The sequence below is a fragment of the Hyperoodon ampullatus genome (assembly GCF_949752795.1).
Source record: "Hyperoodon ampullatus genome assembly, chromosome: 1".
NCBI lineage: Eukaryota > Metazoa > Chordata > Mammalia > Artiodactyla > Ziphiidae > Hyperoodon > Hyperoodon ampullatus.
Window position 1 is genome coordinate 79154677 of NC_136914.1, and position 144179 is coordinate 79298855.

Sequence of the window (144179 nt, forward strand, 5' to 3'; positions counted from 1 at the left end):
ATTAAAATTTCTAATAAATGTGCTTGTCATTACTGTCTTACTTCTGTAAATTATGCATAAAATGGCTTTTAAAATCTAATCTTCTTATAATATGTGTAATGAACTCTACCATACATGACTAAATAACTGTAAGTTTTAAATAACTCTGCAATTTAGGAAAATAATGCAATTTAGGAAAAAGGACCAATAACAACAAAGTTAATATCTGGGATTTAATTTAAATTATGTTCATAGTCGCTATCACTTTATGTTGTTTAAATATTTTATGGCTTATATGAATGCATTACTTTACAGTGATAAGAGTGGATTAAAATGATAATTTGAACAACCATACAAACCAGAGTAATTCAAATAAATTTATGTTAGATGCTAGAACTAAACTTCAAAGAACTTTAATGATTAATTCATAATTAACCAGAGTACTCAGCCATCTCTATTTCATTCATTGTATTTTTACTATTCTTCCATTTTTATGTCATAATACAATTTTTAAATCATCTTAACATTGAAAATAACTTCAGTAAAAGGAAAAAAATACAGTTGCATGGAAAAATAATATTTTAAGAAATTGTCTTTTCAATACTCACTGACTGACCTCATGACCTAATCAGCTCCCAAAGGTCCCACCTCCAAACATCATTACATTGGGGATTAGGTTTCAACATATGAATCTGAGGGGCTATCCCTTATGCATGTGAAGTTACAGCAAAAAGAAGACTATGATTCAAGAAGTAGGCTCTCATCAGACACCGAATCTGCTGGCCCCTTGATCTTGGACTTCCCAGCCTTCAGAATTGTAAGAAATAAGTTTCTGTTGTTTATAAGCCACCAAGTCTATAGTATTTTATTATAATAGGGCAAATAGACTAAGACAGAGTAAAATCATTTTTTTATATGGAAAAAAAATAAAAGGTATGGGAGAGGCAGAATAGGTCTCCCCAAAACTGCACATCCCAGAACCTGTGAATATGTGACTTTATATGGTAAAAAGTACTTTGCAGATATGATGAAGGTTATGCATATTGAGATATGGAGATTATCCTAGATTATCTAGGTGGATGAAGTGTAATCACAACACTGTGTTCAAAGGGAATTGTGGCTACAGAAGAGAGACACAAAAAATGCAACATTGTTGACCTTGAAAATGGAGGAAAAGGGCCATAAGGCTAGGCTCCTCAGTAGGCTCTAGAAAATGGAAAAGACAAGGAAGTAGTTTCTCCCCTACAGCCACCAGAAAGAGACGCAGGACCTTCAACACATTGGTTTTAACCAAGTGAGTGAATTGTTTTAAGCCATTTTGTTTGTGGCAATTTGTTATGCAACAATAAAATGTGAATGCAATATGTGAAGGTGATTTTCCCCAAACATATACCTCCATGTTCTGGAGTCGAGTAAAACTGAGACTTTATTGACATGAGAGGAGACGGTGAACATCCAGGGCAAAACAATTGGAAGAAAATGATTAGGACAATATTCTCCTTCCTTAACATAATAACACACCACAACTTTATGTCTGATTTAATGATTCCTTAAACAATACTTAGCTGTAAACTGCATTACATATGGACCATTAATTATCTTATACAATTCTGCATGCTTTTCAGATACTTTCCCAAATCCATCTGTCCTCTTTTAAATCCTTCTAAAGCATGGTCTTTCAGTGAAGTCTTTGTGAATCACATCAGGAAGCAAATTAATGGCATTTTATGTTTATGTCTATTTTTATAAATGTACTTTGTTTAAATAATGTAGGCATAATTCATCATTAATTAACCTTAGAACATGATATTTGCTATATTTCCTTTATATCTAGGCTATTATTCCAAATGTACAGCACTAGTTTCTTCAAGTATTTAAAGCGTGAAAAAAACCAAAACCAATGTTGAGTTTCTCTGTGGAAAAGTATATAGCCAACCCTTCAATCAGAATCAGTAATCACTTGAAGATAAATATCTGAAGAAAACTTGTTGATAACCAGATTCATGTGTAAGGGTGATTCATTATGGAAGAAGCTGAGAAAAATAATTGTATTTGTCAATACCTTCAATTCTATGTGATAAGAAGAAAATTATTTGTTTTTCTGTTAATTGAACAAATATATTTTAAGTGCCTACAGTATTTAAAGCACAAGTGATATGCTCAGGGATGCATAATGATCTAGAGGGACCTGGTTTTGACCTGGGAGAGCTGTACTAAAAGATATTTAATTAAGTTTTATACTTGTATTAACCTCTTATAGACAGTATACATTGTATCAGGAATCTAAGATCTGAAATTTGATTTTATGGATCCAAAGCACTGTCCTTGAACAATTATTTCACTATTAAACACCAGTTCCCTCATTAGAAAACAAACAACAACGTAATTTTAACTGTACTTACCTGGCAGGAAGGAGGTAAGTTTCAGAGGTCACAGTGTTCTTCAAATATGTAGCACAAACCTGATCTAATATTCTGCACAAGTGTCTCCCTATCTTTGTGTGTTGGAAAAGCTCAAACTTGCCAATTAGTGTCCCAGTTTCCTTTGAGTTACCACACATACCTTCTAAGAAGTTCTCAGTTTTTGAGAGATAGTGATGGTGGTGTAGACCATCTGGACTGAAGATGTGATTGAACCCAGTTAAGGCCTTTATATAAGCTTTTAAGATTCTAGCGGGCAGGTGCCAAGATCTAGTCATCTACATACCAGACAAGCCTGGTATGTAAGTTTCCTGGCTTCTTAACTCTGCTGCTGACCAGTCTGTAGTGATCTGCCTCATTCTTTGGTCTTTCCTTGCCCTCCATGTACAGAGACCAGTTTCAGATTTCAGCCTGGGAAGCTGCTTTGGTTGCAAACCAACAACTGGCAAGCCAGACTGAAAAATGAAATGGATCTTGGGAAAGAGGCATTTGTAGGGGAAACTTCCAGTTAACTGTCTGCTTTTAAGTGGGCAGGGCTGGCCTGTATGTTAGATGCTTGTGGACCACTGTGTGAGTACCGGGATGCCCAGAAAAAGCAGGCCGGTTTGATGCACTAGTTTGAGGAACTGTGCAGAGTGTGCTGTGGCAAAGAAGGGAGATGAATGCTAGGCAGCAGGCTGGCCTCTACTGTGGGTAGGTCTGGCTCTCCACCCATGCCCAACCAGAGGCTGAAGCTCAAGTTAGATAGTTACATGAAGAGCTGAGGTTAGAGAAGGACATGTGGTTGTCCACTGCTCTGTAGCTTCAGGCTTGCAGACATGGTTGGAGAGCAAGATAATGAATTGGAAACCTTAGCATGTTGTTTTGTAGAGCAACAAGTATTACAGACCTTCCTGAGTAGGTCCCCAGCAAGAGTCCTTTGGCCTGGAGTCATTCAAGCCAATAGAACAAGACCGAGTTCAGTTCAGAAGCAAAGGAAAGCTTTATTCTTCGATCAAATAATGGAGATGTGTGAGCTCCTGCTATAGATTCCACGGTCTCTTGGAGAGGTGGTAGGCAGGACTGCTTTACAGGGATTCTGTCAGTGGGGTTGGGGTGGAATTCTTGCGGGGCTGGTGCAGCTGTGTTGCTTAAGGCTCCAGATTGCATTGCTAGACGCAGCGTCTCTGCACATGGCCCACCACCATCTTACATTGTGGTGTTGTGCACAGTGCTTCTGCACACACAGCCTGCCAAGCTGCAGTGTTGGTGCAGCAGTTTAGTACCAGGAACTCTGGCCTGAGGCACGGGGCTCTGCATGCAGCCCTCTGTGAGCAAGTGAAACTAGGCTAACCACAAAGGAATAGTTAAAAACGGTTAGATTTCATTTCATTACCCAAATTCTATTTTTATTTTCTGGGAATTGTTAATGGGCTTTGGCAGTGATGAACCTTCATCTGTTTTTCTTCTCGTTCTTGAGGGGCGTGGAGGGACAGTGGTCTGTCTTCGGTAACTACTTCCTCCTGAGTTTCAGCATTGTCATAGCCTGGGTGGAGGAGCAGAACTTCTCTGCAGCAGCCTTTGGATATGCTTGATTGTCACCAGGCCTCAGCCCTGACTGTTTGTATCCCTGAGCAACCATCGGGGATCTAGCTCTTTGGAGACAAAGGATACCAGGCAATTGAAGATACATGGCCCAAATGTTAGCAAGAGAATAATGGTCACATGTGAATTTTTTTTCTAAAAATGAAGGCATCTAAGTCTTTGGCCTGTAGGCAAAAGTGTGCCCTGAGGCTCTGCTGTAGCCTGAATATCCCTGGTCATACTTTGGTGTTTTTTCACAAGAGAAGCTTCAGGCCAGAGAGAGATTCACACGAGTAGTCAAGGGGATCCATTGCCCCAGGTTGTTTCCAGAGGTTGGGGCTCAGGGGCCCTCTTCACTGTGTGTGACATCCCCACAGAGTGATCCCTGCAACCTGAGGACAGAATGAGTGGTTAGGATCACCAGGTGAGGTTCGTTCCACTTATGAGTGAGCTGACCTTGCGGGCTGCCGGTTTTCCAGGTTTTTAGGTGTACCCAGTCTCCTAGCTGAAAGGGGTGGAGGGCTGGTTAGTGGGTGTGGCAGCACCTGTTTACCATATTCCACGAGAGCTTTCATGGTTTCTCTACCTGGAGAGCACATTTGAGTTGTTCCATTTCGAGGGGGATAATGGCTTCTCTCTGTCTTGGGGAGTGGGTCTATCATAGATGAGTTCAGATGCATTTAAACTTAACCCCTGGGGCTAAACACATGTGGAGCAGGGCAGTTGGAGTTTCCAGACGTAGCTTGGCTAAGGCCTGTTTCGAGGTCTGATTGGATCTCTCTACTTTCCCCCATTGGGATCTCCAGGCTGAGTGCAAGGTCCATTTTATTTCCAGTGCACTAATTATCCCCTTTGTCCTTTGAGACACAAATGCTGGACCATTATCGCTTTGTAGGGATCCTGGGAGCCCAAACCTGGGGATTATTTCTTTTAGTACTATCTTAGCCACTTCAGCTGCCTACCTGAAATTGCCCAGTAATTTTGGCATGACAGTGAAATCAATCTGTCTGTATTCTCTAGGATATATTACCCTAGTCTAAACGGGACTTATCTGGGGACTTCTGGGTGGTCTGGTGTTGGAGTTGTTCATTGTGCAGATGGGGCATGTCTCAACTATCCTACTGATTATCCTTTTCATACCAGGAGTTACCATGACCTCAACTAACCAATTGTATAGGGCTTTCTTCCCATAGTGAGTTCCTTGATGAGCCTCCCTGACGTCTTGACAAGGTACAGTTTGGAGAAAGAAGTATTGCCCATGTTCGTTAACTAGCCACCCATGACCTCCTACATCTCCTAGACTGGGATTTGTCAAATTCTTCCTTTGTATAGATTGGGAAATATTTGGATGTATCTGGCCTTTGAGGTATGAGGAGTTGTTGCCAAGTTACTGGTTCTAAGGCCTCCCTTTTGGCAGTTGCATCTGCACTGTCTCCCTTTATTACTTCTGCATCCCCCTTTTGGTGACCCCTACAGTGAATCACTGCCACCTTTTTTTGGAAGGTATACTGCTTCTAAGAGCTTCAATTTGCTTAAGCCATGTTTTGCCTGTTTATTCTCCACGGTAAGTATACCTCTTTCCTTCCAAATAGCCTCATGTGCATGTAGGATGGCATACACATACCAGGAATCGGTGTAAACCTTTAAGATCTTATCTGTCCTGAGCTGTAAGGCTCAGGTGAGGGCTATCAGCTCCACCTTTTGTGCAGAAATCCCTGGGAGTAGGCTTCTGGCTTCTGTGACCAGGGTCTGGTAGGCTACTACATATCTGGGCAGACTTTTTCCTTCTCTCATAAAACTTCTCCCATCTGGGAACGATTCCTCTTCAGTGTTTAGGAGAGGCTCACTTCTAAGGTCAGCGTGACTAGATCTTGTCTACAGTCTCTATACAATCATGGTCCAGGGGCCCCATTTCTGTGGGTAGCAGGGTGGTAGCATTTAGCATTTGGCAGGTTTTTATGGTAGCCATGAGTTGCCTAAAAGCGTAGACTGAACTTGAATTGACCTTCCTGAGGATAGCCATTCTGTTTCCTTAGAACTTACTAAAGCCTGAACCTGGTGTAGGGTCCATATAGTGGCTGGCTGACGAGACATTAACTTTTCAGCCTCCTTTAGCAGGGTTGTAGTAGCCACTACTGCCCGTAGGCAAGGAGGCCATCCATCCCTTAGTGGTTTGATCTAATTATTTAGATAAATAAGCACCCTCCCAAATAAGGGGTCCCAGTTTTTGACCTAATATCCCAAGGGTGATTCCCCTTCTCTCAGGAATGTAAAGCTTAAAGGGTTTAGCTAAATATGGGAGGGCCAGAGCAGGGACCTGAAGTAATTGCTTTTTCAATTCTTCACACATTGTGAATTCCATTCAAAAGGATCATCATCCTTTCCTTTTACTTTGCATGTAGAGGCCTAGCTATTAGACCAGAGCTAGATATACAGATGCCGCAAAACCCAGCCATCCCCAGGAAATCCCTAAGCTGTCTTCTACTTTTCAGAGGGGCGAGGCTGTAAATGGCTTCTTTCTTTTCCTAGGGTAGGCTTCTCTGACCTTCTGTGAGAATGAATCCTAGGAAGGTCACCCCAGTCTGTGATATTTGAGACTTTTTCTTGGATACTTTACATCCTTTATTGGCTAGGTGGTTCAGGGTGATTACAGTATCTTGTCAGAGACCTCCTTAGTAGGGTTGGTGATCAGAATATCATCTACATACTGGAGGGGGGGGATGTGCCTAATTCAAAGTATCTAAACCTGTAATCTAATCTGTACATGTCCTCTTAACTGTTAATTGTGTTATTGATGATTTTATCTTGCTTGAAGATTGATTCATCCTTTTTAGTTTGAAGAAATAAAGTTTATTTGTTTTTTCTGCTTAAAAAAAAAAAGATTCCCTTCTTCAGTATGTGGATCTTTCAGGTCTTTAGCTAAAGTTTCTCCAAAGATAGTGGGGGAATTTTTGAACCCTTTGGGCAGGACTGTCCAACAGTATTGTTTTTGTTGTGTGTTTTGGTCCTGTCACTCAAAGGCAAAGATTTCTTGTGACTTTGAAGCTAGTGGGATACAGAAGAAGGCACCTTTTAAATATAATACTGAATTCCAGGCCCTGGTGGATGGTAGAGTGGCCAGCAGGACGTCAGGATTAGGGACTACTGGATGTACATCCTCAATGGCTTCATCAACTGCCCTGAGGTCCTGTACCATCAGGTATTCCTCATTTGGTTTCTTTATGGGGAGAATGGGAGGCATTGCAAGCTGACTGGCATGGTCTACTAAGGCCGTGGTCAATTAGGCCTCATGTAATAGAAGCAATGCCCAACAAGGCCTCCTGACAGGGAGGATACAGTTTTCTACCAGACCATGTATGTCAGGGTTTTAGATGGCCCATGATGGGACTGGTTCCTACAGATTGTCCCACCCATCCCTGGGCCCAGACATCAGGATTTACTCTGCGGAGATCAACTTGCTCTATTCAAGGAGGTTTGTCCTCAGCCTTTAACATTATCATATTGTGTCCTTTGTCTACGGGGATGCCGATCTCCAATTTATGTGATAACTTTTTCTATCAAGGGTATAGGACATTTGGGGACATAGAAAGTAATGAATGAGCATGTGTTTGTCTAATTTATATTCTAATGGCTCTGTGAATTCCTGTTCTTGGGCCTTCCCTGATACCCCCATAATTTTACAGCTCTTGTGACTTTGTCTGATCTGGTATTCAGAACCGAGTAAATGGCACCGGTGTCGACCAAGAATTCAACAGGCTTTCCCCCTTTGTCCAATGTCAGTCAGAGTTCCTTGGGGGTCAATTGAAGTGCCATCTTAGGAGCCCCCTGGCCCTGTCATTCTTCATCTATTTGGACTATCTGCCTTTGAGGGTGGTGGCCAGAATCTACCATTTCCTTCCCCTTTCAGGGGTGGTGAGGGCATTCTCCCTTCCAGTGACTGTCTTATTTATATATGGTGCACTGTTTGGGTCTTAGTGTCCTTGGCTTGCTATCCCTCTGTGAGGGCCGGGAGTCTCTCACCAAAGTTGACAATCTCCGTGGGTGGTGAGTCCAGATTCCCATGCTGACCTGTTGACATTGGAGGGCAACAGCCAGCAGGTGGGCTTGCCTCTGGGCTTTTTTATCCTCTGACTTTTCCTCCTCTTATATCTTGGTTATTAAACACCAAGGCAACCTCCACTAGGGGAGAGGTAGGGGTATCTTGTTCTATTTTCAGCTTCTGAAGTTTACACCTAATGTCGGGGGAACTTTGGGAAGTGAAATATGACCCCAGGATTGCATTACCTTCCAATGAATCAAGGTGTCAGTGGTAGTATAGATTAAGAGGCATTCCCTTAGGTACTCTAGGAATGCCAAAAAGTTTTCTGTTGGCTCCTGATTGGTTTCCTTTATCTTATTCCAACCGAGAGGTTTCTTTTCTGCTGCCTGAATTCCCTTTAGCATCATATTTTTATAATGGGTCAGTCTGTCTTCTACTCTCTTCTCCATTGCCTCCGTGGTGCCAGTTGGATTCATCATCTGGGACCTCTTGAGTCCCTGGTCTGAAAATAGCATGACCTGCATTGTTTCTGTTCTCTTTGCCTCCTTCCTCTTGGGCTTTTGAAAAGACTGTGACCTTTTCTTCCCCTGTTACGAGTACATTAAGGAGTCTCTGGATGTCAGCCTTCATGGGTCATGGTTCTGAAAGATTGCCCTAATCAGATTTAGGAATCCCTCTAGATCTTCCCTCAACCCTTTACTGTGACTTTTCTAGTTATGCAGATCAGAAGTAGTAAATAGGATGTGTACCTGGATGAGCCCTCCTTCTCCATCAGGGACCTGCCTCAAAGGGAGCACTTTTCTTGGGAGGCATGTACTTGCTGGACTGTGTTCTGGAGGAGGGACTGGTATGGAGGGGATCCCTCCAGCCTGTGGCCCAAATCAGGATACATGAAGGAAAGAGGTAGGGAGGAGAGGTAGGAGGAGACTTAGGGAGGAGATCAAGAAGACCCTCTAGGGGAGGTCCAAGGACTGGTAGAAGGCTCTTAATCTCCTTTGGTATCACCTCAGTGGAGGAGAGCCCACATCCCTTTTGAAGGCCTTTGTTCTGATATAAGGCCATAAAAAACTGGACATAGGGAGTTTCATCCCATTTCTTTTGTCTCTGGCATAGCAGGTCCAATTGTAAAATGGTGTAATTCAGAGACCCATTAATGGGCCAATTTTCCACATCTCTCAGCCAGTATCAGGGCCAAGTTATATTATATAGGGAAATTAAATGTTTCGGGGTCAGGGAGTGATACCTGAAAAACTTCCAGTTCTGTAGAATACACCGTAATGGGATATCCTTCAGTATGGTGGATGTTTGGTTCCCCATACCTTAGATGGTCTGTTTTGGATTTGTTTCCAACCACCAAGGGGGGTGGGTGTGGTTGGAGTGATTTGTTGGCACCCAGAGGCCACAAGGTTTGACCCAAATAAGGTTTCCGGTTTGGGAAATTTGGAACCAACACCAAGTTGTTAATGGATCCCTCAAAAGACCAAAATAGGAGGCATCCAAATGGTGTGGACTCTGATATAACTGGGAGTTCCGCTTGAATTTGTAACAGCCCATGCTCGAGATTGTCCATCCTCAGTCAGAATATCCCACAGGAGGTTAGAGGAGAGTTCCTTTGGGCCAAAGCATCTTAACCACGTTAGTTCCTGACCAACTTGGTCCCTCAGGGAGTGACACAGCTGTCTGAGGCAGTGGGGGTGGGGTGGAGTCTTCTCTTTCTTGCTTTTGGGTGAAAAGGAGGAGTTTTTGGACTTCCCACTGGGTAAGAACTAAAATCATGAGGGATTCCCATAGGGTACTCACCAGATCACTGAGGCAGCTGGTATTCTGTGCTGATACAGGGAGGAGACCCCGTGGAACCTTCGTTGATAAAGCATCGCCCGAGGTTCACCTCACAAGCAGAGGGGGGAGGAGGGGTCTCCAGTTGTGGGTGTTCCCTGTTCTTGCCAGTAGCTCTCAGGGCTTCCCAATAATGAGGTTTATGTCACTGGTCTCATATATACCTTGGGACCCTTTCACCCATGGGCATCCCCAGTGCCTTTTCCTGAGCTTGGATAGAGCATCCTCGTTCTCTTTTGTCAGGTGGTCCTTATTACCTGGGCCTTTTCTCCTCTCTTGGCTCATGGGGCTGGCCACTTTCCTTTACCAAACCAAAAATGACTGGAGAATGCTACTGTTGACACCTGGAGGTCAGTGAGGAGAGCAAAAAGCCCTGGTGCAGCCTCCACTGCCTTGTACAGTGGTCAAGAGGACAGCATTACTGGTGAGACAGTGGGCAAGACTGCCTTTGCTCCCTCTTGTCCACAGGTCCCCAACATCCCTGGGGGTCCAGTACCACAGGAAAGCCAGCCAGAGGCAGCGGGTAGGCACGCATGAGTTTCAGTCTCCCATCCCCAACAATGCCACAGTATGACCTCCTCAAGGGGGCACAGTCCAGATTACTCTGGGGGCTACCCTGTGTGCGCACCACACCCGGGAAATCAGGTTGCTGGGCAGGGTTGCTCTGAATTTGGCTGCCACCATCCTACCCCGTCAGAGTGAACTTAAAGACCAGAGTCAGTTATCCTCATGCAAACCTCCCAAAGCCTCTACTGTCCCGTTGGAGCCAAGGTAAGCCCAGAGCTTAGTGGATAGGTGCAGATGAACAGGCCATGGTACATCCCATCTGGTCACCAACATTTTATTACCAACTCTTCTGAGTTGGTCTCCAACCTTTGTTTCCTTCTGCCCTTCTTTTGTTTCCTTCTTCCTTGTTTGAGCCAGTAGAACCAGACTGAGTTTGGTTCAGAAGCAAAGGAAAGCTTTATTCTTTGATCAAAGAATGGAGAGGTGAGAGCTCGCAACCTAAAGTACACCCTCTTCCCAAAAGGCCCTAGGCAGGGCTGCTTTAGGGTTCTTGTTGGTGGAGGGTGGGTCTGGTGCAACTGTGCTGCTTATGGTGCTCCAGATCAAAGTGCTGGGTGCAGCATCTCTGCACGAGGTGCACTGTCCCCTTCTTGAATTGAAGTGTCCTATGCAGTGATTCTGTACAAGGCCTGCCAAGCTGAAGTGTCGGGGCAGCTATTTCATACTAGGAACTCTGATCTGAAGTGCCAGGGGCAAGGCTGCTGCACAGGACACCCCTATGAGCAAGTGAAACTAGACTAAGCATGAAGGAAAAGGAAAAAAAGAAAGGTTAGACTATTTTATTACCCAGATTCCATTTTTATTTCCTGGGAATTCTCAATAGGCTTTGTGAGTGACAGGACACAGCTGCTGTAGATTAAGGTCCCAGCACTTATGACAGAGCCTGACTGAAACACTAAGAGGTGGAATCCCTGTGAAAGTGAGCAGAGCTGATAGAAGAATGTTGTGGTGATTGACAGTGAAATGGAATGCATGAAACACAGGTGCCCTCGACCCCAAATACAAAGGAAAACAAAAGTACAGCAACAACCCTAGCCAGTGGTGCAGCCCCCAATTCAGGAAACATTCATGATGAGAGAATCTTTATTGATATAGCTGCCAAGTTCCAGCACTAGGCTAGGGACAGTTTCCAAGCATGGTTAGTGCTGCTGTGGGATGGAGGGGGCAGTGGCATTTCTCTGACAGCAGGAAACAGAGAAATGAGCATTGTCATCATACATCCTGCCTGCTGGCAGTGCCTGCGTGGTGCTTGGGGGTTCAAGATACTCACTCACTTTTAGATTGAATTATACTAGCCTGCAGGGAGGCTTAGCCCAGTGAGGCAGACCCTGGAAATCTATAGAGGAAATTCAACAAATTCTTAGGGAGTTGAAAATGAAACAGTCCATCTACACCACTGTCTTTGAAGGCCCTTATTGGGCCACATTCACTATAGGAATGAAAGCCAAGATATTCCAGTCAGCCCCCAGCACCTGGTATGGGATGCTGATATCCATGACCAGTCATGGGACAAGACATTTATGAGGATGACATTTATTATGATGTTAGGCAATCCATTGCTGATCTGGGAGAAATTACGCATCTGTTGAATGGGCACAGGCTGTGGGAAAGATCTGAGACAGAGAGGAAGCTCAAGAAGTCAAAAGGCTATACCAACAACTGTTAAAGTGTCCAGTAAAAGTAACCCAGGAGCAAATATGGTTTGACCTCATCACTGCCAGGACCCCAACAGCAGGTCACTCTGGCTGATCAAGTCTTGGACCAACGAAACAAAACTTGTTCTTTCATCAAGTCCCTGAGCAGCTGGTACCCAATGGAAGACACTGTTGACATCTTTCGATGTTGTAAAAAGGCTGGCTGTGGCATTTCAGGCCATTCCAGGAGGCTGTCCCACCTAGTGAGACAGTGGCACAAGTCTGCTTCCCATGGTCACAGGCACATGACAGAAGAAGCGGATGTCACAGTGGGGCCATTGACTTTCCTGGGAATGGCTAGTGATCATGATATGGATGGTCAAGCTCTTCTCATACCTCTCTGGATTTGGCCTTAGGCCTGGTCATGCTGGTATCCCTGACTCTGGCTGCCTTTTTCCTGAGTCTCACCAGGAGCCATCATGCTGCTTCCCACCCTGTGATGTACCTGTATCTGCTTCCCATTAAAACACAATGCTCTGTTGCCCCATGGAAAGACTTAAAACCTAAACAACTGTTCAGACCTGCCCCAGCTTGCCCCTACCATCCGTGATGGCCCACTTCTCAAGCAGAGGCCTCAGCAGTACAGTTCTGTTCAGGGCAGGTATAGGAGGCAAATTAAGATTTTTCTCTAGGTGAGGGCCATTGGAAGCCATTGGAATAAAATGGGCCCATTACCTTGATTATATAATGTTAACAAGACTTGCCTCTTCTGCAGAACAGTCTGTAAACTTTGCTGGAACATCTGTGAGGGAGAGGATGGGCAGTAAACCCACAGAAAATTCAAGGCCCAGGTACCACTATAAAGTTTTGGGGAGTCGTTTCGTGGGGAAGACATGTATTATTGCAGAAGGGTGGTTGATAAAGTGTCAGCCTATCCAACCCCTAAGAACATGAAAGACGTTTAAGCCATTGTAGGGATTTTGAGAATTTTGAGAACTTATTTCCAATCTGGCACAGTGTCTCCAACCCTTAAAGTGCCTATCTTGGTAAGAACTTCCCTTCATATGAGGGAATTGGGTTGAGAGTATGTTCTATCCACCCACCTCTGCCATGGTTCACACTGCCACTTTCACTAAGTGACAGCCTATTTCCAGAGGAAGAACACTCTGTCTGCCAGCCCACTGTCTCTAGAAATGCAGATACTACTAGGCCCTGTAGAGTACGTAGATCCTCCAAACGCCCTGCCCCTATTCCTCTGGTGGCCCCTATGACCTACAGAGAGAAAGTGAAGGAGATTCCCGCTGATCCCTGGTGTACAAATGGGCCCAGTTTGGGGCAACCCTTCCTCAAAAACTGTAGGCACTATTCAACCCAACACTGACACCGTCTGGATTGAAACAGGAATGAACTATAGCAGCCAGTGGGCTGAATGTTTGGCTGCCCCTTACTCATGACAGTTGGGCTGCTCTAAAGGGATTAACCCTATGGCTTACATAATGGGAAGACAAGGAGTGGATGATCATGAATAAGCCCTTGTGGGGCTGGGATACGTGGAAAGTCATTTGAGTTTGCCTGCAAGTGCCTGAGGCAGTCTTGGCTTCCCTGCCCTGGCTCGTAAGGCACAGACACCCCTTGGCGATTAGTAAGTTGATGCCCTAGACCGGGTACAAGCCCTAGCAACTGACCCCTCAGTAGATACGGCAGATTGGGTACATAGAAAGAAGGGCCCCCATAGGGCCTACGTGTGATGGCATATTGCCAAGGATGCCGGATTGCCTTTGAAATACAGTGACTTGGTTAAGGCAGTAACAGCACATGCTCTGTGTTCTGAAAAATGCCCAGGGTAACGGCCAAAGGCCACCCACTGGAGTTCCCAACTGGTGAGGGATTGTATAGTTGATTATATTGGCCCCTTTCTTCTGAGTGAGGGTACCAAATACTTGTATGCCTAGGTTTTTGTGGACACTGCATCTGTCCTAACCCAAGCTTTCCCCTGTTGCTACCCAAATCAGGCTGCCACCATCAGGAAGTCAGAGAAGCTGGATACCATGTACAGGTACCCTCATCAAGCAAATAGTGATTGGGGGTCACATATCAAAGGTCATGACGTGCAAGACTGGGCAACAGAACATGACATTGAATGGAGGTTCCATCTCACCTATGACCCACAAACAGTAGGGTTGATAGAAAAGAAGAATGGAATATTAAAGTAGCAGATTAAATTACTAACAGCTAAAACCAGATTGAATGGGTGAACTAAAGTACTATCTCAGCCTTTAATACATTTGAATGATCAAACAGTAGGTCTGTTGCCCCAAATGCCAGACTAGAGACCCCTGCGGAGACACCCAACATCATAAAGGTATGGAGGTCTCAGGAAACAGCCATTGCCCGGACTCTCAGCATGGCTCAACGTTCTATGCTGCTGAGAACACCAAGCCTCATGGGTCCTGGGAAAGGCATTATCTACTGGAATTTGCAATTTGATGTCCCACCAGGATGGGTGAACTACTTTGCACCCCTGGGTGAGGGGGAACTACTCAATCTCCCCTGGGATCCCTTTGTTCTCCTGCAAGCTGGACCTGTGGAAATGCACTGTATCTGGAATGGAACATGCACCATTGAAAGAGGGGAAAAAGTGGAACTTCTTTTTTTTTTTTTTTTGCCTCTGAGTCCTTGTGGGATTTTTCTTTTTTTAACTCAAACAGAAAGTCATGAAAATTATAATCATCCTCATCAGTTCACTCAGTCCCATGTAATTAATTTTTTTTTCATCTTAATCTTTTGTTAGCACTTTTATGAATTCATCAGTTTTCCATTAGGGTTCTGAAAATGCTTATTCATTCACTTCTGCAGTATAGTCAGTTACCAAAACCTGTACTTCTCAGAGTCTTTTCCATGAATTCCTTGAAGATGAAACCCTTTTATAGGAACATTTTTGCGAAAGCATCAGAGTACACCCAGAACTGTCTGTAAATGACAAAAGACTTAAAAATGACCACGGTTAAAGATTTGATGAAAGTTCATAATAATGCAATTGACAAGGAACTTTAGTTATTTCTGAGATACACCTTTTAAAGTAATAACTAGAATTATGACTTATAACACTATACGAGAACATATAAGATTTTTAGAAATTTCATATGTCTGAAACATTTATGTTAACATATTTCCATAAAGTAACCCAAAGAAAGTTTAGTATTAGTTATTTTTTTGTTTGTTTGTTTGTTTCTTTTTTATACTGCAGGTTCTTATTAGTCATCAGTTTTATACACATCAGTGTATACATGTCAATCCCAATTGCCCAATTCAGCATACCACCATCCCCACCCCACCACGATATTCCTCCCTTGGTGTCCATACATTTGTTCTCCACATCTGTGTCTCAACTTCTGCCCTGCACACCGGTTCATCTGTACCATTTTTCTAGGTTCCACATACGTGTGTTAATATATGATATTTGTTTTTCCTCTTTCTGACTTACTTCACTCTGTATGACAGTCTATAGATCCATCCACGTCTCAACAAATGACTCAATTTCGTTCCTTTTTATTGCTGAGTAATATTCCATTGTATATATGTGCTACATCTTCTTTATCCATTTGTCTGTCGATGGGCATTTAGGTTGCTTCCATGACCTGGCTATTGTAAATAGTGCTACAATGAACATTGGGGTGCATGTGTCTTTTTGAATTATGGTTTTCTCTGGGTATATGCCCAGTAGTGGGATTGCTGGATCATATCGTAATTCTATTTTTAGTTTTTTAAGGTGCCTCCATACTGTTCTCCATAGTGGCTGTATCACTTTATATTCCCACCAACAGTGCAGGAGGGTTCCCTTTTCTCCACACCCTCTCCAGCATTTGTTATTTGTAGATTTTCTGATAATGCCCATTCTAACTGGTGTGAGGTGATACCTCATTGTAGTTTTGATTTGCATTTCTCTAATAATTACTGATGTTGAGCAGCTTTTCATGTGCTTCTTGGCCATCTGTATGTCTTCTTTGGAGAAATGTCTATTTAGGTCTTCTGCCCATTTTTGGATTGGGTTGTTTGTTTCTTTAATATTGAGCTTCATGAGCTGTTTATATATTTTGGAGATTAATCCTTTGTCCGTTGATTCGTTTGCAAATATTTTCTCCCATTCCGAGGGTTGTCTTTTTATCTTGTTGATGGTTTCCTTTGCTGTGCAAAAGCTTTGAAGTTTCATAAGGTCCCATTTGTTTATTTTTGTTTTTATTTCCATTTCTCTAGGAGGTGGATCAAAAAAGATCTTGCTATGATTTATGTCAAAGAGTGTTTTTTCCTATGTTTTCCTCTAAGAATTTAATAGTGTCCGGTATTACATCTAGGTCTCGAATACATTTTGTGTTTATTTTTGTGTATGGTGTTAGGGAGTGTTCTAATTTCATTCTTTTACATCGAGCTCTCCAGTTTTCCCAGAACCACTAATTGAAGAGACTGTCTTTTCTTCATTGTATATCTTTGCCCTCTTTGCCATAGATTAGTTGACCACAGGTGCGTGGGTTTATCTATGGGCTTTCTATCTTGTTCCATTGATCTATGTTTCTGTTTTTGTGCCAGTACCATATTGCCTTGATTACTGTAGCTTTGTAGTATAGTCTGAAGTCAGGGAGCCTGATTCCTCCAGCTCCATTTTTTTCCCTCAAGACTGCTTTGGCTATTCGGGGTCTTTTGTGTCTCCATACAAATTTTAAGATCTTTTGTTTTAGTTCTGTAAAAAATGCTATTGGTAATTTGATAAGGATTGCATTGAATCTGTAGATTGCTTTGGGTAGTATAGTCATTTTCACAATATTGACTTTTTCAGTCCAAGAACATGGTATATCTCTCCATCTGTTGGTATCATCTTTAATTTCTTTCATCAGTGTCTTATAATTTTCTGCATAGAGGTCTTTTGTCTCCTTAGGTAGGTTTATTCCTAGGTATTTTATTCTTTTTGTTGCAATGGTAAATGGGAGTGTTTACATAATTTCTCTTACAGATTTTTCATCATTAGTGTATAGGAATGCAAGAGATTTCTGTACATTAATTTTGTATCCTGCAACTTTACCAAATTCATTGATTAGCTCTAGTATTTTTCTGGTGGAATTTTTAGGTTCTCTATGTATAGTATCACATCATCTGCAAACAATGACAGTTTTACTTCTTCTTTTCCAGTTTGTATTCCTTTTATTTCTTTTTCTTCTCTGATTGCCATGGCTAGGACTTCCAAAACTATGTTGAATAATAGTGGTGAGAGTGGACATCCTTGTCTCGTTCCTGATCTTAGAGGAAATGCTTTTAGTTTTTCACCATTGAGAATGATGTTTGCTGTGGGTTTGTCATATATGGTCTTTATTATATTGACGTAGGTTCCCTCTATGCCCACTTTCTGGAGAGTTTTTATCATCAATGGGTGTTGAATTTTGTCAAAAGCTTTTTCTGCATCTACTGAGATGATCGTATGGTTTTTATTCTTCAGTTTGTTAATACGGTGTATCACATTGATTGCTTTGCGTATATTGAAGAATCCTTGCATCCCTTGGATAAATTCCACTTGATCATGGTGTATGATCCTTTTAATGTGTTGTTGGATTCTGTTTGCTTGTATTTTCTTGAGGATTTTTGCATCTATATTCATCAGTGATACTGGTCTGTAATTTTTTTTTTTTTTTGTGGTATCTTTGTCTGGTTTTGGTATCATGGTGATGGTGGCCTCATAAAATGAGTTTAGGAGTGTTCCTTCCTCTGCAATTTTTTGGAAGAGTTTGAGAAGGATGGATGTTAGTTCTTCTCTAAATGTTTTATAGAATTCACCTGTGAAACCATCTGGTCCTGGACTTGTTTGTTGGAAGATTTTTAATCACAGTTTCAATTTCATTACTTGTGATTGGTCTGTTCCTATTTTCTGTTTCTTCCTGGTTCAGTCTTGGAAGGTTATACCTTTCTAAGAATTTGTCCATTTTTTTCCAGGTTGTCCATTTTATTGGCATAGAGTTGCTTGTAGTAGTCTCTTAGGATGCATTGTATTTCTGCGGTATCTGTTGTAACTTCTCCTTTTTCATTTCTAATTTTATTGATTTGAGTCTTCTCCCTCTTTTTCTTGATGAGTCTGGCTAATGGTTTATCAATTTTGTTTATCTTCTCAAAGAACCAGCTTTTAGTTTTATTGATCTTTGCTATTGTTTTCTTTGTTTCTATATCATTTATTTCTGCTCTGATCTTTATGATTTCTTTCCTTCTGCTAACTTTGGGGGTTGTTTTTCATTCTTTCTCTAATTCCTTTAGGTGTAAAGTCAGATTGTTTATTTGAGATTTTTCTTGTTTCTTGAGGTAGGTTTGTATTGCTATAAACTTCCCTCTTAGAACTGCTTTTGCTGCATCCCATAGGTTTTGGATCATCGTCTTTTCATTGTCATTTGTCTCTAGGTATTTTTTGATTTCCTCTTTGATTTCTTCAGTGATCTCTTGGTTATTTAGTAATGTATTATTTAGCCTCCATATGTTTGTGTTTTTTTACGTTTTTTCCCTGTAATTCATTTCTAATCTCATAGCGTTGTGGTCAGAAAAGATGCTTGATATAATTTCAATTTTCTTAAATTTACTGAGGCTTGATTTGTGACCCAAGATGTGATCTATCCTGGAGAATGTTCCATGTGCACTTGAGAAGAAAGTGTAATCTGCTGTTTTTGGATGGAATGTCCTATAAATATCAATTAAATCTATCTGGTCTATTGTGTCATTTAAAGCTTCTGTTTCCTTATTAATTTTCATTTTGGATGATCTGTCCATTGGTGTAAGTGAGGGGCTAGAGTCCCCCACTATTATTGTGCTACTGTCGATTTCCTCTTTTATAGATGTTAGTAGTTGCCTTATGTATTGAAGTGCTTCTATCCTGTGTGCATATATATTTATAATTGTTATATCTTCTTCTTGGATTGATCCCTTGATCATTATGTAGTGTCCTTCCTTGTCTCTTGTCACATTCTTTATTTTAAAGTCTATTTTATCTGATATGAGTATAACTACTCCAGCTTTCTTTTGATTTCCATTTGCATGGAATATCTTTTTCCATCCCCTCACTTTCAGTCTGAATGTGTCCCTAGGTCTGAAGTGTGTCTCTTGTAGACAGCATATATGTGGGTATTGGTTTTGTATCCATTCAGCAAGCCTGTGTCTTTTGGTTGGATCACTTAATCTATTCACGTTTAAGGTAATTATCAATATGTATGTTCCTATGACCATTTTCTTAATTGTTTTGGGCTTGTTTTTTGTAGGTCTTTTTCTTCTCTTGTGTTTCCCACTTAGAGATGTTCCTTTAGCATTTGTTTTAGAGCTGGTTTGGTGGTGCTGAATTCTCTTAGCTTTTGCTTGTCTGTAAAGCTTTTGATTTCTCCATCGAATCTGAATGAGATCCTTGCTGGGTAGAGTAATCTTGGTTGTAGGTTCTTCCCTTTCATCACTTTAAGTATATCATGCCACTCCCTTCTGGCTTGTAGAGTTTCTGCTGAGAAATCAGCTGTTAACCTTATGGGAGTTCCCTTGTGTATTATTTTTCATTTTTACCTTGCTGCTTTCAATAATTTTTCTTTGTCTTTAATTTTTGTCAATTTGATTACTATGTGTCTCAGCGTGTTTCTCCTTGGGTTTATCCTGTATGGGACTCGCTGCACTTCCCGGACTTGGGTGGCTATTTCCTTTCCCATGATAGGGAAGTTTTCGACTATAATCTCTTCAAATATTTTCTCGGGTCCTTTCTCTCTCTGTTCTCCTTCTGGGACCCCTGTAATGCGAATGTTGTTGCGTTTAATGTTGTCCCAGAGCTCTCTTATGCTGTCTTCATTTCTTTTCATTCTTGTTTCTTAATTCCATTCTGCAGCAGTGAATTCCACCATTCTGTCTTCCAGGTCACTTATCCGTTCTTCTGCTTCAGTTATTCTGCTATTGATTCCTTCTAGTGTAGTTTTCATTTCAGTTATTGTATTGTTCTTCTCTGTTTGTTTGTTCTTTAATTCTTCTAGGTCTTTGTTAAACATTTCTTGCATCTTCTCGATCTTTGCCTCCATTATTTTTCCGAGGTCCTGGATCATCTTCACTATCATTATTCTGAATTCTTTTTCTGGAAGGTTGCTTATCTCCACTTCATTTAGTTGTTTTCATGGGGTTTTATCTTGTTCCTTCATCTGGTATATAGCCCTCTGCCTTTTCATCTTGTCTATCTTTCTGTGAATGTGGTTTTTGTTCCACAGGTTGCAGGATTGTAGTTCTTCTTGCTTCTTCTGTCTGCCCTCTGGTGGATGAGGCTATCTAAGAGGGTTGATGGGAGGGACTGGTGGTGGGTAGAGCTGGAAAGGGGGACTTCTTATCTCACATATGCCACCCCCAGTCTACCTACTCACCCCTGACAGTGCTGCCTCCCCTGGCCAACATGCATGTTATGCACAATCAGGTCAAGATCCTAAAGCTATAGCCACAGCAACATCTAACGATCAGGCTACATGTGTAATTCTTACAGAAGAAGTTGACCTTCCCATGTGATCCCTACTAACTACCTGTTATTTTGACCTTAGACCTTAGATTTCCACTGCTGCTCCTGTGGTGTCTGGTTATAGGATAGACACATTCTCTTTAACACTGGTACATTGATTTGTCTGCTGTTTTAGTCCCCTCCATTGTCCTGGAAGACATTACAGCACATATAGAAGCCCTTACTAAATTCATCCAACAAGGCTTAAATGATAGCCAACAAAGCCCATCCTTACTGAGCACTAAAATATCTCTAATGAGAAAAGTTGTCCTCCAAAATAGGATTTCTGCTACACAAGAAGGCACCTGAGCCATTATCCAAACAGAATGTTATGTGTTCATAACTGATGAGTTGATGTATTATCTTTATTAAATCACTTGAGGACACAAGTGAACACCCTCTGTGATCTTGCCCTGAGCCTAGGAGACTTAATAAATCAATGGTTTGAATCATAGGGCTCCTGTTGGAAAAAACTGTTACTTATTTTGCGAATCATTATCTTAATCTGTGTTTCTCTTACATGTGCCTATATTGTTGCTATGGCATCTGCCTCCAGTGTGGCCTCCAGTGTGCCTCCAGTGTGGCCAGATAGCTGTCAAATGAGCCACTTCCATGCTAGTGAAACTCCTCATTGGCCTCTCAGGACACACTGTGGAAGAGGCGGAACATATAACTTTGGAAGATCCAGTCAGGAGGGATGAGGTGTTGAAGGAAGTTATGGAGAGGATGTGACCACAGGTTGACCCTTGAGCTGGACTGGGCAATCAGAGGCTCCTCTCCCCACTCCCCTGTCCTTGCAATGTACGTTCTGCCCACCAGTCCCACAGAGGGATTTGTTTTCAAGGATGCAGCCTTGATTCTGGTGGACAGTCACGGAGATCTACTCATCTTGTGGCCATCCAGGACAGGCCTTTGTCAGTCAGACCCCTTGCTTAGTAACCCTGCAACCTATGAATCAGGAGTGGTTTGCCTCTTTCTCTGTCTCTCCTTGCTCTCCATGTACAGGGGTCAGTTTCAGATCACACCTGGGAAACTCCCAAGGTTTCAAACCAACAGCATATTATATGTAATGCATGTCTATGTATATTATGTTCCTTAATCCAAACAATTATTACTCTAGTTTTATAGATGAGTGATATTATGGGACAGTGCTCCGTGAATAGTTAGACATTTCTGCAAGCTTGGGTATTTTTGGAGCAAAGAACATTGGCATCAAATTTATGAGAAGGAATGAAAAATATACAAGTTTTAGCAAAATGCAAGCACAAATTATTTCAGGTGAAAAGAGACTACGCTCGTTTGAGAAACAGGAAGATAGCTGATGTGGCTGAAGAATAATGATCTCTAGGAAGGTTATGAGATGAAGACAGAGTTAGGCAGACAATGCATGGCTGAGAGACATGGCAATAAGATGAAATTGTGTTGTTGGTGCCGTGAGTAGCCATTTGATGTTAAGCAAGAAGGAAATATGGTTTGATTTGTGGTATAAAGAGCTCCCTGGTTACTGTGTGGATATGGTTAGAAGGGGAGAAATATGGAAGCAGGAAAAAACAATTAGAAGACTTTTTGAAGTAGTTCAGGTTAGAAAGTTTGTAAATTCTCCTATTTATCCTGTTAAATATTTTGTAACTTTTGTAAGCAAATTTACATTTGCAAACTTTTTTAAAGTAAAATAATTCTATTTGATTTTTCTACAAGAAAATTGCTGCTTCTGTCTCCTTTTTATCCCTCCAATACATTGCTGTTCTTTTATGTGATGTTCCCCAATTTAAATACAATCTATAATTTGGAATATGAAGATTTGGTGCACTTTCCACATCCTGGTTTTTCTTTTTCTTCTCACCTAACACTAAAACAAGATTTCATGCTTTCCACCACCCAGATTTACAACAAAACAGACTAGAACTTGAAACTTAAATGCAAAGAAAGCAACTGTATATTCTTCCTTTTTACTTCACTTGAGTTCATTTTCTTCTTAAGCATGTTTATTTGTTTTGGTCTAAATATTTTCATTGTGATAAACAAGTGTTGAAATTATCACAATTTCAAACTGCTCTAAAACTAAGGCACACATACGAGAGAGATGTTTCTTTGTCATATGATATTTGCACTGCGTTCACAATTATTTCATTATTTTGTATTTATTTTAGTATTACTTATTAAATAATTATTTTATTTATGTCTCTCTTGGTAAGACTCCTTTATAAAATGACATGGGAAAAATGTAGACTCACTTTCTATGCAGTTTATTTAAAGTCAAATACGTAAGCCAATCTATATGTATAAAAAGTTGTAATGACTTCTTACAAATGTCACATATCATCAGGAAACACTGTGAGTTTTCTAATATGGAATCAGATTGTGATATTTCCTTACGTACAAATCTTCACTGACGCCTCTTGCTCATGTGGTGGTGTCAACATCTTATGCCAATGGGGCAGGAAGGGAAGAAACTTTCCATCACTTGTCTAGTAACTGAATCTTTAAAATTATCATAAACAATTTCCAACCCTTCTCACTGTGCTCCTACTACTAATGGATTTAATTTTCAGAATATGCCATGACGTATTTAATCCATGTTTTTGTGTACAAAGCATATTTTATGAAACGCTATTCTCCATTTTTCGAATGGTGAATATCTATCCAAATATGAAACCGTTACTAAGCATATTTGACCTGTAAAGCTTTTGATAATATTTTATTTAAAAATTTGGAGTTTTCATACAATCAGATATCTCCTAAGTGACCCATTGTAGCACTTACAACAACTATTGTAATTGATGTTTCATCTGTTTGTCTGCATCTCATGACTGAATTCCTAAAGGGCAGTTATGACTATAGTTCATTCACTTTTATATGCCCAAGTCTTAACTCTGACAAAGACTTCGTTTCAGGGAGAAAATGATTAATGATTAACTGACTAAATAAGTTGATTAAACAACGTTGATCCTGTGTAGGATTACATCTTTAATAATCTACTGTGCTTCAGAGAAGTAACCATATTTAACAAGTTAGTAAGAAAACTTAAATATAGAATAAAAATATTTTTGAAGAGACAGTTGTACTTGATGGATGTACTTAATTTGTAACTTTATCTTTTTTCCTTATTTCTTTTTATGTTTGTATGTGTATTTTCCACTTAGCAAATTTAAAAAAAAACATGAAAATCTGATATTATTTCATTCATCTTTTTGACAAATTGCTTACTTTAAAAAATTTTGTTTCTGAGATGGGATTTTGTTTTATATATGAAAGTGCAACATTTGCATTGTCTGACTAACCTCAAGTAGACAGTGAAAAATAAAGAAGCAAAGACTTTACTTCTATTCCTTTGTCATCTTTGCCTTTGCTTTCGTACCCTTGCATGGATTAATCACTTTGAGGTCATTTGTGCAGTCATTACTCCTCTTGGCAAAACTTCTAACTGAAATCAATAATGAATCAGCTGAGAAAGCAGTAGCTTTTCTAATTCTTAGTGTTTAATCAGAAGAAAAATCTGCTTTAATTTTATTTTATTTTGTCAGGGGTTAGAATCCATGCAAATATACCAATCTCTGGCCAGTTTCTGAATCAAATAACTATTAACCTGAATTAATAAAATAATTAAATCAGAGAAGAACATTAACTAGAAAAATGAATAACGTTGCTTTAGTAATAGGTTTCACAATCGAGAAAAAGCATCCTTCCTGGAGATGGTTTAAGGCAGGAATTCTTCCTTAAGTGTCTATTATGTATTAGCCCCTGAGCTAGACACTATGATTTTTCCCTTTAAATTCCTTAACTCTCTGTCAAAGAGAAAACTAAGATTTCTGACGAGAGGTTAAGAAGTTTAAATGCAAACAGAAAAAATAAAGCATGATATTATTATATGTGAAGTTCATTTTAAAAGAATCTTACATAATTTACAACCTCATAAATAATTACGGAACATGTTATGCCCATCAGAAATCACATTTCCAAACATTACTAATTAAATAACTTAAAATATCACATCCTCTACTATGAAGTATCTAATGGTGTAATAAATCACCCCAAAAGTTAAAATATCAACCATTAATTTACCTCACATGCTAATGGTTGGCTGTTAGGCTGGGTTCAGCTGGATGGTTTTGTTAACCTGGATCACACTTGGCTGATACCAGCTGGTCTCTTTGTGTGTCTACAGTCAGCTGCAGGATAGCAAAGCTGTGCTGTTTTAGTGCAGTTGGCTTACTAAATCTGGGTGTAGCAGGTTTAAGATTAGGATGAAGTCTCTTCATCTGGCAGGCTAGCCAGACTTGTTCACAAGGTAGTTTGGCTTGAAATCAAGAAAGAGTATGATAGTATGCAAGATATCTTGAGTTCTGCACTCAAGATCAGATTAGTATTGCTTCTGCCACATTTGATTGACCAAATTTAAGGGGTAGAGAAAGGTGTTGCAAAATCACATGTAATAAAAGGGCATGCACAGAAGGAGAAGTTAAGATTTGTGGCCATTTTCACAATCTACAAAATCCTCCTTAAAGTTTTTGATAATTTCCAAGATTTATTGTTTTCTGCCTCTTAGTTTCCATATAACTCATGACATTAGAATCCATATGATGCCTTTATAAAAATGAAAAACATAATGATGTTATAGTATTTTGTATTAAAATATTTTGCAAAGAGATGTTATTTTCTCCTATTAGGAAATTATCTGGAGTCCATAGGCTTCATTTTATGCACTGTGTCCATCAGGGTTCACCAGAGAAATGGAAGTAGTAGAGTGTGTGTGTGAGTGAGAGAGAGATTCATTTCAAGGATTTGGCTCACATTATTGTGGAAGCTAGCAGGATGGAGACTCAGGAAAGAGTTGCTGCTGTAGCTCAAGTCTGAAGCAGACTGCAGGTAGAATTCTCGTCTCTGGGGAGTCAGTCTTTTTCTTCTTAATGCCTTTGAATCTTCAACTGATTGAATGAGGCCCACCCACATCATGGAGGGTAATCTACTTTACTCAGAATCTACTAATTCAAATATTAATCTCATCTAAAAATACCTTCACAGCAACATCTGGACTAGCATTTGACCAAATATCTGAGTACCATGACCTACCAAAGTTGACATGTAAAATTAACCTTCACAATTATCATCTACTGTTCTCCACAAAATCTTTCAAATGTTAACATTTTAACTAAAAATAATATTTCTAATAAATACTTAAGTAAAGCAATAAGTGAATGTATGAAAAGAATAAGCAAATAAGAATAACTTCCAATTCTATGGAGGTAGAGTTAAGAAGCACTTCCCTTCCTCTTCTGTATATTATCCCTAAATAGCAAGTTTGGTGAGAAATGCAAACTTAATCTCCATCTTCAATGATAATGTAAACCATGATATATCAAAAAGGGCTGCCAAATGCAGTTAAGATCAAACCAGGGTGACAAAAAAATGCCTAGAGAGGACATCTGGCTTTGCAAATCTTAAGCAAAGACAGTAGAGCTCAGTTCTCCAAAGCAGGTGCCACACTAAGTAGGGGGAAAATCCAACAATCTCTTATTTGGAACCACAGGAGAGTGGAACACATGTTGACATCAGGATTCTCTTGGACCCTGTCACTAATTAGTAGAATGCAAGACACATCAAAAGAAGAAGAATAGACATCCCATCTTTGCCAGAAGCAATCTGTCCAAGAAACTGAGTAAAGATAAGCAGGGGCAGGGTTGGGGGAGAGGAAGAGAGAGGGAGATAGAGATTGAGATTACTTTTTAAGTAACCAGTCAACTACTAACCCCTGTTGGCTGAGGAGTAAAAGTAAACACACACACACACACACACATACAGATCTGTTTGTTGAGGAGCTTAAATGAGAACAGGCAGGATTTTTCCAGCAAGACATTGTGTTGGTTCCTTTATTCACTTTAGACATTCTACAAGTGGCTTGGCAAGAAAAAAAAAATTACCTTAGTCACTCCAAATTAAGGTAAATAAGAATAAAAGGATGCAACACGATATCTATAAGAAGAAAAGATAGCAGACTATGATCACTCATTGAAAAATAATGCTGCCCCTGAGCAGATAAAAATTATGACCCAACGTATTGCCATGAAATCAGGGAAATAAATGAATAAGCAATGTGATTTCAGCCTACCTGCTTTCACAACAGTGTGAGCCAATTTCCTGGAAGCAATCTCTAAGATAAATAGATAGATAGATAGATACATAGATAGAGTCAGCTGTCCCTACTGCTATAATAAAGCATTATGTCCATGGAAAACCATAGAATTGCAAACAAATTCCAAGGCTATTTAAAATATTTCAGATCATACAAAAGCAAGAAAAAAAACCCATAATAAAACCCTTTTATAAAGATACAGAAACCTGACCAGACTCAGATGTCATGAAAAATAATCCTCTGACCAAATCACATGTAATAATTTTTAAAAATCTAAATGAATTTTTAGCAATAAGAATCCAGTAAGTCATTAAAATCCAGTAAGTCATATGATCTGGATTTATACCGGTAACAAAATGACTAGGAATTGTAATTGGCAAAAAGGATATAACCTTATGATTGAAATTATAGATGTTGAATTTTTTAAAAAGTTTTTAAATAGGGGAATTAGGAAATAAGAGATAAAAATACTATTGTAGGCAGAAGAATAAGAATATTAAATATCAAAGGCATGATTTGTTTTACTTGCAAATAAACATTGCTACCATGAAGATGTCAACTTTCCATAAATGATTTCTATACAATCTTAATAAAAATACCAATAGGATTAGGTTTTTTTGGTATTTGTTCACTTTGAGAACTAGATACATTGATTTTAGAGTTGATATAAAAATATTGGGAAAATTGTCCATGAAAATTCTGAAAAATTGAATTAGTGAAGGGTGACTAGACCTAATATATAGTTATTTTCCATGTAAATGAATCAAAGCCACGTGGTAGTAGCCCAAGAAGAGAGAAACCAATCAATGAAATAATAGACATTATTACATTATCTTGTATTATATATTGTTTTGTCTTGTATCATTTTATAACAATAAGTAAATGATTCATTTTCTAGTAGCATTTGGAAAACTTAGATAGTAGCATTTTCCCACTTGGGGGGAAAAAAAAAGGAAGGTGATGTCTACCTTACTTCTTAGAGAAATAAATTCAGAAAAGATAGAAGTTTTGAACATTAAAAATAAAATCCCAGAAGGATTGGTAGAAAATATGTGAGGATTTTGATGTACTGTATTAGTGGGAACGATTTCTGAGGTCATAAGCCAAAAGAGAAACCATTAATCAATGTACATACACACATACATGGACATATATATAAATATATATGCATATTTATATACATGTATATACATATATAAATATATATAATTTCTAGCAAAACACTAAAAACCATGTTCAAAATATTTTCATGGCAAAACCAACAAAAAATAATTCAAAAGATTAAAAATATAGAAAAATTATATTTTCTTAAAATATAAAAATATACATTTATACTTGTACATGTTTGTTCACAGTATATATGATAAATGTAATTTAAATATATATATATATAATATGTAATTATAATTCCATCATGTATCAGTATACAGGTACATTCTATTTCATGTTAAAGGAATCTACAGGTTTAAAAATTAACTTAAATATTAAGTGACTTAATTTTTTAGATCTGTAAAATATTCTCTCATAAATATTGCCTGTTAAAATTTACCAGAGAAATAATTTTATCTAACACTTAACAAAACCATAGGAAGCAACTTAATTGATTGCTATAAAAATATTTTTTTCCAATTTGTTATTTCACATAGGAAACAATTTATACAAATGTTTATGTCTTTAGATATTTTATGACTCCTTAATCATCATATGCATTTGGAAAGATTAAAATCAAATTAATTTGTCTTGATTAATGAGGTAGCATTTTTTACTTTATAAAAGTCATTTCTATTTTAATTCATCTTTGCACCAGTTTGATGATTTGGCCCTGATGTGGTGTTATGAACTATGAACAGAACCTTCTGATTAAGTGCTATCCTGTGAACCTGATTTTGTTGTAATAAACTGTAGAGGCTGATAGCTCTTCAAGTATCTAATTAAATTTTTAAATGATTGATCTACTGAAAAAACAAATTAGGAAAGATATCTTTCTAGCAACAAAGAACTACTTAAAATAATTTTTACATTGTTATCTTTGTTTTCTTTCTGTTGCTCCTCACATGAAGATTTTCTTTTAACAATAAATCCTCTTTATCATTAGCCATAACCTCTCTTTGTTTTCTCATCAACAAAATAGTATTAAAAATAAACAAATACAATGAATATACCTTGGCCTCTTTCATTCTTGACTCAATTTTGTTATGTGTTAATTGGAAATACAAATCTAAAATAGCCTCCTAAATTGAAAGATAATCTCTTTTTGATTGTTTTACTGGGAAGATAGTCTGTAGAGTAAAATATATTCAGGTCTAACCCTGATCAAATATATATCTTTACAAAAGAAAAATTAACGTAATGGGAAGATTTTCAAATTGCATAGGGCTGCTCTTTGTAATATGACCTTTCAGCATACAACATACTTTTATCTGTCAGGAATATATTATTTTTGTGTTGTTAACATTGACCTAAGTCATACATTTTTGGATTAGGTTGATTAGATGTTCATACTGTGGTTTTGTGGGGCTTTTATGGAATTATAGTTAACTGGGTTCAGATTCTGTTTTATCACTGATTAGTTAAGTGACTTTGATTAAGTGATTATCTAAACAGTCACATGAGATTTCTGTCCAATATTTTCTAATTCAATATATTTATAAAGCTTTTTAAATTTCTTCTTTTGCCTTAGTTTTTGTTTCAGCTATTATGTTTTACAGTATTCTTTTTTGTTACCGTAGATATTTTCAGAAACAAAATGGGAAATAACAAGAAGCATAGAAAGGAAAGAATGATGTAAGAGAAACAGGAAGAGAAAAAAAGGAAAAAGAGAGGGAGGATGGAGAGGAAGTTAATTTGTTTATGTTATTTTCTGTTTAATTTCTGGACATTTGTGCTAATTTGCTAGATCCACATATCTCATCATTCACCATGGTAGGTTCTAAATTTAAAAATTACCAATGAAACCAAATAATTTCTTACAGAAAACTTCTCCTTTATATTTTGGGGGGAGAGACTAGTTTTGTAACAATGACTCAAAATATTGAGGGAATAGCAAGTTTGAGGGGACAAATTTGAGTGCATTAAAAATGTGTTGGACAGTCATATATATTGTGTATGTAAGTACGTATGTGTTTACCTTTGCAAATTATATCATAGGTGAGAGTCAAGTAGATCTAGTGTAGAGAGTGCTCCAAGTCAATTAAAAAGAGCGAAAAACTTATGGAAGAACAGACAAATTAGCACAGTTCACAGAAAATGAAATTAATGTAGTTACATGTCTCTTAAACTTATGAAAAATATTCAATCTCATTCATATAAGTGTAAATGTAATTTAAATTTAAAATGAAACTGAGATCTCATTTTTGGTTTAGCTTTATAAACTAAAAGATTTGAAAATATCCCAAAGTTTAACAACGTATACCATTTTGAGGCTGCTAGGATTCATACACTCTTAGACTGGATGCAAATGGGTACCTCTATAATGGAGACAAAAACAGCAATATCTAACAACACTACATGTAAACTAAAACTTTGACTCACCAATTATCTTCTAACATTGCATCTAAATTATGAACCAGTAAATATGTAAACTGACATATGCATAAAATATTATTTTTAATTATAAATGACTAGAAAGAACTGAAATGTCCTAAAATTGTGTATTGGTTGAATAAACTATGAAATGCACAATGAAAATCAAATGCAGCCCTAATAACTCTCACACTTCCAAAATGTTTCTTTGTGAATCATAATTTATGTAACTTATGTATTTATTAGTAGTTAACCCTCATTAGGAAAATAGTCACCCCAAAAGTGTATATGTCACTTTCTTTTTCTGCACTATTTTTAGGTAAATTAAAGTTCATGTAAAGGAAGTCTTTAGGGGAGAACCTGGGCTTTGAGCTGAATACTAAGGGCTGATAGTATTTGGGAAAATGAAAAGTACAGAGAGGTAAATACACATAAATGAAAGGTACAAGTCATTTTTAGGGGAGAGAAAACTCAATAATTTCCAAATGATCATTTCAAAGGTTTGTGGAGTGGAGGGCAGGCACTCATATATATTCAATTCTAGAGAAGCTGTTGAAAATGAAATGACCACTAGCAAATTAAATTGTGTTGGGCACAAAGTATATTCATTTGCCATGTTGCAAGCACTGTAAAATCGTTCACTGAATTTTCATAGCAATATTTATCCCCAAATTACATTTGCAGTGAAGGAAAATTGATGTAAAACCAAAGCCTACCCTGGTCATGACTGCTAGTGGGTTAGCATACTACTTTATTTTGCTCTTAGGACTACATTTCAAACTGTTTTATTTGTTGGGGGAAATAGTGAAATCAATAAGAATACTGTCAAAGTCTATAAATGACTTACTGTGAATGAAAAGAATGGGGTTAAAGTTCCTTTATCTGAACAGCATCAAAAGAAATACAAAACAAGTTAAACAAACCAAAAGAGCATCTATAGATCCATTATTTATAACATCAGTTTTGCAAAATAGAAAACTGATTCCAAAGTACTTTCTGTCATTCTGAATGAAATATATCTTTGTGACATGTTTTGAATTCTAATCCACATTACCATTACAAAATCTATAGAAATCATCTAGCTGGGCAGTTATGTCAGAATTTTTATTGGAAATGTAAAACAGTCAAGATAAAAAAACTTTGGATGAAGTGCCTGAAATTTTTGGAAACCAGTTGTGGTTTTCCAATTGGCAGAGTGTTTACATGGAATTTCCTAGTTTTTCCAAAAATTGGCTAAGATAGTATACTCATAGATCAGCTCTCAGATATCCTTTCAGCCACATTCAGTGCTGAGAGTTTTAATTCCTGGGTTATTTGAAGTATTTGTGCATTTAGATTATAGCAAATTGTAGATACTTGCTGTTGTGGTTAACTTTATGTGTCAATTTGACTGGGTTAAGGGATGCCCAGAGAGCTGGTAACACATTATTTCTCGGTGAGGGTGTCTCTGGAAGAGATTAAAAGAGAGAAAGTAATTATGAAAGAAGAAAAATTAACATTGACTATATTTAGACTTCACTATTAGATGTGCTTTTATTTAAATATATTATTAATATAGGAATTCTTTCAATAATGATATTTGAGAATTATGTTCCAGATTCTTTTTTAGGTTCTGCAATTACAAGAAAAATGTGTTCTTACTTTAGTATAGTTTACAATGTATTAATGCAAACTTTGTATTACTGAAACTGTTGAGATAGTTTTGATTCCTGTAGTATTAATAAATTATGTTTTTGTAAGTAAAAGGAATCATTGAGTCAATAATAATTTAAATACCACTTTTTTTTAACATCTTCTTTGGAGTATAATTGCTTTACAATGTTGTATTAGTTTCTGCTGTACAACAAAGTGAATCAGTTACACGTATACATCTATCCCCATATCCCTTCCCTCTTGCATCTCCCTCCCACCCTCCCTATCCCACCCCTCTAGGTGGTCACAAAGCAGGGAGCTGAGCTCCCTGTGCTATGCAGCTGCTTCCCACTAGCTATCTATTTTACATTTTAAAAACCCTTTTCTTATTTAACCAGGTATTAGGGGAAATTAAGCTTCCTGCTTCTGATGTAACATGTTTGGAGAAAAATGACTTCTGAGAAGCTGGTCTGGATAATTTGATAATTTGCAGTAATAAGGAAAATTGATAATTTGCAGTAATAAGGAAAGTACTGTCAAGGTCTCAGCATCGGTATACATGAAACTGTTGTAGTTTCAGCTCTTCCCGACTAGGTTAAAAGACAAGTACACTGCACTTTTAAAGAGGGACTTTTATGACATTTCCTGTCAGTCATATTTACTCCACGTGGAAGAATATCATGAGCTTGATAGTACTCTCTCCTAAGAACAGAGATTAGTTTGGATTGAGTGAGTTAGTTTCTGCCAGTTATTTTTTTGCTCTCTATAAGCATTTATTATATTTTATTGTATGGTGTGAATAATATCTAATATGAAACATGCTTTCAAGGCTAATGAAAATTTTAATAAACTACTCCAAAAGTCATTTGAAACTGTTTATCTCAATGTCATTAAATAAGATGACATCAAATGGAATAAATTGTTTTGTAACTGAAACTTAGAGAATTAGAAAGCCTGTGTATTTAGTAAGAGGTGTCAGGGGTAAAGAGTAAAGGAAAAAAGACTGTCTCTCTAGGACTCATCAATAGAAACTTTGATATGATTGAAAAATAGAAGTAGCCCCTTAATTTACAGGAAGTTCAGTGTGAAAGAAGGGAAGACAAGATAGTATGGATGAGGGTGTTTCTGGCTTCTCAGTTAGAGAATTTACATGATTTGAGATGTCCATCATAAAACTTCAAAACATTTTTTTTCCTTTTTCACTTCTCAAATTTAGTAGTTGGTTCACATATTCAATTTAAGAAATTATAATATTAGTGATTAAATTTCTTGAAATACAACAGTTTTAAATGAAGAACTTGCACATACTGTGTTACAAAACTCATGGTCAGAAAGTGACATTGCATTTCTACTTATTCAAGAAGAAATTATCTGATAATTGACAAAATGACTTTTTAGAGATTTTAATATATGCTAGATACCAAAATTATAAAACTTAAGCTTCAATTCGTTACGAATTTATTCCTTGAGCAAATAAATAGTCTGTTCAAATATAGCTACTGCCAAAATGCAATCATCTATGAATTGTTTTTAACTTAGTAAAATGTCTAAAGTAAATAATTGAAAATTGAAAAGTTTAAGGCTAGTACTAAAAGCAGAACTGATTAACAACTATTTTTTTCTTGATTTAGAACCTGTGAAAGCATACAAAGGAAAATTACATTGCTATATACTGAAGCTTTCAAATTAATTTTACCTGGAATGTTAGGAGCATGAAAGGACTGATATTAAAAGACTCATTTTTCCTTTATTAAATATGTTCATAAATATAAAAATTTCATGATTCTAATTTTTAAATTCTAATTCAGTAATGAATTTTTAGATGTGTCATTTTTTAACGGAGTTTATTTAGCAACAGTTTACTCAGAAAGTAAACATGCCTAGTTAATTTTAATTGATATTATATGAAAAATAATAATTTATGTATGTTATATTGGATCTCTGAATTAGTACCTTTTTTTTTATTTCTTGCCTTTCTTTATTGAATCTCTTTTATACCTAGGAAAATTACCCCCTAAGAATGTGAAATTATGTCATAAGTATTTCATGCGTTTAATACATGGTGATATAGATTTGGTGTTTACATCTTATTGAAATATATGAATAGGCATATAATGCCTTGTTCTAAACAATAAACTCATCTTTAAGTGAAGACGTCATTGCTTTGCTGAGTTACAAGGAATTGCATGCATCAATTTGTCCTGATGTACTAGAGAAGAGTTTTTATTTGGTTTTGTTTTTTTTTTTTTTTTTTTTTTTTTGTGGTACATGGGCCTCTCACTGTTGTGGCCTCTCCCGCTGTGGAGCACAGGCTCCGGATGCACAGGCTCAGCAGCCATGGCTCACGGGCCAGCCGCTCCATGGAATGTGGGATCTTCCCGGACCGGGCATGAACCCATGTCCCCTGCATCGGCAGGCGGACTCTCAACCACTGTGCCACCAGGGAAGCCCTTGTTTTGTTTTTGTTGTCTCCTTCAAATACCTTTAATAGCCCCAGATTTTTTTTAAAGGAAACTACTTCGTCCAATCTGCTGTTTAAAAAATAGCCTAGCAGTTCTTTATGCATTGGTTACTATATTGTTGCCATGTAAATCATCTCCCTAGTCACAGTTGAGTAGATTACAGGATGGATATCAGCCAATAAGGGGAAAAAAATCTTCCTAAAGAGTATCAGTAGTTATTTGGACCAAATCATATTCTTTATGAATAAAGGAACTGACACTGGAGGATATACATACAGAAAAGACAATACACAAACATCATGGACAATACAAGGCATGATGAACAAAGTTACATATTATCAAAAGTTATGATTAATGAGCAGATATGAGGGAGTGAAATGGAATAAAAAATGAGGTTGTTTGTGGCAGATTAGAAGAGCAAAAATAGAGAGGATCTGAGTTATCAGGGTGGAAGTCCAAGAACACCAGCTGTTCAGCCACCAGTAAGATTACCTGATTATATTATATAGCATGTTGAAAACATATGCATGCTTGGAAGAAAAGAGTTTCTATCAGAAACTTAAAACAATTGTAGAAATGTGGCTTAAAAATTCAAATTTTATGTTTTATGTAGTCTCCATGGAACATCACTGATCTAGGAAACTAGACTGTATTTCTAATTAATTAAAAACATTATTTTATTAAGCACCGAGTATATTCTATATATTTGACATGTTAAATATAACAACATGAATTTTCTTTATAACCATGTTGAAAACAAAGAAAAAACAGTGGCTTTACATTTTGTTGCTCAGTTGGATTAATTTAGCAGAGTGGATCTCATAATCTGATGTATACCAGAAGAACTGAGGAACTTGTTAAACAATGGCTGTGACTGGCTTATTTCACTCACTAATGTCTTCCAGGTTCATCTACGTTGTCACAAATGACACCATTTCCTTCTTTTCATAAGGCTGAATAATATCTCATTTTCTTTACCATTTATCAGTCAGTGGATACATGGGTTGTTTTCACATCTTGACTATTGTGAATAATGTTGCATTGAACATGGGAGTGCAGATGGCTCCTCGATATTCTTTTGTATATAAACCCATTGATTCCATTTACTTGGGAATCTAAGATAGTGAAACTCATAGAAGCAGAGAATACAATACTGGTTGGCAGTGATAAGGTGTTGGGGGAAATGGGAAGTAGTTGTTTTTCCATGGGTATAAAGTTTCAGTTATACTAGATGGATAATTTCTAGAGATCTGCTATACAACATCATGCCTATAGTTACAGTATGGCATTGTGCACTTCAGAATTTAAGAGGGTAGCTCTTATGCTGTGTTCTTACCCAGAAAAAAAAACAACAAAAAGCTAAGGACACAGGAAACTCTGGGAGGTGCGGATATATCTATTACCTTTATTTTGATGATGGTAACATGGATGTTGCATATTTCCAAATTCATCAAATTGTGCAACTTAAATATGTGCATTTCTTCTTATATAACAATTATACCTCAATAAAGCTGTTAAAAATAAATTATTGATATGGCTGTGCTCCAACACAGAGCCACTTAATTAGTCTAAAAATGTAGCTCTGTGTTTGTTTATGCTACATTGTAATTCATATACATGGGCAACCTTAATTAAAGATGATCTCATTAATCTTTCTTTAGGGTTTGACTTAATAATTAAACTGTTAAAATATATTTGTTGATATATATTCATGGAGATAAAAATTTTAATTTATAAAAATGGCAGCATGTGAATTATAATATATTTAATTTTAGGCTCAGCATTTTGAGATATTACTTAATTTTTCTGAAGCATTACTTATATTCAGAATTCTTACATTTCTTGAATCTAGAATGTCCAGTACCAAATTAATAGTTTCTGTCGTATCAATTTGTTGGAAGATAAATTGTATGTGCTCATTTTGTAGAGAAAGATAAATAGATATTATGGCACTCTTTCAGACATTAACAATCAAATCAAATAAGCAATCAAATCAAATTAACAATCAAATCAAATCAAATAAGCTACTTACATTTCAACTACATTATAAATCAGTAGGACATAAGATTTAAGACTCAGGTTCTGCCCTTAAAATATTTTTGGATTGGGGGAAGGTCAACAAACTAACAATTGAAATTTTTGCCTCTTCTTCCAGAGTTAACAGAAACCTCCCTATTTTTAATTTTAGTGTATACTTCTTTTCTTTAGTTAACTTCTCAACAACATTTAATACAGTTTATAAACCCCCTTAACTTGGAAAGACTTTTTCTTTTCTTGATACTCTCTTGGTTTTTTCTCTTATATCACTGTCCATTTATATTCATTTTTTTTGTTTGTTTGTTTTCATTCCTCCTCCTAAGATGTTAGAGCTTTAGAAGTTCTTCTCAATCTATGTTCTCTCCCAAGATGATTGCAAACAGTCTATACATTTAAAATATCATATATGCATGGCATACACACACATATACATTTTACATTTCCTGTTCATATCTCAAATTAAATTCATAGGAGTCAGAGCCCTAGTCTCTCTCTCACCTTTCATACACAGTCTGTTTTCAATATGACCTCTTCTACCTCTAGCACATGGCCCTTATTTGCCTGTATCATTTTCATTCCCAGGATTCTAGACAAAGTCTCCCAACCATGTACTATGGAACACTGTGCTCCATGGAAAAAAAAAAAAAGTTGTGAATAAATAATTTTTAGGAAACACTGCACTGATTTAGAATATATTAGCATATTGAGTCACATTAGCACTATAAAATATCAAGCACATTAGCATATTGAAGATTCCAGAGGAGGGACCTTCAAGATGGTGGAGGAGTAAGACATGGGGATCACCTTCCTGCCCACAGATACATGAAAACTACATCTACATGTGGAACAACTCCTACAGAACACCTACGGAATGCTGGCAGAAGACCTCAGACTTCCCAAAAGGCAAGAAAATCCCCATGTACCTGGGTAGGACAAAAGAAAAAAGAAAAAAACAGAGACAAAAGAATAGGGACAGGACCTGCACCTCTGGGAGGGAGCTGTGAAGGAGGAGAAGTTTCAATACACTAGGAAGCCCCTTCAGTGGTGGGGAAGCTGGGGAGGGAAGCTTCGGAGCCACAGAGGAGAGCAGAGCAACAGGGCTGCAGAGGGCAAAACAGAGAGATTCCTGCACAGAGGATCGGTGGCGACCAGCACTCACCAGCCTGAGAGGCTTGTCTGCTCACCCACCAGGGCAGGTGGGGGCTGGGAGGTGAGGCTCAGGCTTCAGAGGCCAGATCCCAGGAAGAGGACCGGGGTTGGCTGCGTGAACACAGCCTGAAGGGGGCTAGTGTGCCACAGCTATCCAAGATTGAGTCAGGGAAAAAGTCTGGAACTGCCTAAGAGTCAAGAGACCATTGTTTCGGGGAGCATGAGGAGAGGGGATTCAGAGCACTGCCTAAACGAGCTCCAGAGATGGGCACGAACTGTGACTATCAGCACGGACACTAGAGACGGGCATGAAACACTAACGCTGCTGCTGCAGCCACCAAGAATCCTGTGTGCAAACGCAGGTAACTATCCACACCTCCCCTCCTGGGAGCCTATGCAACCCACCACTGCTAAGGTCCCGTGATCCAGGGACAACTTCCGCAGGAGAACACATGGCGTGCCTCAGGCTGTTGCAACGTCAGATTGGCCTCTGCTGCCACAGGCTCGCCCTGCATTCTGTACCCGTCCCTCCCACCGACCTGAGTGAGCCAGAGCCAGATAATCAGCCACTCCTTTCACCCCCTCCTCTCTGAGTGAAAAAAAGAAGCCAGAGGGCGACCTACATGCAGAGGCGGGGCCAAACCCAAAGCTGAACCCCAGCAGCTGTGCGAACAAAAAAGAGAAAGGGAAATTTCTCCACTCATCCTCAGCAGCAGTGGATTAAATCTCCACAATCAACTTGATGTACCCTGCATCTGTGGAGTACCTGAATAGACAATGAATCATCCCAAAATTGAGGCAGTGGACATAGGGAGCAACTGTAGACTTGGGGTTTGCTGTATGCGACTGACTATTTTCTGATTTTTATGTTTACCTTACTATAGTTTTTAGCACTTTTTATCACTGGTGGATTTGTTTATTGGTTTGGTTGCTCTCTTCTTTTTTTTAAATTACTTTTTTATTTTTCTATTTTAATAATTTATTTTATTTTTATAGCTATTTTATTTTACTTTATTTATTTATTTATTTTCTCCCTTTTCTTCTGAGCCATGTGGCTGACAGGGTCTTGATGCTCTGGCCAGATGTCAGGCCTGAGCCTTTGAGGTGGGAGAGCTACGTTCAGGACATTGGTCCACTAGACACCTCCTGGCCCCACGTAATACCAAATGACAACAGCTCTCTCAGAGATTCCCATCTCAGCACTAAGACCAGTTCTACCCAACTGCCAGCAAGCTCCAGCGCTGGATGCCTCATGCCAAACAACTAGCAATACGGGAACACAAACCCACCCATTAGCAGAGAGGCTGCCTAAAATCATAGTAAGTTCACAGACACCCCAAAACACAGCACAGGACGTGGTCCTGCCCACCACAAAGACAAGATCCAGCCTTATCCTCCAGAACACAGGCATCAGTCCCCTCCTTCAGGAAGCCTACACAACCCACTGAACCAACCTGAACCATTGGGGGAAGACACCAAAAACAATGGGAACTATGAACCTGCAGCCTGCGAAAAGGAGACCCCAAACACAGTTACTTAAGCAAAATGAGAAGACAGAGAAATACACAGCAGATGAAGGAGCAAAGTAAAAACCCACCAGACCAAACAAATGAAGAGGAAACAGGCAGTCTACCTGAAAAAGAATTCAGCGTAATGATTGTAAAGATGATCCAAAATCTTGAAAATACAATGGAGAAAATACAAGAAACATTTAACAAGGTTCTAGAAGAATGAAAGAACAAACAAACAACAATGAACAACACAACAAATAAAATTTAAAATTCTCTAGAAGGAATCAACAGCAGAATAACTGAGGCAGAAGAACGGATAAGTGACCTGGAAGATAAAATAGTGGAAATAACTACTGCAGAGCAGAATAAAGAAAAAAAGAATGAAAAGAACTGAGGACAGTCTCAGAGACCTCTGGGACAACATTAAACGCACCAACATTTGAATTATAGGGGTCCCAGAAGAAGAAAAGAAAAAGGGACTGAGAAAATATTTGAAGAGATTATAGTTGAAAACTTCCCTAATATGGGAAAGGAAATAGTTATTCAAGTCCATGAAGTGCAGAGAGTCCCATACAGGATAAATCCAAGGAGAAACATACCCAGGAACATATTAACCAACTATCAAAAATTAAATACAAAGAAAACATATTAAAAACACCAAGGAGACAAGAGACCTGTATGCAGAAAACTGTAAGACACTGATGAAAGAAATTAAAGATGATACAAACAAATGGAGAGATATACCATGTTATTGGATTAGAAGAATCAACATTGTGAAAATGACTATACGACCCAAAGCAGTCTACAGATTCAGTGCAATCCCTATGAAACTACCAATGGCATATTACACAGAACAAGAACAAAAAAATTCACAATTTGTATGGAAACACAAAAGACCCCGAATAGCCAAAGCAATCTTGAGAAAGAAAAATGGAGCTGGAGGAATCAGGCTCCCTGACTTCAGACTATACTACAAAGCTACAGTAATCAAGACAGTATGGTACTGGCACAAAAACAGAAATATAGATCCATGGAACAGGATAGAAAACCCAGAGATAAACCCATGCACATATGGTCAATTTATGTTTGATAAAGGAAGCAAGAATATACAATGGAGAAAAGCCTGCCTCTTCAATAACTGGTGCTGGGAAAATTGGACAGCTACATGTAAAGAAATGAAGTTAGAACACTCCCTAACACCATACACAAAAATAAACTCAAAATGGATTAAAGACCTAATTGCGAGGCCAGACACTATAAAACTCTTAGAAGAGAACATAGGCAGAACTCTCTATGACATGAATCACAGCAAGATCCTTTTTGACCCACTTCTAGAGAAATGGAAATAAAAACAAAAATAAACAAATGAGACCTAATGAAACATAAAAGCTTTTGCACACCAAAGGAAACCATGAACAAGACGAAAAAACAACCCTCAGAATGGGAGAAAATATTTGCAAATGTAGCAACTGACAAAGGATTAATCTACAAAATTTACAAGCAGCTCATGCAGCTCAATTAAAAAATAAATAAATAAATAAAATCCAATCCAAAATTGGGCAGAAGACCTAAATAGACATTTCTCCAAAGAAGATATACAGATTGCCATCAGAGAATTAAAAGGATGTTCAACATGACTAATCATTAGATAAATGCCAATCAAAACTCCAATGAGGGGCTTCCCTGGTTGTGCAGTGGTTGAGAGTCCACCTGCTGATGCAGGGGATGCAGGTTCATGCCCCAGTCCGGGAGGATCCCACATGCCGCAGAGCGGCTGGGCACATGGGCCGTGGCCACTGGGCCTGTGCATCCGGAGCCTGTGCTCTGCAGCGGGAGAGGCCACTGCGGTGACAGGTCCGTGTACCACCAAAAAAAAACTACAACGAGGTGTCACCTCACCTCACACCATTCAGAATGGCCATCATCAAAAAATCTACAAACAATAAATGCTGGAGAGGGTGTGGAGAAAATGGGACCCTCTTGCACTGTTGGTGGGAATGTAAATTGATACAGCCACTATGGAGAACGGTATGGAGGTTCCTTAAAAAACTAAAAGTAGAACTACCATAATGACCCAGCAATCCCACTACTTGCATATACCGTGAGAAAATCATAATTCAAAAAGAGTCATGTAACACAATGTTCATTGCATCACTATTTACAATAGCCAGGACATGGAAACAACCTAAGTGGCCATTGATAGATGAATGGATAAAGAAGATGTGGCACATATATACAATAGAATATTACTCAGCCATAAAAGGAAACCAAATTGAGTTATTTGTAGTGAGGTGGATGGACCTAGAGACTGTCATCCAGGGTGAAGTAAGTCAGAAAGAGAAAAACAAATACCGTATGCTAGCACATATATATGGAATCTAAAAAAAAAAAAAAAAATGTTCTGAAGAACCTAGGGGCAGTACAAGAATAAAGACGCAGATGTAGAAAGTGGAATTAAGGACATGGGGAGGGGCAAGTGTAAGCTGAGATGAAGTGAGAGAGTGACATTGACATATATACACTACTAAATATAAAATAGATAGCTATTGGGAAACAGTTGCATAGCACAGGGAGATCAGCTCGGTGCTTTGTGACCACCTAGAGGGGTGGGATAGGGAGGGTGGCAGGGAGACGCAAGAGGGAGGGAATATGGGGATATATGTGTACGTATAGCTGATGCGCGGTTTTGCAGCAGAAACTAACACAACACTGTTAAGTAATTATACTCCAATAAAGATGTTAAAAGAAAATTCCAAAAAGATTTTCAGTAAATGCGGATTTATAAATTTATGTATCCCAATGTTTCATCACTGTTTTTGACCATGGAACCATTTCATTCTACATAATAATATTAATATAGTTGAAACTGTTGTCCTTGAAACACTAGGCCATGCAAAAATCTAAAGATATTCTTGTAAATTATATTTGGCTATAGCCATCGTATACAACAGGATAAGATTTAAGGATTCTGCCTTTGTTTTCCAACTGCCTCTACATACCATTCATAAATAAAAACATTTTCTTAAATTCTATATTTACTGGTTTATTTCCTTTGGCCTAGTTCCATAGCCAAAGGAACTATGTCTCAGCCCTGAAATTTGTTTAAAAAATTAAAAACAATCAGTTCTGTATGGTTTAGACATTGACCTTTTGCAAATGAGGAAACAAGGGAAACAAAAAAAACTCATTATGATTTCAGTGCAGTGCCATGACTTTTTTCGCGACAAATATGAGGCTCATGGAAGTCAGTGATAAATAACATTGACTTGGAAGCTTAGAAAGTCTTCTGAATTTTTGATTCTTAAAATTTGATAATTTTATGATCTCAGCTCAGTAAATTAACTTTTCTGTGTGTCAAATGCCTCATCTGCCAAAAGGGATTTTTAGTAGTATATTTCCTAGAATTGTGAAAACTGAGTCCGTCCATTAAATTTTCTTGGAACAATGCCTAGTACATAGTAAGCACTCAATAGATATTACATTATGATAATGAAGGTTAATTTGAAAAATTTACTAGATGTTTATTAAATATTTATTGAAATAAGACTGGAAATTATAATTTTATTTTTATTTTAACATATACATAGTGAACAACATCACTTGCCATGAATAAACTAAGAAATGTATTCCAGATAAGTTCTTAATTACAGCTGTCATTTCTGGGCTCAGAGTTAGAGTAACAGCCACCTGCTTTAAAAGTGACACTAGCCATATTAGAATTCAGTGCAAGAGACTGTAAGGCATTTACCAATCCACTTTAATTCAATGTTAAGTTTAATAAGATAAGAACTTAATACTCCGCTTTCAGTAGATATGATATAATAGCACTGGATGTATGTCTTTCAACATATCTAATGCCTTCAACATAAAAACAGGTTATGTATGGAAATAATCTGTAACATAAAATATTAAAATAATAAAATATTACTCCTTCCGTCAAGAAATAATATCACTGTTAAAATAATTGGGATACTTAAGCTTTGAACATAAAGCATGCATTGGTATGCAGCTGAGGATTACAAGTTTAGCAAAAAGAAGATTTAAATCAAGATAATTCTGCTTGGAGACTTCTATTGTATCTTTTTCTATATTGATAATCAGGTTACATGATTCATCATCATTAACAGTTTTCTTCTGAGAGAAATATTATACAATACTTTTAAACTAATCTATACATCCTGAGGATTTTGTTTGTTTGTTTGTTGTTTGCTTGCTTGCTTTATAATACTATAAATACCCAAATCAAAACACTACTGCAGATATATTGTGTATAACAACCAGGTTTGTCACAGTGATACACTGGAGAGGACTACCTTGGGACTGAGTGGAGAAATCACTTTCCTTTTCCATTTGCCAATGAGTAAATGAGTGGTTGTTAAAAGGCAGGTATGATTAATAGTTCATATATGGTTTCAGGAGCTTCTAACAGCATAAGAGTGAAATCAGTTATCAACAAAATATAATAGCTCTTTTGCCGAGTGAGTGGGATAACATATAGCTTGAGAGACTTTTGCTTGTATTAAGAGGTCAGTTCTTTCCAGTTTGAAAGAAAATATGTTATTGGATTAGATGGACTAAAATAAATAAAATAGGCATAAATAGAGATCAAAGAATCAGCAGGGTTATTTATTTTCCCCCAGCCATTTGAATATTCTTGCCTTATGATAGACACCTTTTAGTATTTTTGGATCTCAAACACTAGTGTAAGTTGTAAATACTTTTGTAGTTGTTTTACAGATACAGATTTGAGGACTCCACTGTCAGAGATTCCTATCAGTAGGTCTCGATTGGGGTCAAGATATCTGATGTGTTTTAAGAGCTGCATAAGAATATGATGCTAACTAGCCCAAGGTTTAGATGCAGGTAATATCACTAGTAAACAGAGGGTACAGAAAATAAACCTGATAGATTCCAAAAGTATCCCCAGAAAAGAAGCCACTACAAGCAATGGAAACACTTCTCTGCTGGAAACACGTGTATTATGGAGCCTTGCTACTCAAAGTGGCATCAGATAAAAAGACCAGTAACATCTGCTTACCAGGAAGCATTTTGGAAATGCCCAGTCTTAAGCCCAACACCTGTCTTACTGAACCCAAATCTGAATTTCAATAAGATCCTCAGGTAACACATTAATGTTTAAGAAATAATGAAATAAAAGGGACGGAAGAGGTACATCTGCTCTGTCATTCTACTTTTGATCTGGAAAATATGTGGTTCTATAATGTGATTTCTGCATAGAAGTAAATCCTGCCATTGTATGTGTGCCATTTGGTTTTTGAATGTTTGTTTTATTGGCAAAATATTTTCTTCCTGAAACATTATTTAGCATTTATTAATGTGACTACATTGGAAAATAATTCACATTTATGTTCAGGTGAAGAAAAATAAAATATGCTTATCAGTAAAAGGACAGGCTATCAAAATTTGTAAGACCTCAGGGAAAAAGTAAACTCCTGCTCCCTAGATACTAATTTTTCATTTGGTAACTCAGTGCACTAAATGGTAAAAATCCATTGTTTTTAAAATCTATCAGATTTAAATTAGAAGTCATGTAGCATTAATGTGTAGATCAGAAAGGTGGTAGACTGACTTGTTGAGAAGCAAAGGCCTAGAAATAGTAATAGATTGCTCTTTTGGATTTTTTAGGCCTTTAGCTATATATTCCACTCACGGAAAAATTAACTTCCTAGAGAATTCTGTCATGTTACAAAATGCCATTAACTCCTGATAGTCATAAACACATTAAATAACAACTGTCGATGTTGCTTTGACAGCTCTAAAGAATTTGTATGCAGTTTTAATGATGGAGAACCTCACTCATCATAATTTCTGAGTGTGGAATTGATCCTTGGAAGAGAGGCTGATAATTTGATTGTTCTATAATGTGCTAGTGCATAATTTCAGAAAGAGAAATCATTTTATGAAGAAACGAATTACATGCAAATGACTCTCTTCACAAGATGTTAATAAAATTAGAAATACTTTTCAAAAATGAAGAAAAAATAGTGTGAAGTAAAATGCCTTAAAGTGGTAGATGGTTAAAGAATACTATAGACATACTATTATCCTGGGAAAGTGCATGAAGGAATCTATGTCAGGGAAAGGAAACTTGTGCTGTTTCAGGTTTTTTTACTTTATTAATAATTCCTTATTGTCCTTTACCTAACCTTCTGAAACCTAAATGACAATATGAATTGTGAAAATTTCAGTTCATATTGGAATTAAATTGGTCTTTGTGGGAGACATATCACAAAAGTCTCTCCAAATAGAAAAAAGAATTCATACTTTACTTAATAAGAGAGCAGTGAAAGAAACATACCCATCTTACAATGCATATTTATATCTTGTTAAAAAGCATTATCAAAAATAAGCCAATATCGTCTAGAATGTTAGAAATGATTTTAAACAAAAATAAGTAGGGCTTGATTTAACTGTAGTAAAATAATATTTTATCTTAATTATCATTGATTTTCCTTTTTTTCTATATGCTCTCTTTTCTTCTCTTTCTGAATTACTGAAGCTTTACTTTGAATAAAGGAATTGAGGTGGACTGTAGGTGATGAGGTTTAGTCTTCTAAACTGTGTAGTCCTATTGTTTATCTCAGGCATCAAAAAATTGTCATGTGAATATTCAAAGATGTGAAAATCAAAGCCAACCACCCCGCAAAAAATAATCCACTTAGGAATCCTTACTTTGCAATTAAAAGGTATATATTTTTGTTGAGTAATTAATTAATTAACTAATTTTATTCTTAGTCTTCTCATTAAAAAAACAGGATTCTTTCATATATAATATCATAATTTTGCTTTCAATAGCTTCCCATGTTTATTTCTCATCTTCTTTCACAGAATCCTATCCTTTCTTGACTTTCTATACTCTCATGCTGATTTTTTTTCTATTTAATCTCTCTTTCTAAAAAAGTTTGCAAATATTTCTTAAAAATTCTAGAAAATCCCAAAATGCCTAAGTCATAGAAAATGTTCAGTAAATATATTTTAAAATTAACTAAGCTTGCTTCAATACCATTTTTCTCTGTTTCTTCCTTTCTATTCAGATTTACATGCCTGTCTCTTTCTCTCTCTTTCAGAACTAATTTCCTGGACCACACACACACACACACAATTCCAAGTCTGGTAAATATTATTAAGAAGTTCATATTGCTATTCAACCTGTTTTAAGGACATTTGTCTTTATAAATTAGGTCAAGTGATGCTTCCCTAAGAAATGGGACTTGTAGATATGATTAGGCAAGTATCAGAAATGCCACTTGGAAAATTTCTCTCAATAAAAAGATTAAGAAGAGTGAGTGTTGACTATTAAATTTAGTAAGAGAGAAGTTATTTATGGCTTTGATCAGTAAGTTTACCAGAGAGTAGGGAGAAGCACATTTGTGATTAATTGGAATAAAGAGAAGATAAAACATGGGAATTTAAGTCTTACATTTATGTAGCTCCTATTAGGAGTTTTGCTGTGGAAGCGTTTATGAAGATTTGGGGGGATGGATGGAGAAATACATAATATCAAGGAATGAGTTTTTCTTTTGTCTATCAGTGTGTTTTAAAATGGTAGTTCCTGAAGCATGTTCATTTGATAGTAGGAGTGATACAATATAAAGGGAACAAATCCTGACACCAGTGGGCAGAAGAATTTTGTGGGTTTAAAGGATAGTGAATGTGGTTTGATTTTTTTTTTTAAGTGGAGTGGCCTCAGCTAGATATGGGGAAGAATTCATTTACTAAAATGGAATAGATTGTATATGGGTACAGTTGCAAATACAAGTATTTGATGGTGGAAAGAATCAATGGAAGAAGTGCTTTTCATTTGATGAATTTATTTGCTCAATGAAACATGATTTAATATCTCCAAGTAAGATTGAAGAGTGTTGAAAGACTGAGGAGAAAAAACAGTAAAACAAAATCACTGCAGGAAGTTAATACTATTGAAGGAGAATTTGGAAGCAGGTGAGGAGTAGGGAGAGCCTTGGAGTTAAATCAGGTTTGGAATTTTCCAGATGACCTCACTGAGAAAGATAAAGGAAAGGGAATTAAATTTGTAAGCTGGTAAACATTTCCACTTATTGACAAAGTAATCTAAGCATGGTAAATAAAGAATTAAAAACATAACAGAAATAATAGAGAACATAAAAAGTGATGGTGTCAGTATATCACTGAGATACCTCAGTGAGTCAAAGGATTTTTGAACTGGCAGTCCTAGAATAAATAAAGTAGAATGATTCTGGGTGATAGAGTGGATGGTTTGAAATAAATAAATACTGTGAAGGGGATGTGACTTTGGTTTTAACTAGATTTTGTATTACCAATATTTTAAACACTTCACTGCCTTCCAGGTAAGTTTTAGATATAGACTAAACTCCTTATCTTTCCCTACAACTAACTTCCTGTTTTAGTCTGACACATCCCTACTTTTCCAACCCTGTTTAAATGGAAAAAGAAATTATTTTACAGGATTCTCCTATTAAATCCTACTTCTGCTTTATATCCAGCTACTCTCAGCTTTAAGCTTAAGTGTTTCTGACATGCAGAAATTAACCAGACAACCAGAGAACAGGTTAGGGGTGCTGGTTCTGTGCCTTCTCCATGCCGTTTTTTACCTTAAATTACCATACATTACCTAAAATTCCAATTGTCTCTCTTACAAGTCTTTGTGCCTTTGAGTTTCTTTCACTATCATTTAACCGTACTTGGAGTACCAAACACAGTGGGGAGAACATAACATGCTACAAATAATTTTTTTTTTCAGAAACACATGCTTAAACTTGCTAAATGACAAAACATCTTCCTTTCTCTTGACTTGCTATGTAGCATAGGTTTGTACCCTGAGTAATCAGAAATTTCGCTGGTGAAACTAAATTTGAGAGACTTCCAGATCCTCTTATCTTCATTAAAAATACATGGTATTTTATAAGAGCTAATTATTGTTTCACATATAAAATACATTTGTTCTTAGTCCAAGGGACAAACAGATGACAGGGCTGTTTTAGAAGGTCTTATTTTAATTTAATAAAACATAAGTTAGAGATAGGTTGATTCCAAGTATATTTGAAACTACATAGAAGTCTAAGTATTCTATGAAATCAAAGAAATGTCATAAGTTGGGATGCTGAGAAAATGATTCCCTCTCTCTATACACAAGCACACAAACATACATGTATATAAGGGTCAAGGAGAGTTTTACTATAAATGCACATATATTATACGTATGTCTGTGTGTAGTACCAAATATCTGTGCAACACAGATGGACATTTTAAAGATTCCTATTTTAAAAAAAAATATGTTTAGACAATATACAAATTGTTGATTTCTGTTTTCATAGGGATTTAAAAACAAGTTAATTTTCTCTATGCATATTGATGTCTTAACTGGTGTTAACACAACACATATTTTAAGAAAGTAAATCAGTTATTTTTTTTCTAATTTCTGAAAATGCATCCATGCATTATGAAGGCCAAATAATTAAATGACATATAAGAAACTTCCTTAAAAAATGATCCATTTTTAATCCTATGTAATGCAATATCTAGATTCATGTTGGTTTCTTTATGGAAATTTTTTTAAGTAAATGTATTTTCTAGGTATATTCTTAGCACATCTCTTGGCAGAAGAAAAAAATGATATTTAGAACTAATGGTATTTATTTTTGATAAGATAGGCTATTACTAAATATCCTGTGGTTCATATTTAAAATACAAGGTCCATGTATTCCAGGCACATATAGAATTCATGGAATATGATATGCACATTTCTCTGGTCTCCATAGATTCTAATGTATTAGAAGCCAAGAAGAATATAAGCACATGTTTTGTATATTTTCTAACTCATGTCACCTCCTTGCCGTCTTAGATTTTGTGACCTTCTTTAAAATAAGAGAGATTTTTGGAGGAAGTTTCATACAATCTAAGTAGTTTCATCAGTCTTTCCCAATACACAACCAAGCTTGAATTTTTATGTGATTGCATTATTTTTATATTTTAATGGCCCTGGAAAACTGAAAGAAAAAAACATAAGACATTCAAACCACTTTTATAGGCTGCCTTAACTCACATAAAGAGTACTATTGAATTTTTCAAGACCATTTGCAAGCTGGATATATACAATATTGTAATCTGGTTGATTTAGCTATATTAAGGAAAGTCATTTGCTCACTTATCATATAGGTAATAAATTAAGTCATGTCCACATAAAGAAATAAAACAATGCCTCACTACATTAAATGAGTGGTATAATTTGCACTCTAATTTCAAGGAGGGTAATAGGGAAGGCAATGGTAATACTCTTCCATTCCTTATCATATCATGTATGTATCTTATTTTGTTGAGAAACATTCAAGATGATATAAATAAAATAGAAAACTAATTTGTGAATAATATATTTTACTATTGAAATTTGTTCTTAAAATGCCAAGTAATATCTTAGGACAGGTAAAGAATTCAGATATTTTTGTATTTTCAGGATCTTAATGTCAATAAATATTTAAATAAGGGTCTCTAATATAAAAATGTGATTAAAAAGAAATAAAATAATTCAATTGCAGAAAAAAAGTAGATATATAAAAATATAAGTGGGCAAACAAACCAGCACATGCTAAATAACATGTGAATTAGATGGACATATTGTCTCAGGAGTCCAGAGCTGTCAATCTCCATTTCTGCTACCATTTTTCCAGCCTTTTTTTTTGCATTTAATATCTCGTGTATTTAATTGTTTACTACTCCTTTCTCCACTAAACTGTCAGATCCTCTATTTTGTTTGTTTTACATTTCATCTGGCTCACTTCTGTATCTACAGTGACTAGCCAAATGCATAGTACCTAGTATTTTTTCAATCAGTGTGTGTAGAAGACATCAATTCAGAAGTGAGAGATGAGAAAAATTTAATGAATATTAGAGGCCCATTGGTTTATGTTTTTCAAAACGAAGAGAGATGGAGCACATTTGAAGCCCATAGTAGTATCTGTGTTGGGAATGGGATGACAGGTGGGCAGACAGGTATATATATCAGTTGGCTTAAAAGTGAGATTCATGTATAGATTACCAGGAGATAAACCGGAAATGCCTTGTTAAACCAGTGTAGGTCACTGTGAATCTAGGTTATGGGGTTTGGATTATATCCAACAATAATAAATATACAAATAAGGAAAAATATATCTGACATGAATAACACACTGTTTCCAATGAAAAATATCCTATTAAATATACATTTCCGGGGCTTCCCTGGTGGCACAGTGGTTGAGAGTCTGCCTGCCGATGCAGGGGACACAGGTTTGTGCCCCGGTCCGGGAGGATCCCACATGCCACGGAGCGGCTGGGCCCGTGAGCTATGGCTGCTGAGCCTGTGTGTCCAGAGCCTGTGCTCCGCGACGGGAGAGGCCACAACAGTGAGAGGCCTGCGTACCGCAATTAAAAAAAAAAAAAAAAAAAAAGATATATTTCCAACAAAAATATTAAAATTTGAATTATGTTGGAAGTAAACAAATTGGTAGTACAATGAGTTGTTATGGCTGAGCTTATGACTAAGCTAGTTTTTGTTTACTTCTTGTTTTACTTTTTTATTTTTTAATCTAACTCCCTGGCTAAGCATCCTATTTAGATTTGCTTATACAGCTAACTACTACTGTGAATAACTTCCAGAATGGCAAATTAGCCTGGCTAATTTAACCACCAGAATTCTAGTCTAATCCTGTTGATGTATTCCTGATAATTAGCAATCTGTGAGCAGCTGCATTGTCCGATATCCAAAATACAGCACAAGGAAAATGATCATTTGTACATTGTGGGTTTTGTGGATTAAATGAAGAGCACTTTTTTTTTTATTAATAGCTACACTTTTCATAAATTTTATGAGTTAATAGGGTTCAATTAATGTTGCCAAGTGGTGTGCTTCATGCATATGTCTCTGGGGTTTTATGAAGTTGAGAAGAATGTATAATGAATGGTTGAGCAGTTATATTGGTACCCTAGTAATTAGAGAACGAGTAATTAATGTGCATCTGTGTTAGGCTCCTGGGTACTGTCAATGACCCTGTAGTGTGAAAAAAAAAAAGGAAATTATGTGCTTGGCAAGGGAATACAGCTTTTCTCTTTTTCTTAAATTTTAGATCTACATCTGTGTTTAATTAGAAGAAGAAATGAATTCCCATTAACACCATTAGACAACACGCTATGATTGGTTAAAGCCTACATGGACTGTGAAACTGATCTAGGCAGCCGGAGATTATAGTGGAATTTTTTTTTAATCTCAGAAGAATTGTTTTTTTTAATAAAATAAGGATGCTGAGTAGTCCCCACCTGGCTCTCTGTAGAATACCTTCTGCTTTTTACTTTTGGCTGCTTTCTAAAACTATGAGTGATCTAAGCAAAAAACCTTCTGAGCAAAAGCGACTTACCATACCAACCAGTGGATTTTTTTTTCTAGCTATAAGGGGCGAGGTGCAGTAGCATCACCTTGTAATAGGCTCAGTATACAAAAATGTCACATATATTAATGACAGTATAAAATAGTTTACTAAAAGATAATAGTCACGGATGTTACAGATGACTAGCTGTGCTGATGTTTTAGTTTCCAGAGAGATTCAAATTAAATTGCTTTTATCTCCTGAAGCAGAATAACATTTCATATTCCACATGATAATAAAATGTATCCTTAGGGCAAGTAGTATGCCTGTGCTTTTAAAATGAAAAGGCATGATTTAATTAGTATGTAAGAACATAGAGATTTTAAGAGAAAGATGATTCTCTTCAGTGGCCCTCTATAATTCTGCTTTTTGAGAGACTTCTGAGTGGCTGTATTTGTGATTAAACATTGCCTTTACTTAAAGTTTTGGTAATATTCTGCCAAATATCCCACTGAGATATTAACTTGAAATGATGACATTCACTCTTATATATAATTATGCTAGAAACTTGCTATGCACTACTGACTATAAAGTTAGAATTTTGGGGAAAAAAAGTTCAGTATTGGACATCAACAAACAAATTATATAAGTAGGTTAATGGTGGATAATTTTACCCACAGGAAAATTCAATGTTTGCATTTAGATGTTAGTTTTAAAGGAAGATACAAAGTATTTGCTACATCTTATTTAAAGCTATAATGTTTAAGGAACATATATCATAAATTTGAATAATTTCTCCAAAAATATTATTAAAGTAGAAAAATATATAATCAAGTACATAGTACAAATTATTAAGATAATTTAAAATTATAATCTCTATTTTCTTCTTGCTCTAATATTTGATGATTCACTCAAGATTTGAAAAGTATTTTTTGACTGAAATACTGGAGTGAGTTGCATTTTAGATTTCTAAATTTTTTAAATATTGCATTTTATAAGCTCTGGAATCAACAAGTCCAAGACAAAACTTTGCCTGTCTGCTTACTAGGTGATATGACCTTTATTAAGCCACTTGGCTTCTATCATTTTCCTTCTTTATTTAGAAAAACTGAAAATAATGTCTATATCACAAAGGTTATTACAATGTGGAATGATGGTAAACATGTAGTGATGATGACAATGATGACGAGAACAAGGACTAGTGTTGGTAAAGACTATTACATGGCAGGTTCATCACAAGTGAAGTAGATTGAAGATGGCCTTCAACTACTTGCTACTCTTACCATTGACAAGTGAAGTTGAATTCACCTCTGCTTATATGTGTACTGGCCTTTGTAAATTGTCTGACCAATGAAATACAGCGAAAGTGGAGTTCTAGGACTACTGAGGTAGGGTCATAAGAAGCCTTGAAGCTTCCATCAGGCCTCTTGGAAGGGTACTCACTCGCAACACGTTCCCTTATGAAGTCCATCTGCCCTTCCCATGCCACATGGAGAAGCTGTATATAGTCATTTTGTTTGGAAAGACCAAATGAGGAGAATGCCTTGGTGGTCCAGTGGTTAGGACTCTGTGCTTTCACTGCCGAGGGCGCGGGTTCAATCCCTGGTCAGAGAACTAAAGTTCCATAAGCTGCGTGGCGTGGAAAAAAAAAAAAAAACACCAAAAAAACAAATGAGCCTCAGATGATAGTCAGCACCAACTATTACCCCTGGGTGTGGTCATTTTGCAAGTCTAGCCCATTCAAGACTTCAGATGACTGCAGCCCCACCTGACACTTGACTTTAACAGCATAAGTGACTCCACATGATAACCATCCAGTTGAGCCTATTCAATATATAGACCAGCAAGAGAAAATAATGAATTGTCATTTTAATATTTACACAGCAACATCTAAATAAAACAACAAGAATACCATTAGGTAAGCATTTTAGTATGCTATTTTGCTTATTATGAAATTGAGTCTTAATAAAGTCCAGTAATTTTCCTCAGTTTACACAATAAAAAGAAAATAATAATTTTTTTTAGCATTTACTATATGTCAAACACTGTTCAATGGATTTTGCATATTTTAACTCATTCAATCACCATAAGGTTAGTTCTTTTACCCTCATTATCTGCTTCATTTTCTAGATAAGGAAATTGGGATGCAAAAAGCTTAAGTAACTTGTCCAAGAAATAATAGAACTGGTATATTAATCTAGGCAGATTAGTGTGAGTTGCTCTCTACAACTACTGTACTGTCTCTCAAATAGTTGAGGTTGAATTTGAACCCATGTGTGATTGTTTTTAAACCCCATTAAATGCTTTGTTTATATCTTGGTTTCCCTATCTCTCATACACCTTCTAGGATCACAGTCCATGTTAGCTAATCTAGATGAACCCTGTATAGGTCTGACCCTACAACCTGAGCCACCATCTGGGTTTTGTTTTTTTACTTTTGTTTCCTCTATTAGGGCTACAAGATCCATAAGCACAAAAACTATCTCTCACTTTCTCACCTTTGAATCTCCAGTGCCTAACAAATTGCCTGGCATAGACAAGGTGTTCAATAAGGATTATTGGAATGAATGACCACAGGGAGATCTTGGCTGCCTAAGAGGTGCTGAACATATGAAGACTGAGCTATTCTTGGAGGGTCAATCCTGAAGCCAGATCAGCTTTTCCAGTTCCTATCCTGGCTTCCTTATATGCCTCCTTATCTACTCCCCCTGCATCCTAAACAAGAGAGTGCCAGAGAAAGCATTCCTGCATTATTATCAACCTAATAAAACAATCCATTCTCATAATATTCATATATGAAAATTTTTACTTGAGAATGATGATAATGATCGATAACTATCACAGGCAGTTTGAATTATTTTTTGTGTACTGATAAAATAACAAAGCTCAAGTGCCACACAGGTGGCTTGATGAGACAAGACTTCATCAATTCAGTTTTGAGCATTATTGGCACAGTCTTTCAAAAAAAATTTGGATGTATGCATTTTGTATTGAAAACAAGAGAGGTTACTTGACTATTAAATAGCAGTCATCTTTAACTTTTCTCATTCCTTTCCATCTAAGATATTTAAAGCTAAATAAATTAAGAGAAGTTAAATTAGTAAACTATCCCCTCCAAACAAAACACAGGCCATTTCTAGGCAAACATGACCTGTATGCTGGTTTTGAGTTGTTACTCAGATCTCCAGAAGTCAAGATGGTCAGTCCATTGTTTTTCTCTCTTGTGCCCATGGAAACCACAGTTTCCTCTTGCTATATTTTGTTTCATTTTAAAATTATTACACAAAGTTGAAAAAGGCCCAGACAAATTGTAGTCAAATAATTCTGTGCCCTTGCTTCATATCAAGGGATAAATAAGTTAATAATAAAATTACTATTTATATATGGCATCCTAGTGTCTGCAGCATTCTGAAATTTGATTTAATGAAGGTCAGCATTATAATGAAATTACAAATTTTTATGTTTTTCAACAATACTTCAAGGATGATAAATATCATCATACGCTCTGAATCTGCTTTGCTACTGCTGGAGCTGAATTTGTAAATTCTACCGAAGTCAATTTGTCTGTGTCTGTGATAAATTAAGAGGGTAAAATATAGTGAACATTTCTAAAAGAACTTCATTGTGCCAAAAAGTTCCTTAATTTTTAATCTTCAAGGAGTTTTAAATGCCTTGCTCAGAAAGATATAGAAGCAAAAGTAATTTTTGAGGTATACCTTAACAGAAAATTCCATAATCAGATGGATATATGCTTTTGTTAATATACTATTATATTCCCATTTTAGGATAAGTTAGCTATCATATTTTACATGTCTGAAAATAGTTGCTTCTCTCAGCAATGTGTTTTAATTTATTTTTACTCACAAGTTTTTTTTTCTTTATTTCAAATAATTTTAAAGACCACAATTAGATTTTATATTCATTAAAGAGAGCACAGGTTTTAAAAGGTTGAAAAAGACCAGTTTGAAAAAATAAACCACAGGGGAAATCTCATGCCAACTATCATATTTTAATTTAGTACTTGACTATGTGCCCAGAAATAATGTAGTCAAAAGATGAAAACAATAGGAAGTAACAAAAAAAAAAAAAAAAAAAAAGCTATACATTGAATTAGTTCCTATTTTCTAAGCAGTGTCTGCCAGTGACTTAGTGAAGAAAAAAATTCCAAGTATATCTGAAGGCTTGAGACCTTGATTTTCACATACCCTACTATGCTCCCCTGTGTCCAAAATTCTTTCTCATGTATTCTGTTTCTCACAATTTAGGATTTATTCCTTCTCTTCCTCTGTGTTCTACTCCATTTACCCTTAAGTTGGAGTTTCCCTGTAACATTATTATTCTTAAAATAGAGAAGGGAGTTTTTAAAATTATTTCTTGCATGACTTCCATATCTTGTTATTGCCCTGTTGAAGCTTTGAACTATGTAGTCAATCTCAAATCATTATATACCTAGTTCACTGAAGTACTATCCAACCACTGAAGAAAAATTCTCAAAATATTATAAGTTCATTTACATTGTTAAAGCAAAAGGTAGTCCCTAAAAACAATCTTAAAATCCCCTTTTCTCTCCCATTTATTTTTCCTTTAGATGTTCTAAAGCCTTTCTTACCAATTCCCAACTCCCAAAGTCTTAAGCCATTGATAGTACTTGGTATCTTTTTTGTTTGTTTGTTTTTAATATTTTCCTCTGTCTTTACTTCTCTACCTTTCTCTACCTCTTATAGATTTACCAGGGTACAAAGAAGCAGTCAGACAGGGTGTGAAAGGAGGTTAAAATACTGAACTAGCAAATCCAAAGTCCAATTTACTGGAAAGGAAAAGAGGCCAGAATGCATGCCCTCATGCCCTTCCAAGTTGTAATGGTGGTTGTGTTTATCTCCTAGATTCAAGAGCAGTGAGTCTCCTCAAATTATCCCTACAGTATATCTATGTAGGTAACTTAAAATCCGAAACATGTCATAAGACTCTACGGACTTGAGTTGTAAAACATTCAATTATTATGAAGAGTAAAAGCATATCTAAATCATTTGAAGCTACTGATATTTTCGTCACAAAATGATCTTTTGTCCATTAAAAATGGAAAACAGTTCTGAGTGCTTTTATTTTTTTATTTTTTTAATTTTTTTTTTATTAGTTTCTGCTTTATAACAAAGTGAATCAGTCATACATATACATCTGTTCCCACATCCCTTCCCTCATGCATCTCCCTCCCTCCCACCCTCCCCATCCCACCCCTCCAAGCGGTCACAAAGCACCAAGCTGATCTCCCTGTGCTCTGCGGCTGCTTCCCACTATCTACCTTACGTTTGGTAGTGTATATATGTCCATGCCTCTCTTTCGCTTTGTCACAGCTTACCCTTCCCCCTCCCCATATCCTCACGTCCATTCTCAAGTAGGTCTGTGTCTTTATTCCCGTTTTACCCCTAGGTTCTTCATGACATTTTTTTTTTTAATTCCATATATATGTGTTAGCATACGGTATTTGTCTTTCTCTTTCTGACTTACTTCACTCTGTATGACAGACTCTAGGTCTATCCACCTCATTACAAATAGCTCAGTTTCATTTCTTTTTATGGCTGAGTAATATTCCATTGTATATATGTGCCACATCTTCTTTATCCATTCATCCGATGATGGACACTTAGGTTGTTTCCAGCTCCGGGCTATTGTGAATAGAGCTGCAATGAACATTTTGGTACATGTCTCTTTTTGAATTATGGTTTTCTCAGGGTATATGCCTAGTAGTGGGAATGCTGGATCATATGGTAGTTCTATTTTTAGTTTTTTAAGGAACCTCCATACTGTTCTCCATAGTGGCTGTACCAATTCACATTCCCACCAGCAGTGCAAGAGTGTTCCCTTTTCTCCACACCCTCTCCAGCATTTATTGTTTCTAGATTTCTTGATGATGGCCATTCTGACTGGTGTGAGATGATATCTCATTGTAGTTTTGATTTGCATTTCTCTAATGATTAATGATGTTGAGCATTCTTTCATGTGTTTGTTGGCAGTCTGTATATCTTCTTTGGAGAAATGCCTATTTAAATCTTCTGCCCATTTTTGGATTGGGTTGTTTGTTTTTTTGCTATTGAGCTGCATGAGCTGTTTATAAATTTTGGAGATTAATCCTTTGTCAGTTGCTTCATTTGCAAATATTTTCTCCCATTCTGAGGGTTGTCTTTTGGTCTTGTTTATGGTTTCATTTGCTGTGCAAAAGCTTTTAAGTTTCATTAGGTCCCATGTGTTTATCTTTGTTTTTATTTCCATTTCTCTAGGAGGTGGGTCCAAAAGGATCTTGCTGTGATTTATGTCATAGAGTGTTCTGCCTATGTTTTCCTCTAAGAGTTTGATAGTTTCTGGCCTTACATTTAGGTCTTTAATCCATTTTGAGCTTATTTTTGAGTGTGGTGTTAGGGAATGATCTAATCTCATACTTTTACATGTCCCTGTCCAGTTTTCCCAGCACCACTTATTGAAGAGGCTGTCCTTTCTCCACTGTACATTCCTGCCTCCTTTATCAAAGATAAGTTGACCATATGTGCGTGGGTTTATCTCTGGGCTTTCTATCCTGTTCCATGGATCTATCTTTCTGTTTTTGTGCCAGTACCACACTGTCTTGATTACTGTAGCTTTGTAGTATAGTCTGAAGTCAGGGAGCCTGATTCCTCCAGCTCCGTTTTTCGTTCTCAAGATTGCTTTGGCTATTCGGAGTCTTTTGTTTCTCCAAACAAATTTTGAAATTTTTTGTTCTAGTTCTGTGAAAAATGCCAGTGGTAGTTTGATAGGGATTGCATTGAATCTGTAGATTGCTTTTGGTAGTAGAGTCATTTTCACAATATTGATTCTTCCAATCCAGGAGCATGGTATATCTCTCCATCTATTTGTATCATCTTTAATTTCTTTCATCAGTGTCTTATAATTTTCTGCATACAGGTCTTTTGTCTCCTTAGGTAGGTTTATTCCTAGATATTTTATTTTTTTTGTTGCAATGGTAAATGGGAGTGTTTTCTTGATTTCATTTTCAGATTTTTCATCATTAGTGTACAGGAATGCCAGAGATTTCTGTGCATTAATTTTGTATCCTGCTACTTTACCAAATTCATTGATTAGCTCTAGTAGTTTTCTGGTAGCATCTTTAGGATTCTCTATGTATAGTATCATGTCATCTGCAAACAGTGACAGCTTTACTTCTTCTTTTCCAATTTGGATTCCTTTTATTTCCTTTTCTTCTCTGATTGCTGTGGCTAAAACTTCCAAAGCTAAGTTGAATAATAGTGGTGAGAGTGGGCAGCCTTGTCTTGTTCCTGATCTTAGTGGAAATGGTTTCAGTTTTTCACCATTGAGGACAATGTTGGCTGTGGGTTTGTCATATATGGCCTTTATTATGTTGAGGAAAGTTCCCTCTATGCCTACTTTCTGCAGGGTTTTTATCATAAATGGGTGTTGAATTTTGTCGAAAGCTTTCTCTGCATCTATTGAGATGATCATATGGTTTTTCTCCTTCAACTTGTTAATATGGTGTATCACATTGATTGATTTGCGTATATTGAAGAATCCTTGCATTCCTGGAATAAACTCCACTTGGTCATGGTGTATGATCCTTTTAATGTGCTTTTGGATTCTGTTTGCTAGTATTTTGTTGAGGATTTTTGCATCTATGTTCATCAGTGATATTGGCCTGTAGTTTTCTTTCTTTGTTACATCCTTGCCTGGTTTTGGTATCAAGGTGATGGTGGCCTCATAGAATGAGTTTGGGAGTGTTCCTTCCTCTGAAATTGTTTGGAAGAGTTTGAGAAGGATGGGTGTTAGCTCTTCTCTAAATGTTTCATAGAATTCCCCTGTGAAGCCATCTGGTCCTGGGCTTTTGTTTGTTGGAAGATTTTTCATCACAGTTTCAATTTCAGTGCTTGTGATTGGTCTATTCATATTTTCTATTTCTTCCTGATTCAGTCTTGACAGGTTGTGCATTTCTAAGAATTTGTCCATTTCTTCCAGGTTGTCCATTTTACTGAGTGCTTTTAGATAAGTTTCTCTAATGCAACCTAATTAACACCTCCCTATCAATATATCACATATATTTAATTATATCTGTTTTTATGGAGGATTTTAAAGCAGAATATTACAAAAACATGTCTTTGCTGTAAGGTGAAAAAACATTTCATAACATATTTTTTGGCAAGTTTGATTCTGGTGTTGATATTTTCTCCATGAATTTAGTCAGATGTGAGATCTTTGCAAATGTTTCACTTACCTGTCAACCATTAAATGCTGTTCCCTAAGGGAATGAACATATTTATCATTTTTGTAATGAGTAGTAACTAAAGACAAAAGTCACTGAATCAGGGTATTCATATTATTCTTCATTAAATGGTAAAACTCTACCTGCGTAGAATTCTTGCTATAAATTATTAAGACAAAGAGGAAAACAAAAAAAAAGAACTAAACATCTTTCTCTTTCCTATTGCTTTCAGATTGTTAAAGAGTGAAAATAAAATCTTACTTCTTAGTATGTTAAAATTCATAAATTTCCTAAGATAAAACTATATTGGATGTTCAATAACAAGAAATGTTCTTTATGTAGCACTTACTATGTTTTGAACATTGTGTTAAGTGTTTTATGAACATGGTGTTTCATATTTAGAGTTAGGAACTGCATCTTTATTTTAGAGAAGAAATTAGTGAATTTCAGAAAGGTTAAATTAAATTTCCATGATTACACAATTCTTAAGGGTAGAAGATGAGATAAGCATTTAAATTTCTACTTCTATTTAAATCACACATTTTCCAATGATTTTATATATATATATATATATACATATATATATATATATATATATATATATATATATATATATATATATTGAAATGATTACCATAAGATTAGTTAGTTAACACATTTACCAGGTCACTTAATTATCTTTCTTATTTTTGGTAGGTAGTGAGAACATTTAAGATCTACTCCTTTAGCAGCTTTCAAGTGTATTATATTGTTAAATATAGTCATCATGCTGTACATGATTCCCTAGAACTTGTTCATCTTATAAATGGAAGTTTGTACCCTTTGACCAACCTCTCCCCTTTCCCCTTAACCCCTAGCCCCCAACAACCACCATTCTACTCTCTGTTTCTATGAGTTTGGCTTTTTGGACCTCACATATAAGTGAGATCATACAGTATTTGTCTTTTGCTGTTTTACTTAACATGATTCCCTCAAGACCCATCCATATTATCACAAATGGCAGTACTTCCTTCTGTATTATGCTCAAATAATATTATATATTATTATATAATGGTACATATAATAATACAAATATCTCACATTTTCTTTATCCATTCATCCATTGATGTACACTTAGGTTGTTTCTGTGTCCTGGCTATTGTGAATAATGCTGCAACGAACATGAACATGCAGGTATCTCTACAAAGTAGTGAGTTTAATTACTTTGGATTATATACCCAGAAGTGGGAGTGCCGGGTCGTATGGCAGTTTTACTTTTAATTTCCAAACGAACCTCCATGTTATTTTCACTAGTGGCTGTACCAATTTACATTCCCACCAACAGTGCTCAAGAGTTCCCTTTTATCCACATCCTCATCAACACTTGTGATCTTTTGTCTTATTTATAATAGCCATTCTAACAGGTGTAAGGTGATACCTCATTGTGGTTTTGATTTGCATTTCCCTGATAAGGAGTGATGCTTGAGCAACTTTCCATGTGCCTGTTGGCTATTGTATGCATTCCTTGAAAAAAATGTTCAAAGAGATTGAGTCAGTAATCAAAAACCTCCCCCCCTAAAACAGTGTCAGGACCAGATGCCTTCACTAGGGAATTCTACCAAATATTTAAAGAAAAATTAGTGCCAGTTCTTCTCAAACTTTTCCAAAAAAACTGAAGATGAGAGACCACTTTCAAACTCATTTTATGAGGTCAGAATTACCCTGACACCCAGACAAAAGAAAAGAAAATTACAGGAAAACATCACTGATGAATATAGATGCAAACATTCTCAACAGCACATTACAAGGATTATATGCATAATCAAGTGGGCTATATCACAGACACCAGGATGGTTTAACATCAGCAAATCAATTAATGTGATACAGCACATTAACAAAATGAAGGATAAAAATCATATGATCATATCAATAGATGTGGAAAAAACATTTGATAAAATTCATATCATTTCATGGTAAAAACTCCCAACATGTTTGATATAAAAGGGACATACTTCAGCATAATAAATGCCATGTATGACAGGCTCATAGCTAACATCATATTGAGATGAAAAGCTAATTTTTTTTTCCTCTAATATTAGGAATAAGACAAGAGTGCCCATTCCCATTACTCCTTTTCAACATAGTGCTGCACCTCCTAACTAAAGTAATCAGGAAAGAAAAAGAAATAAGGCACATCCAAATTGAAAAGGAAGAGGAAAACTTGTCTCTATTTGCAAATGATATGATTTATATGTAGAAAATCCTAGACTCCACCAAAAAAACTGTTAGAGCTAACTAACAAATTAGTAAAACTGCAGGGTACAATATAAATATACTAAAATTAGTTGTGCTTCTGTACACTAACATCAAACTATGTGAAAAAGAAATAAAGAAAACAATCCCATTTACAACAGCATCAAAAAGAATAAAATACTCAGGAATAAATTCAACTAAGGAGATCAAAGATCTGTATACTGAAAACTATAAGACATTGATAAGAGAAATTGAAAAAGACACAAATAAATAAAAAGAGATTCCATGTTCATGCATCAGAAGACTCAATATTATTAAAATGTCCATACTACCGAAAACCATCTACAGATTTAATGAAATCCCTATCAAAATTCTAATGGTGTTTTTCACAGAAGTAGAAAAAAAAATCTCTAAAATTTGTATAGAACTTCAAAAGACCCCAGAGATCCAAAGCAATCCTGAAGAAGAAGAACAAAACTGTAGGGATAACAGTTTCTGATTTAAGATTATATTATAAAGTTATAGTAATCAAAACAGTTTGTTACTTGCATAAAAACAGACACATAGATCAGTGGAACAGAATCAAGAGCCCAGAAATAAATCCTGCATGTAAAGTCAATTAATATTTGACAAGGCAACCATGAATACTAAATGGAGAAGGTATAGTTTCTTCAATAAATGATGTTAAGGAAACTGTATATTCATATACAAAAGAGCAGAAATCTACTCCTATCTAACGCCACTCATAAAAATTAACTTGAAATGGGTGAAAAACGTCAATGTAAGACATGAAGTTGTAAAACTCCTAGAAGAAAACATAGGGAAAAAACTCCTTAACATTGGTCTTGGCAATGATTTTCTTGGATACGACACCAAAAGTACAAGTAACAAAAACAAAAATAAACAAATAGTGCTACATCAAACTAAACAGCTTCTGCACAGCAAAAGAAACAATAAATAAAATGAAAAGGCAGCCTATAGAATGGGAGAGAATACTTGCAAATCCTATAGCTCTGAAGACAGTCCTTTCTGGTAAGATGACATTTGAACAGAGATCTTGAGAAGGTCAAAAAATCAGCTAAGAAGATGGCCAAAGGAAAAATAGACCAGGCAGATAGGAAAACAAATGCCTGGGCTCTGAGGAAAGAGCATGCCTTATTTCTTTAAGGTCATAAAACGTGCCATTTTGGGTTGAGAAGGGTGAGCTAGGGCATGGTGTAGCATTTGAAGTTAGAATGATAGTTTGGAGACAGTTGGTTAGAGCCTGGTCAAATACAATAAGGTATTTGTATTTTATTCCAAGTAAAATGAGAGTTATTAGTGGAATTTAATAAATAATTACATGATCAGACCTACAGTTTACTAGTATCACTCAGGCTGCTCTGTTGGAAAATGACTGGGAAGTGTAAAGAGGAAAGCAAGTAAACTGGGAAGAAGCCTATTGTAACAATTCATGCCTGAAATGATGGTATCTTGGATGTTAGTACTGTTGGTGATGACAAGGTTAAAGTCTGGATTCCACAAGTAGAGCTGAAAGGTTTCTTGACTGATGAGATAAGTAGTAAGTGAGAAATAGGAAGTCAAAGATGACTCCAAGTCTTGTGGACTGAACAAATAAGAGAATGTAGTTGCCATTTAATGACATGGGGTAACATTATAAGAGGGAACTTTTACTTTTAGATATGTCAAGTTTGCGAAGCTTGGTAGATTTAGAAATGGAGATAGCAAATACTCTGTTTGATATCATTCAGGAGTTCACAGAAGGTGTTGAAACAGGAGATAAAGACATTGGAGTCATCAGAGTGAAAATAATGTTTAAAGCCTTAGGAATGGATAAAATCATCTAGGAAGTGAATAAGAAAAGATATGCAAAACCTGAGCCCTAGGCCAGTCTATTATTTTAAAGGAGGAGGAAGAGAGCACTAGCAGGAGTGAGAATGAGAGGCAGTGAGGAAAGAGAAGAACTAAATTAGAGAGAAATCGAATGGCTCTAATTAGAGGAGAAGGAGGATGAAAGGGAGGAAGAAGAGGGGAGGGATAAGAAAGAGGACAAAGAAGAAACATCTCATGAAAGATAAGTGATTCTGATAGTTAAGGTAAGGACTGAACATTGAATTAGCAAAGCACAAAGTAAGAACTTTCTGTAGATTTTCTCAGTAAAATAAGGAGCTAAATTCTCAGCTGAAAATGTGGAAGAAGAAACTGGTGTTTATGTTTTGAGGAGAGAAGAGAGTGAAATGATCCTTTCAAAATTAGGAATGTGAATCATGCAAGGCAAAGTAGAATGAAGGGCAGTTTTCTCTCGTTGCTCTCAGCAGGACTAAACAATTCCTTCTAAGGCAATCTGCTCATGCTTTCATGAACATGCTTAGCACTTTTATTAAGGTTATTTACTTCTCTGTCTCTTCTGTTAGACTGTAAGTTCTTTAAAAAAAATGATCATTTTTTAGATTCCTGACAATCATGTTTTTCATAGAACCATATTAAAGAATTTTCAGTGAAAAAAAGGGTCCAGAGTTAAGTGACAGCCTAAGGTCAGGCAAAGACTAAAGAAGAACCATGAATTTTAGCATCCGCAAATTATAAATACATTAAGAAGTGTCATGAAACGTTCAAGAATTTGTGCATGGATATTAGGCAGCACAGAGCTAGAGATCCTACTGCAACTGTGGTTAAAAAAATAGAAATTCACAATGATGTATGCAGAGAACAGCAGATCTTAAAGGGTCTAAGTGGGTGTTAGGATATGAACAACATAGAAGACGTTTTATAATGAAGTTACTACCTTCGATAGAATTTTCATCTCATTCTTTCCTGGTTTGAAAATTATTCCAAGAGTGTAAGTGGTCCTAAAGTGGAAGCAAATAAAGTCATCTAATTAAATTGATTCATTCCAGTATAGATTGCCACATGAAACTGACCACTCTAATAATAATATTTTCATTGTTGTCTAAAGCAAAGTGAGAGTATTGTAAGAAATACTGAAAAAACTTGACATAAATGATATAGACATCTAAATATAAATTTATTCAAAATAATTAAACCCAGGCTTAAGAATGGGAAATTATGAGAGTGATAGCAGAAATTTTTCATTGATTAGATGTGCTGGATCCTGTTCAGATATTTCCTTGGATTCACTTGACAGTGGTTTTTGCTTGATGCTACTGATGATCTGTCAGGATGATTTTCTGGACCTAGAGAATTCTTATAGGCTATAGATGGAGCTTTATGAGCTTCATCACCAATACATGGTAGTGACCTTGTTGTTGTGGCAGTGTCTGGTGGTCCTCTATAGCACCTGGCCCTTTTCCTTCACATCCCTCTATAGCACCTGGCCCTTTTCCTTCACATCACTTATGTAAACAACTGGCCATGGCTTAGGACATGCTTCCTGCCCCTCTTGTCCTTGAAGCCAGAGACCTGAAGTGTTCACCTACTGCACATTGCAGCAAACGTTTCATCCCACACCCACCCCACAATGGGACCTGCAAGACTGAAAGACAAAGAAGGGTTGTGAGTGTTGCTGGCACAAGCCTCAGACACTGCCACTCCTATCTTGAGATCTGGTTTTCCTGGAAACTACCCAAAAAAGAAGAATGCCTGGAAGTGCCTGGATTGACACCCTGTGGAGTAAACTTTGACCAATGGGAGATGCAAGCAAGTAGATAATTAGACTCTCTTTCTGCTCTGAACAAAGTATTCAATAAAACAGTAGGTTATATTAGAAGACATCCTGTAAAAGATAATAATCATCTGCACTTGTTATAATTTCAGATTAGTGATACAGTCTTATCTTTGCTTCTCTTCTTTCCTTTCCTCATCAGGACTAAATTCCACTTAGATTCTATTTTTCCTGGAACCTAGTCTAAAATGAGATTTCTTTATACATGCATTTAAATCATTCTTAGGATAAGGTCTATTTCTTAAAGTCTGTATGAAGAATAAGAGCAAATTTTGTTGCAGTTTTTCTTTATTAGGTCTAAATAAATCTCATTTAATAATGAGGACTTTTCTTAAAAGTAAAGTATAGGAAACAGTTTATGGGATAAACAGATTGACTTAAAAAAAAGTAGTGTTATTCTAATATGGCACTTAATTCCCAGAGTAAGAAAGAAAGAGAGAGAGAGAGAAAGAGAGAGGAAGGGAGGGAGGGAGGGAGGGAAGGAGGGAGGAAGGAAAGAAAAGAAAGAAAGAAAGGAAAGAAGGAAGGGAGGAAGGAAGAAAACTCCTTGGCTATTTCCATGAAATCAGAGAACCACAGTAAATACATGAATTTAATTCAGAAAGTCTAATATCATTACTCCAAAATGATTCACACACTTGTTCCTTTATTTACTAATTCAATTGACATGTATTTTTGAATGACTACTGTGTACCAGGCACCATACCAACTGCTTGCAAAACGTTAATGACCAATAAAGAAAGGTACCTGCTCTCTTAAAGCTAACATTTTCTTGGGTAAGGTTATGCAATATACATAATTAATAAGCAAATAGATAGTATGTTACAAGATTATAGATTTTACTGGGGGAACAGTAAAGAAGAGAAAGGTGGTTCATTGCAAGCAGTAGTTGGAAGTAGTTGCAGTATTAAATAGAGTGACTGGGATAGGCCTTGCTGAGAAATTGAGATTTGAAGAGAGGCTTGAAGGAGCTAAGTCGAGTAGATGTGTGGGAGAGAAATATTCCAAATGGAGGCATCAGCTCATGCAAAGGCACTGAGGTTTTTGTCTGGATATAACCAGGAGGCTCAGTGACCAGACCTTACAGAGTAAAAAGAAAGCGTATATAAAGCTAGTGAGGAAAGAGGCAAAATGTGAGATCTTTGGGGAATGATAAGGATGTTGACTTTTCCTCTGAATGAAATAGTCATTGCAGAGTTTTGAGGAGAGAGGCAATATGATCTGCCTTATATATTAAATGTACATTCTGTTGGCTGTATTGGTAACAGGCTGTGAACATGAGATTAGAAGCAGTTAAGAAAGCCGTTTGCAGTAATCCAGGTCAAATATGGTGTTGGCATAAGCTATGGAGATTGCAGTGCAGATGTTGAAAATGTTAAAATTCTGAAAGTAGGGCTAATAGGATTTTCTAAATGGCTATATATGAAGTGTGAGAAAAAGGCAAGAGTCATAATACTCCAAGGATAATTGCAAAAATGTACTTGCTTTTCACTCAGAAGGGAAGAGTGATGGATATTTTGGGTGGGGGAGGTGAAGAGATCAAGAGTGTAGTTTCAGACATAGTGAGTTTAAGGTCTCTGTTAGGTATGCAAGTGAAGGTGCTAAGTAATCTGTTGAGTATACAAGCCTGCTTTTCAGAAGAACAGTTTGGACTGGCAAGCTTATTGGAGAGATTTGAGCACGAAGTTGGCATTGAATATTGTAACACCAGATGACACCAAGAGGAAATTAGGTGTAGATAACAGGGTAAAGATTTTCTAAAGATGAACGATGAAAGGTTGGGGAAGAGAAAACATCAGAGGTGACTGAGAAGGGGTGTGAAGTGAGGGAGGAGAAAAGGCAAAATTATATGGAATCCTAGGCCAGTAAAATAAATGTTGCAAGGAAGCTAATAATCTACCATATCAAATACTGCTGCTAAATCAATAAAGTGAGAAATTAAAATTTACAATTGAATTTACCAACATGTATGTAATAGGTGACCTTGAAAGGGGCAATTCCATCGAAGTAATGAGTATAATCATGATTAGAGGGGGTTTAAAAGAAAATGAGAGAGAAATTAAAGATAGTGAGTAGAGATAAAAATGTCCTGAAGTTTTGTTTTAAAAAGGAACAAATATATGGTTTGCTTAGCTGGTCAATGCTTGGTCTTTGAAGATTCTCCTCTGATTCCTTCAATTGTTTTAATAACTAGAAGAAAGTCACCACCTAGAAGTGAGCATGGGGAGGAGATGTTTGGTGTTTGAGGAAAAGAGGGGTTGCAAAATTGTCATCTAGGAAGTTGAAGAGAGAATGGATTAAGAATACATACTATGCCAGCCTAGCAGCATGAAGAGTTCACTCTTCAAGTTCAGGCCATGGTATTTAATCTGAGAATATTCAGTTTGGTTGTCTATTTTTCTCTAGCCCTACTCCAGTTTAGGTTTGGAGTGCTACCACCCTAAAGACACTGAGCTAAAAAGATTTGAGATAGTGGTCTGAGAGTGGAGTGAATGAAACTGAGATAACGGTAATAAGTAATAACAAAGTCTAGGTCTTGTTCACGGCAGTGAGTAGCTGAGATGCGCAGAAGACACAGTCAATAGAAAAGAGTCATTCAAGAGACTGAGGGACCACAGTTTTGACGAAAATCACCTATGTGAATATGAAAGTAGCCAAAAAGAAAGACAAAAATATATTGAAAATGGTGACAGTGACCCAAGAAATAAAACTTTTTTTTAACATCTTTATTGGAGTATAATTGTTTTTGAGTGCTGTGTTAGTTTCTGCTGTATAACAAAGTGAATCAGCTATATGCATACGTATATCCCCACACCCCCTCCCTCTTGCATCTCCCTCCCACCCTCCTTATCGCACCCCTCTAGGTGGTTGCAAAACACCGAGCTGATCTCCCTGTGCCATGCAGCTGCTTCCCACTAGCTATCTATTTTACATTTGGTAGTGTATATATGTCAGTGCTACTCTCTTACTTCGTCCCAGCTTACTCTTCCCCTTCCCTGTGTCCTCAAGTCCATTCTCTACATCCGTGTCTTTATTCCTATCCTGCCCCTAGGTTCATCAGAACCTTTTTTTTAGATTTTATATATATATATATATATATATATATATATATATATATATATATATATATATATATGTTAGCATATGGTATTTGTTTTGCTCTTTCTGACTTACTTCACCCTGTATGACAGACTCTAGGTCCATCCACCTCACTACAAATAACTCAATTTCATTTCTTTTTATGGCTGAGTAATATTACATTGTATATGTATGCTATATCTTCTTTATCCATTCATCTGTTGATGGACACTTAGGTTGCTTCCATGTCCTATTGTAAATAGTGCTGCAATAGTGCTGCAATGAACATTGTGGTACATAACTCTTGTTGAATTATGCTTTTCTCAAGGTATATGCCCAGTAGTGGGATTGCTGGGTCATGTGGTAGTTTTATTTTCAGTTTATTAAGGAACCTGCATACCGTTCTTCATAGTGGCTGTATCAGTTTTATTCCCACCAACAGTGCAAGAGGGTTCCCTTTTCTCCACACCCTCTCCAGCATTTATTGTTTGTAAATTTTTTCATGATGGCTGTTCTGACTGGTGTGAGGTTATACCTCATTGTAGTTTTGATTTACATTTCTCTAATGATTAGTGATGTTGAGCATCTTTTCATATGTTTCTTGGCAATCTGTATCTCTCGTTTGGAGAAATGTCTATTTAGGTCTTCTACCCGTTTTTGGATTGGGTTGGGTTTTTTTTTTATATTGAGCTGCATGAGCTGCTTGTATACTTTAGAGATTCATCCTTTCTCAGTTCCTTCACTTGCAAATATTTTCTCCCATTCTGAGGGTTTTCTTTTCATCTTGTTTATGGTTTCCTTTGCTGTGAAAATTTTTTAAGTTTCTTTAGGTCTTATTTGTTTATTTTTCTTTTATTTCCATTTTTCTAGGAGGTGGGTCAAAAAGGATGCTGCTGTGGTTTATGTCAAAGAGTGTTCTTCCTTTGTTTTCCTCTAAGAGTTTTATAGTGTCTGGCCTTACATTTAAGTCTTTAATCCATTTGGAGTTTATTTTTGTGTATGGTGTTAGAAAGTGTTCTAATTTAATTCTTTTACATGTAGCTGTCCAGTTTTCCCAGCACCACTTATTGAAGAGGCTGTCTTTTTTCCATTGTATACTCTTGCTTCCTTTATCAAAGATAAGGTGACCCTATGTGCATGGGTTTATCTCTGGGCTTTCTATCCTGTTCCATTGATCTATATTTGTTTTTGTGCCAGTTCCATACTGTCTTGATTACTGTAGCTTTATAGTATATTCTGAAGTGAGGGAGCCTGATTCCTCCAGCTCCATTTTTCTTTCTCAAGATCGTTGTGGCTATTTGGGGTCTTTTGTGCTTCCATACAAATTGCGCAGTATTTTGTTCTAGTTCTGTGAAATATGCTATTTGTAGTTTGATAGTTTGTAGTTTGCATTGAATCTGTAGATTGCTTTCAGTAGTATAGTCATTTTCACAATGTTTATCTTCCAATCCAAGAACGTGGTATATCTCTCCATCTGTTTGAAACGTATTTAATTTCTTTCATCAGTTTCTTGTAGTTTTCTGCATACAGGTCTTCTGTCTCCTTAGGTAGGTCTATTTCTAGGTATTTTATTCTTTTTGTTTCAGTGGTAAATGGGAGTGTTTCCTTAATTTATCTTTGAGATATTTCATCATTAGTGTATAGGAATGAAAGAGATTTCTGTGCATTAATTTTGTATCCTGCCACTCTACCAAATTGATTGATTAGCTCTAGTAGTTTTCTGGTAGTATCTTTAGGATTCCCTATGTGTAGTATTATGTCATCTGCAAAAATGACAGTTTTACTTCTTCTTTTGCGATTTGGATTCCTTTTATTTCTTATCTTCTCTGATTTCTGTGGCTAAAACTTCCAAAACTATGTTGAATAGTAGTGGTGAGAGTGCACTGCCTTGTCTTGTTCCTGATCTTAGAGGAAATGATTTCAGTTTTTCACCATTGAGAACAATGTTGGCTGTGGATTTGTCATATATGGCCTTTATTATGTTGAGGTAGGTTCCCTCTATGCCTACTTTCTGGAGAGTTTTTATCATAAAATGAGTGTTGGATTTTGTCGAAATCTTTTTGCATCTATTGAGATTATCATATGGTTTTTTCCTTTAAGTTTTTAATATGGTGTATCACATTGATTGATTTGCATATATTGAAGAATCCTTGCATTCCTGGGATAAACCCCACTTGGTCACAGTGTATGATCCTTTTAAAGTGTTGTTGGATTCTGTTTGCTAGTATTTTGTTGAGAATTTTTGCATCATTGTTCATCAGTGATATTGGCCTGTAGTTTTCTTTTTTTGTGACATCTTTGTCTGGTTTTGGTATCACAGTGATGGTGACCTTGTAGAATGAGTTTGGTAGTGTTTCTCCCTCTGCTGTATTTTGCAAGAGTTTGAGAAGGATAAGTGTTAGCTCTTCTCTAAATGTTTGATAAAATTCACCTGTGAAGCCATCTGGTCCTGGGCTTTTGTTTTTTGGAAGACTTTTAATCACAGTTTCAACTTCAGTGCTTGTGATTGGTCTGTTTATATTTTCTATTTCTTCCCTGGTTCAGTCTCGGGAGGTTGTGCTTTTCTAAGAATTTGTCCATTTCTCCCAGGTTGCCCATTTTATTGGCATAGAGTTGCTTGTAGTAATCTCTCATGATCCTTTGTATTTCTGTAGTGTCAGTTGTTACTTCTCCATTTTCATTTCTAATTCTGTTGATTTGAGTCTTCTCCCTTTTTGTCTTGATGAGTCTGGCTAATGGTTTATCAATTTTGTTTATCTTCTCAAAGAACCAGCTTTTAGTTTTGTTGATCTTGGCAATTGTTTCTTTTTCATTTATTTCTGATCTGATCTTTATGATTTCTTTCCTTCTGCTAACTTTAGGGTTTTTGTTCTTCTTTCTGTAATTGCTTTAGGTGTAAGGTTAGGTTGTTTATTTGAGATTTTTCTTCTTTCTTGAGGTAGGATTGTATTGCTGTAAACTTCCCTCTTAGAACTGCTTTTGCTGCATCCCATAGGTTTTGTGTTGTCGTGTTTTCATTGTCATTTGTTTCTAGGTATTTTTTAAATTTCCTCTTTGATTTCTTCAATGATCTCTTGATTATTTAGTAGTGTATTGTTTAGCCTCCATGTGTTTGTATTTTTTACAGGTTTTTTTTTCCTGTAATTGATACCTAGTCTCATAGTATTTTTATCAGAAAAGATACTTGATATGATATCAAATTTCTTAAATTTACCAAGGCTTGATTTGTGACCCAAGGTATGGTCTCTCCTGGAGAATGTTCCATGAGCACTTGAGAAGAAAGTGTATTCTGTTGTTTTTGGATGGAATGTCCTATAAATATCAATTAAGTCCACCTTGTTTATTATGTCATTTAAAGCTTGTTTTTCCCTATTTATCTTCATTTTGGATGATCTGTCCATTGGTGAAAGTGGGGTGTTAAAGTCCACTACTATTATTGTGTAATGTCAATTTCTCCTATTGTGGCTGTTAGCATTTGCCTTTTGTATCGAGGTTTTCCTATGTTGGGTGCATAAATATTTGCAATTGTTATATCTTCTTCTTGGATTGTTCCCTTGATCATTATATAGTGTCCTTCTTTGTCTCTTGTAATAATCTTTATTTTAAAGTGCATTTTGTCTGATATGAGTATTACTACTCCAGCTTTCTTTAGATTTCCATTTGCATGGAATATCTTTTTCCATCCTCTCACTTTCAGTCTGTATGTGTCCCTAGGTCTGAAATGGGTCTCGTGTAGATAGCATATGTATGGGTTGTAAAACTTTTTAAAGAGAGTAGGAATGATTTAGGTGTTGGCAGATGATGGTATCAGTGAGCTAGATATAGTGGATGAGATAATCACATGGCACGTGATACAAAACTGGAGGAAAGTAGTGGAAGTGAGACGAAAAATTGTCTAAAAGAGACAAAAGCAAGCAGCAATATGACTTCTTCCAGCTTTAGGCTCAGTGATATGAAGACTGAGGAAGAAAAAGCAACCAGCATTTGAGGGAACTGCAGAAGAAGTGCTACACTTGAGGGAACATATGATTTTTTGATTTACAATTCAGCTAAAACATGAAAAGATGGTTTGGAGAAAATATTGAGGATATAGCAGACATTGCTTCTTATGGATGTTAAAGTTCAGAGGGTGCTGTCAATACCCTTCATCCAAAGACCACAAGGAACACACATGTATTGAATAGTTCAGTAAAGTTGGGTTTATTGGCTTGTCAAAACCTGTTGCACCATAATGCAACATTGGGTGTTTCAGTGAGAAAGGGTAGAAACGATTTTTATAGGATTTGGTCTTGTGTTAGATTTTTTGGTAGAAAGTACAAAAAAGGGGAATTTTGCTCTGGACTGGATTGCTTTAAAGAAGTGCAGTAATTCTTTAATTCGGTATTTTATTAACTCCTATCTAGAAAATCAGAAGAAAAGAGGCTACATCTGATTAGGAAAGAAGCACTGGTGACTCCTAATAGCCAGTATAAGAGAATATTTAGTCAATTTGATGTTTAGTACAATGTCCTTCCTTTTGTCTGTGTTCAGACATAATTATGAAGTTGTCTGGGTTTTTTTTTGTTTTCATCTATCCAGTCACAGTGTTTTTGTCTTATGTTGGTGTTCTGTGCTGTTTTATATTCAGTGGGAGAACACCATGACCTGATTGTGAGCTCTAGGCCATCTCTTGTCTATCAGGGGATGCATTTTCCTTTCCCAGCTAGGAGAATGGTCTTAGAAGTTGGGAAGGAGTGTGATAAGGAACAAATTAACATAGTTATATATACAGGAATTAGTGTATAAATATGAGGGTGAGTATAAGAGTCTAAGACTTTTTGTGATGACTTATGAATAGGAATGATTAAGGTGCATGATTAAGCATAGTATAATATAGTAACTAATTCAAGAGAATATTCTGTAACTGTTGATTATGATAATAATAAACATAATCATGTTTTTAGAAGCTATCATCTATTTAGTGCCAGTTTTCATCAAATGTTTTACTAAGTATATTATGTAAAATTTAATAGTTTATTTAATTATAGCAAGGTAGTTTTATTTTTTAATGAGAAAATCAAGACCCAGTAGTTTAAGCCTCAAAATCACATCGTTAATCCTGACTCCAAAGCTCTTAACCACTGTTGTACTGTCAATTCTATTAATGATATAATTCTCAATAAAAATATGGACTAGAGAATTTCAATTAATCTGAGTTTTCAGCAATATACAATTAATATTTACAAGTATAAACAAAATGAAAGAAATCTTGGAAAAAAAATAACAAAATGTTTAAGATTGAGCAGTGGAACCAGGAGCAATTTATTTTTATTTCTAATGGTGCTATAATATTTTTGTGCAATTAATAATAACGTGTACCTACAATTACTTGTCAGAATAAAGGTCACTTTTTAAAAAAAATTTATCTTTGGCTGTGATGTGTTTTCATTGCTGTGTTTGGTCTTTTCTCTAGTTGTGGTGAGTGTGGGCTACTCTTTTTTGTTGTGCATGGGCTTCTCATTGCGGTGGCTTCTGTTATTGCAGAGCACAGGCTCTAGAGACATGGGCTTCAATATTTCTGGCATGTGGGCTCAGTAGTTGTGGCTCAGAGTTCTGAAGCACAGGCTCAGTAGTTGTGGCTTATGGGCTTAGTTGCTCTGCGGCATGTGGGATCTTCCCAAACCAGGGATCGAACCCGTGTCCCCTGAATTGGCAGGCAGATACTTAACCACTGCGCCACCAGGGAAGTCCCTGAAATAAACGTTATTTTAAATAAAAATCTTCTGTTGAATTCCCCAAGATTCTGAGCAGTAATAATCCCTTGAGCTAACTGTATTTTATAATATGAATATAATTACATTAGAAGCTAGAATAATTTTCTCCACATTTTACTGGCTACTGTGAATCATTTCAAGTTAAATCCAGGAGATTATTTTCCAAAAGATTTATCCAAATGTCTAACTACTTATAATTAAGCAGTGAAGAGTATAATGTAATTTCTTTGCTTATCAGATAACTTAACTTAAAGATGAGCATATGCACATATATTTAAATTATTGCAATATATTATTTAGTAGGGAATTTAAGTGCAGTTGCTGTGTTTTCAGTCATTCTTTTTTTTCAAGTATATGTTATTGTTTTTGTTTTTGTTTTTTTTAAATAATTGAGAGCCACAGATCTACAGAAAAATATACAAGGACAGACAAAGTATGAGTATTTCAATTAGAGACTCAATTTTGGAAATTATATATTGTATATATTAAGTACAGTTTATAGATTTCATGATAACTATATGCCTTGAAATTAATCAACTACAATTTATAGGGAACTTAGAAGAACAAAAAGTTTATGGTAAAAGTATATGATAAATAGCCTAGTTTCTCAATCAAATAAATTACAAGGGAAATTAAAACATGAAAAATAGAGGGAAATATATATATATATGAAGAACCTAAAGAGACATCAACTAACAGCAATGTTTAGACTTTATTTTGACCTTGATTCAAATTAAAAAAGCTGTAAGGGCAAAAACAAGAGAACATTTGACATTTATAAGATGACTGCATGTTTGAACAAAAGATATTTTATATTAAGATATTACTTTTTAATTATGACAGTGTTAATGTGGTTACTTTTTTTTTTTTTTTCCTGTACACGGGCCTCTCACTGTTGTGGCCTCTCCCGTTGTGGAGCACAGGCTCCAGATGCGCAGGCTCAGCGGCCGTGGCTCACGGGCCCAGCCACTCCATGGTATGTGGGATCTTCCCTGACCGGGTCACAAACCCGTGTCCCCTGCATCGGCAGGCGGACTCTCAACCACTGTGCCACCAGGGAAGCCCCTAATGTGGTTACTTCTTTAAAGTTCTTAACTTTTAGAGATACCTAATGAAATATTTATGAATGAAATCATATGATATTGGAGGACGTAGCAGGTGGGGTATAGATGAAACTATATTAACTTGCATTGATGACTGTTAAACCTGAGTAACAGAAATTAGGAAATTACTATACTATTATATTTTTATATTGCTTGAAATTTTCCATTCTCAAAATGAATAAAAATAAAACTAAGTCATTACATATTAAAAAATAGCAGAAACTTTGACTGCATAGAGATCACAGAGGAATTTTTTAAAGATAACTTTATAGATATTTATTTTTCTTTTATACCAACTATATGACTTATACTGGCTTTATTACTTTTATTAGTTTATTATATTTGTATCTATTTCCATATTTGGTCTAACCTTTCTCCATGTCTAATTAGCTCATAAGTGTATAATAACTCTAATCACATAATTACTCAACTGACAAACATTTGAATGTCAATATCTAAATATTCCAAAGAAAGCAAACTGAGACCAGAAATCACTTATTAAACTGCTTTCCTTAAAGAAAAATTGTTGTGGACCATGCATCTTATGCTTCCTTTTATTAGCATAGTTATTCAGTTACCCTAGATTTTAATAAAAGCTCAATCAGACCATATATGAGGGCTGACTATTAGGATGAATGCATAGTGGGATAGGTGGATAGATTACTTAATGGGTGGAATAGCATGGAGTAACATTTTTAAATGGTATGTTTAGTCTGGGAAGCTGAAAACTAAGGAGAGGTATTTTATTTATCCGCAAATATTTGAGGATTTCTATTTTAGAATTGAGCATAGATATGTAACTTTTGCTTTATTTTTTTAAAAAAATAATTTGTTTTATTTATTTTTTGCTGTGTTGGGTCTCTGTTGCTGCATGAGGCTTTCTCTAGTTGCGGCGAGTGGGGGCTACTCTTCGTTGAGGTGCGCAGGCTTCTCATTGCAGTAGCTTCTCTTGTTGCGGAGCACATTGCAGTAGCTTCTCTTGTTGCGGAGCACAGGCTCTAGGTGTGCAGGCTTCAGTAGTTGTGGCACGTGGGTTTAGTAGTTGTGGCTCGCGGGCTCTAGAGCGCAGGCTCAGTAGTTGTGGCATATGGACTTAATTGCTCTGCGGCATGTGGGATCTTCCCGGACCAGGGATTGAACCCACGTCCCCTGCATTGGCAGGTGAATTCTAAACCACTGTGCCACCGGGGAAGCTTTAGATACTTTTTGCTTTAGATAGCAGATGGGAGCTGCTTGTAGGAGATTTATAGAACCGTAGTTGCTTGAATATAAGGAGAAATTAAATATTTAGGGATGTCTAGCAATGAATATGCTGCTTCTTAAACTAGCATGTTACACTAAATTATTGACAAAAATTACTTCTGTCAAAGGTTCTATACAGGTAATTTACATTCCTCCATTGGGAAGCCTGATAGAGACAATCTATCTAGAGGCAGAGTTTCAGTTCAACTCTGTGATCCTATATTTTAAATTACTACACAGAAAAATTATAAAGTATAAATATGTCTTTATTTACTCAGGAAATGACAATATTGTTAGATCTTGGATTTAAGTACTGTTTATTTTATAGCTTGTACTGGAAAATGAGTGACAAAAAAATCACAGTATAAATGGTAGCACATTTAAAAATTATCTTCCAAATGTCAATAAAGAACATTAATGTTTGGAACTTGAAACATAAGCTTCCACTGAAGTATAACTAGAAAGCCTCTGATTCTAAGCCATGATATACTGGCACCTCACAAACCTCTAAGTTATTGCATGGAGTCCAGTTTCCATATTTATACCAGACTGTCATTAGATTGAATACTTTGCATCACACACACTTCTACTCTTTATTGTTTGCTTTCATTGTATTCATTTTTAAACAGACATTAATATATTATTCATATACCATATAATTCATCCATCTAGAGTACAATTCAGTGTTTTTTAGTATATTTATAAAGTAGTATCCTATTGCTGCAATCAATTTTAGGACATTTCATCATGTCAGAAAAAAAACTTTGGGCCCATTAGCACTACAGATTCCACCATTTCCCTCACCCCTAAGTTCAAGGCAACCATTAATATACTTTCTGTCTCTATGGAGTTACTTACAGTAGGTATTTTAGATAAATGGAATCATACAAATGTGATCTTTTATGACTGGCTTGTTTCACTTAGAGTAAAGTTTTAAAAGTTCACCCATGTTATAGCATGTATTATATTAATATGCCACATTGTATTAATCCATTCAACAGTTGATGGACATTTTTGCTGTTTCTATTGCTGTTATTATGAATAATGATGCTATGAACATTAACATACAGGTTTTTCTCTGGACATGTTTTCATTTCTCTTAGTTATTTACCTAGGAATACAGTTTCTGGATCACATGGTAACTCTATGTTTAACACCTTGCCAAACTGTTTTCCAAAGCAAATGGTGTCTCATTGTGACTCTTATTGGCATTTTAATGAAGTGTTAATCATCTTTTCATTTGCTTGTTAGCTATTTGTCTAATTCCTTTGGCAAAATGGCAGTTCAGATCCTTTCCTATTTTTAATAGTCTTCTTTTTATTATTGAGTTATAAGAATTCTTTATATATTCTGGATATAAGTCCTTTATTGGGTTTAAAATTAGCCAATATGTTTTTTCCCATTCTGATGGTTGTCTTTCACTTTCATAATGGTATCCCTTGTAGTGCAAAAGTTGATAATTTTGATGAAGTTCAATTTATCTATTTTTTTCTTTTGACATTTGTGATTTTATATCATATTTAAGAAATCTTTGCCTAATCAAGGTTTACTCCTATCTTCTAAGTATTTTATAGTTTTAGGTCTTACATTTAGATGTATAATTCATTTTGAGGGCTTTTTTTTTAATGTATTGTGTGAGGAAACAGTTTGACTTCACAACAACTGTGGCTGTTCAGTCATTCAGGCATTAAGACGACTGGAAAAAAATATGCTACTTGTTTACTGGATGCTTAACAATGATCTATAGGAATCCCACTGTTTTCCCCAGTTAAACTTGTTAAATTCCACTCTCTGAAGTGAGAATTTCAATCTCTCCTAAAAATTCTTCCGCCTCTTCTCTACTGCAGAGGCTTGTTGTTTATTCAGAAAATAGAAGTATTTGGACAAGAACTACACTATCTATTCATTATGCAATCTATCATCTTTCCTTCACATGTATCCATATACCCTGATATCCTTTCTTTACTAAGAGAAGACCTCTTCTGTTCCCCAAGCCATCTCCTGCACTTCTATAATATATCCTGTGAGTTCTACACAATGCAAGCAATGCTCCTGCTGTTAACAGCCTTTTAACTGGAAACTAAGTATGCTAAAACATCTACCATGAAAAAATATCCCTGCAATAACCCACTTCTCACTAGCTGACATCCCATTTCCTTGTTCTTCTTCACAGAAAAGACAAAGTCAAATACATTCTTCATTATTTGCTTTCTCAACTCTTTTCTTCGAAATCCTCTCTATAGCCCACTTCAATCACACATATATCCCCTCCAATCTAATTAAAAACCACTTCTGTTGAGGTAACTAAGGATTTTCACTTTATCCAATCATGATAAAACATCTTAGTCATTGTATTCAGTCTTTGAGATGCGTTACTGGCGTTCTTTCTTCCTTTGGTTTTGGGAGTATCACATTTTCTTGGTTTTCTTCTATACTTTTATTCACCTGTCATTATCATCTCTCACTTGAATTATTGTGGGAGCTTCTTAGCTGGTCTCCTTACTGCTACTTTTGTTCCTTATAGTCTACCCTAATTTTTCTTAAGATTTGTAAAATTCAAAATATTTTGGTGTAGATCTTGTATATTATTTTCTATAAATTAATAAAATTTTTCATACAAAACAGATTTTAAATTTTATTTAAAAATTTTCCAACCTACCAAAAAGGGTGAAAGAATAAAACAATGAATACCATATGTCCTTTAACTAGAATTACTAATTTTTAATACTTTACCACACTCATTTCCATCATCTCTCTCTTTCTGTATAAGTGTGTGCATTTTGTTAATTTTACAAAATTTTGTAAAAATAGTACAATTGAAGTGTGTTAGCCATTAAAAAAATCACATAACAGAGGACTCTGTCAATATATAGGTCATGCTGTGAGACCTCTAGGACTATCCTTTTTTTTTTAAACTAAATCTTGTAATTGAGTGTTTTTCTCTATTCATGCTGAAGTATGCTTTTAACATGCAACCAAAGACTTCTTTTAAAAACAGTTGGTTCTTCTTTGTGTTAACTTTCTAAGTCAAATTAATGACAGTATCAGTACCTCTAATTTAGTTTTGCCACAATTTGATCACTATGAAACCAAAGTTGACATAAGAAAATAAATGGGCTCTAGATAGTATATATGTTGTATTGGTGAAAAATGTGTGTGTATATTTATATATATGTATATTCTAATGTAAATGACCAGGTCTTATAAACTTATGAAATGGCTAAAAACCCAACTTGTTTAACAAATATAATGTAACCCCTGCCAAAGGTCTGATGGCCACCACAGATTTGCTGTTTGAACCATGTATGCTGTGCCTTTCTGAGGAGGCTAAGAATATACCATTTTTCCATTAAAAAAAAAAAAAGAAAGAAACTCAACTGCCAAGTGATTGGTGCTTCTGTGGATTCTCACTTCTGTCACCTGGCATGGATCAACACACCCAAGAAACAAGGAGGACTGGGACCCATGAACATTCCCTTGATATCAGACCCCAAACGCACCATTGCTCAGGACTATGGAGCCTTAAAGGCCGATGAAGGCATCTCATTCAGGGGCCTTTTTATTATTGATGATAAAGGTATCCTTCGACAGATCACCATAAATGACCTTCCTGTTGGCCGTTCAGTGGATGAGATACTGAGACTAGTTCAGGCCTTCCAGTTTACTGACAAACATGGGGAAGTGTGCCCAGCTGACTGAAAGCCTGGCAGTGATACCATCAAGCCTGATGTCCAGAAGAGCAAAGAATATTTCTCTAAGCAGAAGTGAACACTGGGCCATTTTAGGGCCAGGCTGCAGTAGGTGGCCATGAGAACAAGCCTCTTTTGTACTATTGTCATGCTTAAAACACAAGACCTTATATGCAGCACAGATGTGGTGTGGGACAGGACAGGCCTTTCCTGCAGGGGTTGGGGAGGCCAGCCTTTCTTCCTCTGGAGGGAATGGCCTGAGCTGTCTTATGGGGCAGGAAAATTGATATGTGTAGTAGTAGGGTATCACTTTTGGTCTTTTGTAGTTTTATTAAACTTGAGCTGAGAAAAAAAAATTAAAAATTTCAGCACAATTTACAATAGCCAGGACATGGAAGCACTTTAAGTGTCCATCGACAGATGAATGGATAAAGAAGATGTGGCACATATATACAATGGAATATTACTCAGCCATAAGAAGAAACGAAATTGAGTTATTTGCAGTGAGGTGGATGGACCTAGAGACTGTCATACAGAGTGAAGTAGTCAGAAAGAGAAAAAGAAATACTGTATGCTAACCCATATATATGGAATTAAAAAAAAATGGTTCTGAGGAACCTAGGGACAGGACAGGAATAAAGACGCAGATGTAGAGAATGGACTTGAGGACGCGGGGAGGGTAAGCTGGGACGAAGTGAAACAGTGGCATGGACGTATATACACTACCAAATGTAAAATAGATAGCTAGTGGGAAGCAGCCACATGGCACAGGGAGATCAGCTCGGTACTTTGTGACCACCTAGATAGGTGGGATAGGGAGGGTGGGAGGGAGACACAAGAGGGAGGCGATATGGGGATATATGTATGCATATAGCTGATTCCCTTTGTTATACAGCAGAAACTAACCCACCATTGTAAAGCAATTATACTCCAATAAAGATGTTAAGAAAAATAAAATATTTGTTAATGAAAAAAAAATTTTGTGTGCACAAAATAAATATAAAATTTATTAAAACACCCACAGTATTTTAAAGATACCAGGAGTAATACAGTTCACAAACCCAGTTGTTTGTGTAAAATATAATAAAATACAAATCAAAAAAGGATACATATTTGCAATTTCTAGGCACCCTAAATTAAATCTACTGAAACACTGGGAGAGAATGGAGGGTAAGGAGGGTAGCTCAGGAGGCAAACCAATAAAGTGAGAGGAAAAAATATTAACAAAAAAGTAAAAAATATACAAAATAAAATTACCAGCATAAATTTACTGTACTAAGAATATCTAGAGTTTAATAATACATATCCTATTGCCTTGAGACATTGCAAAAATCTACCATTCATCCATCAACCCCAGATAAACTTCATTTCAAATAGCCACAGTTACAAACTCAAGATGGAATATTCAAGTATTATTTTGTATTCAATTTTGTAAAAATATTTTACAAAGTAGCAGACATAAAGCTATCTCATCAAATATTTCAGTGTGTGCTTCCCACGGACACATTCCTACTGCTCTACACCACAAATATCATATAAATATTTTATCAATAAAATAATATGTAGTGTAATATCTACATTTCCCCAATTGCCATCCCCCCAATTTATACATATATGTTCCCCCAGATCTAAACAAGAACAGTGAATTGACATATATCTTTTGTCTCTTTTACTTTAGGACATCCCTCCTACCTTTTATCGTTTGTCATGACACTAACATTTTGAGGAGTTACATGCACTACTGATAGTGACCAAAGCACTCTTTTCACTTCCCACAGTGTACAATGCTAGGCTCCTGAATAAGGCATCCAATAGAACTTTCACCTTCTTTACAGGCTACAGGCTTCATAGATCACTATAATGGCTTTTCTGAACAAGTTCAAACTTGATTAAATGAAAAGTGTCACATTTTAATCATCAGTCAAACATCAGAGATGAATTGTAATAGTCTTACTCCATTTTTTGATGTTTGACTGCTGAGACCTTTTAAGCCTTGGCCCTCTCTTCTGCCGAACATTTGGGCAAGTTGATAAGGAAGCCTGGGCACTCCTTCCTTTAGTGTCAGTGGGAGGTTCAAACCACACAAGCCCCTTCCCACACTTGCCAATACTCATCCCAGCCCCTCCCTTCTGCCTACAAAAAAACCATCAAACTAGTTCACTTCCTTCCTACCTCAAACCATTTTTGAAACAGCTTTGTGGTCCTGCCCTGATATTCTGAAAAGCCTTATAATCTGAGTGTTAAATCTTTTCATAGCCTCTAGTGTGTATGATATTAGTCTCAATATCCACACCAAAACCAAATTTTGGGTAGGTGTCCATGCTGCTTTGGTACGGTGGCCACATCACCCCAGAAATGAAATTTCAGTTCTTTTTATGTTAGGAACGGTATTTATGAACCAAAATCTGAGTGCTCAAACTATATTGTGAGAAATATATATATATTTCCAGAAGGCCCAGAAGGCCTTCTATTTCTCATTTAGAAAGACAGTTATATTTTAGTTTTTCCTCTGTCTAGTCAGCCACCTCCACCCTGCTACTGAAATTGGTGCCTATTGTAGCAGAAAAGCAAGAAAATATTTTTAAAATAGTAATGTCTGTTCAAGTCCTTTGCCCAATTTTTTAGTCGAGTTGTTTTTGTTTGTTTGTGTTTTGCTATTGAGTTGTAGGAGTTCCTGAATTATTTGGGAAATTAACCCTTTATCATATAAATGGTTTCTCCTATTCTATAGGCTGTCTTTGCATTCTGTTTTTGTTTTTGTCTTTTTTTTTCCTGTGCTATGCAGAAACCTTTTATTTTATTGCAGTCCCACTTATCTATTTTTACTCATTTTGCTTATAGTTTTGGCATCGTATTTATGAAATCATTGTCAAGACTAATGTTAAGAAACTTTTCCGTTTTTTTCTTGTATAAGTTTTACAGTTTCAGGTCTTACATTTAAGTCTTTAATATATTTTTAGTCGATTTTTATGTATGGCATAAGGTAGGGGTCTTTTTTTTTTTTTTTTTTTAATCCCCTCACACGAATCTGGAAACTGATTCTGCTCAGCTCTGGACTGCCCTTTCCTTTCCTCATCAGGTCAAAGTGCCTTCTCTTTCCTCAGGTGTTCCCCACTGGTTTCACTGTAACTCTTTGTAGTCTTACATTTTTCTCTGACCTCCAGAACATCTCCATGATTGGACTAGGAGCTTGTACTGGTTTTCCAACTTGTCAGCAATAAACATCTAAGCACTTACTTTTCATTATGTGATAAGATATTGCAAAAAATGTGATGAACTTATAGTTGTAAAGCAAAATTAGTCTGTTGGAAAAATACACAGGTGATCATTATGTTTTAGCTTTAATGAGGTACTCTGTTCTTTGAGACCCAATTGTTTTTACAGCTAGGAAACACCACAGCACATTACTTTCAGTTAATTACAAGAATTTTAGAGATGAATATACCAAAAGGAGAGTTCATAATTATCATAGAAAACTCTCCAGAAAATTTAAATAAGGTATATTTCTAGCAAAATATTTCTCTTTAAATTAAAGTTTAAAAATCAATCTTTGATTCTGAGAGAAATGTCTGGCTAAGCTTTTATGTAAATACTTCAAAAATATTCTTGATAGAACAAAGTTAACTATGGGCTCTTAGATCTCTGTGCCACTAGCAACAAAATGGGTAGTTAAATTCTGGCTACTCCTAAAATAACTAGTAATAAGTATAAAGTCTAAAAATTTGGAAAAAAGCAAGAAAGGAAATAATATGACATTTTTAATAATATACCACATTTTGAGATAAATTGTTTTTATGAGCATAATTATATAAAGGAAAAACTTTAAACTATACTCAAGCTCTATTTTATAAAATAAACTATGACCTTCAAAATTTACTGTATCAAAGTTTGTAGTTTGCATTTTTATTCAAATGATGGCAGCATATTTAAAATTATACAAAATATTATTCCATAAGTATCAATTAGAGTAAACAATTACAGCATATACATGTATTTAAAATTCTGGGTGATTAGTTCACACTTCACTCAAGAACTAACTGAATTGTTGGAGAATGCTTCCCATTAAAGATATGTATAAATCAACTTTAAATCTTCTTTAAATATATGTATTTTAAAAGAATATCTCACCTTTGCAATGCCATTTTCCTTATGATATAAGCTTCTCCTTGTTTTTAAAATTTATATCATTGGCTTGCATTATCTGAGTGTTCAATTTACACTAGTGAAAGCTGTATGGGGGTATATTAGATATATCTTACATCTTAAATTTTATATTTCATTAAGTGATAAACACATGAAAAACTCCCATACATATTTATATATGTATCTCTGTGTATATGTGTGTGTGTGTGTGTATAAAATATGAAAGCAAACTATGAAAAAAAATTTTCCCTTAACTCCATGTTAAGCTTGCACATTATCCCTTTTCCTTCCTTCATCTCTACTTATACAGTAGCTATAAAGTAGACTAGCAGAATACCGGATTTCCTCACTGTATGCCTAAAATAAACGAGGACATCTTGTGTCAGGGCTGTTTTGATCAGCACTGTGTAGGCTCTCTAAACAGTTCAACCACAATAAATACACTTGTGCTAAAATATATCTAGGTAAACAAAAGTATAATGTATAATTTCTCTATAGGACTCAATCCTTGTCAGAGATTACTTCAGGTATAGCACATTAGGTAAATGGCACTGGGTCTTATTAATTATGTTCTTTAAATGTCACTCTTCAGAAATTGAATAAGGAAGCATTATCACTACAATATCATAAAATAAGCAAACATAGTAACTACTAGATCATATAAATTTTACTCTATTTTTTTAACATCTTTATTGGAGTATAATTGCTTTACAATGTTGTATTAGTTTCTGCTGTATAACATAGTGAATCAGGTATATGTATACATATATCCCCATATCTCCTCCCTCTTGTGCCTCCCTCCCACCCTCCCTATCCCACCTTTCTACGTGGTCACAAAGCACGGAACTGATCTCCCTGGGCTATGCAGCTGCTTCCCACTAGCTATCTGTTTTACATTTGGTAGTGTATACATGTCAGTGCTACTCTCTCATTTCATGCCAGCTTACCCTTCCCCTCCCCATGTCCTCAAGTCCATTCTCTACATCTGCGTCTTTATTTCTGTCCTGCCCCTAGGTTCCTCAGAACCATTTTTTTTTAATTCCATATATATATGTTAGCATACGGTATTTGTTTTTCTCTTTTTGACTTACTTAACTCTGTATGACAGACTCTTGGTCCATCCAACTCACTATAAGTACCTCAATTTCGTTTCTTTTTTGGCTGAGTAATATTCCATTGTCTATATGTGCCACATCTTCTTTATCCGTTCATCTGTCGATGGACACTTAGGTTGCTTCCAGGTCCTGACTATTGTAAATAGTGCTGCAATAACATTATGCTACATGACTCTTTTTTTTTTTTTTTTCGGTATGCGGGCCTTTCACTGCTGTGGCCCCTTTCGTTGTGGAGCACAGGCTCTGGACACGCAGGCTCAGCATCCATGGCTCAAGGGCCCAGCCGCTCCGTGGCATGTGGGATCCTCCCAGACCGGGGCACAAACTCGTGTCCCCTGCATCGGCAGGTGGACTGTCAACCACTACACCACCAGGGAAGCCCCTTCATGACTCTTTTTGAATTATGGTTTTCTCAGGGTATATGCCCAGTAGGGGGATTGCTGGGTCATGTGGTTGTTCTATTTTTAGTTTTCTTAAGGAACCTCCATACTGTTCTTCATAGAGGCTGTATCAGTTTTCATTCCCACCAAAAGTGCAAGAGGGTTCCCTTTTCTCAAACCCTCTCCAACATTTATTGTTTGTAGACTTTTTGATGATGGCCATCCTGACCGGTGTGAGGTGATACCTCATTGTAGTTTTGATTTGCATTTCTCTAATGATTAGTGATGTTGAGGAACCTTTCATGTGTTTGTTGACAATCTGTATATCTTCTTGGGAGAAATGTCCATTTAGGTCTTCTGCCCATTTTTGGATTGGGTGTTTGTTTTTTGATATTGAGCTGCATGAGCTGCTTGTATATTTTGGAGATTCATCCTTTGTCAGTTGCTTTGTTTGCAAATATTATCTCCCATTCTGAGGGTTGTCTTTTCATCTTGTTTATGGTTTCCTTTGCTGTGAAAAAGCTTTTAAGTTTCATTAGGTCCCACTTGTTTATTTTTGTTTTTATTTCCCTTACTCTAGGAGGTGGGTCAAAAAGATCTTGCTGTGATTTATGTTTTTCCTATGTTTTCCTCTAAGAGTTTTATAGTATCTGCTCTTACATTAAGGTCTTTAATCCATTTTGAGTTTGTTTTTGTGTATGGTGTTCGGAAGTGTTCTAATTTCATTCTTTTACATGTAGCTGTCCAGTTTTCCCAGCACCACTTATTGAAGAGGCTGTCTTTTCTCCATTGTATATTCTTTGCTCCATTATCAAAAATAAGGTGACCGTATGTGCATGGGTTTATCTCTGGGCTTTCTATCCTGTTCCATTGATCTATATTTCTGTTTTTGTGCCAGCACCATACTGTCTTGATTACTATAGCTTTGTAGTATATTCTGAAGTGAGGGAGCCTGATTCCTCCAGCTCCGTTTTTCTTTCTCAAGATTGCTTTGGCTACTCTAGGTCTTTACTGTTTCCATACAAATTGTGCAATTTTTTGTTCTAGTTCTGTGAAATATGCCATTGGTAGTTTGATAGGGGTTGCATTGAATTTGTAGATTGCTTTGGGTAATGTAGTCATTTTCATAATGTTGATTCTTCCAATCCAAGAACATGGTATAGCTCTCTATCTGTTTGTATTGTCTTTAATTTCTTTCATCATTGTCTTATAGTTTTCTGCATACAGGTCTTTTACTTCCTTTGGTAGGTTTATTCCTTGGTATTTTATTCATTTTGTTGCAATGGTGAATGGGATTGTTTCCTTACTTTCTCTTTCTGATCTTTCATCATTAGTGTAAAGGAATGCAAGAGATTTCTGTGCATTAATATTGTAGCCTGCTACTTTACCAAATTCATTGTTTAGCTCTAGTAGTTTTTTGGTAGTATCTTTAGCATTCTCTGTATAGTATCATGTCATCTGCAACAGTGACAGTTTTGCTTCTTCTTTTCTGATTAGGATTCCTTTCATTTCTTTTTCTTCTCTGACTGCCATGGCTAAACCTACCACAACTATGTTGAATAATAGCAGTGAGAGTGGGCAACCTTTTCTTGTTCCTGATCTTAGAATAAATGGTTTCAGTTTTCACCACTGAGAATGATGTTGACTGTGTGTTTGTCATATATGGCCTCTATTATGTTGAGGTAGATTCCCTCCTTGCCCCCTTTCTAGAGAGTTTCTATCATAAATGTGTGTTGAATTATGTCGAAATCTTTTTGCATCTATTGAGATTATCATATGGTTTTTATCATTCAATTTGTTATATGATGTATCACATTGACTGATTACCTACATTGAAAAATCCTTGCATTCCTGGGATAAACCCCACTTGATCATGGTCCATGATCCTTTTAATGTGCTGTTGGATTCTGTTTGCTAGTATTTTGCTGAGAATTTTTGCATCTATGTTCACAGTGATATTGGCCTGTAGTTTCCCTTTTATGTGACATCTTTGTCTGGTTTTAGTATCAGGGTGATGGTGGCCTTGTAGAATGAGTTTTGAGTGTTCCTCCCTCTGCTGTGTTTTGGAAGAGTTTGAGAAGGATAGGTGTTAGCTCTTCTCTAAATGTTTGATAGAATTCACCTGTGAATCCATCTGGTCCTGGGGTTTTGTTGGAAGACTTTTAATCACAGTTTCAACTTCAGTGCTTGTGTCTGCTCTGTTTATATTTTCTATTTCTTCCTGGTTCAGTCTTGGAAAGTTGTGCTTTTCTAAGAATTTGTCCATTTCTTCGAGGTTGTGCATTTTATTGGCATATAGTTGCTTGTAGTAGTTTCTCATGATCCTTTGTATGCCTGCAGTGTCAGTAGTTACTTCTTTTTGATCTCTAATTCTGTTGATCTGAGTCTTCTCCATTTTTTTCTTGATGAGTCTGGCTAGTGGTTTATCAATTTTGTTTACCTTCTCAAAGAACAAGCTTATAGTTTTATTGATCTCTGCTATTGTTTCCTTCATTTCTTTTTCATTTATTTCTCATCTGATCTTTATGACTTCTTTCCTTCTGCTAACTTTGAATTTTTTCTTTTTTTTTTTTTTTTTTGCCTTACGCGGGCCTCTCACTGTTGTGGCCTCTCCCCTTGCGGAGCACAGGCTCCGGATGCACAGGCTCAGCAGCTATGGCTCACGGGCCCAGCCGCTCCGCGGTATGTGGGATCTTCCCGGACCGGGGCACCAACCAGTGTGCCCTGCATCGGCAGGCGGACTCTCAAGCACTGCTCCACCAGGGAAGCCCAACTTTGGATTTTTTTGTGGTTCTTCTTTCTCTAATTGCTTTAGGTGTAAGGTTAAGTTGTTTATTTGACATTTTTCTTCTTTCTTGAGGTTGGATTGTATTGCTGTACACTTCCCTCTTAGAACTGCTTTTGCTGCATCCCATAGGTTTTGTGTTGTTGTGTTTTCATTGTCATTTGTTTCTAGGTATTTTTTGATTTCCTCTTTGCTTTTTCAGTCATCTCTTGCTTATTTAGTGACGTATTATTTAGCCTCCATATGTTTGTATTTTTTCCAGATTTTTTCCTGTAATTGATATCTAGTCTCATAATGTTGTTGTCAGAAAAGATACTTGGTATGATTTCAGTTTTCTTAAATTTACTGAGGCTTGATTTGTGACCCAAGATATGATCTATCCTGGAGAATGTTCCATGAGCACTTGAGAAGAAAGTGTATTCTGTTGTTTTTGGATGGAATGTCCTATAAATATCAATTAACTCCATCTTGTCTAATGTGTCATTTAAAGCTTGTGTTTCCTTATTTATTTTCATTTTGGTTGATCTGTTCATTGGTGAAAGTCAGGTGTTAAAGTCCCCTACTATTATTGTGTAGCTGTTGATTTCCTCTTTTATGCCTATTAGCATTTACCTTATGTATTGAAGTGCTCCTATGTTGGGGGCATATATATTTACAATTGTTATATATTCTTCTTGGATTGATCCCTTGATCATTATGTAATGTCTTTCTTTGTCTCTTGTAACATTCTTTATTTTAAAGTCCATTTTGTCTGATATGAGAATTGCTACTCCAGCTTTCTTTTGATTTCCATTTGAATGGAATATCTTTTTCTATACCCTCAGTTTCAGCCTTATATATCCCTAGGTTTGAAGTGGATCTCTTGTAGACAGCATGTGTAATACAGGTCTTGTTTTTCTATCCATTCAGCCAGGTTGTGTCTTTAGGTTAGAGCATTTAATCCATTTACATTTAAGGTAATTATTGATATTTTGTTCATATTACCATTTTCTGAATTGTTTTGGGTTTGCTTTTGTAGGTTCTTTCCTTCTCTTATGTTTCCTCCCTAGAGAAGTTCCTTTACATTTGTTGTAAAGCTGGTTTGATGGTGCTGAATTCTCTTAAATTTTGCTTGTCTGTAAAGGTTTTAATTTCTCTGTCAAGTCTGAATTAGATCCTTACTTGGTAGAGTAATCTTGGTTGTAGGTTTTTCCCTTTCATTGCTTTAAATATATCCTGCCACTTCCTTCTGGCCTGCAGAGTTTCTGCTGAAAGATCAGCTGTTAACCTTATGGGGGTTCCCTTGTATGTTATTTGTTGCTTTTCCCTTGCTGTTTTTAAGATTTTTCTTTGTATTTAATTTTTGATAGTTTGATTAATATATATCTTGGTGTGTTTCTCCTTGGATTTATCTTTAGGGGACTCTCTGTGCTTCCTGGACTTAACTATTTCCCTTCCCATGTTAGGGAATTGATCAACTATAATCTATTCAAATATTTTCTCAGAACCTTTCTTTTACTCTTCTTCTTCTGGGACACCTGTAATTCAAATGTTATTGTATTTAATGTTGTCCCAAAGGTCTCTGAAACTGTCCTCAATTATTTTCATTCTTTTTATTTTATTCTGCTCTGTGGCAGTTATTTCCACTCCTTTATCTTTCAGGTCACCTATCCATTCTTCTGCTTCAGTTATTCTGCTATTGATTCCTTCTAGAGTTTTTTTTAATTTCATTTGCTGTGTTGTACCTCATTGTTTTTTGCTCTTTAGTTCCAGGTCCTTGTTAAACGCTTCTTATATTTTTTCCGTTCTACTTCTTAGATTTTGGATCGTCTTTACTATCATTATTCTGAATTCTTTTTCAGTAGACTGACTGTTTCCTCTTCATTTGTTTCATCTGATGGTTTTTTACCTTGCTCCTTCTTCCACTGCATAGTTCTCTGTCTTCTCATTGTTTAACTTACAGTGTTTTGGGTCTCCTTCTCACAGGTTGCAGGTTTGTAGTTACCATTATTTTTGGTTTCTGACCCCAGTGAGTTACGTTGGTTCAGTGGCTTGTGTACCCTTCCTGGTGGAGGTGACTGGTGCCTGTGTTCTGGTGGTTGGGGCTGGATCTTGTCCTTCTGGTGGCAGGTCTGCATCCGGTGGTGTGTTTTGGCATGTCTGTGAACTTAGTATGACTCTGGGCAGCATCTCTGCTAATGGCCGGGGTTTTGTTCCTATCTTGCTAGTTTTTTGACAAGGGGCTTCCCTCCCTGGAGCTTGCTGCCTGTTGGATGGAGCTGGGTCTTAATGTTGAGATGGAGATAGCTGGGATTGCTCTCGCTGATTGATATTATGTGAGGTAGGGATGTCTCTGGTGGTCCAATGTCCTGTAGTTGGCTCTCCCATCTTGGAGGCTCAGGCCCAACATCTGGCCAGAGCACCAAGACCCTGCAAGCCACGCGGCTCAGAAGAAAAGGAAGAAAAAAAAAAAAAAAAGAAAGAAAAGCAGATAGAACCCCAAACCAAATGGTAAAAGCAAATCTAAACAGACAAAATCACATGAAGAAATACACACACACACACACACTCATAAAAAGAAACAAATAGACAACAACAACAACAAAATCTAAAAGAAAAAGAAAAAAATCGACATACAGAATCCTAGGACAAATGGTAAAAACAAACCTAAACAGACAAAATCACACAAAGAAACCTACATATACACACTCACAAAAAGAGAAAAAAATTAAAACGTTTTAAAATTAAAAATAAATAAATAAAAAATAAAAGGAAGAGAGCAGCCCAACCAATAAACAAATCCACCAATGATAACAAGCACTAAAAACTCAGATAAACATAAAACCAGAAACAAATCAGATGCAGAAAGCAAACCCCAAGTCTACAGTTGCTCCCAAAATCCACTGCCTCAGTTTGGGGAACATTCATTGCCTATTCATGTATTCCACAGGTGCAGGGTTTATCAAGTTGATTGTGGGGATTTAATCTGTTGCTCCTGAGGCTTCCTGGAGAAATTTCCCTTTCTCTTCTTTATTCGCACTGCTCCTGGGGTTCAGCTCTGGTTTTAGCTCTGCCTCTGCATGTAGGCTGCCCTCAAGCATCTGTTCCCTGCCCAGACAGGAGGCGGTTAAAGCAGCAGCTGTTTAGGTTTCTCCTGCTCACTCAGGCTGTGGAGAGGGAGGAGTACGGTAGTCATAATTGGAATGTGGGGCAAGCCTGCAGTGGCAGAGGCCAGTGTGTCTTTGCAACAGCCTGAGGTGCACCATGTGTTCTCCTGGGGAAGTTTTCCCTGGATCATGGGACCCTGGCAGTGGCATGCTTCACAGGTTCCAGGGCGGGGAGGTGTGGGTAGTGACCTGCGCTTGCACACAGGATTCTTGGTGGAAGCAGGGGCAGCGTTAGCAGTTCATGCCCATCTCTGGGGTCCGAGCTGATAGTCGCAGCTGATGCCCTTCTCTGGAGCTCGTTTAGGTGGTGCTCTGAATCCCCTCTCCTTGCACACCCCAAAACAATGGTCTCTTGCCTCTTAGGCAGTTCCAAACTTCTTCCCAGACTCCCTCCCAGCTAGCTGTGGTGCACTAGCCCCCTTCAGGCTGTCTTTACGCAGTCAACCCCGGTCCTCTCCCCGGGGTCAACCCTCCAAATTCCGAGCTCAGCTCCCAGCCCCCACCCGCCCTGGTGGGTGAGCAGACAAGCCTCTTGGGCTGGTGAGTGCTGGTCGGCACCGATCCTCTGTGCAAGAATCTCTCTGCTTTGTCCTCTGCACCCCTGTTTCTGTGCTTTCTTCCATGGCTCCAAAGCTTCCCACCACCCACCCCTTGTCCCCACCAGTGAAGGGGCTCCCTAGCGTGTGGAAACTTTTCCTCCTTCACAGCTCCCTCCCAGAGGTACAGGTCCCATCCCTATTCTTTTGTCTCTTTTTTCTTTTTTCTTTTGCCCTATCCAGGTACGTGGGGAGTTTCTTGCCTTTTGGGAAGTCTGAGGTCTTCTGCCAGCATTCAGTAGGTGTTCTGTAGGAGTTGTTCTACATGTAGATGTATTTTTGATGTATTTGTGGGGAGGAAGGTGATCTCCATGTCTTACTCCTCCGCCATCTTGAAGGTCTCCCCCTACTCACTTTTATTGTTAAGGAAAGTCATTTAAAATTTGAAATAAGACAAAGGTTAAGCAGTATGTCTTTTTACTATCATACTGGGGCACTGTTTAACAAGCCCTCTAAAGGATTATTTAATTCTGTAGAAGAATATATTTTGATTTGCTATTTACTATTCAATTAGAGCCAAAATACCATAAAATTACCTGTTATTTTGTACATTTTATATAGTAGAGTTGCAAAGATTTCCTCTCCCATAGAAGATACCATTGAAGGCTATCTGTCGGGGGGTTTTTTTTGTTGTTGTTTTTTGGTGTCCTTGTTGTATTTTTTTGTTTGTAATAATTGCTGTGTATAATTGCAAATATGACAAAGGTTTGGACAATTCCTAGGGTTCATGAGACTCTACAGAACATATTCAAGTGTTGTAATGTAAGCAAAACATACAGGACAGCAAAAGAAGGAGAGTTCAGAAAACTTTGGAGGAGGTCCAAGAGACATCAAGGCTAATGTTATGTTATTTGCACAAAGATATGCATAGCCTTTGGGGTGAACTTTCAAGATTTGTGCAATGAAATTTGGTTTCAGAGAACCCCAGACAGATGTTTTCAGCAGTGTATTTTATGTCTCTCTGGTCACTTAGCCAAGCCAAGTTGTGCAATCTGTTACTCCAGGAGATAGTCATCCATAAATAAACCTTTCTTATACCAGTGAGCTTCAGACTTTAAACAGTACATCACAAATTATTAGTAAAGTAGGCCTTATTTTGGCAAAGAATCAAACCAGATATCCCAGTATCTCCAGAGATAAGCATAGAGCTTCCCTCATCTAACTATAAAATAACTCTATCCTGAATAAGAACATTAAACAGGTTATAACCAACCCAGCAATCTTATTTTAACAATTCCTTAATGCCTATAAATACCAAAAAACTCAAAATGTTTTTTATAACAGCTTTTTGAAATTGTAGTTTCCTCATTGATGTGCTGATAATCTTTGGTAAGCACTTATTAATATTTTTATGTCACCTACTTAATTTTTAAATATTATATATGAAATTATATTTTATTTCATTCCAAAATGTTTTTCCTTTGCCTATCATTTCTTTTCCTTCTATTGCTGCTTTTGATTTGTTTTTTCATAGTTGCTTTGTGTCATTTGACTAAGAGAAAGAAGTTCCCAGACTGTGTGATATGATCTGTGCTCTTAGATCCTTTATGAATGAGGTTCCAATTTATTTTTATAGGATATACTTATAAGAGAGAACTCAATTTATTAAAGTTATTTGCTCATCCTTGAGTAATTATGCTTCCATGAGATTGAAAATATTTTCCTCAGCATTATCTAGAAGCAAAATTTATAGGGATTGAGTAAAGCACAGTGACAGACTCTCCTGTGATATTTCTGTTAGTAGCTGTTACATTCATTTTCTCTCATCTTCTGTGTTAATCCTTATGCTATTCCAAATGAATGAGTTAAGAACAAGGCAACCATAATCCTTTCTTCCCACTTTAGCTCACCAGCAAAGATGCTTGCAGTGAGGACTTCTTTCTTTAATCAAAATCTCTCAAAGGAACTGGGATTTTTCCTTATTTATTTACTGCTGTTTTCCCACTGTTAAGTAGATGGGATATGGAGGTTAGGCTCAATGCTTTAAACTGATATGAAATATAGTATATTTATTTGTTACATGAAGTGGGTTTGTTTTTAGACCATTAAAATATAATCTAATTTTGAATGTGTTTTTTAAGATACATTGAAAAATTCAAAATACATAAATAGACTATGACTTAGAGGTAATAAATTTTAAAATTAAACTATTTTTAAAGTGGCTCCTACATATAAGCCATTCTTTTAGAGGCTCTGGATATAGTATTGAACAAAACACATAAAACATTTGCTCTTATAAAGCTTATAGCTACATGATAGGAAACAGAAAACACATAGAGAAATAAATATTTGTTTTTCTTTCAAATAAGGTTTATGAGAAAAAATATTCCAGAGTGAAAAGGATAAAATATGTACATAGGTAGGGAAGGTACTATTTTTTATGGGCTAATAAATGAAGATATGTCTCAACAATGTGACATTTGACCAGAGACCTGAAGGAAGGGAAGGTAGAAGCCTTGGAGTTACCTCAGAGAAGAGATTCCATCTATAGGGGAATGCAAACACCCTGAAGCCAGAGCATATTTGGCATGAGGTATGAGCAAGGAGTGGTAAGGTGGCAAGTGACTAAGGTAGAGCAAGCAAATAAAAGACTGGCAGGGGATCAGATCAGAGGAACAGCAAGGAACGAAACATGTAAAGTCTCATAGGTCAATTTGAGAGATGGAAAGTCATTGAAGAGTATAGAATAGGGGTAACCTGATCTGATTTGAATTTAAAGTAATTGCTTTTGCTAACACATGGAGAATGAAGCGAAGAGGATGAGGACAAAAGAAAGGAGACTAGTTTGGGTGTTATTATAGTCAATGAGACAAATGGTAGCTTGAACAAGAATGCTGTTGGTGTATTTGGTGGGAAGTGGTTGGAATCAGAAAATATGGAAAGATTTAGCCACGAACATTTGCTGATAATTTGAGCATAGGAAATGGAACAAGGAGACCATTATAGCAGGATAATTTTATAGTTTTGTTTTTGAGTAATCTGAAGAATTAAGCTGCCATTTACTGAGATTCATGGAGAAAATTTGAGCAGGTGGAGGGTGGATCAGAAGTATGCTTGTATATACGTATTAATCAGATTTATATCTCAGTTATATATATCTTAATTTTTTTACTTCAGTTCATTATTTCAGAGAAGTGAAGAAAAAAGGAGAGAAGAAGAGTGGGAGAGAAGGAAGTAAGAGAGAGAAAGAGTCATTGCTGAAAATAGGGATTCATGAAATAATTAAAAATAGAAGGATGATTTATGTCAGTAAAAATTATCTTACATCAATATTTCTGTATAATCATGGGAAATTGGTTGATTTATTTGATTCGTAAAGAGACTTTTTTTTTTACAGCACTGAATACATTTTTACAATGTTTGGAGAGGCAATATATTTAGGATCCATTTGGCTATTCTAATTTAATAACACATTGCATGGATAAAAAGAAATTTGGAAAAATCCATTTGATACTTACAGTGGTAGCCTGGCTTTGTCTCAGATTTCATTTTGTAAGCTTATCTTTGTTTTGGGTAAAACTCATTTTCAGAAGAGAAGTGGTGGTAAGGAGACAGTAATACATTTATATATTTCCCATAAACTTCTATGGATTTCTTCATTGTTATTGATGAAAATACAGCTCTGATATTTGAGGTTATGAGTTTCTGAATGTATACACCAGGAAACTAATCTCCAATAAACTATGTTTTTACGAACATCCTTTGCAAAAAACACACACATTTACATAAAGGATTCCAGCTGCTTTGCTGAATTTTCAAACATCAGCTAAGTCAAGCACCCCACTAGTCACAGGTGACAAATAATGCTCGAACATCTGCTTGCTAACAATATAATCTGGCTCATTTACTATCACCAGTTACCTGGTATTGTGCCCACAGGAGATGTTCAATAAATACTGAATGAAATGCTTCTACCTGTTGAGAAGAATAAATAAACTGGTGGGTTGTGGGACTGATAATGCCATGGCTTTTTTGTTTTCTTTTAGAAATAAGTGCAGACTTCATGAAACTTGTGAAATATAGTGCACATCATTGTGTTTTGATAGCGTGGTCTGAGTTTAGGATGAAGACTAGTGCAGGAAATCTAAAATAGGTCACTGCCCCTGAGAATGTTTCTTGGGTTTGGGAGGATGATAATTTCAATTTCTGCTCAGTTTGTTTCCAGAGTAAACAGTGATCCCAATGATTAAACTTCTACCACTGGGGATAGTTAGAATTCAGAGTTTCAGCTAGCTGTGAATGAGTCAACAAATTGCAAGCCGTTTGGCGTATTGCCCATAAGGACAGTTAGTTGTAAATGTTCTTAGATAAGGCACTGAAAATGCAATGAAATAAGGCATATTATTTTTTCAAGGATAGAACAGATTTTACATTAAAATGTGTAATCTTAAAGTGTTATAAGCCATATTTCAACACTTTATTTTGCATTATCTAATATAAGTGTTTATTTGAAAATCCAGCAAAATATTTTAATTATTTGCATTTTAATTTAAAAATGTAGGTAAAGATTACAGTTACATACTATGCACTTCTTTTCCAACCTTTTTCCAGTGTACCTTTAACATACATTAACTTCTCTCAGGCAGGTATTTCATAACTTTCCTTTCTCTAACATGCCACGCACATACATACACTCCTTCTCTCTCTCTCTCTCTCTCTCTCTCTCACTCTGTGTGTGTGTGTGTTCCTCTCTCTCTCTGAGGATTATCTTGCTTCTTATTTAACTGAGAAAATAAAAGCTAACAGAAGTGAACTTTCATATTCTTCCATTATATTATGTAAAAACCTACCTACATCTGTACCCATAATCTCTGCTTTCCCTCCTCTCAGTCTTACTACTCCTTAGTGCAATAGCCAACATCCATGTCATCATGTCGTCAATGTCTTTGATTTAGCAATGATCCACTCTTTCATTCATTATCAATAGTTCTTAATAAGAATAAGAACATGTTGTAATATAAAAAATCCTTCCTAGATTGCTCTCATCACCCATTCCAACACAATCTCATCATCTGTTTTTTAGAGTAAAACTGTACTAAATATCTGCCTACATGTTTTCTGTCTTGAGCACATTCCTCTCTGCTTTTGCCTTCATCACTCTTTTGAAATTTTTCTTACTGGGATCACCAGTAACATATTAGGACAACTAAGAGGCAGTTCTTGGTCTTTATTTTACTCAACTTTTCAGCAGAATTTTATATAATTGACTTTCCCTTTCATCTTTAAATACTTTACATACTGTGGTGTCTGGGACATAACAATTTCTTGGTTTTCCTTTTTTCTCACTTTTCTGTTTTCACCTGCAAATAGATATTGGAATAAATTTTGGAGAGACCTTCTATAGGTGACAACTTAAACTTTAGAAAGGATGAGATTCTTTAATGATTCTGAGTATGTGAAAAGAGGGTTCTAGAAATAAGTTCAGTAATAAAATAAAATTTAAACAATTTGAGATATGGACTGAAGATTTGCATTGGATTTTAAATTAGATTATTAATTGAGAACTTGGGGAACCCTGATACAGAAGATTGGTGGTTATGGAATTTAGGGTGCTGAGGGAGAAACTTCAATCATTAGGCTGTCTAATAATTCCAAACATTAATGTGCATATGAATTACCATAGGACATAGTTAAAATAAAGATTTTGATTCCATGTGTCTGGATGTGCCTCCAGAATGAACATTTCTGAGAAGCTCCCAGGCGATGATGATGCTGTGTCTATGAGTAGCAACTATGAGTAGCAAGAATCTAGATATCTTTCAGGAAGTTTTGTCATTAAAATAAAATAGAGAGGAAGCCAGAGGGTCTTAGAACATGTAGACATATATAACTATTTTTAATGAGAAGTGGGTGGAACTTTTTTTTAAGCAATGTAGGATGACTTTTGTGGAAAATGGATGATATGAAGATACAGGACAGAAAAAGGAGCGGGGGTATATAACTCAGAGCTTGATGAGAGAACCAGTAGATTTTATATACATATATAGGAGAAGGTATATATTTACATGTAATAATGATATTTTATAATTATATAAATTATATTTATAAATTATTTATGTGTATTATATATTATTTAATATAATTATATATCTATATAATATAATGTACAATGTATGTTTTGTAGTATAATATATTAATTGTGTGTATTAAATATATATATTTAAAGAGATTTATTACCACAAATTAGCTTACACCGTTGTGGGGACAGGCTAGGCAAGTTTGAAATCTATAGAGCAAGCTAAGAATAAGGAAGAGTAGGAGGGAAACTCTTGGGAAGGGGTTATGCTATAGTCCAGAGATAGAATTTTCTCTTTAGAAAAACTTCAGTTCTGCTCTTACATCATTTCAAATGATCAGATTAGTCTCACTCAGATTATCCAGTATAATCTACTTTGCTTAGAGTCAGCTAATTGTAAATGCTAATCACATCTACAAAATACCTGCACAGCAATACCTAGGTTTGTGTTTGAGTGCATGCCTATTGGTTCTAATATGTTTTGTGTGTGTGTGTGACATAAATGAAAGTTACCTGCTGTGCATAAAGTATGTGAAAATGGAGAAAGAAACTTAGAGGGAAATATGTGTTTTATGTATAGAATCTAATTTTTGAAATTAAAATAAATAGTTGGCAGACACTTCTCCAGTGCCATTGGAAAACAACATGCACTAATTCGAATGTTGCTGGCCAAATATTCTCCTGTTTTTAAATTTCCCAATCTTCTCTTTATCATGCTATCCAGAAAAATATATGTTTGGATTGGTGTTATCTATATTTTGCTTGATCTCATGTAAAGATATTTTAGTTTTAAAAGTAGTTTGAACAAAATAAAATTCAGGTGGTTGAAGTAGATAATGAAGTATTAAACACTCTTCTAGTTGTTGCTGTTGTTGTTGTTTCCTTTATGGAGATGCTTAAAAATCAGTAGCCTACAATTTCAGATTTATAATGTTATTACCCTCCTAGAGGAAAAGTTATCTAAGATAGAAAACCAAATACAACATATATTTTCTCTTATAGACAACGTGATTAAGACAATATAGCTGACATTTATTTATAATAAAATCATCTTTCTTTCTTAGAAATTCTAATATATCAAGGATAATTTCAATGAACAGTTATAGCCAAATTTCTTGAACGTTTTTTAATAAGAAACCAGGAATTCAATAAAAAGCAAGCTAATACTACAGATAAAATAAATGAATGATTTTAATGTTTGTAGAGGACTGTAATCAATAGATGAAATAATATATTTCTAAAATGTTCTCTAACTTCTGGTTATAGCATATCTCTCTTGCTAATTTACTTCCTAATTAGATTTTTTCTTTCTGCATTCTTCCTCATACTTCTATCTCTGTGCCTTTCACTTCCAATTAATTCCCCCAAATGTTGCCAGTTATATTTCCAAAACTTAGATGTTATCAAAATTCACCTACCTGTAAATATTCAGTAGCAATATATGTGAAAAGATAATGGTTTAATCACCAAGGCCAAAAACAAATAGCAAAATGTCAAGTATCAAAATATTTTAAAGCTATAAAATCATCTTAGATTTATTTAATTAATCACTGTATAAAACGTGACATAAATAAGAATTTTATTCTAAAAGAGACTTAGTCAAATATAAAAAAATATAACAAATTAACTAGATAATAATAACTGTAAAACTTATATTTAGCTACATTTAAATTTACTATAATTTAAAGTTATATTTATATTTACTACATTCTAGGAATAATTCTAGGTTCTTTTAAATGCATTAACTCATTTCATCTTTGCAACAACCTGTTCTAGTAAGCAGTATGACTATCATAAGTATATAGATGAGGACACAGAGACAAAGGTTTACAAATTTACTGGATTTTATCCAAAAGTAAGTGGTCTGGACGGTTTGGCTCTAAAATCTTGTTCTATTGGAATATGAATAAGGGTTTCAATTCAATGAAACCATTATATCTTATTGTTACTAGTAAGATAAATGAGCAGTAATATTCTGAAAATTCAATCAGGAAAACAAAATAAAAGAAACAGATATGGAAAACATAAATGCAAATATATATTAAGATATAAGAACATTTGATAGACCCAGATATTAGAACATCATTAATTCATGACTAAATAAGAGAAAGTGATTTCCAAATACAGGAAGACCAAATTAAATGAAGTGCTATTGTAAAAAACAAAAAAACACAAAAAACAAAAACTACAACATGCAGGGTGCAATTTTCAGAAGTGGTTAAAAAGGTGAGAGAGATTGTCCACAGAATTTCAGTTAAAACTACTAAATATAGGGGAGCATTCTTATGTAATTTTTAAAAATCTAACAGAGAGAAAAAGAAATGTGGAGTCTTCCAATCCAAGAGAAAAGAACATGACATAACCAAGTTTCCATTAAAAAAAAATTACTGAGTTATAATTGTACAAAAGTCATGAAAGTTGTATGTGAAGTCGTACAAAAGTTTTGAGTTATGGAGAGTTATGGAGAATGGTTAGGAAGCCATTTAGAAGTAGAGGTAAGGAAGTCCTACAATAAGGCAGAAAAATAAGTTATAATTTTAAGGTAGCTGTGTAATCCAGGACAATCTTTTTCTATCAAGTTGGCATTCTTATATAACTCCTTCAACTTTGCCAGAGGCCTAGGAAAGTTACTCAAAAGGAAGAACCTCTGAAGACAAAGGATTGTCAAACAGAGATGTTTAAAATATGCAAATACCATTGAGTTTAAGTGCTTTGAAAAGCAACACAAAAATGGGAAGAATTTTAGCTCCAGAGTCTGATTCAGCCTTTTATAATGCTTATCCTAGGCGACATTATATCCAGAATGTCAGTCGTTGTTACATGGAAAATAAAAATCTTGTTGCCTCAATATTTGGGGAAATGCTGCCCACCCCCCATCCCCTGAAACACAAACACATTCAGAACTGCTCATAGGCTAAAGTGTTCTGTGAACCTCCAAGTAGAAAACCTTACTATAGGGCTTCCCTGGTGGCGCAGTGGTTGAGAGTCCGCCTGCCGATGCATGGGATACGGGTTCGTGCCCCGGTCTGGGAGGATCCCACATGCCGCGGAGAGGCTGGGCCCGTGAGCCATGGCCGCTGGGCCTGTGCGTCCGGAGCCTGTGCTCCTCAATGGGGGAGGCCACAACAGTGAGAGGCCCGTATACAGCAAAAAAAAAACAAAACAAAAAAGCCTTACTATAAATGTTCCTCATAATCATCTGCCCTTCTTGATTATTTTTCCTGAGTTAATCCAGGCCTGGTTCTTTTTGGACTGCAACAGAAAAAGAGTGTAATTGTGGGAAACAAAATAAGCCAAAAATAAAAAGAAGAAAGCTGAGCACACAGAAAAAAAGTGCTTTGGAATCTCATAATGATCTGAAAATTGAAGAATATGGGAGAAAGTATAGGCCTAAACTACAGAGTTTGGTATCTCCCTTAAGGAAATTCGAAGCTACTGTTGTTGGTTAGAAAGATCTGTAGATATATAGGTGGAATTATTACATCACCATACCTTATCTTCCAAATCTATACAGTAAATGAAAAAAGTGGAGCAATATTTGTTGAGCCAGTACTGCCTGTCAAAAATATGCAAAGGTGCTAAGTGCTCTCTCTCAAATGAGAGAGGCAGATACATGTGTGTGTATATATTTAATATGTATATATATTTAAATCTATAATTCTATGACTATCTGTCTATAAAGAGGCTGAAATTCTTTTCTAATTAACACTGCCATGTATTCACATATCTCATACTTTATAGATGTCCTCATTTTTAACTTATCCTTAATTAGAAGACCATTTCAAATACATTACTATAACTTTGGAAACAATTTTAATGCACATCTTCAAATAATTCTCATTTTTATAGTTATTTTTATTTATTTGAATTTGTATTGATACCTCACAGTGATTACACTTTTGAATTCCTATAAATCTAATAACATCTAACAAACAGGTGAACAGTCAGTGAATAAATTTCAACTGTTTTCAAATAATTCCTGAAGAATTTCCATAGTTCTCTGTAGTAAAATAATAGATAGTAGAGGATTAATATGTAGAACTGCTCAATGAGATACACTTTGGGTGTGCTTACCTCCTGAAAACAATTTCTAAAATGGGTTCAGAATTTTAACCAAAATGAGCCTCCATACCTCTCCTGTCACCAAACCCTCACCCCTTGCCCCTGTACACTATTTGTTTTCTATTGCTTCCTAATAAATTAGCACTAACTTAGAGCCTGAAACAACACTTGTTTATTATCTTGTGGTTCTCGTATGTTAGAAGTCCAGGCACAACTGAACAGAGTTCTTTGCATCAGGTCTTACAAACTTGAAATCAAGGTGTCAACTGACCTGCCCTTTCTGGAGCCCAGCGTCCTTTTTCAAGCTCATGTAGTTATTGACAGAATTCACTCCTTGCTGCTGTAAAACTGAGGCCCTGTTTTCTTTTTGACGGTCATCCAGAGACTGATCTTAACCTCTTAACCTCTGTGCTGCTCCCCTCAGCGACTTGCCAGGTGGCCCCATCCACGGGCCCTCTCACATTTCCAATCTCTGACTTTTCCAACCTTCTTTTTAAAAAGGCACACCTGATTAGTCCAGGTATCCTAAGGCAATCTTCCTTTTGATTAATTCAGAGTTGACTGATTAGAATCTAATCAAGTGAATGATAGCCCATCTTATTTATTACACCTGGGGAATGGAGTCTCGGGCGCTGTCTTAGACCTTGCTTACCACAGTAGAAATCTTTGCTATTTTGTTTGTACCTTTATCGTTGGCATGTTTGTGCCATTATATACTACAGGTTTGAGGTAATATTAACTTCAGCAACGATAACATATTAAAATAATTGTTTTGATTACATTAAACTGTTAATTTCTTTTGCGGTGTTGATTTGTATAAACTCTCCCCAAAACATCACAAGATGAATGTATTTAAAGCAGAGCCATTACCTGAGCTTCTTTGAAGTGTCTTAATATTTCTCACAAGTGATTACTTTAAAAGTCACCAGTTTTAATCATATTGTAAGAATGCTCTTAACCTTTGCAACACTAGACGTTGATGTTTTTGTCTACAATATATTCATATTCCTTTCTTAAAGGGATACTAACAACAAGCTGATATTCTTTTGTACATTCATAATATGGTCAAAACCAATAATTGTCTTTTTAAGGGTCATCGTTTTCTTTTTAAAGTCAGATGAACAAAAATATCTTAAAGGGTTATAACAAATGAGTCAGATTCCCTCATTACATCCTTCTCTAGGTTTCTAGAGAATTTTATATGTCAAAACAGATGGCATTTGGCAAGCAAGCACCTGAAACTTAGATGTGTTCACCAGAGGTTATCTTGGAAATATTTCTGTGAGTGCAGAGGTGAAGTTGCTTGTTCTTGACAACTTTTCCACCACAACACCATGTTATGCAGAAAATTGTACATAAAGGATACTAATGAGGTTAATAACAAGAATGTTTACAAACTTCCCACTAAGGAATATACCTAGAAAAATAAGAAAGGCACAGTGTACCTGGAATTTCAAAAGACTGAAAGGAGAATTAGCTACCATGTTTTGAATTGCAAGCAATTATTTTAAAGTAATCCATTTGTTCCTATCTGCTTTTCCTTTAAATCCATATACCTTCTGCTTTTACCCTCTAGAATTGTTATTTAACCTCATATAATTTTGCAAAATCTGCATTAGCCCAAAGTGACATTTAATGAAAATGAAAATACTCATAAAAATTTTCTGTTGGCCCATGCCTAAGTCAATCAATATAGGTCTATTCTCAAAATACAAAATACTGTATGTTGATGAGAAGAACAGTTCTGAAGAGTATATTAATTCTGACATTCGGTACTAGCACAAAAATTTTGTAAGACAAACTTAAGAGTAATGATAATTTTAATAGGTTTACAGTACTTAATTTACTTAGAATACTCCCAAGCATAATTTAAATAATCTCATATAATTCTCTAGGTCCCTTTCAAATTCAGAGATTCAAATAATGGAAATTATACTACAATTTGTAATTTCAATGATTCATGACATTTAGACACATTTTTTGATCTCCAAACAAAAGCGCATCTGTATAAAAAACCAGAACATTTCTTTGACCAGATACTCATTAATACTACTGATGTTGAAAAGTACAGGTCAAACAGAAAATTAATCTTAATAATACTTTAATTCTAATTAATTAATAACCTCAGTGATTTGTTTAGCCATAAGGTTTATGTTTTCTTTAAGAAGGATTCTAGAAGTAACGTAAAAAAGTTAAAATCTGATATTCCAAGAATAGTTACATATATCTATGTCTTTGTATCTATATCTTATATAGCTAATTATATGTTAATTTTATTTATGATACTTTTATACTGAATTAGATGGCAATTTAAAGAAAAAATAATATTTTAGAATCATACTACTCTTTTACAAAAATTATTTGTCATATGGCATCAATATTCTTTGCAAAATTCCTAGCATGAGGGACAAGATACCAATAAGTCAAACTTACAGAATTTACTGTTAGTTTTTGAGAGAATGTTTTTGTTCCAGTTCTCAGCTAATGATATGCATTTGATACCATGAGGTTTCTACATGGCAGGCCAAGAGAGATTTTTGAACAAATCCAGTCCTTATCATGCTCTGAACACATAGCATCTGACATAGAATGCTAAGGACTATTTCCTGAATGTAAATTGCTTCTAAATGTAGAAAAGTACTGTTTTTTCCTAGATGAACAACTTTTCATTTCCAGACTTTGGCTAACTGGGCTTCTGTTATCACGTATAGTTTTTCAAATAGAGTACAAAAATCATAATTTAAATTTCTAACAAAATCTGGAAATTGGAAGAATCAAAGTTAAGGACATAAATATTGACTAATACAAAGTCCATTTTATTTGAAATGTAAGTAAATATTAGAAAAATAAATTTAAGTGGAAAGTCTGTAGAAAATTCTACTGTCATTAATAACAGATACTGTTTATGTAGCATTTACTCTTTGCCAGTCTCCAAGTATTTAACACAGATTAACTCAAGAATCCTTTGCAAGTCTAAGAAATAAACACTGTGATATACTCATTTTATAGATGAAGGAATTGAGACACAAAGAGGTAAATTAATTCAGGTAAAGGCAAAGCTAGATTTCAGTCAAACTATACAGGCCCTTAGATATTATCATAAGAATTGCTGTTATTGTTTAGTATTATCATCATCATCATCATCATCATTATTATTTTACCTTAAGACAGTAAAAGAAATATCTCAAGTTTGTAACACGAAGAATTTTTTTTTTTCCAAATATGAGTTGCTTCTGAGTAAAGAGATCAAAGATCAAGGACAGTTTTGCAGACCTGTTGCTTTACTGTCAATCAGAGCAGGATCCAGTTTAAGCAATGTAATTTATTGTGTTACATATTTTTAAAAGTCCACTGGTACAATAAAAATAAACATATTTTTTTTTCCTTTGGAAACTTGCATAGCTCTTTGTACAACAGCTGCTTAAGGAACACATCAGTCTTCAAGTCACTTAGAATATTACAAGACACTTCATAGATTTGTTCCAGCCATTTTTCACAACGTGCCTTAATATATGCACTGACCTCCAGGTCTATTAACTATTTAATATCTAGCAAATGTGCAAACATACTCTTTTGCTCCTCCTCCTCCGGTCTACGTGAGATGGAACCTGTTCTTGGGAAGGTTTTTCCAACATTTCTGTGTTTTAGAACTTTTCTATAACATATGAGCTCATAGAGGTGTCCTTCTGTCTCTAACTTGGTGGTGCCATTTTTCATATGGCATTACCATTAATTCAATTGATATTCATTGTGTCATTAACCTAGTCTGGGTGCTGGAGGTAAAGTTAAAAGAAATAAATCCATTTCTTAAAGAAACTTAAAATCTAATAGGGCAAATAAGGAAGTAAGCAGACCATTTCAGGTTAAATGAATACTCTAGTTAACTTGACATTTATATGATTCACAGGGTGATGGATCCATTAAGCTGTCAAAGGTTGATTAGTAACGTAGTAAATCACCCAACTAACTCCTTTTATTCAGACTGCTACTCTGGTGTCATGATACAGTTTTCTCTGATGTACATTAATCAATCCCCTAATTAAAGCTGAACTTTTATTTAGTCTTTAATATATGATGCTAATGTACCGACTTAATAATAGCAGAGTTAGGAGAACTTACCCAGCAGATTTGGGCCAAGTACAGAGGTAAAGTGAAGTCATTTAACTTGGTATTTGTCACAAATAAGATGATATTCTGTTATTCCTCAAATTATTCAGGACCTGGATGAGGAAGAGGGATGTTAAGAGGTCCTAACACTAAAGAAAGAGAAATTAAAATGAGTTGCTTGTTTTTGTACGTGGTCATGCTGATAAATTTTTAGAGGAAAAATAAATGCGTAGATAGGATTTTAATGAGGTTTGACCCTGAAACTTGGACTTCTGTAGGACAGTGAGGCCTTTTCACCTTGGTAGAGTGTAAATAAAGATCAGGTTGACTGGGTTTTTACAATTGAATTGAGGCATAGGAAAGAGATTTTAAACCTTAGGGTACCTAGTATATTGACCTTGGCTTTATCCACAGCTGAGTGGTTGTTTTTATAGAGCAGTGGTTCCCTAGATTAGCAGCATTAGTATCACCTGGACATTCCCAATTTTGGTTTCAATTAGGGTCACCTGGGGGCACCCCATACAGACTTGTTGAGGGTAGGACCCAGGTGTCAGTAGAGTCCTAAAACTCACAGGGTGATTCCAAGGTACAGACAAGATTGGGAACCTTTAAGCAAAGATGAGGACCTCTGGCAATTTGCAAACGTTGGCAGCCTCAGCAAAATCAAAGATGCCTGTGTGTGGGGAGCAGTGTTAAGAAGCATAAATGAAGCTCAGAAGAACATGTCAGTTACAAGCTGTTGGGTTCTAAGTGCAATAGACTGGATGTTTCTGTCCTCCTCCAAATCATATGTTGAAATCCTAATCCCCAGTGTAATGGTATTTGGAGGCCGGGCCATTGGGAGGTAATTAGTTTAGGAGGGCGGAGCCCTCTTGAATGGGATTAGTACCCTTATAAAAAGGACCCCAGGGAGCTCTCTTGCTTTTTTTTCCACTGTGAGGGATTTGTGGGGACATTGACAATCTGCGACCTGGAAGAGGATTCTCACCAGAACCTGACTGTGCTGACAATAATCTCAGACTTTGACCCTCCAGAACCGTAAGAAATACATTCTTGTTGTTTATAGCCAGTTTACAGTATTTTGTTGTAGTCCAATTGAGACAGTTAAATAGGGACTGCTGGGGCATATATTCAGTACAGGCAGCATAGCCAGAGGCACCTTAACTTTAAAGTACAGGCTACTGCAGTTCAGTACTCAGGTACAGTGTTTCTTAAGTAATAGTTGTGGCTTAAGCCACAATTACAAAGTAAAGATCTCCTCTGTCTCTAGATATTGCTGTTTGATTTAAAACGTCAAGGCAGCCCCATTCAGCTTGTATTCCTACCTGTGTAGGATTACTAAGTTTAGCAAATAAACATACAATATGCCATTTACATTTGAATATTAGTTAAAGATAAATACTATTTTATTATAGGTAATAAGTATGTGTCCCAAATATTGCATGGGACTTATACTAAAAAACTATTTGTCTGAATTTCAAATTTAACCATGCCTCCTGTTTTTTATCTAACAACCCTATATTAGTGTGATACAATAGGCATTTTAGGCCTATGTTTGTAAAATTACATCAGCTGTTCCAAATTATTTTCTGCATTAAGAGCCAAGGGGGGATTGAAGGAAATTGTTTAATACATGTAGCTTGTCTATGAAATTAGGTCCTTGAAAATATTCAAAGAATTGCTCAGTGAGCTTAAGGCAGGCAGGTTTGTAGATACTGCTTGGTCCTGAAGAAAATATATTTAAGAAATTTGTGGAATTCTAAAAGTGTTTTGCCTAGCACATGACTGAGGTGTAGGTCCACGCTAGGTCTCTAGTGACAAATATAGCATTAGAAATTTTAATTCAAGAATCTGAGTGATTTTCCAGCTGAAGTGAATACGGAATGGTAAGCATAACTTACAAAATGCAAAATCATGACATTCATACAAGTGTACAGTGGATGTATTTCAGACATGTAAGTTAACTCATTAATGAGGAAAACATTAAGATATTAAAACTAACTCAAAATATGAAGAACACACTCACACACATATATAAAGAACGCTGAAATAAATTTGCTAAAGATGCAAAGCTAGTTAATATCATATACATAGGGCAATAAAATTTAATATTTGGGCTCATTTTCTACAGGGCAAAAAGCAATTTTATTTCTGTAAACAAAATTTATATGCATTTATATTTACATTATTATCAATTTTTCACCACTTCTACACCTAAGAGTTGTGAAATAGAATAATCAATAGAAAGCCAATAAAAGTACTAAACCCTATACAATCAGATAATCCTCAGAGGTGCACTAATCAATACCCAACAGTGACTGAAAAGATACCCAGTAATATCTTTGGTCAAGTTCTAAGTCTTTGAAAAACTCTCCTGACAATGGTAAGGCAAAAACTTTTCTGAGCAGGCATATTCCTCAGACCCTGGGACTTTGAAAATGCCCTTCTCACAGAGGTAAGGATGCTCTGTCACCAGATAGAGTCCTCATTCAACCCTCATTACCTCCAATTTTAGGCTGAAATGATTGTCTCTCTCAGTGTTATAATTGTTCCTGATTCTTCTCTGCCTTCTTGCACTAAAATTTTTGGTTTTGTTTTATTTTCCCCTATGTGGACTATGATATTTTCAAGCTCTTTACTCAGATTTGCAATAGATGTAACTGCCTTTATTTTTCAATATTTCAACCTTATCTCTATCTTGATTTTGTTTTGTGTAGTAGTGGGAACAATCTATGAAATCTGAAGAAATTTTTGCAATTCAATGATTAAGTTACATTTTTACTGTTTTCTGCCATCAGTCAGTACTCTACTCTCCAAACCCTACATCTAAATTATATCTAATGTATTAGCATGGCTTTGGGGAAAGACATTTGTACGTGTTCAACATGCATCTCCATTGAGATATACTTTAAACCTCATTGAACATGACCATTCCTGCACACTGGAATTTCTGAGACATGACCTTTTCCAAATGGTTTCCAACCAAACAGTCTATGACTTATTTATTGATGGTATCACTTTGTCAAAGCTTCAAGCTCTTTCCATGTTAGCCTGGTCTTAGTATTATATTTATGTCAGTTTTTTGACCACATAAGTAGAGTTTGGTGTCCCAGCAAACTTTTGGGAGTTCTAAGGAATTCTGTAAGGCTGCCTGTAACCCATCAACCTAGGCATACCATATCTCAAAGTCTAGTCTCCTTTGCCATGGAAACAAAGAGTTTTGGGAGCTTGTGCCTACCATTGACTTACAGTGGAAGTAGTGCATAGCTTCTCTCTGTTTTAGAACCCTGACCCATCAGAACGGTCTTTCTCCACCCCCATGCCACTGCACTGTGCTCAGCTAGTGACAGAAGTAGAATATATATCCACAGCAGCACCTCAGTCTTTGTTGATTTCCCTTTAGACATTCCTTCTTATGCTAAGCAATAGTATCTTCCTCTGGTCTGGGCAAATGGGAAACATCTCCCTTTGTGATATGTATTGGAGTCTTTCAAGAGCCTTCTCTTGTAAAAACAAAGTCCTGGATTTTGGAAAGCAAAAACTTTGTCATGGGACTATATTCCTCAATGTCAATTTGAAAAGTCAGAAACTGAAAATTGCTTTTTTTCCACCTCCATATCTCTGCAATAACCATTGTAGTACATTCTAGATAGTAAGCCTTGGGTTTCCTAGCTACCTCTCCTAGGGAGAAGTACAGAGAAAAAATTGCAACCGTGTGACAATATGCACGGGGGAGGTAAATTAGGAAGGTAGCCTATTTTGTTTTCTGAACATGTAATCAAGAAAGTCTAAGCCCTGTAGTGAATGCTGTGATGCACTCTCCCCCTCCCCCAGATTCCAAATTTAGGACCAAGGCATTCCTTCCCCTGGTTGCCTGGAGTGTTGCTAGCCAAAGCTTTCTTTCAGCTTAAAAAGCCACATCATCTAAGATTAGACCAGCCCCCAGGAGCAATCTGTATTTAAGGACAAGTAGGAGAACAAAGGCCCAGCCCTTTGCCTCAATAAAGCACTTCTGAAGGACCATTCCAACTCCAGAGCTTCCTCAGCGATCTGCTGAGGTCTTTGTTACAAATGCATTTGTACTTCATCCTTTCCCTCTGATGACACTGATTCCCTCACTTCTTTCGTGTTATTCTGAAGAGCACTCCCCAATAAACCTTCTGCATGTGCATCTCTATTTTTGGGAAATATGACTAAAAACTCCCTAAATTAAAAATTATATACTTGTATGTATAATCTCCTAGCTGACAAATAATTATTTGTCATAAAAGAATGGATCAAGAGACAATAGTCCACAGTTAAAAAAACTCCTCCTCTTCCTTGCTTCCACCCAACTTTCTTTTCTTTATTCCTTCTGCCTTAATTGTTCTTGGACACTCTAATGTGTAAGTCTGATCTGCCTTGGGGAAGAGGAGTTTGAATGGGCCCGAGAGCCCCATTTTATTTGTTTCCTCTTTTACCTTCCAAGGACAACTTTACAGAACTCCAAGGAATCCCAAGGCTTTAGGAAACATCTTTACAATATCCCCTGATTCAGCTACTTTAGGAAACAGAGATCTTGCCATCCTCCCAGGGCAATGGTTCAGATATTAAACTGTTATATCCACATATGCATGTTGTTTCAACACAGTTTTAAGCACATGTTTTTATTTTAATAAATGTTTATTAACTTAGTGAATTTATAATGTTTTCCAATCACTTTAATTTTATTTAAGTACCTCTCTAATCCTATTAGTAGTTATAAGATCAAAATAATTATAGAATATTGCTGTTAGAGCCAAAACATAATCCTGTACATTTGGTAAAATATGTAAATGTAAATATTTTAATCAAACCCCTTTGAGAAAAGGAAAAAATGAGTTGATGTTGGAATGAATTACTATTATTTGTTGGTCATCTCTCTGGAATTAAGGGGGAAAAATCCATAGCCACCCAACAGACATATTTATGCAAAGATAAATGTGTTATACCCTGTTCTTAACTTTTCATTATTGTACAAAAAGGATTCTGGAGAGAATCTCGAATTCGAGAAGTCAGAAATGTTGACTGACTTTCTGGGGGTAGTTTGATTATTATAATAAGAAATATGAATACACTGAGATGTTGATAATCATGTTATTAAGACACTCATATCTTGTCACAGTCTTGTGGCTTCCACATTTAAACTGTGGTAGACACAATTGTTGGCTACTTAACAGCCAGATACAAACCTTTCTTGCCAACAGAAACCCAATCTGTTCACCACCATTCAGCTGAAACTGTCCTTCAGGAGAGAAGAGGACAGTGCCCTCCTGCCTAGCCCCATGGAGGGAATCTTGATGGGTTTAGGCCATACCTGTTAACCTCATTCTCATGGCCAATAATTAGTTAAGACATAGGCATGTGGTAAAATACTGGCCAAAAAGAAATGAGTGATAATTTGTTCTGGGTGGATTATGGGATATTTCTCTTCAAGCGTAAGTGCATGCGTACACACACACACACACATGTGCATGTGCAAACACAACCCTAGAATCTACTCTCTGGACATCTTGAATGAAGACATGATACTTAGAACTACTATGTCCATCTTGCAACAATAAAGGTAAAAGCCAGTGAAATTTTATATAATTTGAAAGGTCTGATACCACTGAGCCACTAAAAACCGAACCCTGGCAATACTCTCCCATGGAAAAAAGACTTAAATAATGAAAGCCATATTCATTTCTATAAACCCACCTTAGTTTGGTATTCTGTATCCAAAACCAAGAATATCCTAACATATATTTCACAAACATAGACATTGAGGGCAATTTGAATCTCCTCTTTATATAATACCTGGATTTCTCCTACTGACTTGAGAATTCTTAATATATCCAGCCAACTTTCTACTTTTGTGAGATTATCCCATGTTCAGCAGACATTTGTTTACATATTATATGTATGTTACAGCATTTAGTGCTGTTGCTTGTACAGCTGTAAGCCTCTGTAGCATTTTAAACAAGGGAATACATTAGTGTCCTAAGGCTGCTGTAACAAATTACCATGAGCTTGGTGGCTTAAAATGACAGAAGTATATTCCCTCACAACTCTGGAGGCTAGAAGTCTCATATCAAGTTGTCAGCAGAGCCATACTCCCTTTGAAGACTCTAGGAACATATCTTTCCTTACATCCTCCTAGTTTTTGGTGGCTGCTTGCAATCCTTGGCATTCCTTGACTTGTAACTCCATTACTCCAATTTATGCCTTTGTTTTCACAAAGGCCATCTTTTCTCTGTGTGTCTCTGTGTCTATAAGTAGCCCTCTCATTATAAAGATACAGGTCAGTGGCTCTATGGCCCACCTAATCCAGTATGACCTCCTCTAAACTTGATTGCATCTGCAAATACCTGTTTCCAAATAAGATCACACTCACAAGTTCTGGGTGGACAAGAATTTGGGAGGAACACTATTCAACTCAGAATAGGGAGTAATGTGACCTAATAATACCTGAGTTTCAAAAGATTGCACTTGCTGCAAAGTGTACCACCTTCCTGTTTCTCTAATACTCTGCATTTCTAACTTGATGTAGGGATGGAAATCTGATCACTAAATAAATTAGAGTTATATGTAATTAATAAGTCCTACGAGAAAGACAAAGCTCTTCCTCAGTAGTCAAAAACAATTTGCATTAGATAATATATCTATCCTTTTTTTACGTTTTTTTTTGTGTGTGTGTGTGTGTGGCTACTGTGTCTTTATTTTCAGATTTTACCTATTTTCTGGTTAGGTGAAGTTATCCATGTGTTTTTCAGATAGATGAGCTATTGCTGATTATATGCAATTCATGTGTTCATTATACCAGTATTCATTCAAAAAATGCTTATTTCCAGGTAGTATTATTGTCTCTGGGAATACAGCAATAAATAAAAATAACAACAGAAGTAAGAAAATAAAGTTCTTGCTTATATGGAGCTTAAATTCTAAAGGGAAAATGAGAAAGTTGGACATTAAGCAAATATCTAAAATATAGATAAATAAAATAACAGTAGGCAATGCCAACAAAGAAAGATAAAGGAAGACAATAAAGAACTAGAGGGTCTTTCATTTTGGATCAGGTGGTCAGGGAAGACATCTCTAAAGAAGTGACATTTGGCAGAAATGTTAATGATGTGAGAGCTAAAAGCCATTAATGACCCCACATTTTCCTCAGGATAAAATAAAATTTCACATTCTTGGAAAGGCCTTTTGAGATCTCTTCATTGATTAACTCCCCAGCTTCATCGCTTTCACTGGTTAACATAATTAAGATATTTTTCTAAAAAGAACTTCTTACTAGGATCAACATGTTTTCCATCAGTAAATCTCAGAATATGACTTATGCTCACAGAGTTAAAGCAACTTAACTTTAAACTTTAGAACATAGACATGTACACATAGTATTTTATTTAATTTTTTCATGTAATGAAAACATCAAATTTCAAATTATGAGCAACTTCTAAAGCCTGATATTCAAAATGTATCTTTCATGCAAACATGTAATTCTGCTTCGCCTTTTTACATATGTAATTTATAAATTTGTATTTAGTTATTCTTAATAACCAAATTCATTTAAACTATTGAATTAGAATTAATATTTTGAAATTCTATGCCTTTTTATTTTTCTCACATCTCATAATACAGTTATAAACCATGGTTAGTATTTTAACTTTTTCAAATTCCAAGAGAGTTCAAATCCTTCTTCATTCAGTGGTAAGTGATGATATAGATAACAATGGTAAAAATCTTATATGGAGGAACTGCGAAAATCTATCCATATATTCCAACTGGAAACAGAATGTCTAAGATAGAAATTAGACAAAATAACATATGCTTCCAGACAGGGGTCTTAAAAATCAATTAAGTTGAAATGTTTCTAAAGAATAGTTAAGTCTAGTCACTTCTTAGGCACATGTTCTCAATTATTTGAGACAAAATTTAGCAAGGATAGAAGTAGTGTACTTAAGTCAAACTCTGCTGACAAAGCAAATGCAAAGTAGAAACTGTCAAATATCTTCAATAGCACCATCTTAAATTACAAAAGTACATGACTTTAATGGGGTAAACTACTAGCAGAGGGGTGGGTTTTAACAACCACTTTAGTATTAAAATTGAAACAAATAGGAGCCCTGAACACATGCCAAACAGAATATAATTAATATGAGGCTTACATGAGAGTCAATTTGCTCAATCACAGGTGCAGTAAGGATTAAAATATTGAACTACAATGTGTGTCATCGTTGGGGAATAGTATATAATTGCAATGTGTTAAATTATTTAATATTTCTAGTGCATGTGATTCATCCAGCACACAGAACTTGTTCTCTAATTCTAGTTTGGAAATTGGAGCACACATTTTGGAGTATATGGGTGTTGTGGGGTGGGAGGTATGGAGCTGAGAGTGTAACAAGCATTTTAATGATATCAGATGTGAAGAACTGTCTCTAGCTTGAAAAGCTCTTGGATGGAGAGGGAGGCTGTACCACAGAGCTGAGGAAGGCATATTGTGTGTCCTCTTACACACAAACGCACAAAGAAATGGGCTCAGACCCTGGCTGTGGAGGACCCAAGGATATTGAAAATTTATTGCATCGGGTATACATGTATGGAGACTTCATTCCTTAGATACGTTTCAGGTTCTTTCCTTATCGGAAAATTGTCCTTTTGTGGTGTTGGCAAGGGCAAGTGGAGGCCCTTTTGACTCCTTGTGATAAGGTCTGTGCAAAGGGAAACAGTACATTGTATCCATGTTAACAGGGTACACACATAAACATCTTGATGGTGTGGCATGGTGACCCTCCTCTCTTTCCCCTCCTCTTCCTGAGAGGCCAAGGAGCCTCCCTCCAGCTCCCCAGCTCCCCTTCCTCTGCTTACTCCCTCCTGTGAGCTGGAACAGTTAGCTTTGAGGAGAGCCCTTGCGTGTTGACTCAGTCTGTCAATAATCACTACTTCAACTCTTTGGTATCTTCCCTTTTTTCCCCTTTGTTTTACTCTGGTTTAACAACAGAGCCTCAGCCAACAACTGCCTCCCTGTGTGGAACCAGCTGTTTACTGAATTGGTCTGTGCAAGGCACACAACTATTTCATTCTCTGGATAGGGTCAGACTAAAAAATGTCAAACTCCTGGGTCCAGCAACTAGCTCTGTATATGCCCACACGCTTCTAGTTTTTTCATGGCTTCCTCCCCATCTGGTGTGAGTATTCTTCACCCTCACTGTAGACATGTAAACAGTGTCCAGATTAGAAGATCCTGACTAATGGTAGAGGAAAAAGGATAGTGAAAGAAGAGGGAAAGCACAGAGGGAAGTGGGAAGACTAAGACGGAAGGCAGTGACTTCAGTGTCCTTTGGCATCTACCACATACTCAGTCACTAATGGTGTCATTTAATGGAGAAATCTTTGAAGATATTAATACAGTTGCTTATCGTGTTGACATATTGATAGCTGTATCACACAAAAGGGTCACCTCACAACTTCTATAAAGCAACGGATGACTGAAAATTTCTAGAATATATTGATTTGTGCCACAGCTTAAGTCACATGTTAAACAGTTTCTAAAAATCTAGTTTAAGTTAATTTCAATAACAAAGGTTATGGTGGTTTTATGCTGATTCACAGATTTATATTGATTATTCAATATTCTGAGTATTATCCATGTACCTAAATGAGTGTTTAAAAAAGGAGTTTCTGACTTGGACCTAGGTCTGTTAACAAGTTCCGAAGGTGTAGATAAAGTTGAAATGGCTGGAAGTGTCTCAGTTACTGTGTATAAATTTGAAATTTCCAAAAATCTTAGAATGGCCAGGTTATGAGTGAACTAATCTTCTTTAATGATATAATCAGTTTCTTTATAACTAGTTTCCAGTTTACTCTGTAACAGATGATAATAACTTAGTCATATATTTTTCTTTATAAAATGACAAATATGAGCATCAGTATTTTTATTGATGTCAACTGAATTTATAAAAATGATTTTCTGAGGACAGAGCACATAATCAACAGATCTTAATTTCTTTAGATGATGTGAAAGATATGTATAAACAAAAAATGAAAGTAATTTGTCACTAGCTTTGGTTTTGTTTACTCTTTTTATATTGTATTTTGTGGTTCTAATTTCTGGCTTATATGGTAGATTTTAAAACTGAAAGAGACAGGAAAATAAATTGATACAGCTGTAACCAGGTATGGAAAGTCTATTATCTAGAGAGTTTTAGGATGGGCTGTTACTTGCATTTATCTGTGTCTCCATTTTTCTTTTAACCTCAAAGTTTCATATTGGTGTATGCTCAAGGGAGAGGTCAATTCTTGATTGAATACTTTTCTGAAATGGGTTGGTCTAAGGTCATCCATTTTTCAAGGATTCCTAGAGAATTTATTCTTGTCTGATATGAAGTCTTGTTCTCTTTTTTATGGTCAAGGCACCACATTTCATCTCACAGCACACTAGGCTAGCTTTCCTGGACTAATCCCTTACCCCATAGATGTTGCTTCTTGCCACCTTTATCTCAAGACTATAAACCCATCATTCCCCATATGGGCTTTCTTGGTAACAGACCGCTTCATGCTCTCTACCTCTCACTTAAAGAAAAATTTCACTCTCCTGAACTTTCCCTGAGTTTCAAAACATCTGGATCAAGGGTTAATGATAAGAGAAATGAGAACAGCAGTCAGGCAGAATTGGCAACAATTTAAACAACAGTTCAGCCATATAGCAGAGTCACCGGACCTTTAGTCCTTCCCTGAAGGACATAGATAACACTGTCTGATGCACAATCCTAAGTTGTTTTTACAGAAACCAGACTCTTGTTTCTAGTACTGACCCCTTAGAAACTAGTGCAAATTATAAGTCACAATTTATTATACACACACACAGATTCATATGCAATACATATCTGATTCTATTTTTTTCTTTAGCCAAAATGGATGGATTATATACAATTATAAAATAAAAAGATTATTTTCTTGTAACTAGAATGACCTTTATTTCATATAATTATTTGGGATATTACATTTATATAAGCTTTATATTTTAGTTTGAAAACAGAGGGTTTTTTTGTTTCTTTTGTGGACTCTTAGAACACCTTAACATAAGTATTTGTGAAAAGAGATTTGTTTAAGCTACTATACCAGAAGTGCTCAAAAGTAGCTGCAGGGATTGAACACAGAAAACTAGACAAATACTATTCTGGAATAGCCCTTGACTACAAAGGACTAATTAGTCTGACTGATTACACTCTTATAAATAGTTTGTTTTGGACCTAACTTATGGGTTACAGATTCTTGTTAAGACATTTCAAAGAAAATTTGTTTTAAGTTTCAAGAAGTGTTTCGTTGAATTAATGATAGCCTAAGAATATTAAAAAAGTGCAGGTTACATCTAGGGAGCCATGAAAAGAGATACATAGAATTAACTGCAAAGCAGATGTCCCATTAATACAAACAACTCTCATTCCAGATACCCAGAGACACAAAGACAATTATTTTAGAAATATCAAATTTTGAAATTTGCACAATCTACAGTAAAGGCAAAAATAAGACACTCATTTGTGAGAGGAAACCCAGAGCTTGTGAACATTTTTATTTTTATCATTAACTGTAACAGAAAGAGTATTCAAAGCAATGGCAAATGATCCTGAACGATCTTTCCCTTTGGAAAATAAAAATGCTCATATTGCTCCTATCATTAGGCAAACAAAACCCAGAAACCTTGATTAAGCCCTTTTGCCCTCAGCTAATGTCATATCTTTTCCTTCACCTCTAAGCTTTGTAATGGTGTATCGTATTCAATTTTTTTTCTTAATCTTCCCATTCCCTCCTAAGTTTATTACTACTGAAGTATTTTTTTTCTAAAATTTCCAGTGATGAACTTATTGTCAAATTCAGTAGATAATTTTTCTTTTTATGTAATTGCTCCCTCTCTGAAATTTTTCATGTTAATCCATTTCTTTCTCCTTGAAACTCTCTCTTCATTATGGTACAACTTTCTTCTGGTCATTCTCTTCTCTCTCTTGTTTCTCTTTTTCATTATATCCCTTATTTTACTTTCGCTTCCACAACTTATTAGTACTTCCATAAAAAGCAGTCCTTTATCAATTGTTCTCATTCTACAGTCTCCCAAAGTAAATGCCTCAACTGCCACCCATATTAATCCCCAGATCCTCTTTCTCTGCTGCGATATAGACTTTTACACTCAATGCAACAGTATCCACACCCTAATTTAGGCAACTTCAGCCATTTCCCAAAGTACATAACCACCATTGTATTCACTCCAGTCCATTTTCCATCAAGTCATAAGAGAATTGTTTTGTAAATTACAAATCACTTGCTCAAAATTCTTTAGAATTTCATACTTTTCAGAGAAGGATGCAAACTCCTTACGTTTGTATAAACAAAGTCCAGCCTTTTTTCTCCAGTTCTGTATAATTTTCTTTACAATAAACTGTTTAATTAAATCACATGAAAATATTCCCTGGTTATATAACACTATTCAGTCTTGAATTGAGAATCTTCTCTAGGAACTGGACCTACAAAGAGAAATAGGACAAATTCTTCAGTTTGGGAGCTCTCATTCTACTAGAGTGCAGATGCTAAATAAAAAGGTAATTACAATAAAGAGTGATAAGTGTTATAATAATAGAGAGATGTACATCTACTTAGGAAAAGAACTTATTTCAGACTGGTCTGGCTTCCAAGAAGAGAAAATTCATGTCTTAAGTCTTAAGGAATTTGAAATATTTAGGTAAAAAACAAGGTAAAAATAAGGTACTTAAGGACAGGGATCATTTTTTTAAAATGTTTTAAAAATAGTATTTTTATGCTATTTTTAGCATAAACTTTTATCTCTAGCCTAGCACTTCCCCTGATCTATGACTTTCATGTTAACTACTTTCTCAATATCTCTACTTGATGTTTAATAGTCATCTAATATTCTCATTAATGTTAAATATTTACTAATATCTAGTATTAATCCCTAAAATCAGTGGTCTCTAGACGTTTCTATGTCCTCCTTACAACTTCCTCTTTTCTCACTCTCCCCCTTCTCAAAAAATGGAAACTCCATTCTTCTAGCTACATAGGCCAAAACCTTTTAAATCACCTTGATTCCTTTTCTTCTCTTACATCACATCCAATCTACTTGCTCTTTTCTCCATCTGAAAAGTACTTTCCCCATCTCACTGTTTACCGCCTCACCTTCAGATATTTTGCTCAAATGTCCTTGTCTTTTGAAACTTACCCTAATTATTTGATTTTAAGCTGCAAACACTTTCCCAGCCATCTTTGTTCCCCAATTCCTGCTTTATTTACCTTTGCAGCACTTAACACATCATATGATGTATATTTACCACTGATTTGTTTATTATACATTTTCTACCACTAACATGCACACTCTATGAGAATAGGAGTTTTTATCTATTTGGTTCACTGCAGTATAGCTAGTGCTTAGGGAGTTCCTGGCACATATTAGGTGTTTACTAAATATTTGGTAATCGAGACAATAAATATGTGAATTCATTATTGGACCATATTGCTATTTTATAAATGGCAGTGCTATTTGAAAATTTGAAAAGTTAAAGAACTGTATGAAAAATATTTTGCCACTGTACTCTAAAATAACTAAATCAAATCTACAATAATCCCTCACTGATAAGAGTTCTTTGGGATCTTGTACTTTTTCATTGGAATAAATGATAAATGGTCTTTATCACCATATTTTTGTGCTTTTTAAATGTTTTAAACAGGCACTCTGCTAAACGTTTTTGATATATGATCATATTTAATTCTTGCAACCAATCTATGAGATAAAGTAAATTATTTGACTCAATTAATATTAAGAGAGTTTAAAAATATGGCTGAATTGGCAGAGTAAAAATTTGAATCCAGGCACTCTTACCCATGAGTACATGTTTAAGCTACTCTCCTTTATATAGTTTGATGGATGTAAAAAAATAAGTGTAATAAATAGAACTTTATTTTTTCTTCATAAAATTAAAACATTTTGGATGCTTCCGAAGTCCCAATTCTGTTATCTTGATAACCATGTATTTTTTAAGATGTAAGTAGACCTCATATGGTATCAGGGAAAATGAAGACCAGTTTTATATAGCAAAATCCTCTATATTTTATGTATATATACATAAAATATATTTTGTGCATATTCAGTAGAAATGTCTGTATATAAAGTCACATCATTCCCTTTGCTTTCTTTGTTAATATTGTATAAGGATTTGCTCTTTATCTATTAAAAGATGCAGTTTTCTAATAAGTAAACTATCCCCTTCTTTCAATTTTCCTCAGTAATTTGTACCAGTTCTTTGCTACCACATCTGTTATGAATTAAAAATGCCTCTGGGCATGTTCAACCTCTAGTTTTTAGTTAAAGAAGTTTAATGGATTGAATTTAAAAATTACTCTATGAAAATATTCAACATCTTTTCTACACTTTGTACTTCACCTTCAAAAAACACTTTGATAATCTCTGATGGTAAAGTCTATGCAGGTCTATTTATTTTTAACTTTGTTTCAAAGAGCTGAATTGGTAGTCTCCTCTGGCCCAAATTTAATTAAATACAGATATAATTTTCTAATTTTCCATCGAGTTGGTTTAGCAGTGTTATATTCCTCTAGGGTAGTTTGGCTTCTTTTTTGTTTTTGTTGTTTTTATTTGACAGCTTGTGTCAAAATTGATTCTGATTCCAAACAGATGGAATTTTCTCCTTTATTCAGTGTCCTTAACTACCCAAAGACCTACAATTGACAAGATGCAGCTAACTCTCCCTTCTGATGATTCTTAGACATTTCAGACATCAAAGTTCCTGCCTGAAAAAAATATTTTCAGTCACTATAACCTCTGAGTAAATGGATTTCTCTTCAAATGTGTGGGATCTTTTTTTTCTTCATTGTGAACAGCAGATTATTCTCCTTTGTACTAAATTACTGTCTGAGGAAAATGAATGTCAGAAATTTGGCCCATATAATATTCCATTTGCTTGTCAGTGTCTACCAGGTCTTTTTGGCAGAAACAAAAAGGAATAGCAAGCCACTTTGAATAAAATGTTCTGTATTAATCAAAGGGAAACACCAACACATTAATTTTGCTTCTACACCATTAAATTATAGACATGACAAAATATGGACTTAAAACACTGCTTTATAACAACATCTTCCGTAGAGCCAGTGCTTTACCAAAATGTTACACACCTCATGTTTGTAATTAAGCTGCCATACTTGCATTGAGTTACTCCAAATTCTTTTTCATTTATAAGCAATACAGACTTTTGAGTAACATCTATTGAGTTTTCCCAAAGAAAAAAACTAAAATGTGCAGGCAGATGGTCAAGCTTATTTTTGAAGCCAGACTAAGAGTTCTGAATCTCCCAAATGTTCTGAATTTTTTCCAGCAATTTGTATTGGTATATAACACATACTCTGGTGGGAGAACAGGTTCATCATCTTGTGGACTAGCTCCATTTTTCTAATGCAAAGACAAGTATTGGGGGAGGGGGGATTTTCACTTGTTCTCACTGTTATTTCAGTTTAAGGTATCTTTTGAGGGTTTTAATATGTTGAAAACGGGGTTTTCTTTTCAAGGTACATAAGAAGGATTGAACAAACCTTGAGGCAACCAGTGCAGAAAACTGTCAATAAAATGCCCTCAACTTATGCATTTAACATAAATTCTGAACATAGTTAATGAATGATTGCACACTTGAGTGGAAATAGAAAGACTTCCTGATTTGGCTCATCTTCTATTCTCTCTTTATCAGTTAGCTTTTGAGACACAAAACCACACCAAATCTTAGTAGCTTAAAACCATACACATTCAGATTACAACTCTGAGAGTCAGTAATTTGGGCTGGGCTTACCTGGGTGGTTCACATGTTCTCCATTTGGTTCACTCAGTTTTGTACAGTCCGTCACCAGTCCTATTCATCTGGGATAACCTTATCTAGAATGACCTCCCTCTTCCTCCTGGATGTTCATACAAATGGGTGGTTTGTTTAGCTAACAATTGGGTTATCAAGCAAAAAGTGTAAGCACCAAGGCACACACTCTTCAAGCTTAGGGTTAGATCATGTTTGCCAGTGTCTCCATGGCCAAAGAAAGTCCTATGGCCAAATCATAGGAATATGAGCATTTCTGTAATCTGTCACTGACTCCCTGGCTTTATCAATGCACTGTAATCAGCTAGACTGTCGATTAATTGAAACCTTGCTGTTCTCCATGAGAAATATTTATCAGTTCCTTCAAAGATAATCCTATGACTAACTCTAGTCCTCCAAATCCTATAAGTATCCTTTTCTAACCACCTTTTTTTTGATATGCCCCATAGTTATCCTGAAGTGCAATCTAATAAAGCTAATAAAATTTAACTGGTTTGGCTAATACTATATTTCTTGTGGTCTTTGTGACCAGTGGGCTTTATTAACACCTGTTGAACCTCTATTAAGTGTTAGACTATGTGCTAGATGATAGCATACAAACATGCATAAGGAATGGTCTCCATCATTGAGGATTTGATAGTCTAGTTAGCAAGAATATCCCAAAATTTAAATTATGAATAACATAGATAAGATGCTTATGTGGTCCATAAATATGTGCTTTATAAGAATTATTATTTAGCCCTTAGCCAGAGAATTTTTAATGAAGATCTGATCCCTTCCTTATGAAGAAAGAGTCCAAAACATGACATGGAATCAAGGAGCAGTTTTACTTAAAAAAAAAAAAAAAAAAAAAAAGTATTGTCTACCATTTCCTCCAGGTAGTATGATTTTACCTAAGAATCTACTGTGGGACTTTTCCAATTTTAGTGGATCCTCTCCCAAAAACATTACTAGATCCATATAGTGCAGTTTAAAGTCTCTCAGTGCAGGAAGCAATAGCCAGAAGAAGACAATTTCATATTCCAAGACTGAAAGCTTCTACCATTTTCTATCAAGAAATGGCATTTTAAAATATGGTAGAACTGGCACTGGAGGGGGGCTCCCGCCAGAGCGATGGTACATTCCCCAGTAGTTGCTGCCTTGTCCCCCTCATGCCTGAGCAAGACCCAGTCTGTCACCACCTCCTACTGGCTCCTGCTGCCACAGGCACTGGAGGAGGATCCCAGATGAGCCAGCATGCACACCACAGTGATTGCCTCCTTACACCTAATGCCTTATGCCTCACAACCTAACCTGACACCTAAAGCAACTAGAGAAAGAAGAACAAACAAAACCCAAAGTTAGTAGAAGGAAAGAAATCATTAAGACCAGAGATCAATGAAACTAAAAGCTGGTTCTTTGAGAAGATAAACAAAACTGATAAACCAGACTGATCAAGAAAAAAAGGGAGAGCACTCAAATCAATAAAGTTAGAAATGAAAAAGGAGAAGTTACACAGGAATACAAAGGATCATAAAAGACTACTACGAGCAACTCTTTGCCAATAAAATGGACAACCTGGAAGAAATGGACAAATTCTTACAAAGATACAATCTCCCAAGACTGAACCAGGAAAATAGAAATATGAGCAGAAAATCAAAAGTACTCAAATTGAAACTGTGATTAAAACTCTTCCAACAAACAAAAGTGCAGGACCAGATGGCTTCACAGGCAAATTCTATCAAACATTTAGAGAAGAGTTAACACCTACCCTTCTGAAGCTCTCCCAAAAAATTGCATAGGAAGGAACACTCCAAAGATCATTCTACAAGGCCATCATCACCCTGATACCAAAACTAGACAAAGATATCACAAAAAAAGAAAATTACAGGCTAATATGACTGATGAACATAGACACAAAAATCCTCAACAAAATACTAGCAAACTGAATCCAACAAAACATTAAAAAGATCATATATCATGATCAAGTGGGATTTATCCCAGGGATGCAAGGATTTTTCAATATCCATAAATCAAACAATGCAATACACCACATCAACAAATTGAAGAATAAAAACCATATGATCATCTCAATAGATGCAGAAAAAGCTTTTGACAAAATTCAACACCCATTTATGATAAAAACTCTGCAGAAAGTGGGCATAGAGGGAACCTGCCTCAACATAATAAAGGCAATATACAACAAACCCACAGCAAACATCATACTCAGTGGTGAAAAACTGAAAGCATTTCCTCTAAGATCAGGAACAAGAAAAGGATTTTCACTCTCACCACTATTTTCAAAACAGTTTTGGAAAGTCCTAGCCTTGGCAATCAGAGAAGAAAAAGAAATAAAAGGAATCCAAATTGGGAAAGAAGAAGTAAAACTTCTACTGTTTGCAGATGACATGCTCCTATACATAGAAACCCCTGAAGATGCTACCAGAAAATTAGTAGAGCTCATCAATGAATTTGGTAAAGTTGCAGGATACAAAATTAATGCATAGACATCTCTTTATTCCTATAATATAATTCCTCTAATTTCTATACACTAACAATGAAAGATCAGAGAGAGAAATTAAGGAAGCAATCCCATTTACTATCACAACAAAAAGCATACAATACCTAGGAATAAACTTACCTAAGGAGGCAAAAGACCTCTACTCAGAAAACTATAAGATACTGATGAAAGTGATAAAAGATGACAAAGATAGAGTGATATACCATGTTCTTGGATTGAAAGAATCAATATTGTGAAAATGATTTTACTACCCAAAGCAATCTACAGATTCAGTGCAATCCCTATCAAATTACCAATGGTATTTTTCACAGAATTAGAACAAAAAATCTTAAAATTTGTATGGAAATACAAAAGACACTGAATAGCCAAAGCAACCTTGAGAAAGAGAAATGGAGCTGGAGGAATCAAGTTCCCTGACTTCAGACTATACTACACAAAGCTATGGTCATCAAAACAGTATTGTACTGGCACAAAAACAGAAATATAGATCAGTGGAACAGGATAGAAAGTCCAGAGATAAACCCATGCACCTATGGTCACCTAATCTATGGCAAAGGAGGCAAGAATATACAATGGAGAAAAGATAGTCTTTTCAGTAAGTGGTGCTGGGAACACTGGACAGCTACATGTAAAAGAATGCAATTAGAACACTCTCTAACACCATACACAAAAATAAACTCAAAATGGATTAAAGGTCTATATGTAAGGCCGGATACTATAAAACTCTTAGAGGAAAAAGTAGAACACTCTCTGACATAAATCGCAGCAAGATCTTTTTCCATTCACCTCCTAGAGTAATGAAAATTAAAAATAAGTGGGACCTAATGAAACTTAAGACCTTTTGAACAACAAAAGAAATCATAAACAAAATGAAAATTCAACCCTCAGAATGGGAGAAAATATTTGCAAATAAAGCAACCGACAAGGGATTAGTCTCAAAAATACACAAACGGCTCATGCAGCTCAATATCAAAAAAAACAACCCAATCAAAAAATGGGTGGAAGATCTAAATAGACATTTCTCCAAAGAAGACATACAGATGGTTAAAAAGCACATGAAAAAATGCTCAACATCACTAACTATAGAGAAATGCAAATCAAAACTACAATGAGGTATCACCTCATGCCAGTCAGAATGACCAGCATCAAAAAAATCTACAAACAATAAATCCTGGAGAAGATGTGGAGAAAAGGGTACATTCCTACACTGTTGGTGGGAATGTAAACTGGTACAGCCACAATGGAGAACAGTATGGAGGCTCCTTAAAAAAGTAAAACTAGAGCTACCATATGATCCAGCAATCCTACTCCTGGGCATATATCTGGAGAAAACCATAATTCAAACAAATACATATGCCCCAATGTTCACCGCAGCACTATTTACAATAGCCAGGACATGGAAGCAACATATGTCCATCAACATAGGAATGGGTAAAGAAGATGTGGTACATATATACAATGGAATATTAGCCATAAAAAAAGGAAGAAATAATGCCATTTGAAGCAACATGGATGGACCTAGAGATTGTCATACTGAGTGGAGTAAGTCAGGCAGAGAAAAACAAATATTGTATGATATTGCTTATATGTGGAATCTTAAAAAAGGCTACAAATAAACTTAACCACAAAACAGAAATAGAGTTACAGATGTGGAAAATAAACTTACGGTTACCAGAGGTTAAGGAGGGGGGAGGGATAAATTGGAAGATTGGGATTGACACACACACATTACTATATATAAAATAGATAACTAATAAAGACCTACTGTATAACACTGGGAACTCTACTCAATACTCTGTAATGGCCTATATGGGAAAATAATCTACAAAAAAGTAAATATATGTATATGCATAATGGATTCACTTTGCTGTACACCTGAAACTAACACAACATTGTAAATCAACTATACTCCAATAAAAATTAAAAATATAAATAAATAAATAATTTTAAAAATTAAACAATAAAAAATGTTTTTTTAAATTAAAAAATAAAACATAGTAGATAGCCTAATGTTTTAAATCCATTCTTATTTGCAGAATGTCTATTTTCTTGATATAATCTCTCTAAGTTTAATGTTTGGGAATATTAGATAACGCTAAATGAAGATACCATTAGACGTTAAACACACTTTAAATTCTATTTTCCATCACTAAATACATCTTTATCTACCTCTTTTTTTAAAAAAAAAAAATCTTCATTCATATTTTCATTCCTTTCCAGGCCCCAGAATGAGAAAAAGTATTCTTTTATTCTAAAACAAAGTCTTCCTTCTCTATTTCTTCTCTCTTCTCTCTGGATTGTCTTGGGTCATGGTTCATCAATTAGCCCCTTTTATTTCTTTGTATTTTTAGTCTTGCTCTGGCTGTGGGCCCTTTCCCTTCTGTGACACGCCCCGCCACCCACCCCCAAGAAAAACCCTCAAAAAACAGACTCTTCTAGGTGTTGATAGCTTTGAGAAATCTTCCCTTGATACTTCCATTTCAAGCTATCATTCTATATTTCTTCCTCCTGTGTTTGATAAAGGCAGTTCTAGTAAGAACAAGCTTCACAAAAATCCTTCTATTACTATCTATGTTTTACATCTTTAAATGTACTACTTAAACTTGCAATGCCCTCACTTCATTAAAAATGGCTAAGACACAAAGTCTTGTTCATTTGGCCCCAGTCCTCAGAAATCACATGCTCTTTCTTCATTCTTCACTGTTCTCTTCGCTGAGAAGAGAAAGCAGGAGTTGTGGATGGTGGTAAGAGTGAGAATTAGTTTATCCTAGTCTCTAGCAGGAGGGGATATCTTTTTTTTATCTTCTCAGGTGATTCTAAGAGTATTCTCATTCATGCGAGTGTGGTTGACTTTAAGGGACATACCACCCATTCAATCCTTACATTACAGTACTTTGAATCATTATTTTTTGTGGATTTTTCCTAAATTACTATCTTATATTAAGGAAGGATTCATACTTTACACTAATTTGTTTTTCTAGTACGTCGCACAGGGTCCTAAACCTTTAAGATGATCAGTAATTTTGGTGTCTGTTGATAAGTCAATAATCTCAGCATGCTGGTGTGTGGAAAGTTATTTGGAACACAGTATTAAGTGGGAGACAGGCATGGAGATGGGAAAATGGGGTTTGGTAATTTTAATATGTAAGCATTTCCTTATTGTATCTTTTTAACTTTGTTCTAGAGAGAGACAAACAGCAAATATTTTAGCTCATTCCTTCCATTTTTTCCATTTCCTTCAAAATAACTAAGCTGTTTGTAGACTAGTAGTATGATACATCTATCAAATTGTTGCAGAAGCAAATCAGAGACACAAGGGAGGGAAAGATGATGAATTTGAGAAAGTATTTGTTTTTCTTGAGTTTCCCAGTTCCTTCCAAGCAACCAAGAGTGTTTACGCTTCCTATTGTTTTCAGTTCTGGCATAGTCAAAGCCAATATGATGTGAATAGAAATGGATATCTTTAATGGAAGAATCAGGTTATGACAAAAAACAAAACAAAAACAAAAGCAAGGTTGTATTCTAAATAAAATATTTTAGTACCCTTGGTTCCATACTCTGTGACATGTACTTAAAACCCTTGGAAAGATTCAGCTGACAATCCAATTTCTATTTCAAGGCAGACACAGTAAAATCCTAAGGGAGAAATTCTGTGACTTGCCTTGATTAGTTCTTTAAAATCAAAATAAACATGAAAGAAAGACCAGTTCATGTGAAGAAGAATATAAATAATTTCTATTGCAATAATAATAATATGGTGTAGAGTCAATGCAGAGGTAATACCAGATAATATTTCTTGATTAAAAAGACTTCTTTCATGTCATAAAACACTTAACATTTCAGATACTATTTGAAATTAATTATATATCCTAATCAGGAAAAACTGCAAAGTAAATATAAATTAATTTAATTTGTTAAATGTTGAAAATAAATGCTGTAATAAGAGTTAAATTAATAGGTGCATTCAAAAAAATACAGCCCATTCAGCATAAAGTGTGAATCTATGCATGTGTGGCAGAATAGCTGGTGGGTACATCTGACCTGTTATTAGAAATAGCTGGTTTGAAAGCTAATACAAGAGCTTGGTAATGCTCTTTCCTCAAAGCATAATGCAGATTTATCATGCTTTTCCTTTGGGGTAGATGAAGTGCTGACATAACAATTCATTGCAAAAATCAGTATGTTTAAAGCCAAAAGGACAAACTACTTCAGAAACACTTTGTCTCTTTAAAGGCAATTTTCAGAGCTGCCGCTACCCTAGAACTTTGTCCAAACTGTTTCTTCCTCTTAAAAAGCACTATAAATAAATCTGTTCTGTGACCTTCAATTCTCATCCTCTCCAGCATGTATAGCTTGTTATTAAAAGAGAAACATATCTCCTTTCTTACTTAAAAACTGTATATATGTACAATTTATACCTTATCTATCTACCTTATTATACTTTCTAATCAGCTGTCTAAATTTGCTTTGCATATGACCTCTTTTTGGAAAACATTCACTTGTCTCTGTGTTCCTTGGAAAAAAGTGAGGTTATTTCAAAAGTTTACATATACACATGCGTCTGTGTGGGCACACACACATGCACGTGCATGCACACACATGCACACACACACACACACACACGAGTGCTTTAAAAGTTTTCCCTCTGACGTTGTCCCATGCTCAGCCAGCATTCCATTTCCCTACACTGAAGCAACTAACTTCAACTTCTTGTTTTGCCTTTACCAGCACTTTAATTACTATCTTGAATCCCCTCAGCCCAGCATTAGATATTCTCATCAAAATCTTATCCAATAGAGGGAGATGGAGGAAGATGGCAATGTGGGAAGACACGGAGTTAGCATCTCCCCACAACTAGAGTGCCTGCCGGCCGATGGTGGGGGACTCTGATGCCCAAGGAGATGCGAGTAACCCCAAAGTGAACCCGTATGACATAGGGGGACTGAGGGGGGAGGAGAACTGGAGGTCAGACAGGATAGGTGCCCCTGAGGCTGGGGCGATCAGGAGAGGCAGGAGGGAGGGACTCTCTGGGAAAAGCAAGAGAGGAGTGGAGGACAATCGACTGGCCCACTTGGGCTGCAGAGCCTGCTGAGCTCCCAAGCCAGTAACCCCCCTCCAAGTCCCCATCCAAGCCGTGTGGGTCCTTGGGGGCAATAGGAGGGAGGCTGGGGAGATCAGAAGAGGCAGGGAGGGGCCCTCTGGGAGGAGTGGGAGAGAAGCAGAGGGTGATTGCCCGGCCCACACAGGCCCGGGGAGCCTGCTGAGCTCCCTGACCAATCCTGTGCCCTCCAAAGCCCCCTCCAGGCTGCATTGGTCCTTAGAGGCATAGGAGGGAGGCCAGGAAGATCAGGAGAGGCAGGTGGGAGGAGCCATCCAGGAGGAGCAGGAGAGGAGCAGAGAGTGATTGCCCTACCCACTCAGGCTCAGGGAGCCTGCTAAGCTCCCAGGCTGATCCACTGCACTCCAAAGCTCCCTCCAGGTCCCGTGGATCCATGGGGGCATAGGAAGGAGGCTGAGGGGAGAAAAGGAGAGGCAGGTGGGAGGGACCTTCCAGGAGGAGCAGGAGAGGAGAGGAGGGCATTTGCCCCACACACTCGAACACAGGACACCTGCTGGGCTCCCAGGTGAGGTACCCTTCCCTCTGAGACCAGGGGTGGTGGGCACGCCTGGGCCCCTTCTGTTCCTTGAGCCTAAGCCCCATCCCCCACAGCCCACAGGGCCTTTTGCAGCCCTGTGGGTCCTAAGCATAGGCCCCACCCACCACCAAAGCCTTGCCCTTGCTTAGACCCTGCCACAGCCAAGGCCTTTCCTCCCCCACTATTTTTTTCTTTTCCCTCCTCTTTTTTACTACTGTGGTACTGATGTACCTTCTGGTTGTTGATTCATCCATACTTTTATTTTTAGATTCTTTCTAACATATCTGTTAGTTTCCTAGTCAGATTTTATTTTTTACTTTGTTATTATTCTTTTTTCTGATGCCCCGTGCTGCTTGCAGGATCTTGGTTCATGAGCCAGGGGTCAGGCTAAAGCTTCTATGCTGGGAGCTCTGAGTCTGAACCGCTGGACTAACAGAGAACCTCAGACTACAGGGAATATTCATTGGAGTGAAGTCTCATAGAGTTCCTCATATCAGCACCAATTCGCAGCTCTACCCAATAGCCTAAAAACTCCAGTGTTGGAAGCCTCAGGCCAAACAACGAGTAAGACAGGAACACAATCCAACTCATTAAAAAAAAAAAAAAAAGGCAAAAAAATATGTCACAGATGAAGGAGCAAGGTAAAAACCTAAAAGACCAAATAAATGAAGAGGAAAAGGCAATCTACCTGAAAAACAATTCAGAGTAATGATAGTAGAGATGATCCAGAATCTCGGAAATAGAATAGAGGCATGGATTGAGAAAATACAAGAAATGTTTAACAAAGACTTGGAAGAACTAAAGAACAAACAGAAAGATGAACAACACAATAACTGAAATGAAAAATACACTAGAAGGAATCAATAACAGAATGACTGAGGCAGAAGAACAAATAAGTGAGCTGCAATACAAAATGGTGGAAATAACTTCTGAGGATCAGAATAAAGAAAAAAGAGGGCTTCCCTGGTGGCTCAGTGGTTGAGAGTCCGCCTGCCGATGCAGGGGACACGGGTTCGTGCCCTGTTCTGGGAAGATCCCACATGCCGTGGAGCATCTAGGCCCGTGAGCCATGGCCGCTGAGCCTGCACGTCCGGAGCCTGTGCTCCGCAACAGGAGAAGCCACAACAGTGAGAGGCCCGCGTACCGCAAAAAAAAAAAAAAAAAGAAAAAGAAAAAAGAATGAAAAGAATTGAAGACAATCTCAGAGACCTCAGGGACAACACTAAACACACTAACATTCGAATTATAGGGTTTCCACAAGAAGAAGAGAAAAAGAAAGGGACTGGGAAAATATTTGAAGAGATTATAGTGGAAAACTTCCCTAACATGGGAAAGGAAATAGCCACACAAGTCCAGGAAGCACAGAGAGTCACATACAGGATAAACCCTAGGAACAACACACCAAGACACATATTAATCAAACTAAGAAAAATTAAATTCAAAGAAAAAATATTAAAAGCAGCAAGGGAAAAACAAAAACTAACAAACATACAAAGGAATCCCCATAAAGTTATCAGCTGATTTTTCATCAGAAAGTCTGCAGGCCAGAATGGGGTAGCTGGATATACTTAAAGTGATGAAAGAGAAAAACCTACAACCAAGATTATTCTACCCAGCAAGGATCTCATTCAGATTCAATGGAGAAATTAAAACCTTTACAGACAAAAGCTAAGAGAATTCAGCACCACCAAACCAGCTTTACAGCAAATGCTAAAGAAACTTCTCTAGGTGGGAAACACAAGAGAAGAAAAAGACCCCAAAACAATCCCAAAACAATTAAGAAAATGATAATAGGAACATACATATTGATAATAACCGTGAATGTAAATGGATTAAATGTCCCTACCAAAAGACACAGATTGTCTGAATGGATACAAAAAGAAGACCCATAACTTTGCTGTCTACAAGAGACCCACTTCAGACCTAGGGATACATACAGACTGAAAGTGAAGGGATGGAAAAAGACATTTCATGCAAATGGAAATCAGAAGAAAGCTGGAGTAGCAATACTCATATCAGATAAAATAGACTATAAAATATGAAGACTGTTACAAGAGATAAGGAGGGACACTACATAATGATCAAGGGATCAATCCAAGAAGAAGATATAGCAATTACAAATATTTATGCACCCAGCATAGGAGTACCTCAATACATAAGGCAAATGATAGTAACCATGAAAGGAGAAATCAACAGTAACACAATAATAGTAGGGGACTTTAACACTCCACTTACACGAATGGACAGATCATCCAAACAGAAAATAAATAAGGAAACACAAGCTTTAAGTGACACAATAGGCCAGATATATTTAATTGATATTTATAAAACATTCCATCCAAAAGTGCAGAATACACTTTCTTCTCAACATGGAACATTCTCCAGGATAGATCACATCTTGGGTCACAAATCAAGCCTCAGAAAATTGAAATCATATCAAGCATGTTTTCTGATCACAAAGCTATGAGGTTGGAAATCAATTACAAGAAAAAAACTGTAAAAACACAAATACACGGAGGCTAAACATTGCACTACTAAATAACCTAGAGATCACTGAAGAAATCAAAGAAGAAATTAAAAAATACATAGAAACAAATGACAATGAAAACAGGATGAATCAAAACCTATGGGATGCAGCAAAAGCAGTTCTCAGAGGGAAGTTTATAGCAATTCCATCTCTAAGAAACAAGAAAAATCTCAAATAAACAATCTAACCCTACACTTAAAACAACTAGAGAAAGAAGAACAAAAAAAACCCAAAGTCAGTAGAAGGAAAGAAATCATAAAGATCAGAGCAGAAATAAATGAAATAGAAATGAAGAAGATAATAGCAAAGATCAATAAAATTAAAAGCTGGTTCTTTGAGAAGATAAACAAAATTGATAAACCCTTAGGCAGACTCATCAAGAAAAACAGAGAGAGGACACAAATTAATAAAATTAGAAATGAAAAAGGAGAAATCACAACTGACACTGCAGAAATACAAAGGTTTATAAGAGACTACTACAAACAACTATATGCCAATAAAATGGACAACCACGAAGAAATGTACGAATTCCTGGATAGGTACAATTTTCTAAGGCTGAACCAGGAAGAATGAGAAAATATAAACAGACCTATCACAAGTAATGAAATTGAAACCAAAATTAAAAATCTTCCAACAAACAAAATTCCAGGACCAAGTGGCTTCATGGGCAAATTCTATCAAACATTTAGGGAAGGGCTAACACCAAACCTTCTCAGACTCTTCCAAAAAATTGCAGAGGGAGAAACACTCCCAAATTCATTCTACTAAGCCACCTTCACCCTGATACCAAAACAAGAAAAAGATATTACAAAAAAAAAACAAAATTATAGACCAATATCGCTGATGAACGTAGATGCAAAAATCCTGAACAAAATACTAACAAACAGAATCCCATAGCACATTAAAATGATCATACACCATGACCAAGTGGGATTTATCCCAGGGATGCAAGGATTCTTCAATATATGCATATCAATCAATGTGATACACCACATTAACAAGTTAAGGAATAATAACCATATGATCATCTCAATAGATGCAGAAAAAGCTTTTGACAAAATTCAACACCAATTTATGCTAAAAACTCTCCAGAAAATAGGCATAGAGGGAAGCTACCTCAACATAATAAAGACCATGTATGGCAAACCCACAGCAAGCATCATACTCAATGGTGAAAAACTGAAAGCCTTTCCACTACGATCAGGAACAAGACAAGGATGTCCACTCTCACCACTCTTATTCAACATAGTTTTGGAAGTCCTAGCCACAGCAATCAGAGAAGAAAAAGAAAACAAATAGGAAAAAAAGAAGTAAACCTGTCATTCTTTGCCTATGACATGATACTACACATAAAAAATCCTAAAGATGCCACCAGAAAACTACTAGAACTAATCAATGAATATGGTAAGGTTGCAGAATACAAAATTAATGCACAGAAGTTTCTGGCATTCCTATTCACCAGCAATGAAAAATCAGAAAGAGAAACTAAGGAAACACTCCTATTTACCATTGCAACAAAAAGAATAAAATACCTAGGAATAAACCTGCCTAAGCAGGTGAAAGACTTGTACTCAGAAAACTATATAACACCGATGAAAGAAATCAAAAATTACACAAACAGATGGAGAAATATACCATGTTCTTGGATGGAAGAATCAATATTGTGAAAATGAGTATACTACCCAAATCAATCTGCAGTTTCAATGCAATCCCTATCAAACTACTAATGGTATCTTCACAGAATTAGAACAAAAAATTGCACAATTTGTATGGAAACACAAAAGACCCTGAATAGCTAAAGCAATCCTGAGAAATAAAAACGGAGTTGGTGGAATCAGGCTTCCTGACTTCAAGTGATACCACAAAGCTACAGTAATCAAGAGAGTATGGTACTGGCACAAAAACAGAAATATAGATCAATGGTACAGAGTAGCATGCCCAGAGGTAAACCCACGCACATATGGGCACCTAATCTACAACAAAGGAGGCAAGAGCATACAATGGAGAAAAGACAGCCTCTTTAATAAGTGGTGCTGGGAAAACTGGACAGCTACATGTAAAAGAATGAAATTAGAACACTACCTAACACCATACACAAAAGTAAACTCCAAATGGATTAAATACTTAAATGTAAGACCAGACACTATAAAAAACTTTTAGAGGAAAACATAGGAAAACACTCTTTGACATAAACCACAGCAAGATCTTTTTTGACCCACCTCCTAGACTAAGGGAAATAAAAACAAAAATAAACAAATGGGACTTAAACTTAAAAGCTTTTGCACAGCTAAGGAAACCATAAAGAAGACAAAAAGACAACCCTCAGAATGGGAGAAAATATTTGCAGATGAAAACAACAGACAAGGATTAATCTCCAAAATATACAGATAGCTCATGGAGCTCAATATCAAAAAAAAAAATCCAGTTATAAAAACCTAAATAGACATTTCACCAAGGAAGACAGACAGATGGCCAAGAGGCACTTGAAAAGATGCTCAACATCACTAGTTATTAGAGAAATGCAAATCAAAACTACAATGAGATATCACCTCACGCTGGTCAGAATGGCCATCATCAAAAAATCTAGAAACAATAAATGCTGGAAAGGGTGTGGTGAAAAGGAGGTGAACCCTCCTGCACTGTTGGTGGGAATAAAAGTTGATACAACCACTATGGAGAACAGTATGGAGGTTCCTTAAACTAAAAATAGAGCTACCATATGACCCAGCAATCCCACTTCTGGGCATATACCTTGAGAAAACCATAATTCAAAAAGAGACATGTACCACAGTGTTCATTTCAGCTCCATTTACAATAGCCAGGATATGGAACCAACCTAAATGTCCATCGACAGATGAATGGATGAAGAAGATGTGGCACATATATACAATGGAATATTGCTCAGCCATAAAAAGAAATTGATTTATTTGTAGTGAGGTGGGTGGACCTAGAGTCTGTCATACAGAGTGAAGTAAGTCAAAGAGAAAAACAAATACTGTATGCTAACACATATATATATATGTGGAAGCTAAAAAAAAAAATTGTACTGATGAACCTAGTTGTAGTGCAGGAATAAAGAGGTAGACATAGAGAATGGACTTGAGGTCTTGACGGGGGGTGAAGCTGGGATGAAGTGAGAGTAGCATCGACATATATACACTACCAAATGTAAAATAATTAGCTGGTGGGAAGCAACAGCATAGCACAGGGAGATTGGCTTGGTGCTTTGCAATGACCTAGAGGGGTGGAATAGGGAGGATGGGAGGGAGACTCAAGAGGGAGGGGATATTTGGACATGTGTATGCTTATGGGTGATACACTTTGTTGTGCAACATAAACTAACACAATATTGTGAAGCAATTATATGCCAATAAAGATCTATAAAAAAAATCGTATCCAATGGTTATTTTTGTAAAAATATATATCATGAGGGATATTCCTGTTTAGAAACATTTGCTGAGGTAACTACAGTCTCTTACTCTTTAAGCTGGCATTGATAAGCCTCCATTTTCCCCACATGTATCTTCTGAAAGGCAATATTGCCTGGTTTTGGAGAGCTCAAGATCCTGGAGCCTAGCTGTCTGCATCAAGGCACCATTCTGATGCTTGCTTATGAGAACTTGGACAAGCTACTCTGTAGTTTTGGGCCTCAATTTTTTCCATCTCTAAAGTTGGGATAATAATTGCATTTTCCTTGTAGAGTTTTTAAAATAATTAAATGAGTTAATATAGTTGAAACACTTAAATGGTGCCTAGAACATAGAAAATGCTATTTATGTGTCTAATCCTATTTTATACACTATACAAATTCAAATCGTTCTGATTTTTTGTTCTAATTTCATTATACCTTATTTTCTCCCAAATTTTGACATTTGTGTGTACCTGACTTTTCAACCTCCTATAATTTCTCTTAACATCTAAAAACATATTTTGCATGTTTCTAAGTATGTTCTATTCCACATAAAGTCAAGTATGTTTTTTAATTAATTAATTTAATTTTTATTGAAGGATATAGTTGATTTACAATGTTGTGCAAATATGGTTTTAATGTAAGGGCTTCAAGTAAGGAAAACCAGACAGGCATGCAGGAAATATTATGAAAACCATACCTCTTGATTACCCAATGCTGACAGTAGATGATAAGACGAGAGTAACTGTTTATAATGATTGCACCTGGAACTTTATTTACTTCTTTGAATACATCTTTGAAAATTTTATGTGTTAATACAAATCACATGTTAAATTATTGAAAAATACAAAAATGGTAAAATTTGTAAAAAAAAATCTTTTGAAAAACCAATGCATTGACAAAGGAAGATAAAAGGATATAACACCAACAGAAAAAAAAAAAAAGCACCCTACTAAAAAATGACAAGAAACAAGTAAGAGAGCAATTATAGCAAAGGAGGAGAGTCATGCCTAGTCCTGTAAAATGCACATGATTAGCAAAATATAATCAACTGGGAAAAATGCAACTTTAGAAATATTCATTATACTTTTTTTTTTTTTTTTTTTTTTTTTTTTTGCAGTACGTGGGCCTCTCACTGCTGTGGCCTCTCCCGTTGCGGAGCACAGGCTCCGGACGCGCAGGCTCAGCGGCCATGGCTCACGGGCCCAGCCGCTCCGCGGCATGTGGGATCTTCCCAGACCGGGGCATGAACCCGTGTCCCCTGCATCGGCAGGCGGACTTTCAACCACTGCGCCACCGGGAAGCCCTATACTTTTGAGTATCATAAAGCAATGTCATTAAGAGTAAAAGGCAAGGAACAAATTAATTTATACTTCATTGGTAAATAATTTTATGTGATACACTAGGAACTTACCATGGTTTATAGATTGTTTCTAAATGTATTTAACGTATATTATTTAAAATGTTTGTCTGCTTTCATTAGGCTCTGAGTTCCTTGAATATTGCATCTAGCAATTTGTTGATATGAGTGACTTAATGAAGATTTGTTCAATTGAATTGATTTTAGCCTTTTGGTTATAGTATATAAATTGCCACTTAAAAGGGCTAGATAGTGCTACCAAGTTCTTTTACCATATGGTCTTCAAATATCTCCACTCATAAATGATACGTGTGAAATTGAACTGCTATACACTGCTCAACAGAAAAATGTTGGGGCAAAATCTGGATGGATGTAAAGATATGAATGAGTGGCATCGCCTTTGCAAATTATGTTATATATAAAATCTATTACCATCATTTAAAGAGTGACTCAGCATTATTTTCAAGATTTTCATTAATTTTGTTACCTTCTGATATTTTGGGAGGGGCTTTTTAATTCTTAAATTGTTAATGCTAAGTTTGTCATTTATCTCTGTAATTTAGTGCTATAACATATGTTAGAAAATTGATATATGAAAGAAAAATGAATATGAGGAACTCTTTGTACTCACAATACCTATTTAACATTTTTCTCTTTTTTGGAAGGTTCCCTAAAATTTAGTTGTCATAGGATTTCCTATATACTAAAATATCTAGGCACTTCTGGCCTTTGATATTGATGTAACCTAAATAGCCAAATCGATTTTAAAAATAAGTTTGAAGTTTTCCAGCAATTAGACGTTTTTCTTAAGACTCTTCATAATGGCATAAATATTAATAAATTTGTTAGAACTGGATGGTAGTAGGGCATTGTTTTTAATCTTCTTTGAAGCAACAAGAGACCCAAATCTCCCTGGATTAAAATAATACCTTTTTATTTGTTGGTGGAAAAAGACATTTTTAATGAAATGTTTGATTAGACAATCTCCATTTCTCTTTGAAGGCAATACTTACGTATGAACTCAAAAATCCCTCTTCTTTGCCCATAGTACTGCAGATTGTGCCATGGTTAGATCAAGTTCTCTTTGATTCCCACCTTAGTTGAACACATTCTTTTTCTCTAAATGCAGTGTTTTGAAGCCTAAGGAGTGTTATATTCACAGGCCTTTTATTATACATATAAGTTTAACATTTTCACAGCAGTGTTGAATGTTGGGATAAGTTTAATATGTATGATCTATATAGTTAACAGGCATCGAAGTTTTTTTTTAATGTTTTAAAGTCTATACACTATACATAAACATCATTATATAACCAATATCACTTTCTTTTGATTATTGAAACAAAAACTCCTATTACTTGACTGAATCACAGTTTTGTTGTCTTAACTTCTAGAGTCTAAGGATGCCAAATTATCCTATGTAGCAAATCTTTGTTCACAGTTAGTCTAATTTTTTTCCATTTTTATAGGCAGTTCTCTACTTTCAAACCCCAATGGATATATGATAAAAGTAATTTTTGATGGATGTTTCATTGTGGGTGCAAGCCTTGTCATTACGTTAAATAATCTATGCACATTTTTCTTTTCCATCATTTCTTCTTTGAAATTCAAAAAATATTTCAGATATTATGATGTTTCCAAACCATCCTCAGGGATCGCTGTTCTTATTGTCAATCCTTTCTGAAAAGGGAAAAGGAAATTTGTTATAGAAAAGCTTTGCCCACCGAGTACTGTTATTTTGTCTCCTATGTAGCAGAACATTGAATCTATCATTTCTAAGACTCTTCTGAGAATTTTATAATTTTAGCACTTAGATTTAAGAGACATAATTTATCATCATTCTGTTGGCAATTGCTGTAGTATTTAAGTCAAATTCAAAAGTACTTTTGTAATTTCATTTCTGAAGGTTACATTGACCTTTCATTTATGTTGAATAAATAACCTAAGTTTCTCTTTCATTTGGTAAATCTAGTCTATGTTATAAAGAAAAGTGTTTGTATTTTTATTTCTTTTAAAAATATATTAATTAATATGTTGTCATTGAGAAAATATATTCTATTTATTACCCCTTTCAGCATGAGGTCCAACCATGAAAGAACCACTTTCTATGGTCCTTTTTTCCTTAGTATATTTTGGTAACTCTTAAAATACTTTCAAGTTTAACAGAGTTAGATTTTAATAAGCTTATGTTATCTGTACTTATCTAAGCAAATGTTTAGTTACACACAGGGACACTGTCTCTATGGCTTTGTACAATTTAACATATGATGCAGAGATTTATAGAGATATTTGTTTCCAGGTGTAGTTAATATTATATTTTCATTGCTGGTTAACATTATAGACCCAGATATGCTTGCAATTGTTGATGGACTAGTTGCCTTTCAAGCAAAAAAAAAAGTGATAATGTGTAAGTCCTGTTGTATATTTATTTTGTTTATGTACAGTCATGCATTATGCTTTTTTAAAATAATGATGTGCTTTATTAGCAAATTTGCATACAATGTATCCCAACGGATTTAAAAAAAAAAAAAAGCTTCCAAAACCATTTGGTTATCTACTTGTACTGTTTATCAAATTCTTCCTTTTATTTTCAAGTTTTAGCATGCTAATGAGTACCCTTCATAGTTTTAGTTACCCCCAGGTGAATATCTCCTTTCTTTGCCACTCCAGTGTTTCCTGTAAGATTAGCTATTACAAGTCCTTAAAATTAACTGATCATATGATTACACTATTCAGAGCATTAATATTCATCAATGCCTGCCATTTAAGGAATTCCATATTCTGGTACTGTCCAACTTTACAAAATTGTAATTCATTTGTTTTCTGTATATTCTCTACACCAGTCCCAAAGTGATGGTATCAAAGTGTTTATTACGTGTACTTGAGGAGATAAAAAGCTTGCACCACAATGTAAATCAAAATACTTGATAAAGCATACTCTAGTTAAGCTTCCATTACATTTTCATGGTAAGATTTTCTTGATAAAGGAAGCACTGCATTGCTTTACATGCTGAAACAAACTCCTTATTTCTTCATGATGGTTACAAACAATTCTTGGATCATTACTACTCCATGTATGACACTTTTAGTTATTCTGCATGTGCTCTAGATTTACACATGACTACCCGGGGCTTTTTTAACTTTCCTAGGAAAATTCTACCTATATAATTTAGCAGATGCTACTTTCTTGTATAAGAAAGATCTATCTCATTCCCTCTATGAGTGATTTACTCATCCTACAATTTCACAGTTTTCCAAGAACACTGCTAAATTCAGGAGGTATAGAAATAATTACTGTATTTCTCTGGCTGAAAAATTTCACTTGTTTATATCTCTGGGCATGAGTGAGCTTTAAATTTATGGAACCTTAAAATTACTATTAGCCAGTAGAGAAATAGTTTTCATTACTTGGGTGTGCATACAAGTAGTTCTTAGGACATGACTGGACAATTTTAATATTTTGACATAATGTTCCACATAAGGGTCCCTTGAGGGAGGAATATAAGTGTTTATTATTTTCTAATATCAAGAAAGTACCAGAAAGAATGTCTAAGGCTTAGAGAAAATCCAAGGGATAAATATGGAACACTGTTTTAAGAAATATGGTATGAACCACAATCATTACTTCACAGAAGATGACATTTTATAATAGAATATGGCCATAAATGGTTTTGAAAAGTAATTAAAAGTAGATCTTTGAATGTGAAGAAATTTTAGGAAATCCATAACAGTTTATTTCATGAATATTTTTCTTTAAATGTATACAGAATTAGATAAACACTAACTGTATGCCAGAAACAGTTTAAAGGCATTTTACATAATTTAACTAAATCAGTACTTTTACCATAACCCTGCAAGTGTTACAGGTAAGAATAATGTGAAAATGAATGGATTAATAAATGTGAGGCTCCCAGAACAATGCCTGGCCCATATCAAGTATTATATTATTATAATTATTTCCAATTCAGAGATGAGGAATCTGAAACAGTGAGGTTAGTTAACTCTTTAAGTCATGGCTAGCTCATGGAAAACCTGACATTAGAACCCAAAGATTCTAATTTTTAATGTTTATCCTTTACTGCCCTTTAGCCTTGAGTTACACCAATAGTCAATAACTTCCTGTGAAGGGGATGAATAATTCAACAAACGTGTACAATCAAACTTGTAGACAACAACGTGCTGGAATAGCTTTGATAGAGGTACATAGAACATGGTGTTAAAATTCTAAGAAGTATTACCTTCACAAGACTTTGGTAAATAGCAGTTATGGCTTCTGGTTGGAAGGATTGTCCAAGGCAAATTTTGAAACAGGAATAAAACTTAGGTAAAGACTTGGTGTTGACAATAAAGGAAGAGGTGTTTGCAGCAGCAGTCATCCTGTAACATTCTCCCACTTGTTTACCTCATAGAAATAGAATAATACTTTCTATTTCTTCCCTCTTAATTTTTCTCCTTAGTATGTATCACTATATATTTTACTTATTTTGTTAGCCTCTTCCACTAAAAGTGTAAATGAATACAGGCAGGTATTTTATCTCTTCCACAGCAGTATTCCCAGTGAATAATGGAACTGCATGTGGTTCATATTGCTTGATAATTGAAATCTTATCAAGGTCTGTGTGTGTGTGTGTGTGTGTGTGTGTGTGTGTGTGTGTGTATGTGTATGTATTAGGAGTGGGTGGAGATAACTTTAGGCAGGTAGGCAAAGACCATGGTAAGGTATGCTGTATTAAAGTGTTTGGACTCTATATTTTTGGTGATGAATCTTAATTAAGATGGTGATGTAGTCCACTTTTTAGATTAGAAATGTCTATTGAAACCATTTGGAAAATAAATTGGAGAAGTATAAAGAAAGGCTTGGACACCCGTTAGGTAATTATTACTGTAATCTAGGCCATTAAATTGTAACAGTTAATGAGAACTATTGAATTGAGACTCTAGAATATTCCTTATAATCCCAGTTGAAACTGATTTCTCATATTGCACAGGAAAGGGAGGGTTATGTTAGAGGAGCAGATATAAGCCCTGTACTATTATCTAGCATCCTTCTCTGACAAGTTTATTTATCTCATGTTTAAGTGACTTGGTTGAACTCTTAGTAAGCAAATTACTTATAGTGATTTCAAGAGTGTGCAATAGGGATTACAGTATGTAACTGTTGACTATTAGGAAACTATCCTGTTAAAATTGTCACATGTTTGGTAGTCACATACTTGATTTTCCAACTGACATTTCCTCTCTCATCCAACTTCCTCACAACATAATTTTCTTTTACTATGTTTTATCCCATTTCTAGAACCACAGGTTTTATCAAAGAGAACAAAGGAACTTTTTCTTCTAAAGAAGAAAATACTCTGTTTTGGGACATTTGTAGCTCTAAACTTTCCAGATTTGTTTTGTTCAATATAATTCACATATAAAGGCAATTACTCCAAAGCATCTTCAGATACTATCTTAAGATTATTAATGACTTATAAGGTTTTTTGTATGTAATGAGTTACAATCCAAAATTTAGTGAGGGGAAGCAGTAAACACTGTTGTTTTAGATAATGCGTTATATATTTGAGATATGACATGAAATGTTTTGTACTGCTCGACTGTGCCATCATATTTTTCTTAGCAAATATTAACGTTTTATAATGTTTGCTTGTATGTTACATGTAAGTATAACATTTAAATCATTTAAGAAGTTCTTAAACATTAACTATCTTTCATTTAATATGGATAATTAAATGATTTACAGCCATAGTCTATATAGCATTGATACAGGGCTAAGCCAATGAACCAATGATAGAAAGTGAAGAAATACTCCTGAACATGTATGGAAACTTGGTGTTTGATAGAAGGGGCAGTGTAAAACGAGTAGACTATTCATTCTGACTAGTCAATAAATGGTTATGGGATAATTGACAATTGAGAAAAAAAAATTTCTTTCTGTTTTTTAAAAATAATTTTACTTCATATGTATGTAATATAAATAGTATGTAGTATTTTATAACTTATGTAGACAGTGTCTTACTCAGTGGTAAGGAAACATTTCTCCAAATTGATCCCTTGTTAGCTGAGCTCCTGCAAAAGACATTGCCTTCTGCATAGATACATAGAGACAAGCAGCTCTGGTTGACTACAAAGTTTGG

At 35.9% G+C, this 144179-nt stretch overlaps 1 pseudogene across 1 annotated transcript; it reads left to right on the forward strand.

Moving 5' to 3' along the window:
* Positions 1 to 12647: 12647 nt before the first annotated feature.
* On the forward strand, positions 12648 to 80461 carry LOC307057646 (peroxiredoxin-1-like; annotated as a pseudogene). The gene is made up of 3 exons: positions 12648 to 12699; positions 12814 to 12889; positions 80059 to 80461. The product of its transcript is annotated as a peroxiredoxin-1-like (transcript).
* Positions 80462 to 144179: the final 63718 nt, after the last annotated feature.